Source organism: Scyliorhinus canicula, chromosome 3 (genome assembly GCF_902713615.1).
Source record: "Scyliorhinus canicula chromosome 3, sScyCan1.1, whole genome shotgun sequence".
Classification (NCBI taxonomy): Eukaryota; Metazoa; Chordata; class Chondrichthyes; order Carcharhiniformes; family Scyliorhinidae; genus Scyliorhinus; species Scyliorhinus canicula.
The window spans coordinates 60,853,211-60,997,389 of NC_052148.1; the positions used below are offsets into that span (position 1 = coordinate 60,853,211).

Below are 144,179 nucleotides of genomic sequence, written 5' to 3' on the forward strand. Positions count from 1 at the left end.
AAGGACAGTTCAGTGAGCCAGATAAGAGCAACTAGATGGACACTTCTTTTACAGGGATGGGACATAACAGTTAAATGGACCAGGACACACACATTTTTAGCAGACAACCTCCAATACCCAGGACAACCCCATGATTGCGAGATAGTAGCCCCCCTACACAACACAGGACCCTTCATTGCTAAGACGTCCCCCAGGAAGATAGGGAATTCAAGCCAGAGCCCCCAGCACACAGACACGTGTGCCCCCTTGAAGATTTATGTGGATGGTTTCATCCACTGTTTTAGATGGCGAATGCATCACTGGATGCGGTATTTATGTGGAAGATGCGCAGGGAACGCGCACTAGAGGAGTTAGCATTAAAGTTACCCGGACACTTAGGCGCGCAGGCAGCAGAGCTCGCGGCCATTGCATACATAGTGGACCACCCAGATTCGTTCCCCAGCCCAGCAGACATATATACGGACAGTCTGTATGTCTGTAACAGCCTCACAGATTTTCTACCCCTGTGGAGGACAAGAGGTTTTGTCTCCGCGGACAGGAAGCCCCTTCCATCAGCCCCATTACTCCGCCATATCCTAGAGAAGGCAAAGGATAGGATGTATGGCATTATTAAAGTTAGAAGCCACCATCGATCATCCCCCACTGGAAATGTGAAAGCCGACGCACTGGCTGAAGCAGGTTCCAAGCGAGGTCATTTTTGGACACCCCCAGCTAGCGCACCAGCTAGCGACCCTGTGAGCTCAGTCCAAGTCTCACAACAAACATAAGGATTTAGTACAGGCACAGAGGCAGGACGAAAATCTCCGGGGAGATTTTAAAAGGAAACTTTGTGACCCAGCAGTACGACAAATTCAAACATGCTTTGACCACACATGAGGGTGTGATTATCAAAGACAAGTTGTATGTGGTTCCTGAGAAGGACAGGAATCAAATGATTGCCTTATTCCATGATGGTCATGGACACCAAGGGATCGACCCTACCCACCGCCCCACCTTAGACAGCTCTGTTGGTGGCCCAATTTAAGAGACGATGTAACGCACTACATAGAGAAGTGTTTGATTTGTGCACAGATAACCGGAGAGGTATTCAAAGAAGGCACAACTCAGCCACACTCGCCCCGTTAATGGCCCCTGGACAACCTCCAGACGATTTTATAGGTCCATTGCCCCCTTGCAGGGAATGGCTATCAATATGTTCTGGTGGTCATAGACACGTTTACGAAATGGGTTAGAGGCATTCCCATCTCGTACAAACACAGTCAAGGACAGCCGCAAAGATCCTAACGCACCGCATCTTTACTAGATGGGGTCTCCCCAGAAGTATTGAATCAGACCAGGGATCTCATTTTACAGGACGGGTCATGAAGAACGTCCTGACCATATTCGGCATTAAACAAAATTTCCACATTGCGTATCACCCCCAGTCAAGCGGAATAGTGGAACGCATGAATCGGACTCTAAAATAAAACCTTAGAAAGATGGTCCAGGAAAACAATTCAACTTGGGATTCAGTGCTCCCATTCACACTTCTGTTTATAAGAAATACTGTTTCAGCATCAACAGGTTTCACCCCACACACACTCATGACCGGACGCCCTATGAAAGGATCTGAATTCCTTTTAGGACTCGGCATGACCAATCCAGAAGTGACGGCCCTCACACACGAGACAGCAGTAAAACAATTAGTTGAAACTAAGGTCGGCTCAGTTAGCAGCCGCAGTAAAATTGGATAAGAAAAGAAACAGAGCAAGGCTTGTTTCAACAGGACTGTCCATACACAGAATTTCAGGTTGGCCAACAGGTAATGTTATCTGTTATAAACCCCAGCCCGTTTTTGGCCCAAAGTTTTCCGGCCCGTACTCAATTGCGGACCAAATCAGCCCTTCAGTTTACAAGATAAGTACCCCAACGGGAAGACTGCGTGGTTCCATATTAACCAGTAAAGGCATATGGAACACAGTCCAACCACTCACACCATATCCTGCTAGACGCAGCAGAACACCACGCCCCACCCACAAGAGACACATTTCCACCCTCCCCCTCACAGACCCAGTTCCTCATCGGACTCGACCTCGACTCCGCCCATTGACTTCATACACGCCCTGAAACACCCACAAGTTGCCACAGCAGAGACAGCGGCTGTGACCTTGACAGCCACAGCACGCCTCGCTACTGCCCTGATACTACAGACCCCCACACACATCAACTACGACCCCGAATACTATGATTTAGAGATCACTTATATTAAGACATCAGAACCCACACTCAGCCCCACTGCCCAACTATGACGACCCCCGACGACATTCATACAAATTTAGACCCCACAATTTGGAACAGGGAGAATTCTTGGAGACTTGTCCGAAATTGACGAGAGTGACCCCGGTCACATAACGCTAAAATTGCATTGCCTGATCCATACAAGGGTATGGATCCGGGAGAAGAGGATGACTCTGAGTCTGACTCCTGACATGGCAACCCTTTGCGACCCTGTCGCAGAGAATGAAGAGAATTGAGGTGTCCAGATGATGTAAAAAGAGGAACTGCTTGAGAGATAAACGGTGTCCTTTCTGATGGAACCTGCACAAATGTTGGTGATGTTTGTTTGTTAAATGTTTGTTTTTGGAGATTGGCCACTCGATTTTCAGCTGAAAAGCTTGTGACCACCTCACATGCACGTTAAGTTTGTCCGCAGATATCTCTGAGAACTTGACTCAGCTGCAATGTCTGGAGCCCAACTTAAGGCTTCACCCTTCACCCCACTAGGAGCATCTTGGCTCCCCCCTTTTTAGGTGCCCCTCTATTCTGGGAATAGAGGCTGCAAATCCATGATGACCACATTCATGCCTGTCCGTTCCAGGTCGCTAAAGGCAGTGGAGAAACGGCATTGAGGACCCACCCTGTCTGAGGACTCCCCCTCTGGTCAGCTAATCTCGGGTACAGCACAGCACGCCCTACCCGGCGATTCCATCCAAATCCTACCCGTCGCGGCCCATACGCAACTCATTCAGATATCTCATTTCTAAAGTTTAGTTTCATTTGTTTTGTTTGTGGTAGCACCTCCTTATGCTATTTACATCCAGGAACATTGGGATGGTAAATCGCAAAACCTGCGAGACGGCTCGCAGTGGCACAGTTGTTAAGTGTATGTCTGGTCCTAAATTCGCTTTTGAAAAAAGAGGGGAGTCACAGGGAGTGACTTGGCCATTCATTTAAGGGACAATTGGAATAAGAGGACAGATACACTAACATTAAAGGTATTAAATGGATCATTGACAGATACTATGCTTGATCCCATAGCTTTCGGACGTTCGAAGGAGGGATCAGAGCAAGATCAGCAATACAAAGGACAGAAGAGAAGAAAGAAGACCGCGATGAAGACATATATGTTTTTAGTTATTGTTTTTGTATTTTTGCGCGCGAACGTGAACCCCTTTTCCCTTATGACCCCCGCTGTTAATGTTTCCCAGACACCAACTACTCAAAGCCAAGTAATGAACAGCGATGACCAGACCTGGTGCACAAAATTTATGAATTGGTGCTCCCTATCATATATTATTGAATCACTTTTGGTGATAGCAGCTCTTTGCATCGTAGTACAGACACTTAGGTTAAGGAAATGGAGGAGAGCCTCCCGCTCTCGTGCCTCGACCATATACAGAGTACAATCCCCTATTTTCGGCTTCCACCAGTCCCCCCAACCCCTTGATGTGTAATGAATGATTTAATTTTCAAATTGCTGTTGTAAATAAAGACCTTTTCTGATGTATTGTAATATTCTGAGCTCGACTGCCGAGCCAGAAATGGAATGCAATGATAATGTTTTAAGGATAGGAAGTTAGAGTGTTTAAATGTGTCAGGGAGAGTAGTTTACAAAGGATAGTTAGAGGTTCCCTAGTAATGCATGTCCCCTTTGACATAGCGCCAACCAGAGACTGTTGGATAAGAATTTTGTGCCATAATTGAGGAAAGTGTAGAGGCCATGGGACTCGCTGAGATCAGGGAACACAAAGACACCGAACTTGGGTGATCCTTCATGATTTCTCATGAGGATCACAAGGAGGGAGTGTAGCCACCTGGGGTGGCCACTGCCCAACACAAAATGGAAGATTACAAAGAATGCAGAGAAAATGGACATGTTGCAAAAGCAAGCAGCTTACAAAAGCGCTTGTGTATTCTGACTGCTGCAGAAACCAGTTCTGACTGCTGCAGAAACCAGACAGCACTGTGAAAGAAAACAAGTTAGCATACTAATGAGGCGATACCGGGTGATTCCCAGGTACAATGGAAACAAGTTAACGCAAATCGATACATTGAATAGAAGGCCAGACTTCTCGGCGCCAAGAGAAGTCCAAAACAATAAGTCCCAAGAACCACCCAGTGATCGAGGGACTGTCCCGTTATTGGGGAATTCAAATCAATCGATTGGGAAGAGACCCAATCGATTGCGAGTGTATAGAGGGTCCACCCAGGTGGGCGCGAGATCCTGAGAGAGGTATAAGACAGAGACCCCGACCCCAGCTCTCTCTCTCTGCCAGCCTCTCCTTGACCAGCCAGCCCTCCCAGCAGAACACCGTTGCAGCAGAAGAACATAGAACATAGAACAGTACAGCACAGAACAGGCCCTTCGGCCCTCGATGTTGTGCCGAGCAATGATCACCACACTTAAACCCACCTAACCCGTATACCCGTAACCCAACAATCCCCCCATTAACCTTACACTACGGGCAATTTAGCATGGCCAATCCACCTAACCCGCACATCTTTGGACTGTGGGAGGAAACCGGAGCACCCGGAGGAAACCCATGCACACACGGGGAGGACGTGCAGACTCCACACAGACAGTGACCCAGCCGGGAATCGAACCTGGGACCCTGGAGCTGTGAAGCATTGATGCTAACCACCATGCTACCGTGAGGCCCTTTGAGGAGGAGAGGCCTGGACAGTAGCCGCCATCACGTAAGTGTCATACAACGCACGCTACGAGAGTAGACACTCCTGACCCCCTTTAGTCCATAACTACTGGAAGCCTGCGGACCCAGGACAAAGCTAGAGGCCGTTGTTCCCTGATCCAGCAGTCCCCTTATCCAGATAAGTATTTGGCCTATTAGTGGTAGGATTAGCCTAGTCTTATAGTTTTATATGCATGATTAGTAGATTACTGTATTATAATAAACGTGTCTTGTTTGAACTTACTAACTGGTGTGTGCAGTTATTGATTTGAACTTGAAACTTGTGGCGGTATCTTAACGATACCTGGCGACTCCATAGCTAAGGAACGAAACAGAGCCAAATTGAGTGTAAAGCACACTCACCCAGAACGAGCAACATGACTCAAAATCAAAGTTCACAGATGAACATGACAAGGAACAGTTTATAATGATCATAACGAGCAAGAACAGAGATTTGGAACACTGTGTTCACATACATTTGTTGGATAGCTAAATGCCCTATCAGCCTATTCTCATTCATTGACAGAGTATGGGACACTGAAGATGTTATCAAGTGGTACTCCCCAATAACTTTCTCAGCGATGCTCAGTCTCCAGGCCCACCTGGTTTCACAACTTATTACAGTTCTTGTTCCAAATGTTAAATTCCAGAGATGAAGCTGAGTGACTGCTCTCAATGCCAATGTGGCACCAAGGAGTCAACTGAAGACAATAAGGATTACGGGAGAAGCTCTCCAATGGCAGGAGATATGTCTGTATACAAACCCCCTTGCTACGGAGCTAAACATTCTGGAATTCCCTACTTGATATTGTGGCAGCATCTAAACTAGGCTGCAATGGCTCAAGAAGGCCCATCACCAGCTTATCAGGAAAACTAAGCTTCGGCACCAAGTTCAGGCCTTGTCAGCACCCCATAGCCTCAGAATGAATATTAAAAAGACATCTGAAACATATCTAAAAGTATATATTCCATACATGTATATAATATGTAGAGAGAGAAGATAGGGCATCAAGATGGATTTTGGATTATTCTTACAAGAGGAAGCACATACATAATGACATGTTTGGCATCCTTTGTGCTGCAAGCTTCTGATGAAGTATGAATTTAGTGGTAAGAGTTATCTTAGAAGCCAGTTCAATGTGGTGTGTTTTCATAAATATCTACTAACTGCAAACGCATGCATCTTTATAGGCTAATCCTGTTAGCAGATTTGACAGTTATGTTGAGCAAAATACAATTTTAGAAGCTGGTTATTGCATAATTCTTAGATTGCTTTGAAGTGTTATTTTGCAGCTAAATGTGGGAAATATATTGGAGAATTTGAAGCCTTGCTTGCAGTAGGTTATTGTGGCAAATACTGTATTACCTATTAAAAGTTGAATGACAATACTTGAACTACCCCCAGTATTGGGCCTTGGATCCTATTTCTGTCAGGTTGGGAAGTGGGAATCTGAAATCTAAGAACAAAGAAAAGCACAGCACAGGAACAGGCCCTTTGGCCCTCAAAGCCTGTGCTGACCATGCTGCCCGTCTAAACTAAAATTTTCTGCACTTCCGGGGTCCGTATCCCTCTATTCCCATCCTATTCATGTATTTGTCAAGATGCCCCTTAAACGTCAGTTGGGAAGGAGAGGCAATGATCGTGGAGGCAATTATCGTGGGGTAAGTGAGGTACTACATCTCCTCGCTCTACATTTAGGTTGGTATTTTTTATCACACCATGTTACTTGCAGCTTAATAGGCAGTCTCAGATAGCATGTAAACCTTGTTTTCCTAAATGCAACTGTACTATCAGTGGGGGCTTCAAATTGTTCACAGGTCTCTTACTTGCAATGACAGCAAATGGCACACCACTGCTGGTAATTATCATGCGCTGGCAAAAATGGAGGCTTTAGAGGGTTTAGAAATTATTCTTTTAATTTCATCTTTCCCAATCCAACAATTTAAAAAAAACACATGGATAATCTTAATTTGTTTTGTGTGAACGATTATGTCAGATAACATTTGATTTGATTTTGTTATTTGGTAATGGGAAAAATTAAAATATAATGGCAAATAATTTCATTGAAACTCAGACAAAAATCGTATTGCCATAAAATAATAAAGTAATACATGCACATTTCTGTTACAAGTGAGATTTTGGTCCATTACATTCAATAATCCCAGCAGACTGCAGTTTATTTATCTGCTCTTTAGTGAAACCATATTCAGTCAACACAAGTTGTGTGTGTTCCCCTACTTCTGGATCTCTTTCCAGGCTGCTAATGGCAGGGGTCCGGGACAGAACAGGAGCTGGCCTCGGACTGATTTGTCCTTCCATATCAGTAATAAAAGATCCTCTTTTCTGATTATGCGGGTGATTGAAAGCTTCTTGGAAAGACAAAACAGGAGTGACACAAGCATCAGTTTTATCAAAGATCTTAGTCCACTGTTCTTGGCTCTTGGCAGCAAATGCTTCTGTAAAAATTCTTTTCAACTCTGGCCAGTCAGACTGACTCATCTGAGAGGGGAGTTTGGTGGAATCCAAGCCGAGACCTGCAAAGACACACAGAAAGCAGCAGTTAATCACAGGATCAACTGCACGAGGAGAAAACATCAAATCTAGATCAGAAAATAAAAATAACCCTGACCTTTAATTCTATTTTGAATGTTTTTTTCTTTAAAAGAGATGATTAATACCAGGATAACTCCCTGCTCCAAGTACACATTTAGGCACCTTTCTTTCAACTTTGAAATCCACAACATTCTGACAGATGCGAATAAGCCAAGATGAGAATGGTGATCCTGGCTGGGAACCCAGTGCTTTTTAAGTTTTTGCTAAACCTTGGTTCTTACCCATCTGTAACTAAGATTGGTCATATGGAATCTGAGAAATTATAGAAACATGGATGATCCGGATCTCGAGGATATTTCCAGGATATTCTGTCAAACCAGGGAGAGAATCTCCACCTGCTCTATACAAAGAAAATTACATCAAGGAAGTTACCCGCAGATGCAGAAATCATAGAAAGGCTATGCAAAGAAGGCCATTCAGCTCATTCAGCCCATGCTGGTTCTCTGCAAGAACAATTTAGCTCGTCCCATTCCCTCAAATTACACACCCTTTCACTGGAACTGTGTAATTTATTTTCTCAAGGTGCTTGTTTAATTCGCTTTTGAAGGCCATGATTAAATCTCTCCATCACAGTCTTGGGCAGTGTATTCCAGATCCGAACCATTCACGGTACAAATACATTTTCCTCATGAACCTTTCATTCTTCCAATTTAATCTGGAACCTCTGCTTTTTGATCCTTCAGCCATTGGGGATGGTTTCTCTCTATCTAAACCCCTCATGATTAGAGAACCTCTATGAAATGTGTTTCTTGTATGCTCCAGTCTCTGAACATACACATTTGAATTTCAGGCCTTTTAAAATATATACTGCTTTTCTATTCTCCAACCGAAGTGAATAACTTCACGTTTCCCCACAATCTACTCCATCTGCCATCTTGTTGCCGACTCACTTAACCTGCCTGTAACTCTGTAGCCTCTCTATGTCCTCCTCACAGCTTAACTTTCCACCTGTCCTTGTATCATTGAGAAACTTTAATACATTAGTCCATCTCTTCAAAGTCATTCATATGGATTGTAAAAAGCGGAGGCCTCGCACCAATCCTGACAGCACTCCATTAGCCACAGCATGCCAACTTGAAAATGCCCCAATTTTTCCGACAGTTTGCTTCCTATACATTAGCCAATCTTATATCCTCAGTAAACACTGACATCCTACCTCATTTTGCTCTTTGTCTATAAGCACATATCAGCCTCCAAGACCTCAATATCACCACTCGGGTTCTTGCACATCTCTGTGATTTCCCTGCAGATTTTTCCTCTCTCTCACACTCACACACTAACATGATCATATTATTTTCTCATTTCAACTCTAACCAAATGGATTTGGGTTTTTGCCCCTTCAAAGACATCCTTCTGTCCAAAACTACGATGTCTTGACTAACCAGTACTACTACTCCATTTTCCTTCCCTATCTTTCCTGAACACTTTGTATCCTTGAAGATTAAGCACCCAGTCCTCAGCATTTTCAAGCTATATTTCTGTTATTGTCACGAAACATATTTCCACATGGCTCTTTGTGCTTATAGCTCATCAACATTATTCACCACACAGTGCACCATTCAGTGGCTGGATTCTCCGTGAGATAACGGCGAAATCGTGAAACGCGATCAGCTGCAGAATCGGCGCCGATGCCGAGATCGGGCCCTGACGTCGGTTTCGTGCTGAATTGGCATTCTCCGGCCCCCCGAAATCGACAAAATTGTGTGTGCACGCCGCGGGCCAGGAGAGTACCGACGATTCTCTGGAGCCACAGCGATTCTGCACCTCGGGCTGATTCCCGACGGCGTGTTTCCGATAAAATTCATTAAGCTGGCATGCTGGTTGAGGTGGCTGCAAGAGGAGGTAGGAGGTGGCGTGGGGGACTGCGGGCCCCTGTATCCCGGCCCCGGGTGGACGCAGAGGGAAAACGGCTTTATGGTTGGATGCCCCCTGGCCACCCCACTCAACCGGCGACACTCACTGGGGGACCACCCACGGCCACACCGACGGCAGCCCCCAGTGAGGGCAGTGCGATCAAACGGTGGCCCTGGCATCAGGGCCGGGTGGCAGGACCGGGGGGCACAGACGGGGCCAGGGTGCGGGGGCATGCGTGGCTGGGGCTTGCAGTGACAAACGGGGCCACCGTGCAACCCATGGTACCTGGTTGTGAACGAGTGTATGTGCCATGATGACCTGTTTTCCTCTCACCCACTGCAGATAATTATGGCATTCCGTCATCAACCAGCAATGTTGGCGATGGCAGCTGCCCTGTATGCAGCACTGTGGCAGCGTGAGCGGGGCGGCTCAGAGAGGTGGCAGAGGCTGCAATAGAGGAGCGGGCTGCAGAGGGGCAGGTGGCAGCCGCTCAGGCTGGAGGGGCGGCCGCCCGACAGGATGAGGAGATGGTACCAAGGAGGCGCCGGACGAGGCCGCACATCTACCGCGACTGCATGTCCTTTGAGGAGCTCCCATGCCGTGCATGCAAGAGGAGACCTGCGGAATGAGCAGGGAGATTGTCAGGACATATCAGCCACATGTTGGCACACCTGGCACCGCAAGGGCATGGGGGAGGACGCCCGCTCCCGGTGGCATCAAGGTGATGGTACCGTTGAACCTCTACGCGACAGGGACCTGTCCGGCATCTCCCAGACACCAGCGTGCAGGTGCATCCGTGCCATCACAGACTCGCTGTATGCCCTTGCAGACCGGTATATCCAGTACCCAGTGGACCACGCCTACCACGATGCCTGGACGGTAGGGTTCGCTGCCGTCGCCGGGATGCCCCGGGCCCAGGGGGTAATCGATGGGGTGCATGTCGATCTGCGGCCACCAGTGGATAACAGGCCGCTGTTCACGATCAGTAAGGTGTACCATTCCATAAACGTTCAGGTGGTCTGTGACCATCAGATGCGGATCCTGCACGTCTGCGCCTGGTACCCGGGCAGTGTACAGGACTCATGCACATTGGCACAATCTCTGATCCCCGACATAGAACATAGAACAGTACAGCACAGAACAGGCCCTTCGGCCCTCGATGTTGTGCCGAGCAATGATCACCCTACTCAAGCCTAACGTATCCACCCTATACCAGTAACCATCCCCCCATTAACCTTACTTTGACACTAAGGGCAATTTAGTATGGCCAATCACCCTAACCCGCACATCTTTGGACTGTGGGAGGAAACCGGAGCACCCGGAGGAAACCCACGCACACACGGGGAGGAGTGCAGACTCCGCACAGACAGTGACCCAGCCGGGAATTGAACCTGGGACCCTGGAGCTGTGAAGCATTTATGCTAACCACCATGCTACCGTGCTGCCTGTTCGAGGAACAACTCCTCCGGCTGCGGGACTGGTTACTCGGCGACAGGGGTTACCCGTTGCGGTCCTAGCTGATGACGCCTCCACAGAGGCCACAGGCCGATGCGGAGCATCGCGACTATGATGCTCATTGTGCGACTAGGGGTGTTGTCGAGAGGTGCTTCGGGATCCTGAAAATGCGTTTCAGTGCCTGTACCATTCTGGTTGGCACTCCAGTACGAGGCCAGGAAGGTCATTGTGATTGTCTGCTGCGTCCTCCACAATATAGCCCAACAGAGGGGCGATGTGCTGTAGGAGGATGAGGAGCAAGGCAGGCCTCGTCAGACGAGGAGGAGGGAGACAATGAGCGGACATGGGGCTGCCAGACACGGGAGGCCGCACATAGGTACCACTGGCCAGCGCACATGGGACACATTAATCGAGACACGTTTCACCAACTAGGGTGGTTGCTGGGCAGGGGCACAGACACAAAACCACACACCTTCACCACCAAACACCCTCACCTCACACACTACTGATCACCCTCACCGCCAAACCACCCGCATTCACATACCCCTGCGTTATATATACCTGTGGCACTAAGTGCCGGGGGCACTGGGTTGACTGTGACAATGAGTCTTGTCCATGGAATGGAGGATGATGACAGCCCGCTCCATGATGAGCTCCATGCTCAACATCATTAGACAATGTCTGACTCATGCCCACAGTAACATCTTCCACCTGGGTGATCCTGCATGCGATCTGGCCAGTCCATCACACGGTCCTGTCAAAAAGCTGGGTGCCGGGGACGGTCGTGGTGGGGGTGGGGGAGGCTACACTGTCCACCCACTGGGCCGCACTCGTCCAACACCCCGCACTGATCGGCCCACCCCCACACACAATCAGACCAGAACACCCAAGGTCGGTTTTAATGTGTGAACATGTGTTAATTCTGAACAATTATATACTGTCTGTGCCCTAGCCCCTATATCTAAGCCGTGCCCTGCACCTGTGCCAACTTAACCGGTGTCTAACTTTCTGGCCTTACGGGCCCTACCACTACACCTTTCTGGTTGCCCAGATGGTACAGCAGGAGTGGAGGCAGCCTGCTGTGACTCCTATCCTGCAACGAGGGTCCCTGTTGCCGCACGTCTCCTGGGGCGGCCCAGCATGGTTGGGCCTAGCTGCTCCTCAGATGTCCTGTGTGGCGTGGTGCCGACCTGTTCTGCCCGCTACCCACCAGATGCACCAGGGACAGGAGGGGGAAGGTGGGTGGGAGTCTGATGTGCTCCTACCCGGCAGGAGTCACTGGCATGGTCTCAGCACCTATTCCTCCCTCAGGGGTGCCCAATGGCCCTCGGGCTTCTCCATGGAATGGGGGTGCGAGCGGAGTCATCTCCCGAGGCCCCCCACCACCTGACGCTGCCAGTCCTCGAGGCCCGCTCTGGTATTGACAAGGGTCTGAACATTCACGACCATGGAGCACAGTGAGTGGGCCACCTCCCTCTGGGACTAGATCACTTCCATCTTTGTCTGTGTGATGCCGGCCAGCATCTGGACAATGCTCCCGACGCTCTCAGCAATGGTCTGCTATAACTGGTCCTGCACCTGGGCTATGCCGCCGATGCTCTCAGCAATGGCCTGCTATGACTCGGCCACACTGAGGAGCAATGCTGCAATCTCCAGGTGGCTCTGGAACATGGTTGCCTGTGAGAGGGCAGCCCTGTCCTGGGCCTCGGCCCCTGTCTGCACAGAATTACCCAGGGCTTGCAACCATTGACCAATGGGGCTGGTTTAGCACAGGGCTAAACAGCTGGCTTTTAAAGCAGACCAAGGCAGGCCAGCAGCGCGGGTTCAATTCCCGTACCAACCTCCCCGAACAGGCGCCGGAATGTGGTAACTAGGGGCTTTTAACAGTAACTTAATTTGAAGCCTACTTGTGACAATAAGCGATTTTCTTTCCATGTCCGACACCATAGCCCCATTGCCTCCACTGCGGATGCCACCCGTGCGTTTTCGGCCTGGGTGGCACGCATGACCGGCACCACCCCCTGCTCCTGCACGTGGATGGACTCCTCCACCTGCCCCTGCGGGTGCTGGAAGCCAGCTGTCATCTCCTCCTCTCGTCCCTGGGTCTCTGACTGCACCTGCACTATGGGTGGGACTGACCGGCCCCTCGACAGCTCCTGCTGTACCGGATGCAATGTGTGGTGCGCACCAGTAAGTATCCCAGGAGCCTCTTCACTAATTTGCCCAACCGAGGTGGTAGTCTCTGAGATGATGGACTCTGAGAGGTGGACAGTGTTGGAGACAGCAGTGACAGAAAGTCTGTGTCCTCCTCTGACCCGAACTCTGGGGTTTCCTAGGTCTCGGGCAGAGGGCTGGTGTTCTGGCTGCTCTCCCCGTCGGTGCTCGGCTGTCTGGGGGGCACCGGCTCTAGCACTGGCTGGGAGCGAGCAGGCTGGGATGGGCCGAGCACATTCCCAACTGGTCCTGTAAGATACAAGTCGGTTAGATATAAGGTGGTGAGGGCTGGTGTGAGGGGGGTTGTGGTGTGGGGTGAGGGGGGTTTGGGTGGGCACAGATTTGTCATGGAGACCCGCAACCAGGCAGGGGGTCTCACTTTGTCATGTGCCGCTGACCTCCACGCCGGCGACCTTCCTTTCCACCACACCGCTGACAATGTCTAGTGCCCTCTGCTCGGGCATGGTGAGGGGGACGCTGGTCTGGTGGTTCCCTCCGTTTTTCTCCCACCCCCGGCGGTTGTTGTGCGCGGCCTTGCCCTGGGGAGCGGGGGGGGGGGGGGGGGTGCAAACACAAACAGCGACAGTGTTAGACAGTCCTACACATGCAGCCCAGTGGTTGGGGTAAATGATGGCCAGGGCACACGGCCACTGCGGCTGGCATGGGTGCTGGCATTGATTATTGATTGATATTTATTGTCACATGTACCAAAGTACAGTGAAAAGTATTTTTTTGCAGCCAAGGGATCGTATGTACATAGTAGACAAAAGAATAATCGACAGAGTACATTGACAATGGTACATCAATAAGTAGTGATTGGTTACAGTGCAGAACAAGGCCAAACAAGAGCAGCATAGAGCGTCGTGAATAGTGTTCTTACAGGGAACAGATCAGTCCAATGGAGAGTCGTTGAGGAGTCTATTCCTGTCTGGATGTGCGGGCCTTCAGACTTCTGTATCTTCTGCTGATGGAACGGTCTAGAAGAAGGCAAAGCCTGGGTGTGAGGGGTCTCTGTTTATTCCTGAGGCAGCAGGAGGTGTATACAGAATCAATGTGGGAGTGGCAAGCTTGTGTGATACGTTGGGCTGAGTTCACCACACTCTGCAGTTTCTTGCTAGCTTGGGCCGATCAGTTGCCATACCAAGCTGTGATGCAGCCGGATAGGATGCTCTCTGTGGCACATCTGTAGACGTTTGTGAGAGTTGATGCAGACATGCATCAGACCGAGTCACGTGGGGAGGGTGGTAGGGTGCTTGGTGCCAGGGGCACAGCGCTGGGTACTCACCCTGGCCGCCCTGAGGAGGTTGTTATGTTTCTTCCTACACTAGTCTGCAGTCTGGGCCACCTCGCTGACAGCGCGGACGGCGGCTCCCACCTCCACCCAGGCACGCCGGACGGCGACGCCTGATGACCTCCGTCCTGACCCGGGGTACAGCACCAATCTCCTCTCCTCCACGGAGTCCAAGAGGGTCTTGAGTTCGGCATCCCGGAAGCGCGGCACTGCTCTCCTTGCGGCCATGTTTTAATGCTTGTGTGTGGGAGGGGGAGAATGACTTATGTCCAGCCGCGGCCAAAGTTCCGTTACCAGAGTGTGGCGTTCCACATTACACCTGTGCGAGCCCCTTGGGAGCAGTTGAATCGCTGCAGCTGTGGACCCGATCACTCCGTCGTGAAACTCCACAGTTTTCACGACGACGTCAACACTTAGTCTCCAGGATGGAGAATTCAGCCCAGTTTTGTATTCCTCATAGACCTTCTTAGTCTACTCTTAACTGGTACTAATTCCTCCTCTATTGCTATCCAAAACTTCCACTCCTTTATGGACTTTATTCCTATTTTTAGCTTGCTGAACCCCATGCCAATTTAGTTTATGCATTTCCCAACCACACTAGTAAACCTTGTCATGTGCACATTGGTCCCAGTTTTATGTACGTGCAACTCGTACTTTCTGAATAGGTACCTCCTTCCTACCCCAGAATTTATCCGTATTCCCCAAGAATCTGAAGTCCTCCCGCCTGCACCAAACCTCAAGCCGTGCACTGATCCTACTGTTTTATTTCATGGACAGTGAGCATCTCTGGCAAGGCCAGCAAGGGTGCCATGGTGGCATAGTGGTTAGCATTGTTGCCTCACAGCACCATGGACCTGGGTTCAATTTGACCTTGGCCAACTGTCTGTGTGGAATTTGCACGTTCTCCCTATGTCTGCATGGGTTTCCTCCGGATGCTCTGTTTTCCTCCCACAGTCCAAAGGTGTGCAAGTTAGGTGGATTGGCCATGCTAAATTGCCCCTTAGAGTTCAAAGGTTAGGTAGAATTCCGAGGATAGGGCAGCGGAGTGGGCCTAGGTAGGGTGTTCTTTCGGAGGGTTGGTGCAGACTCGATGAGCCAAATGGCCTCCTTCTGCACTGTAGGGATTATATGACATTCTATTTGTTGCTCATCCTAACTGCCCTTGGGAAGGAGCAGGCAAGTTGCTGCCTTCAACTGCAGTTCATCTGGTTTCAGTTTATACATTTCTTCCATAGCATCTGATCTGATCATAAGACTGCAATACCTGATTTCTCTATGTTGTGGTACTCATGTGTACCATAATTTATTGCTCCCTCCCTTTCCTCTGCAGAGTATTTTGCACTCTCCCTGTAATAGCCTTCACCCAGGCAACAACCAATGCAGGACTCAAAATAACGATTACAGAAAGCCCATCGATCCCCCTAACTATGGAATCATCTATAACACTTCATTTCTACTCTTTGCTGTTCACCACTACCGTCTCAACATAATTACAGAAAGGCAATAAATTCTCAGGAATGCCCACATTCCATGAATGAACCAAAAAAAACCACCTCTTGCATTGCTTTGGCTTCACAATGGCGTTACTTTAATTAATGCCCCAACATAGGTTGTGACAGATTCAAACTCAGAATTATTATTTACCAAGAGATGCCCTAAGTAATAAAAATATAAACTGCTGTAAAAGCTCAGCAGGTCTGTCAGAAAATCTGTGGAGAGAGAAACTGGGGCTAACATTTCAAGTCTGTATGACTTCTCAGAAGATTTTCAACATCGGCAGTATTTTGTTTTTATTTAACACAACTGTGACCTAAAATAAAAAAACAAAATATTTGAAAAGCTTAACAGGTCTGCAGAGAGAGAAAAACACAGTTAACATTTTGAGTCCAACATGACTCTTCTTCAGACCTGAGTATTGTGACTCTTCCTGTTAAAGAACTCAGACACATTCCATTTCTCATAATGAAAAAAATGAAAAGGCAGGACTTTGAGAATAAAGTCAGTTCTCCAAGAACTGGTGTCAGCTGCAAGATCATATGGTTATCTGCTGAGATAGTGTTCAGACAAACATATGTTAACTGCATTGTTAATAACTTTTTCACGCAAAATTCCTGCAAACCACTAGGATCAGCTCCCACAATAAATAACAAATTCTGAAAAGGAAAATAGTTTTATAAAATCCACATCTTTCAATCTTAAAATAAAAGTATGCCAGTAGCATTAACAAATGGTTAAATCAGCTGCCTCATAGAATCTAAGAAACTTTCAGTAGAAGTATATGAACCATTGCGTCTATGCTGGCTATTCAGTATTATCACACTTTTCAACTCTTGGCTTGGGGCTTTTGGATATGCCACGTTGAGTGCATATTGAAGTAGTTTTCAAATGCAGTAAAGGTTTGTTTGTCTCCACCACCCTTTTGAGATCCCTACCACTTTCTGGGTGAAAAAATATTTGCAAATCCTCTTGAATTCTTATAATCTACCTGCTACCAATATGTTACCAAGATATGTTTTTTTAATTCATTCATGGAATGTGGGCATTCCTGAGAAGGCCATCATTTATTGTTTAATCAATGATTACAGGTTATTTGACCTCTCTGCTAAAGAAGTATCCACATGATGTAGGCTCCTCATAATTTTATATGTTTCAATTTAGTCTTCCCTCAGTTTCCGCTATTCCAAAGAAAAAGTTACCCAGTCTACCACAATCCTTTCTCACAGCTAAAATACTCCATTCCTGCAACATCCTAGTGAATCTTTCTGCCCTACTGGGGATGATCACATCCTTCCTCTAATGCTTTGAGGACATGCGTTCAAATCCTACCATAGCAGCTGCGGAATTTAAACTCAATTAATAAATCTGGAATATAAAGCTTGTTTTAGTAGTGATGCTGATGAATCTATCATCGATTGTTTTAAATACCTTTCTGATTCACTAATGTCCTTTAGGGAAGGAAATCTGCTACCCTTACCTGGTCTGATCTACATATAAATCCAGACGCACAGCAATATGGTTGACTCTTACTGCATTCTGAAATGGTCTCACAAGCCACTCAGTTCAAGGGCAATTAAATATGGGCAACAAATGCTGGCCTTGCCAGTGACCTACAGAAAAGCCTCAGTCAGTAAAGGAAAGTATCCCACATGACTTCATGACCATTTTATCTACCTGTCCTGCTACCTTCAGGGATCTGTAGACATCCACTCCAAGATCCCTCTGGTCCTCTACACTTCTTAGAATCTTACCATGTATTGTGTATTTCCATGCCTTCATTGTACTTCCCAAATGCAATAACTCACACTGCTCCGAACTGAATTCCATTCGCCACTTTTCTGCCCACCTAACCAGTCCATTGACATCTTTCTGCTGTCTACAAGCTTTCATTCTTGCTGCCTACCACACTGCCAATTTTTGTATCATCTGAAAGCTTCTTAATAATATCTGCTTATGGAGGTCCAAATCATTATATATACCACAAACAAGATGGGGGCCAGAACTGAGCCCTTCAGGACCTTATTGGAAACAGCCTTCCAGTCTCAAAAACACACCTTCCATTATTTTTCGTTTCCTGCAACAGATCCAATATTAGATCTAACTAGGCAATTTTCCTTGCATCGAATTAGCTTTTAAATTTCTGACTGGGTCTGCAACATGGGTCTTTGGCAAAAGTATTTTGGATTGCCATGTAGCCATGCTGCATGCAGTTTAAAGGGGACCCTGGTGGTAGGTGCTTCATGCAATATTAAAGGATATTTCCATAACTGTACAATTTTCTCAGATGTGGATTTGTTAACCATCTTCTCATTCATATCAGTGATATATTAATAAGCCATGATGTGGAGATGCCGGCGTTGGACTGGGGTGAGCACAGTAAGAAGTCTTACAACACCAGGTTAAAGTCCAACAGGTTTGTTTCAAACACGAGCTTTCGGAGCACGGCTCCTTCACCTGAAGAAGGAGCCGTGCTCCGAAAGCTCGTGTTTGAAACAAACCTGTTGGACTTTAACCTGGTGTTGTAAGACTTCTTACTATATTAATAAGCATATTTTGTTCTCTCCCAAGAATGCCTCAAGTTGGGTTTAAGACTGTCGAAAGAGATGGCGGCGGGCGGAGACCAGGTGGCATGGATGCAGTGGGCGCAGGAGCAGCAGGAGGCTCTTCAGCGCTGCTTCAGGGAGCCTCCTGCTGGAGCCGATGAAGGCTTCAATTGATAAGCTGCTGGAGACCCAGACGGCCCAGGGGGTGGCGATCCGAGAGGTCCGGCAAAAGGTCTAAGAAAACGAGGGCGAGATCTTAGGCCTCGCAGTAAAGGTGGAGGCGCACGAGGCGCTCCATAAAAAATGGCAGGAGAGGTTCGAGGAGATGGAAATTCACTGATGGGAGCTGGGTCCCTTCGGGGCCCCTTTAGCTGGAGGGGGCCCACAGAGTATTGGCGAGGAGGCCCAAGCCTAATGAGCCGCCACGGGCGGTGCTGGTGCGGTTCCACCGGTTTGCTGACCGGGAGTGCGTGCTCAGGTGGGCCAAGAAGGAGCGGAGCAGCAGGTGGGAGAACGCAGAGGTACGGTTCTACCAGGACTGGAGTGCGGAGGTGGCGAAGAAGAGGGCCGGGTACAACCGGACGAAGGCGGTGCTCCACAGGAAGGGAGTGAAGTTCGGCATGCTGCAGCCGGCGCGTCTCTGGGTCACCTACAAGGACTGATACTTTTACTTTGAGTCCCCGGAGGAGGTGTGGACCTTTGTACAGGCCGAAAAATTGGACTCAAACTGAGGGTTGGGTATAGGGGTTTGCATGTAGCTGTGTTACATTTTGAGGGGGGGGGGGTTCTCTGTTTATTGTTGGTTCTTTGTTGCTTTGAGGGTGGGTTGGGCACTGTTTTTACTTGTTTTTGCTTGGGTCTATCGGATGGGCTCGGGGAGGGGGGCAGGCCTGCGGTGTGGGGGGCTGATGGTGGGGAGGGGGGGTTGGGGCCCCGCGAGGGGACCGGGCCAGTAAAGGGAGCTGCTTCAGAAGAGGCGGGGTCGGGCAGGTGAAAAGCGTGGGCTTTTTCCCGCGCTGAGAGCGGTAGGGGGAGGAGGAGAACCTGTTGGTGGGCAATGGCGAGGAGGGGAATCCCGACGCTGGGAGGGGTTGAAGGAGTGGCGGGAGTGGCCAGGGTCAGCAGGAGTCGGCTGTTGAGTGCAATGGGGGAGCAAAGCAGCTGGGGGGGGGGGGTCCTAGCTGGGGGAGGGGAGACGGGGGGGAGGGGGGGGGGGTGTACCGGGTTGCTGCTGTAATGGCCAAGAGGGAGCTGGAGCAGGTAGAGGGGGTCGAGATGGGGATCTGCCGCCGTTGGGAACGGGCCGAGCGGGGGGCGTGGGCACGTGGCGGGCTGAGGAAGGGTTATGGCTAGTCGGCGGGGGTGGGGGCGGGTAGCCCTCTGATCCGGCTGATAACCTGGAATGTAAGGGGACTGAATGGGCCGGTCAAACGGGCCCGCGCGTTTGCGCACCTGAAGGGGCTGAAGGCGGATGTGGTCATGCTTCAGGAGACGCACCTGAAGGTGGCGGATCAGGTAAGATTGAGGAAGGGATGGGTAGGCCAGGTGTTTCACTCAGGGCGGGATGCAAAAAATCGGGGGGGGGGGTGATAATCCTGGTGGGAAAGAGGGTGTCGTTTGAGGCGTTGAATGTGGTGGCGGACAGCGGCGGGAGGTATGTGATGGTGAGCGGCAAGCTGCAGGGGGAGCGGGTGGTGCTGGTCAATGTATACGCCCCGAATTGGGATGATGCGGGTTTCATGCGGCGCATGTTGGGCTGGATTCCAGACTTGGAGACGGGGGGCCTGATAATGGGGGGGGGGGGGGGGGGGGGGGGGGGGATTTCAACACGGTGCTGGATCCGGCACTTGATCGATCCAGATCTAGGACCTCGAGCTGGGGGAAGAGACCAGCGCCTGCTTTGGCGCTTAGAGGTGGAGTTGCTGGCGGACGAGGAGGTGAGCGGGCGGGTCCGAGGATGTATTGAGAGGTACCTAGAGGCCAATGACAATGGGGAGGTCTGAGTGGGAATGGTCTGGGAGGCGCTGAAGGCGGTGGTTAGGGGAGAGTTGATCTCCATTCAGGCCCACAGGGAGAGGAGAGAGCAGAGGTTGGTGGGGGAGGTGGTGAGAGTGGACAGGAGGTACGCGGAGGTTCTGGAGGAGGGATTGCTTAGGGAGCGGTGTAGTCTCCAGGCCAAATTCGACCTGTTGACCACCAGGAAGGCGGAAGTGCAGTGGAGGAAGGCACAGGAGGGGGTGTATGAATATGGGGAAAAGGCGAGCTGGATGCTGGCGCACTAGCTTCGGAAGCGTGATGCGGCTAGGGAGACTGGTGGAGTTAAGGCTAGGGGAGGGAACGTGGTGCGAAGTGGGGTAGGCATCAATGAGGTCTTCAGGGACTTCTACGAGGAACTGTATCGGACCGAACCCCCATCGGAGGAGGGAGGGATGGGGCGTTTTCTGGACCGGCTGAGATTCCCGAGGGTGGAGGAGGGGCAGGTGGAGGGACTGGGGGCGCCGGTTGGGCTGGAGGAGTTGGTCAAAGGGATAGGGAGCATACAGCTGACGAAGGCGCCAGGGCCGGATGGGTTCCCGGTCGAATTCTATAAGGCGTATGCGGACCTGCTGGGCCCTCTGTTGGTTAGGACCTTCAACGAGGCAAGGAAAGGAGGGGCTTTGCCTCCGACGATGTCTCGGGCGCTGATTTCCTTGATCCTTAAGCGGGACAAGGATCCCCTACAGTGTGGGTCATACAGGCCGATCTCACTCTTAAATGTAGACGGCAAGTTGTTGGTGAAGATTTTAGCCATGAGGATAGAGGACTGTGTGCCGCAGGTTATTCACGAGGATCAAACGGGGTTCGTGAAAGGGAGGCAGTTGAATACTAATATACAGAGGCTTTTGAATGTTATAATGATGCCAGCAGTAGAAGGGGAGGCGGAGATTGTGGTGGCGCTGGATGCGGAGAAGGCCTTCGATAGGGTAGAGTGGGGATACTTGTGGGAAGTGTTGAAAAGGTTTGGGTTTGGGTTTGGGATTGTCAGGTGGGTGAGGCTGTTATATGAGGCCCCGGTGGCGAGTGTGGCCACGTGGAGAATTGACGGCGGGTTCCTGAGTTGGTACAGGGCAGGTATTAGGAGGATGGGGGACCTGTTTGTGGATGGGAAGTTCGCGAGCCTGGGTGAGCTGGAGGAGAAGTTTGGGCTCCCCCCGGGGAACACCTTCAGGTATATGCAGGTAAGGGCGTTTGTCAGGCGGCACGTGGCGGAGTTTCCACTATTGCCGCCGTGTGGGGTCCAGGACAGGGTGCTCTTGGGGGTGTGGGTTGGAGAGGGGAGGATCTCGGCAACGTATCAGGTGATGCAGGAGGAGGACGAGGCCTCGGTGGAGGAGCTGAAGGGTAAGTGGGAGGAGGAACTGGGTGAGGAGATCGAGGAGGGGACGTGGGCGGATGCCCTAGGGAGGGTGAACTCCTCCTCTTCTTGCGCGAGGCTCAGCCTCATACAATTTAAGGTGCTGCATAGGGCTCAAATGACCGGGACAAGGATGAGCAGGTTTTTTGAGAGTGAGGACAGGTGTGTTAGACGCTCAGGGAGCCCAGTGAATCACACCCATATGTTTTGGGCATGTCCAGCATTGGAGGACTTTTGGAAGGGCGTAGTGAGGACGATGTCGAGGGCGGTGGGATCCAAGGTCAGGCCGGGCTGGGGGCTCGCAATATTTGGGGTTGCAGAGGAGCCGGGAGTGCAGGAGGCAAAAGAGGCCGGTATACGAACCTTTGCGTCCCTGGTAGCCCGGCGGAGGATTCTTCTTCAGTGGAAGGATGCGAGACCCCCAAGCGTGGAGGCCTGGCTCAATGACATGGCGGGGTTTATTAAATTGGAGTGGGTGAAAATTGCCCGAAGGGAATGGGTGCAGGGGTTCTTCAGGTGGTGGCACCCATTCCTAGATTTCCTGGCAGAACAGTAGAAAAAGGCCAACAGCAGCAGCAACCTGGGGGGGGGGGGGGGGGGGTCGTCTTTTTATTTTGCTTTGAACGGGCGTGTATATTTGCTCAATGTCAGTGGCGGGTGTTAATTTATTTCTCTCTGTACATATGGGAGAAGGGGCTTTGGTTTCTTTCTTCTTTTTGTATTCTGTTATTGATATATTGTGAACATTTGAATTAAAATTATTTAAAAAAAAGATTATTGAAAGAGAAGGCAACACAATTTATTTGTTTTGATTCTTTCACAGGATGTGGCTGGGTCAGCATTTATTGCCCATCCCTAATTGCCCTTGAGGGAGTAATTAACAGTCACAGGTAAGGACAGCAGGTTTCCTTCCCTAAAGGACATTTGTTTTTACAACAATCGACAATTTTTCCATGGTCATCATTAGACTTTTATTTCCAGATTTTTATTGAATTCAAATTTCACCATCTGCTGTGGTGGGATTCGAATCTGGGTCCCCTGGATCTCTGGATTACTGGCACAGTGACAATACCACTACGCCACTATGTTGTAACTTATGTCTGAAAAGTTTAAAATGTAAAATTTGGGGGTTTTAAATACCTTATTTATTCAATGTATTCTGAAGTAATTATTCAGAGGTACCTGAAGCTTGTCTCCATGAAGTTTCATATCCCAAAATAATTTATGCACTCGTGTATCTACAATTCCCTTTCAATCTCATATCTAAATAACATAACTCAAAGACATCTCTGCACCTTCCACTGCCATATCTTAGGAATTAAATAAGCTTTTCTATCCTCCACATGATGCATCGAAATTAATGGGGATAACATTTCTAATATGAATTTTAAGGGCTTTAATTTGTCCAAGAAGAGTAATTTAGGCTTCCGTTGTGGATCGATTGCATCACATGCAGCAAAATGACAAACCTGTCTTTCGGCATTATCCTCATTTTTCAAAATTCTGTTTGTCAAAAGATCTTATCATACACATCTTCATTCAAAAGCCATCATCAATCAGAGGGCAGGTAAACTGCCTGAGCATACTTTTAGCATAATTGGCAAGCAGAACAGTCCTCTGGGCAAACATTAATGCTTATTTCACTGAAATGAAAGCTGCTCCCTTGTACAGCCACATACAGTGCAGCTGACAGGAATAATCCTCATATTAAAATTAAATTTCTTGAACTCTGTCACCTCAAAAGTGACATAACTCCAAAAGCAGTAAAAAATTTGATTGGAAGGAGAGTTTACTTTTTCATGCGTTTCTGCTGTTTGAACCAACACAATTAAAAAGTAAGAGATCACGAATAACAAAGAGGGAACAAGAGACTGAGAACTGATGAGTTGGGAAAAGAAATCGAAAAAGCTGAGCAATGTTTAGAACTTTGTGTGCAATGAAAACTTCTGTAGAATCTGATGCTTTTGACTATGAATCTTGTGCTTTGCTTTTCGTTTATTTAAAAGGGTTTATTGCAAGAAGTTGAGGGAGTGGCGAAGATTAGGGGATTGACTTCTTTATAAGCTTTGTTATTGGTGAGTATATGGAGTACTATTACCCCTTTCGATAAATCAGGCATTACCAAACTTGGATAGGCCCACACTTGTTCTCATCCAAGTAGAAAGTCTTTCACAGTTACTTCAGGTCATCTTCCATTATTGAAATGAAAAAAATAATGGATTAGTGAATTGTATAACATGGTTTTAGTAGGGCACTTTCTGAGGTGCAGAAACATTTCTTAACACTATTATTTTATAGCTGGCACAGATTCAATGTGAACCAAGTTTTGCATAGAGTAAACTCAGTCACATTGGAAGAACATTCCCGATTAGTCATGTCCTTGTAGTTCAGTTTGTTAGTGCAATTGGGGTGTGTTTCAACTAAGTTAGCAGGAGGATGGGAAACAGTAACATAAGAGGAAAAACAAAGTGCACTAAGAATTGGGAGACATAGATAGCATTCTAATAAGAAATATTTAATAGTGGGTAGAATAAGAAGCAATGCAGTAAGATCTAAATTAAACTAGATCTAGATCTAAATTAAGGCTGAATAACTAGAGGAATAGAATACAAAACCAAGAAAGTTACTATGATGAAACTTCATAAAACACTGGTTCAGCCTCAACTGGAATATTATGCCCAATTCTGGGCATCCTAATTTAGAAGAAATGTGAAGGCAGTAGAGAGGATTCAGAAAAGATGCACAAGAATATTCCAGGGATGAGTTCTGAGGATAGCTTGAGGAACCTGGGCCTGCTCTCCCTAACAAAGAGAAGATTAAGAGGAAATTTGGTGATGTTCATAATCATGACAGGTTTGGATGGAGGGATAGGAAAAATTGTTTCCGTTGGCGTAAGGGTGATTAAGAACCAGAGGGCAACAATTTAAGTTGAATGGCATGAGAGTCAAATGCGACGTGAAGAAAAAACGTCTACACAGCATGTGGTTAGGATCTGAAATACACTGCCTGAGAGTGTGGTGGAGGCAGATTCAATCGTGGCTTTCAGAGGGTATTGGATAATTATCTGAAAATTAAACATTTGCAGAGATACAGGGAAAAGGCAGGGAATAGAACTACCTGTTGATTGAGATGGCTGGCCAAATGATCTTCTTGCAAGTTGTTACCATTCTATGACTGTAGGTTCCTCCATAGCTTGTGTTCCTTATCCATGGCCGTAATTTTCATGCATCTCGAATTACCAGACATTCTAGGTTCATAGCTTGAGAAACCTGGTCCTCTTAATACAATTCCAATTTTTAGCCCAAGTAATAACTTGTCACTTGAAGTGTGCAAAAGTCCCACTTACTGTACTGCACAAAACTATGACAATAACGAAGGGCAAAAGGCAGCTTCAGACATGTGGCTAATGCTAAGAACATGATGTGTTCCAACAGACTGCCCAGAAAAGGAATCAAAAAGCTAAGTTGCATTTTCCGAGGAAAGAAGGCAGCTGGCAAAGTGGAGTAATTTAAAGACAGTGTTCAAAAGAACTAAAGTCCACCATTAGCACTTTTTTAATTCACATCTGTATGATTAGAATCATAGAATCCCTACAGGTTTAGATTTATTGTCACATGTACCGAGGAACAGTGAAAAGTATTGTACTGCGTACAGTCCAAGCAGATCGTTCCACAAGGACATACGATAAATACCCAATGAAAGACAGACATCGGGAGAAGTATATGCAGTATAGTGCTACCACAGTAAAGAAGATGTGTGAAGAGATCAATTCAGTCCATAGGAGAGCCATTCAGCTGTTTTTGAAGCTGTTAGCGTGTGTTCTCAGACTTTTGTATCTTATACCACAATGGAAGAGGTTGGAAGAGAGAATAACCTGGGTGGGAGGGGTCTTCGATTATGTTGCCCACATTCCCAAGGCAGCGGGAGGTGTAGACAGAGTCAACAGATGGGAGGTGGGTTCGCGTGATGGGCTGGGCTGCATTCACAACAGTGCAGAAGGAGGCCATTGAGTCCATCGAGTCTGCACCAATCCTCTGAAAGAGCACCCTAACCAGGCCCCCACGCTATCCCCGTAACCCTGTAACTCCATCTAACCATTGGATACTAAGGGGCAATTTAGCATGGTCAATCCACTTAACCTGCACATCTTTGGACTGTGGGAGGAAACCGGAGCACCTGGAGGAAAGCCCGCAGACATGGGGAGAACGTGCAAACTCCACACAGACAATCACACAAGGCTGGAATTGAACCTGGGCCGCTGGTGCTATGAGGCACCGGTGCTCATCACTGTACCATTGTGCTGGCCACAGTGCCACCCACTTCCGACAGTTGTCCTGGATGTGCCTCCTGGAAGCACTCGATAATGAAATCATTGCTATAGTATCAGCTGATCATAGCTACTTTAAGCGATAACCTGTATCAAACACAGATCTGACAGACATCTATTGACTGTAACTGATACTGGAACAGCTATGCTATAAATACAAATTTAACCTTTTGACTATTGTGGTAAGTCCATTAAAAAGACTGGCATACAAGCATCCCAGTGTCCAGCTATCTAAATAGCTACATACATTTCAATAAAACTAACCTTCTTCATCCAGAAATGTCGAATGCATGAAAAATTTCGGTCTCCTCTCAAGTCCCCACTGTCATAGATGCCTGTCTTCAGCCAATTCTATTCACACCACATGATCATCAAGACATGGCTGAGGAACTGGATACAACAAAGTTTATGGGGTACTGACAACATTTCAGTTGCTTTACTAAAGATTTGTGCTCCAGAACTAGCCACGCCCCTAGCCAAGCTGATTCAGTACTACAATCCAACTCAGTAATGTGGAAAATTTCCTAGGTGTGTCCTGGCCATGAAAAACAGGACACATCCAATCTGGCCCATTATTGTTCCATAAATCTACCCTCGATCATTAACAAAGTGGTGGAAAGTGTAGTCAACGGTTGTACCACACAGCACTTCACACTGAAATAACCTGTTCACTGATGCTCAGATTGGGTTCTGCCAGGCTCACTCAGCTCCTGACCACATGACAGCCTTGGTCGGAACATGGGCAAAATAGCAGAATTCCAAAAGTAGTTTCATTTCAAGTAAGGCGAGAGTGACTGCCTTTGCGATCAAGGCAGCATTTGATCCAATGTGGCATCAAGGAGCCCTGAAAAAAATGAAGTAAATGGGAATGAGGAGAAAACTCTCCACTGGAGTCATATCTAGCACAAGTTCAGTTCCATTCATGACTCCTCAAATACTGAATCAGTCTGTGCCCGCAAAAAATAAAACCTGGACTATATTCAGGATTGGGCTCATAAGTGGTAAGGAACAGTCACATTACACAATTGCCAGAGAATGTCCATCTCCGGCAAGAGAATTTAACCTTCTCCCCTTGACATTTAATGAAACCCTCACCATCAACATCGTGGAGGTGGGGATGTTACCATTGACCATGAACTTAGTTGAATCAGGAACATAAATATGGTGGCTACAAGAGCAGGTCACAGACTGGAAAATCTGTGGTGAGTAACTCACCTCCTGACTCTCCAACACCTATCCATAACATACAAACTACAAATCAGCATTGTGATGGAATACTCTTCAAGTGCCTGGACGAGTGCAGCTCCAAAAAGCAAACATGCTCAACACTATTCTGGACAAAGCAGTCTGTTTGGTACCCCCTCCACCAACTGAATCATTCAATCCCTCCAAACACCACAACACAGTGGCAGCTGTGTATCATTACAAGACACAACAACTCACCAAGACTCTTTCAGCAGCATCTTCAAAACTCACAACCATTATCACCGATAAGGTGCATGAGAATATCATCCACCTGCAAGTTCTTCTCCAAGTCACTTGCCATCCTTAATTGGAACTATTTCTTCCATGTTGCTGCGCCACAATCCCGGAACTCGTACCTTAACTCTGGGTGTACCCATACCAAATGTACTTTAGCGGTTTTAAGTAATGATTCACCACCACCTTTTCATGGACAATTAGGCATTGAATTCTGCCTTTTGCCAAAAGTACCTACATCTAGAGAATAAAAACAAAACAGGCACAGCATTCCGCAATGACACAAACATTCAGAACTTCAAAATGGACCCATTCCTGGGTATTGTGCAACGAGAAAGAGCTGGTTGACAATCTAGTTGTGAGAGAACTCTTGGGGATGAATGATTATAATATGATATGATTCTTTTTCAAGGTAGATAGTGAATTTGTTGATTCTGAGGCCAGGGTCCTGAATCTTAATAAAGGTAACTATGATAGCATGACGTGCAGGTTCAGTCAGCAGTTAAGGAGGCAAATGCAATGCAGCTGGCCTTGAAAAGGGCCCAAAGGAGGTTCACAAGGATGATCCCTGGAATGAAGAGCTTGTTGTAGGAGGAATGGTGGAGGACTCTGGGTCGGTACTCGTTGGAATTTAGAAGGATGAAGGGGATCTTATTGAAACTTACCGGATACTGTTGAGGCCTGGATGGCCTGGATAGAGGATATTTCCATTTGTAGGAAAAACTAGAACCAGAGGGCACACTCTCAGACTAAAGGGACGATCCTTTAAAACAGAGATGAGGAGGAATTTCTTCATCCAGAGGGTGGTGAATCTGTGGAACTCTTTGTCGCAGAAGGCTGTGGAGGCCAAATCACTGAGTGTCTTTAAGACAGAGGTCGATAGATTCTTGATTATTAAGGGGATCGGGGTTATGGGGGGCAGGCAGGAGAATGGGAATGAGAAAAATATCAGCCACGATTGAATGGTGGAGCAGACTCAATGGGCCGAGTGGCCTATTTCTGCTCCTATGTCTTATGGTCTTATGAGGAATGAGTTAGCTATGACGGACTGGGAAACATGACTGAAAGGAAGGGCAATAGACAGGCAATGGTAGGCATTCAACGAACTAAATGGTGAACTCCAAAAGTTGTTTGTTCCTATTTGGCACAAGAGTAGAAAGGGAACTATGGCCCAACCATGGCTTACAAGAGAAATTAGAGAGAGTATTAGATACAAATTAGCAAGAAAAAGCAATAGACCCGAGGTCCGTTCAATTTCAGCATAGGTGGACCAAGGGATTGATTAAGATGAGGAAAATACAATATGAAAGTATGCTAGTGGAGAACACAAAAAATGACTGTACAAGTTTTTAAAGTTCTGTAAAGAGAAAAAGATTGACAAAAACGAATGTAGGCAGGCCCCTTTCAGTCAGAAATGGGGGAATTCATAACAGAAAAAAAAGAAATGGCTGAGGAACTAAATTTGTAGTTTGCTTGTGCTTTCACAAAGGAAGACATAAATAATGTACCGCAAGTTCTGAGAAACACAAGTTTTAGTGAGGAGCTGAAGGAAATCAGTATTAGTGGAGAAATGGTTTGGGGGAAATTAATGGGATTGATGGTGGATACATTTCCAGGGCCAGATAATCTTCATCCCAGAATACTGAAGGAAGTGGCCCTAGAAGTAGTAGATCCATTGATGGTCATTTTCCAAAATTCTTTGGACTCTGGAATGGTTCCTACAGAATGGAGGGTAGTGAATGTAAACCCGCTATTCAAAAAGGGAGGTAGAGAGAAAACAGAGAACTATAGAGCAGTGAGCCTGAGTCCGTAGTAGGGAAGTTGCGAAAGTCCATTATCAAGGATTTCATAGCACAGCATTTGGAAAGAAGTGGTGTAAGTGGGATCAGGCAAAGTCAGCATGGATTTACGAAAGGGAAATCATGCTTGACAAATTTACTGGAATTCTTTGAAGATATAACTGGCAGAGTTGATCAGGGGGAACCGGTGGATGTGGTTTACTTAGACTTTCATGCTTTCAACAAGCTCTCACATAGCAGATTGCTATATAAAGTTAAAGTGCATGGGATTGCGGGTAATGTCTTGAGATGGATAGAAAGCTGGTTAGCAGACAGGAAGCAAATTTGGAATAATGAGTCTTTTTCCGATTGGCAGGTAGTTACTAGTGGGGTACTGCAGGGATCTATGCTAGGACCCCAACTGTTCACATTATATTCATAATTTGGACGAGGGAATGAAATGTATTATCTCCAAATTTGCAGATGCAAAGTTGGGTGGGAGGGTGAGCTGTGAGGAGGATGCAGAAATGCTTCAGCGGAAATTGTACAGGTTGAGTGAGTGGGCATATGCATGGCACATGCAGTATAATGTGGAGAAATGTGATGTATCCACTTCGGTAACAAAAATAGGAAGGATTATTATTTGAATGGGTGTAAATTGAGAGAGGTAGACACTCAGCATGACCTTGGTGTCCTCGTGCATCAGTCACTGAAAGTAAGCGCACAGGTATAGCAGACAGTACTTCCGGTGATAGCGAGCGAGTGGCAGCCGTACTTTGGAGGGCTCCCGCTCGGGATTAGAATTTTCGGGATTTTAATGCCCGGTCCCAGGGCCAACGGATGCTGAAAAAGTTGTAGGAAGACACAGTGAGGAGAAGTGTCCAAGTTTTCAAAGAAAACGGCATGAAAAAGGGGGATAATGGAAGTCCGCCGGTGAGTGGAAAAGTCAGCGTGGGAACTGTAAGGAAAACGGAGGCTGGGACGCCGGGGGCGGCTGCATTGCTCACGGCAGAAGGAATGACCAAGGTGATGGCCGTGGAACTTGAAAAACAGTTCACAAAGCACATGGAAGCGATGAAGGAGGAGATGGGGGCGGTATTGAGAGTGCTGGTGGAGGAGGTGATTGCTCCGGTGAAGGCGGCGGTATTGAGCGTAGCGGCAGAGGTGCGGGAGCAAGGTGAGACACTGAAGGAAGTGGAAGAGGCATTATCGCAGCACAGTGATCAACTCACCTCGATGGGGAAGGAGCTGCGGAGGGTGATAGAGACCAACAAGAATCTGCGAGTCAAAATGGAAGACCTGGAAAACAGATCAAGGCGGCAAAATCTGAGGATCGTGGGTCTGCCCAAAGGGGTGGAAGGCCCGAGGCTGACGGAGTATTTTGCCACGATGTTGGCGGAGCTATTGGGGGAGAGGGACGATCCCTCTCGATCTGAACTGGATTGGGCTCATAGGTCGTGGAGGCCTATACCAAAGGCGAGTGAGCCGCCAAGAGTAGTGACTGTTTGTTTCTGTATGTACAGCGTGAAGGAGAAGGTCCTGTGCTGGGCAAAGCAGAAGTTGGAGGTGCAGTGGGCTGGAGCTGGTATACACATATAGCAGGACTTTACGGTGGAGTTGGCGAGGAGACAGGCGGCGTTCGGCCGGGTGAAGAAGGCACTGTACAACAGCAAGGTGCAGTGCGGCATAGAGTATCCAGCTAAGTTGAGGGTGACCTACAAATCCAAGGACTTTTATTTTGGGACGGCGGAAGCAGCGGAGGGGTTTGCGAAGGCAGAAGAACTGGCAGAATTGAGAAATGGGACTGAGAGCTGGTCTGGTACTGATGCAGCCTCATGTAACTGTATTTTTTCACTGCATGTTGGTGTGTGTACTAAATGAGTTGACGCTGTATATTTGGACAAGGGAAGAGTTGGGACTTCCATTTGCAATGATGGTTCTTTGGGGCTTGGGTGTGTATGCTGGGGTTGTGTGTTAAAGGGGATTTCTTTGTATCCCTGGGACCGGGCAGGGGGGAAGGAGACCTGGGAGGGGGCCTCCACACTGGCTGGTTAAAGCCGGCCATTGAATGGGATTGAGGTGGGTGGGGGGGTGGGGGGGGGGGGGGGGGGGGGGGGGGGGGGGGTGGCTGCGGCCATCGGAGCCTGGTAGAACAGGTTTCGATGAGTCTAACCGGGGTGAAAAGTTGGGGGAAGGAACCGATGCTGGGGGGAGGAGTTTGCAAGAGGAAGTGGAGGGGAGGAATCTGTGTGTGTGTGGGGGGGGGGTCTACAATTCATAGGTGTCATTCACAGTACACTTTCGGGGATTGGATTGCTTTGAATATCGGGGGGGGGGGTTGGATTATATATGTTAATGGTGACCATGGGCGATTCCTGATTCCTTTTTTTTTGGGAGGTTTCTTTTTATTTGATGCTTATATTGCCATGCGGGCCGTCTTTTGGGGGTTGGTGGGAGGATGGGATCATTGACATTGTATTCATTACCATTTACTGCTTGTTGGTGTGGTGTAAATGTTTAAGAAAATGTGAAAAAGGAGAATAACATTTTTTTTTTAAAAGGTACAGCAGACAGTAAAGAAGGAAAATGTTGGCCTTCATAGTGAGAGGATTTGAGTATGGGAATAGGGATGCTTTGCTGCAATTGAGGCCACACCTGGACTATTGTGTGCAGTTTTGGTGTCCTTATCTGAGTACGGATGTTCTTGCTATGGTGGGAGTGTCGCAAAGGTTTACCAGGCTGATTCCAGCGATGGCAAAACTGTCATATGAGGAGAGACCAAGTCGGTTAGGATTATATTCATTGGAGTTTGGAAGAGTGAGAGGGGATCTCATAGAAACTTACAAAAATTCTAACAAGATTAGTCAGGGTAGATTCAAAAAGAATCTTCCTAATGGTGGTGGAGTGCAGAACTAGTGGTCATAGTTTGAGGATAAGACATAAACCTTTTAGGATTGAGGTGAGGAGAAATTTATTCACCCAGAGAGTGGCGAATCTGTGGAACTCACTACCACAGAAAGTAGTTGAGGCCAAAATGTTGTGTGATTTCAAGAAGGAATTAGAAGCTCTTGGGGCTAGAGGGAATAAGGGAAATGGGGGAGGGGGGGGGGGGGGGGCGAAGGCAGGATCAGGGTATTGAACTTGATAATCAGCCATGATCATAATGAATGGCAGAGCAGGCTCGAAAGGCTGAAATAGCCTCCTCCTGCTTCTATTTTCTATGTATGTTTCTATGTAATGGCGGAACAGGCTCGAAAGGCCAAATTGTCTACTTCTGCTTCTATTTTCCATGAATGCTTCTATGTATGTTTCATGTCAGCCGACATCCTGGTGATAACTAAAAGCATACCACGTAAATGTTTTACTGAGTGCATTCTATGAAGAACAAGCACAGAAAGTTGATTTATTCACTGCAGATGAAAGTGATATTTTCCATATTAAACATTTAATGTTTAAATCATTATAATTACGCACAGACTGACAATTAGCTCCTATAAACAATCATTAACGATACTTATGAAACTTTTTTTTTTGCTTGTTGCCATCAAATATGTTAAAGTACTCTCAAATTACAAAACTTAATTGCACCTGTGGGATATTCTTGGGAAATCACAAGATCCTAAATTTCATGCATTTTAATAAGTCAATTGAAACAATTCAAACCATTGAAATATGATAATGTAATTCAAATTAAACATTTGAACTACTGAACTCTGACATTTGAAAATTAATATCACAGTTGTTGACAATTCGTTAGAAAAGAACTGATTTGTTGATGAAAAAAGTTCAGAACATTGTCATTCTTGTTAACCGTTTCCTTTCTTTGAGTCACAAATCTTAAAGTGAGCAATTAGGGAGACCTGCAGTTACCATACTTTACCACATAGAGTTTTGAGAAATTTTCCAACCGTACCAGCATGAAGTACTCTGAAGATATGTGCCGGTTTAGCTCAGTTGGCTGGACAGCTGGTTTGTGCTGCAAAGCGAGGCCAACAGTGTGGGTTCAATTCCCGTACTGGCTGAGGTTATTCATGAAGGCCCCGCCTTCTCAACCTTATCCCTCAGCTGAAGTGTAGTTAAATCTCCACCAGTCAGCTCTCCCCCCTCAAAGGGGAAAGCAGACTTTTGGTGCCATGAAATGGCCTATCGAATACATGAGGTGTGCAAGTTTCTTCAATCCAGCTGACAGTTATATCTTCCTGTGCATGCTGAGTGGTTCAAATTCCTGAATGTTGAGAATTAAATAAAAGTGCTTCCGGGTATCATTTAGACAATGATGCAACAATATACTTCAATCGTGGTACAAAGGTGAAGTCACACAGGATCAGAGGTGAGCTGGCAAGATGGATACAGAACTGGCTAGGTCATAGAAGCCAAAGAGTAGCAATGGAAGGGTGCTTTTCTGATTAGAGGGCTGTGACTAGTGGTGTTCCGGAGGGATCAGTGCTGGGACCTTTGCTGTTCGTAGTATATATAAATGATTTGGAGGAAAATGTAACTGGTCTGATCAGTAAGTTTGCGGACGACACAAAAGTTGGTGGAATTGCGGATAGCGATGAGGACTGTCACAGGATACAGCAGGATTTAGATTGTTTGGAGACTTGGGCGGAGAGATGGCAGATGGAGTTTAATCCAGACAAATGTGAGATAATGCATTTTGGAAGGTCTAATACAGGTAGGGAATATACAGTGAATGGTCGAACCCTCAAGAGTATTGACAGTCAAAGAGATCTTTGTGTGCAGGTCCACAGGTCACTGAAAGGGGCAACACATGTGGAGAAGGTAGTCAAGAAGGCATACGGCATGCTTGCCTTCATTGGCCGTGGCATGAGTATAAAAATTGGCAAGTCATGTTGCAGCTGTATAGAACATTAGTTAGGCCACACTTGGAGTATAGTGTTCAATTCTGGTCACCACACAACCAGAAGGATGTGGAGGCTTTAGAGAGGGTGCAGAAGAGATTTACCAGGATGTTGCTTGGTATGGAGGGCTTTAGCTATGAGGAAAGATTTAATAAACTCGGTTTGTTCTCACTGGAAAGACGGAGGTTGAGGGGCGACCTGATAGAGGTCTACAAAATTATGAGGTGCATAGACAGAGTGGGTAGTCAGAGACTTTTTCCCAGGGTAGAGGGGTCAATTACTAGGGGACATAGGTTTAAGGTGCGAGGGGCAAGGTTTAGTGGATATGTACGAGGCAAATTTTTTTACACAGAGGGTAGTGGGTGCCTGAAGCTCGCTGCCGGAGGAGGTGGTGGAAGCAGGGACAATAGTGACATTTAAGGGGCTTCTTGACAAATACATGAATAGGATGTAGAAGATTTTAATTTTGACAGGCAGCATGGTCGGCATAGGCTTGGAGGGCCGAAGGGACTGTTCCTGTGCTGTACTTTTCTTTGTTATTTGCTTTCAAACCTGGGTAGTTGAAAGAAACTGAAATAGTTTCCACTTTGTGAGCTTCGGAATACCTTGGCACACCTGCGAAGACAGCAGGGAGTAGAGGACAATGCTGTCTGAGAGGATGCAAAGAAGCTAATTGAAGATCTGGGTGTTATGGTCCCAATTGATGTTTCAACTGGATGGGACAATCTTGGAATGGAACACTGGGCCAAAAGACTGTAACTTATACTGTCTTTTTGGATAAAATGTGGCGGAACAGAGTCACAGGACCACTGATAAGTTGTAACAAGAATTTTTTTAAATTAAACTTGAAAACAATTGGATTATGATCCAATAATGCTTTACTCCCCGCTTAGTTTAACAATTACACACAGATTTTAAGATTAACATGGATTAGGATGTGTATCTTGAACTACAATGGTCTCATTAACACACAAAGTCCTTTTTAAGCAGACAATATGACTGTGGTAAGACACACTCCATTCTGAACCCAAGTGAATGTTTGTTGATTGCTCCTTAAAATCTCCCCAAATGATTTTTATATGGCGAGCCACCCGCCACACTGAACTCCAGCTTTCACACAAATTATTTCAAATTCCACTTTCAAAAGTCACATTTTCAAGTCTCCTTTTGAATTATCCCTCTGCTGCTTCCATCAAGGTTTCACTTTTAGGTTTTAACCCTCTTCCTTCACATTTCCTTTCTCTTGAAGGCTTTTACACAAACTCCAAGATCCAGCCACTGATTTCCAGAATTATTTCAAATATTGTCTCCCAAATTGTAATTTGACACATTATAGTGCAAATATTTTTCTGGCCTCTCCTTCTCTATGACGTTACTGAACAGTAATTTGTTCTGGTTCCCAGTTTCCTCTGTTCCATCAACTACAGATTTCTTAAATACTTCTGTGAACTTCTCTAGTTTCCTTAACTAGCTGGACCTTAGTTTTCCAGGAACTGTTTTCTCAGCCATTACTCTATTTTACTGTAAATCAAGCTTTTTTTGCCACATGAAAAGTTGGATTTTTAGCGCCAGGGGATGACTGTCTGGTGTGGGTGGATTTTGTACTTGACACTTGAATTTTTACAACAATGACTTGCATTTATAGAGCATCTCAAAGTGTCTCAAGGTGTAGAACAAAAAAGCAGAATCAGACAAAAATTGACAAACAGCCGAATAAGGAATAAAAGGATTGCATAATAGCAGAAATCAGGTAGATGTGTAGCAAAGGCAGAGTAGTTTTAATGGTGGATTTTAACTTACACATGGATTGGGAGAGGCAGACAGACACCTGTCAGAAAGGAAGTGAATTTCTGGAATGTGTCCACGATAGTTTCCTGCGACAATGTGGTCTAGATACAAAAAGGGGACAGGCAATATTAGATTTAGTTATGAGTAATGAGCCAAATTTCATTAGTAGCCTAACTGTGTGGAGATTGCATTTTCTCCCTGTGTCTGAATGACCTAATCCTGTTCCTATGTTCCTGGGAGAGTCTTGGTCAATGAGGTAAATTGCAAGAACAATCTTAAAAGCCGGAAAGAGAGTTGAAATTCTTTATCGAAGGAAATCCAGAGCAGAGAGCCCAGATGGCTGATGGCACAGTTGACAATGATGGGGCAGGGAAGTAGGATATCGGTAGTGAGAGGAATGCAGATTCTTGGAAGGTTGCAGCATTGAGGAGGTTCGGGAAATATGCAGGTGTAGGGCAGCTTCGGCAAGTCCAACACCTCAAATATGGACCCCAGGGTACTGGGCTCCAAATGCAAGTGCAAGATCGCCGACTTGGTGCTGAAAAACAACCCCCAAAATGTTTTCAACTTCGGGCAAGACCAGAACATATGTAAATGATTGGTGGGACCTCTCCCACACTACTCGCAAAGGTCCTCCACCCCTCATAAAATGGGCTCATCCTCGACCTCGCCAGGTGTGCCCTGTGCACCACCTTTAATTGTATTAACCCCAGCCTCGCACAAAAGGTTGAGACATTCACCCTCAACAACACCTCACACCACAACCCCATCTCCAGTGGCACCAATAACTCCTCCTCCCACCCTAATCATAGAATCCTTACAGTGCAGGAGGCTATTCGGTCCATCATGTCTGCACCAACCCTCTGAAAGGTCACCCTACCTAGAACCACGACCCTCCCCATCCTCGTAACCGTATAACTCCACCCAACCTTTGGACACTCAGAGCAATTTAACATGGCCAATCCATCTAACCTGCATATCTTTGGAATGTGGGAGGAAACCTGAGCACCCAGAGGAAACTCACGCAGACACAGGGAGAATGTGCAAACTCCACACAGTTATCCGAGGCCGGAACTGAATCCGGATCACTGGTACTGTGAGGCAGCAGTGCTAACCACTGTGCTACCTTGCAGCCCATTGTCCTTAACCCCCTCCAGTGACGCCATATCCACCTCCAAAATCTCCCTAAAAATCACCGTGATGATCTCCCCTCCAACCCCATCACCGACAACACCCTTTCCAACAACGAGGGAGGTGTCACCGGAAATGTCATCCCCGAAACCTAGCATCCAATCCCGCCGGCTCAACCAATGCTGCCGATATTGCCTCCTTCAGCGTGTCTGCCACCACCGGACTACCCGATTATTTCCCTGGGCCTAACGGGAGAGGTGCCATTGCCAGAGCCCACAATCCCGGTCTCCTACAAGATCCTACATCCATCCTCACCCACATTGCCTCTGGTTCTCTATCCAGCCCCACACCTTCTCGGTGTTTGCCGCCCAATAGTAATACATCACCCCCTCAACTGTCGCCCTCTCCTTCCAAATCCTCACCACATTACCCACCCATAGAAATGACAAAATCAACCGTTTCATCCCCATAAAAACGGTTTTGGCAAAAAGACTGGTAAGCGCTGAAATAAAAATAAAAACGGCAAGATATTCATCTTTATCACTTGTAACCAGCCTGCCAATGATAGGGGAAGCTGGCCCAGCTCAACAAATCTGCCTTGACCCTACCCACCAGGCTCATAAAATTCAAATTACGGAACCCGGCCCAGTCCCTAGCCACCTGCACATCCAGGTACCTGAAGTGAGTAGTGGGCACACAAAATGCAATCCCCCCTAGACAGGCAACCAAAAATCACTCGCTCTTCTCCAAGTTCAATTTGTATCCTGAAAAAGCCCTAAATCGCCTAAGCAGCCCCATTATATCACGCACTATGGGACCAGAGTTAGAAATATTCAACAAAAGATCCACAGCTTCAGGGACACCTTATGCTCCACACGGACACTTTATGCTCCACCTCCCCCCACCCTCACTATCCCCCTTCACTTATCCGAGCACTTCAGCGCAATGGCCAAGCACCCTTATCGCCAGTGCAAACAAAAGGGACACCCCTGTCTCATTCCCCTATGCAGCTGAAAATATCCCAAGTTCACCTCATGTGTACGAACACTTCCAACAGTTCCTTATATAACAATTTGACCCATGCCCCAACCTAGACCCAATACCAATCAGCTCCAACATTGCAAACAAACAACTCCACTTCACTCGATCAATGTCTTTTCTGCATCCAGTGCCAGCACCACTACCCACCCTTCTGAAGAGGACAGCAGTACGTTTAACAAGTGCCGCACATTTGTGGACAACTGCCTACCCTTTACAAACCCCGACTAAACGCCCCCAATCATGTGCGGAAGACACTCCTCCAATCGAAGCACCAACACCTTGGTAAGAATCTTGATATCCATATTTAACAGGGATATTGGCCGACACGACCCAGACTCCACCGGGTCCTTATACTTTTCTAACAGCAGCAAAATAGATGCCTGTCCCATCATCTCCCGGAGCGCCCCCTTAGCCACCGCGCCCTCAAACATCGGCAACAGTGGCACCACCACATCCAAAAATCTCTTATAGAATTCCACCGGGTCCTCCTCCCACCTTTCTCCCGTTCATCAGCCAACTTAATTTGGCTCGAGAGGGGGGCCATGCCAGAACACCCCCCTCCCCCCCACACACACACACACTTCTAAACCAACTAAACATGATAAACCCCAATCAAAGGGGAATGAACCCCAACATATTGAGTCCCCCAAACATCCCCTCACAACCACAACATAATAAAACAAAGTCCAAACTCAGTTCAGTCCCAATCCTTCAGCCCTCCCGAATTCCTTGGATGTCTCAAAGTAACTGTCCTTGGAATTAAGCGTAACTCTCAACTTCGCCGGGTAGACCACCCTGAACCGCACTTATAAAGCGCTGCCTCGCCCTTTTAAAGGCCACCCGCCATCTTGCCAGCTCTACCGTGACGTCTTGGTGTATACTAATGTCACTACTTTCCTACCTCACCTCGTGATTCTTCTTGGTCCGTCTCAGGGCCTGCTCCTTCATCTGATAGCTGAAAGAACAGACTATCACAGCTCTTGGTGGATCATTCACCTTTGGCTTCACCCGGAGCAACAAATGAGCCCGATCCAGCTCAAAGAGGGAGGTATTCACCTCCTCCCCCAACAACTTGGTGAACATCTTTGAAAGTACTCAGTCGACCTCCAGCCCTCCAGGCAGTCCCACAAACCGAAGATTCTGCTGCCGTGACCTGTTCTCCAGGTCCTCCACTTTGGCTCTCAGCCCTTTATCACTTTCCTCCACCTTCTGCAGCTCCTCTCCCATCAAGAGAGCTAGTTGCTGTGGTGTGACTATGCCTCCTCTACCCACTTCAACACATCTTCATGCTTCCACACCACAGTCAATGTTTTTCCAAGAGCCTCCTTTATCGGGACCAATTGATTGTCCACCAACTGTTTGAGAGTTCCCATCATCTCCTTCCCATGTTGCTCAAAATGCTTATCAAACTGCTGCTCAAACTTCACCGCCATCACCTCTGCCAGCGTGTACACCGTCATGGGCGCAGCCCCACCCGGCAAACTTGCCTCCGCCATCTTTCCTCTCAGAGAGCTCTGCAGCAAACTCGAGCTTTCAGGCGAACTAGCGCTCGTTCCTTTCCGTTGGGTTTTCAACATCCTCCAATTACCACGACTTTACTGGAGACTGTTCATAAAAAATTTCCCCCCAAAACTGGGTGAAAAGGGCCAAAAAACCAAAGCTTTAGCGGGAGTCACCCAACGTGCAACCCCCAACCTACATGCCGTCACCAGAATGCCGAGAACAATGTGATTAATGTGTGATTAAAACAAGGCTCGCTCCTCTTACAGCATAGCACTTAAGTACTGCATTGGAGTATCAGGCTAAAATTTTGTACTCTTGTCTCTGAAGTGGGACTTGAACTCACAACATTTTGACTCAAGAGGTGAGAGTCCTAATCAAAGGGAGTCACATTGGATGTGTCCCAAACAGTTGAGCGTACTTAATGTACTCACAGATTAAGCGCCTATGATATAAACTTAACAAGGCAATTTAATTCCACCATCTGATAAGCACACTCCTTCATGAGAATTTCAAGATTTTCATTTCTCACACAAGCCATTCAAGTAGCTTGTAAATGAATTTGTCAATTTGGCGCTGAAAGTTACGCTTTTGTTGTGCACCTAAGCCCACAGGAACTTGCTCCAATCATTTGGACCTTTATAACAAATAGACAAGAGAGACTTTAATTGCATCAGTGTCAGAAGGTCTTGAAGATTGAGCGGTGAAAAAAGATTACAAACCCAGGCCTCTATTTTGATTTTTGCACAGAGATACTGAGAATCACAACGGACAGTTGATAATGAACCGACACACCAAGGGCGGGATTTTCCCGCAACTGACCGGATGGCCCGACCCCGGCGCCAAGAGAGGCACGAACCACTCCGGCGTCGGGCCGACCCAAAGGTACGGAATCCTCCCCACATCCAGGGGCTAGACTGGCGCCGGAGGGGCTGGCGCCGCGCCAACCGGTGCCAAAGAGCCGGCGCAAGTTGGCGCATGCGCAGAACTGCCAGTGTGGTTCCTTCCGCGCATGCGCAGACTGGCCAGCGTGTTCCTGTGCATGCGCAGGGGGGTTTCGCCTCCGCGCCGGCCATGGCGGAGCCCTACAGAGGCTGGCACGGAAGGAAAGAGTACTCCCATGGCACAGGTCCGCCCACAGATCAGTGGGCCCTCATTGCGGGCTAGGCCACCATGGCACCCACCCCCCCAGCCACCCCCCCACCTGCGAGGACTGACCTAGCCGGCCTACAAGCCAGGTCCCGCTGTGATGGACCATGTCCATTTCACACCGGCGGGATTGGCCAAAAAAGGGCGGCCGCTCGGCCCATCGGGGCCCGGAGAATTGCCAGGGAGGTCGCGCTGCCAACAGCCCCCGACCGGCGCAATGTGATCCCCGCCCCCAGCCGAAAACCGGCGCGGAGAATTCGGCAGCTGGCGTCAGGGCGGGATTAACGCCGCCCCTCCGACCCAGCGGGGGATTGGAGAATCCCACCCCAAACCTTTGAAGCAACAGTGTTAAAGTGCAAAAGACAAATTCAACTTGAAAAACAACTCAATTGCTTATGTATATAAATTACAGATCTTGTTAACATTTTGGGAAGTGGTATCTTGCATAAACATTGCAAAACAGGATTTTTGCATTCCGCTAATCAAATTGAAAATTAGGCTTTAAAAGGCAGCACGAAGGAGTACAAATATATTATTTGAACTCCTTCGTGCTTCCTTTTAAATCCTAATTTTGAATTTGATTACTGAAATGCAAAAATCTTGTTTTGCAATGTTTATACTAGGCAAGTGGCATTTACCTGTAGAAAACTAATATTGCCTAATGCTGTAAGAAATGCATAGTTTAATTATGTACTTCTTGGTGTCACAATTCTAAAATCAGACAATGTGATAGGGATAGAAAAAAGTTCAGTGACAACACTGATCTTTCAAAAATGATTAATAGTAATCAGGGCAGAAGCTAAATAGCTTAGCAATAGGATAAATAATCCCAATATTAATTACTGAAGGTATGCAAAGAGAACACTTTGTGGAACCTTTAAAATATTAGATACAAATTAATTAAATTGGTTTCTGAGTTTAAGAGATGAAGGTAGTCCATAGGATTAGCACAGCCATCTCCTCTATGGATAAGATTGTAAAGCATCTGCATCACCGCACAGTCTTGGATTTCCCTTGTCGTGAGAAAGAAAGGACAGCTTCTGTGATAGAAATCAGAAAACTTAACATCAATGGAAACTGCTCAGCTGAACCAAATCTGTCACTTCAATTAAACTGAAAGTGCTTTAAGAAGTTTTAAGTCCAAACATATTGCACCATGATGACTTACAATGAGTCTGTTCATTTCAAATTCAAGTAAAATGCAAGCATTTCTCTGCCTTAATAAAGTTTACTGAGGGCGGGATTCTCCGGCCGTGCCCACTATGTGACCTAAAATTCCCACCTGAGGTCAATGGACCGTTACATGGTCCGCATCCCATCCATGCTGATCTTCTGGCAGACGGGATGGAGGAATCCAGCCCTGAGTGTTTTTTAAGTAATAATGAACTTCCTGAGATGTTGCTCAAGGTAAATCTCTAAACCATGTCTTGGTGCTGTCGCTTTTCTCTGTCTGTCTTCCATATCTATTTTTTTTCTCTGCCATTCCACTCTTCTTTGCCCCTTTCTCTATTTGTCCCCATTGCTAAATTCTTTCCTTCTCGGTGAGAAATCGCTAACAACAACAAATTGTATTTATATGGCATCTTTCCCATAGTAAAACATCCCAAAATGCATCACAGGAGTATTATCAAGCAAAATTTGACACAGAGCTATTTAAGGGGATATTAGGGGAGGTGACCAAAAGCTTGAGCTAAAGGTATTTAAATACAAACCTAAAGGAGAAAATAGATTTAAGGAGGGAATCGCTGACTTTGGGCTTTGGAGGTTGAAGACACAACCGTGAATAGTGGGGCAATTAAACTAGAGGATGTTCAAGAGGCCAGAATTGGAGGAGCATAGATAGCTCAGGTTGTGGGGCTGAAGGAGGTTAGAGATTGGTAGAGGGTGATGTCATGCAGAGATTTGAAAACAAAGAGGAGAATTTTAAATCAAGGCATTGCCAGCTCAGAAGCCAATGCAGGTCAATTCAACAAAAATAGGAGTGATGATGAACAGAACTTAGTGAAAGTTAGGATAAGAGCAGCAAAGGTTTAGATGACCCATAGAGTCGTAGATATTTACAGTAAGGATGTGGGGGGCTGACCAGGAGTGCATTGGAATAGTGATATGGAGGCAGAAATGGGTGGTATTAGTGATGGTGTGGATGTGGTCAGAACCTCTTTTTCTGTTATTATATGCCATAATACTATAAGCACTTAAATAAAAACACAAACTGTTGGTAACGATGGAGGATGACAAGCATAATGGCAAGCATAATGGAAACAGAAACTCGGAGCAGGGGCACAGAGGTGAGCGAGAGCCGAGATCCAAGTAGTGGGAAACAAACCAACTAGCAAGCAGTCAGGAATGGTTGGGGAGGTAAAGGTAGTGGATCACGCAAGAGGGGCAAGAATAGCATGTGGGCTGAAGCAGTATCAGCAAACTGTCTGGAGTCAGAAGTCATCATACATAAATTAAGAGTAAAATAAAGCATTTATATTTTACCCCCCCCCCCCCCCCCCCCCCCAAACACACACACACACACACACACACACACACACACACACACACACACACACACACACACTCCCTTCCTCACACTTCGCACTTACACAGTCTCCAGTCACTCACTCACTCAGGTGCCAGTGGGTCCCACGCCCGTTGCTTCATGCTCTGCTCCGGCCCACCTGGGGTGCTCTGGACGCTTGGGTCACAGGCTTTGGCACTTCTGTTCCCTGGCCCATTTGCCTGGCACCTCTGCTCCCTGGGCCATGCATCCTAGCACCTCTGCTCCCTGGGCCATGTGCCCTGTCACCTTCTTTCCCCGGGTCTTGCTTCCGGGCCCTGGGCTCCCAGTCCCTGGCTCCCCAGACCTTCATTCCTCGGGGTTCTAGTGAGCTTATCAGCAGCAAACATGGGAAAGAAGTGGCCTATGATTAGAGGAGCAGCTTCATGTAGATTCTTCCATTCAAACTTACCTGTTGACTAGCACTCGATGGTCAACTGCCAACAATGATGAGTGACAAGGTCAAAGATGAAGAATCAGAAGATGGTTGAGGTCAGGGCACAACCTGACAAACACATGCAAGCAATGACCTAAGGCCAACTGTCTTACTTTATGCTAGATATAACTCCAATTCGTGAAGAGTTTCCCCCTTGATTCCGATCAACTTAATTTTTGAGGGGCTCTTGCACCACATGAATTAAATTTGTTGAAGACTGAAATCCATGATGCTGGTGACCTCCGCATGAGGTCGAGATGGATTATCCATTCGGCACTTTTGGCTGAAAATGGTTGCAAATGTCTCAGCTTGGTCTTTTGCACTGATGTTCTGGCTTCCCATCACTGAGAGTTGGGATGGGATGTTTGTGCTGTGTCTTCCTCCAATTCGTGTTTAATTATCCCCCAACAATCACGACTGGATGTGGCAGGATTGCAGAGCTTTAATCTGATCAGTCTGTTGTTGGATGGCTTATCCTCGTCAATCACGTGCTGCTTCATCTCTTTAGCATACATATAGTCCTGTGTTACAGCTTCATCAGGTTAATACCTCATTTTTAGGCATTCCTGATGCTGCTCCAGACATTCCCTCCTGCACTCTTCATTGAACCAGGATAGATCCCCTGGCTTGCTGGTAATGGTAGAGTGAGTCATATGCCAGGTCATGAGGATTTGGGTCTTGGTCTAAAACAGTTGAACTGGATGCCAGGCGGTTCAATTCAACCTGGATGGGAGTTAGGTTGAGGCAAAGAAATTGTGGCTCACTCAAGTTGGAGCACAGAGGATAACAAACACTAGAAAATGTGAATAGGGCAGCAGGAATCAGAGAGATCAAAACTTGCATCAAATAAATTTAAAACTTGCAATGAGCAGCCAATATTTTTTTTAAATTGAGAAAATTGTTTCACTTGCATTTCAGATGCAACAGGCAGAAAAAGCAGAATATTTCCAGGGGGAAGCTTAGTAGCTACACAGTGGGATGGGGAAGATCTAGAGTACCACCCAGTGGCAGAAAATGTGTTTCTGTTGAACTACATCAAATTACAACATTGAAACTGGTTATTTGCCATGTAATTCATCTCATCTTATCAACATATTTTTCTAATATTCTTCTCACTCTTTCTCCCTCATTTACTGTTCCGCTTCCCCTTAAATGCGTCTAAGTTCATCATCTCAACTACTCCATGTTGTCGTGATTTTCACATTCTTACTATTCTAGTAAAGTCGTTTCTCCTTATTGGATTAATTAGTGACTATCTTGAATTTCTGGCCCCTAGTTTTGGACTCACCCTCAAGAGGAAAAATTGTTTACAACAGAGGCAGGTTAAGTGTGCAAGTTGCTAATATAGTTCATCTCACTTATAACTGAAGCATTAGCGCCAATATGCCTTATCCACCATATGCAGTGCCTGGAGTAACAAATAAATGCTAGTATGAAGTAGAGGAGGTATAAAGAACTCATAATGATTATATTCAGCATATACCGAGGTGTTTACAAGAGGGGGTGCGTCAAATAGGCTAGGTGTGCAATCTCATCTTAAATGGAGTTGGAACGTGTCAATTCAATGCTTTATTATTTTTAATTTGGATATTATCCAAATGTTCCATAAGTAAATAAAGCGGCCTGTATGATCTCCTTCCAAACAGTTATAGAGAACCACAATGTATCCAGCTCCACAGGCCAGCAAGATATGCTGACAGAAGTAGCAGAGTTTTAGAGGTAACTGTGCGTTTGGAGATTCATGAGGTACAACAAGTTGTTTGAACTGCATAAATTAGCCGTGTCAGTTTAATGAGGTACAAATGGCACTTTTGCAATTGATGCTTTTCATATTAGCAAATGCTTAGAATTGCTGACTAGATATAGGTGGCTATGTGGGATAAATAAGGCAGCGTAAGCAATGGGAATTGTATAGGAGTTCCCAATGGAAATGTTGATATAAATGCAGTAGTGATAAATCAGGATGCATGAACGAAGGAGGGATTTTTACGAGATGCAAAATATTTACTAAGATGTAGTTAAATATAACAAATTGATAACTATGACAATGGGAAAGCTTTTATAAAGTGGAACAACAGAAGGACATGAGAAATAGGAGTAGGCCATTCAGTCCTGAAAGCCCGCTCTGCCATTCACTCAGATCATGGCTGATCTTCTACTTCAACACCATTTTCCCTTCTATCCCCATATCCTTTGATGATTTAAATATTGATCTCAGTCTTGAATTTATTCAACAATTGAGTCACCACAGCCTTCTGGGTTAGAATCCAAAGATTCGCCACCTTATGAGGGAAAAAAAATCCTCGTCGTCAGAGTCCTAAGTGGCCCACAATTATTCTGAGACTCTGTCCCCTGGTTCTAGACCCCCAGCCTGCATCTACCCCTGTTGAACCCTGGACAATTTTGTATGTTTGAACAAGATCACCACTCATTCTTCCAAAGTCCAGGAAATGAAGGCCCAGTCTATTTAATCTCTTCTCAGGAACCAATGTGTCCATTCCAGGAATGAATTTAGTGAGCCTTCAGTGCACGCCCTCTGTGGCAAGTATATCGTTCCTTGGGTAAGGAGACCAAAACTACACATCTAATACTCCAGATGCAGTCTCACCAAGATTCCATACAGTTGCAGTGAAATTTTTATTCTTACAAACTTAATAAAGGCGAACATAAAATTTGCCTTTGTAATTCCTTGTTGAACCTGCATATTAGCTTTCAGTGACTTCTGAACAAAGACATCAAGTCCCTTTGAAGTTCAACAATTCCCAGCCTCGCAACATTTGAATCATATTCTGTATCTCTGTTTCCCCCACCAAATTGGATAACCTCACATTTCTCCACATTGTATTCCATCTGCCAAATTGTTGCCCTGGACTGTGAGGCAGCGATGCTAACCACTGATATGGGGGATGTCAAGTTTTGGTTTATAAAGCCTCATCAGTTATGTACACAGTATCTCAAGGAGGATATAGTGGACTTGGAAAGGATACAGGCAGAGATTAACTAGAATAATACTGGGTCTCAAAGGGATACACTGAGGAAAGGTTCCAAACATCATGCTTGCATTTCCTGATTCATTTAAGATGATTCAAGCACTTGTTAAGGTAGATAAAGAGAGACGAGAGTCACTGGTCAAAATCCTCGAACTCCCACTCCAACAGCACTGTCGATGTACCTAGATGACATGGACTGCAATGGCTCAAGGCTTTTCACCACTACTCAAAGACAATCAGGGATGGCCAATAAAAATGCTGGTCAATCCAGCAATTCCCATAGCCCATGAAAAGAATAGAAAAAGCATGTGGTGCAAAAAGAACAGAAAGACAGACAGAATGATTGATAGAACAAGTTAGAAGAGGCACTGCAGAGAAGCACCACATGGCTGAACCTTAGTGTCAGGGTCTGACCTATGAGGGAAGATGGGCAAGACTTAGGCTTTTGGGGTTGGAAAAGAGGTCTTTGTGCAAAGCACTATAGAAAAGTTAACCCAAAATATTACTTAAACTGTGAGAGTAGAATAAGGGGCAAAGACGTAAATTAATATGTTCGGACTGATAACAGGATTTATATCCTTCATACTCAAGAGTAAAGATTGCTAATCAGATAGAGGAATCATGGCAAACGAAAAGCACACTTGCCTTCTATCAGCTTGTCATAAAATTGAGGCTCCAATGCACCAACGGCCATGTACTTTCCATCAGAAGTCTTGTAGGTTTCATAGAATGGTGCTCCAGTGTCCAGCAGATTTTCACCTCTTTCCCGATTCCAAAGACCTAATTGTTGTGATTTCCAAAGCCAAGAACTACAGTAAGCTGCTCCTTCAACCTAACAAACAGCAGTCAGATTTTAAAAATAGAAGAACAGAAAAATGGCAAGACAGAAAATATAGAGATCATTAAAATTAAATGTACTCACTTTCAGTCATGGAATCAAGAAGTTCCATTGGAAGTTTCTAATTTATATATTTAAAATAATTATACCATAAGATCAGAAGATATAGAAGCAGAATTAGGTAATTTAGCCCATTGAGTCTGCTTCACCATTCAACCATGTTTCTCATCCTTATTCTTCTACCTTCTCCCATCTTCTCCCCTTCATAAACAAGATCCTATCTATCTCTGTCTTAAAGACACGCAGTGACTTGGCCTCCACAGCCTTCTCCAGCAAAGAATTCCACAGATTCCCCACCCTCTGGCTGAAATTTCTCCTCACCTCAGTTTTAAAGGATCGTCCCTTTGGTCTGTGGCTGTGCCCTTGGCTTCTAGTTTCTCCTATTCGTGGAAACATCTTCTCTACATTCACTCTATCTAAGCCTCTCAGTATTCTGTAAGTTTCAATGTGATCCTCCCTTATCCATTTGAACTCCCATCGACTACAGACCCAGAGTCTTCAACTGCTCCTCATATGACAAGCCCTTAATTCCTGGGACCATTCTTGTGAACCTCCTCTGGACCCCTCCAAGGCCAGCACATCCTTCCTTAGATATGTGGCCCAAACTGCTCACAATATTCCAAATGGGCTCTGACCAGAGCCTTATACAGCCTCAGCAGTGCATCCCTGCTCTTGTTATTTTAGCCCTCTCAAAATTAAGGTGAACATTGCATTTGCCTTCCTAACTGCAACTGAACCTGCATGTGTTTTTTAATTAATTCATGGGATAAGGGCATCATGGCTGGGCCAGCATTTATTGCCCATCCCCAAGGGCATTTAAGAGTCAACCACGTTACTGTGGGTCTGGAGTCACATGTAGGCCAGGTCAGGTAAGGACGATAGATTTCCTTCCCTAAAGAACATGTTAACTTTAAGAGAATCCTGAACTAGGACTCCTAAGTATCTTTGTGCTTCAGATTTCCGAAGCCTTACCCTGTTTAGAAAATAGTCTATGCCTTTATTTTTCCTATCAAGTGCATAACCTCACACTTTTCCACATTGTAATCCATCTGCCACTTCTTTTCCCACTCTCAAAGCTGTCCAAGTCCTTCTGCAGCATCTCAGCTTCCTCAGCACTACCTGTCCCTCTACATATCTTTGTATCATCTGCAAGCTTTGCAACAATGCCCTCAGTTCCTTCTTCCAGATTGTTAATGTATATCATGAATAGTTTGGTCCCAACACTCACCCCTGTAAAACACCGGCTACCAGCCAGTCCTCTATCCATGTCAGTACCTTGCCTCTAACACCATGGGCTCTTATCTTATTTAGCAGTCTCCTGTATGGCACCTTGTTAAAGACCTTCTGGAAATCTAAATAGATCACATCCACTGATTCTCCTTTGTCTAACTTCCTTGTTACCTCCTCAAAGATGTTTAACAGATTTGTCAGGCATGACTTCCCCTTGATGAAGTTGCGCTGACTCAGCCTTATTTTACCATGTACTTCCAAGTACTCTCGAGTCTCGTCCGTAATGATGGACTCTAAAATCTAACAACAACTGAAGTCAGGCTATCCAACCTATAATTTCCCGTCTTCTGTCTCCCTCTCTTCTTAAACAGAGCTGTTACATTAGCCACTTTCCAGTCCTCTGGGGCCCTCCCTGACTGAGTGATTCCTGAAAGATCACCATCAATGCCTCCACAATCCCCTCAGCAATCCCTGGGGTGTAGCCCATCTCCAGGTGATTTATTCACCTCCAGAACTTTCAGCTTCTCCAGCACCTTTTCCTCAGTGATGACCACTATACTCACCTCTGCCCCCAACTCTCTTGAAGTTCTGGTATGCCACGAGTGTCTTCCATTGTGAAGACTGATACAAAGTACCTATTGAGTTCCTCCCCCATTTCTTTGCTCTCCATTACTACTTCTCCAGCCTTATTTTCCAATGGTCTAAAGTCCACCCTTGCCACCCATATAGCGACAAATCTCTTGCCATCTCCTTTTATAGTACTAGCCAGCTTGCACTCATATTTCATCTTTTCACCCCCGATTGCCTTTTGTTGTCATCTGCTTGCTTTTAAAGGCTTCCCTATCCTCTGGTTTACCACTAATCCTCACTACATTGTGTGTTTTTTCTTCTGCTTTTATGCTGTTCCTGACTCCCCCAGTCAGCCATGGTCACCTCATCCTCCCTCAGCATGTTCCTCCTCCTCCTTGGAATGAATTTCTGTTGTGCCTCCAGAATAACCCCAAAAAATCTCTGCCACTGCTGTTCCACCGTCTTCCCTGTTAGGCTCCTTTTCCAATCACCTCTGGTAAGCTCCTCCTTCATGTCTTTGTAGTTACCTTTATTCAATTGTAATACCATTACAACTGATTCCAGCTTCTCCCTCTCAAACTGCTGGGTAAATTCTATCATAGTGGTCACTGACCCCGAAAGATTCCTTTATTTTAAGTTCCCTAATCAAATCTGCCTCATTGTACATCACCAAATCCACAATAGCTTGTTCCCTAGTGGGCTGTACCACAAACTGCTCCAAACAACCATCGCATAGACTTTCCGCAAATTCCTTTTTTTGGTATCTGCTACCAACATGATTTTCCGTGTCCACCTACATATTGAAGTCTTCCACGATTATTGTAATATATTGCCTTGCTTACATGCCTTTTCTATCTCCTGATTTATTTTCTGCCCCACATCCTGACGACTTTTCCTTTGCGATTCCTCAACTCTATCCAAACAATTTCTATGCCTACTAATCCTATATGGCCTCTTGCTATCGATTTAAGTTAGTTTCTTACTAACAATGCAATCCTGCCTCTTCTACCCATCTGCCTGTCCTATCGATAGGACACATATCCTTGGATATTTAGATCTCGGCCCTGATCCTCTTTGAGCCACATGTCTGTGATGCCCACAACATTGACTCGCCAACTTCAATGTGCGCTCCAAGTTCATTTACCTGTTTCATATACTGCTTGCATTTGTGCACAAGACCCTCAGTCCTGCATTGAAAGCACCCGTTCTCATAGTTGTCCTCTTATCTGCTGTGCCTGATGTTAGATTCCTGTTGCTTTCTAAACTCTCTGTTCTATTATTTGTTCTGGAAACTCCTGAGCAACACCCCACCCCCCTCCCCCTCACCAAGTACAGGAGCCAATGTCCCAAGAATTCAAACTCATTTCTCCCACACCAACCTCTGGGCCACGCATTTACCTCTTTAATCTTATGACCCTGTGCTAATTAGCTCGTAGCTCAGATAGTAATCTGGAGATTATTACTTTCTTGGTTCTGCTTTTTAATTTAGCCCCCAGTTGCTCATATTCCTTCAGCTGAACCTGTATCCTTGTTCTACCTATGTCTTTGGTAAAGAACTGGATATTTACCCATCCCCCCCTCAAGTGCGTACTCCAGGGTACACGTGCCATGCTTCAGAGGATGATTAGTGCATAGCATTTCAAAGAAACTTTGAAGCCTGAACACTGTGCCTGAACTCTAGGTCAGCGCCTTAGAGGCAGTTGCAAACTAAAGAGCAGGGCTTTAGCACTGGGGTTCCTCTCACGGCCAAAGGGTAAGTGTGTGGATCAGAGGAATGTACCTGAGCATGCTCTCCCTATTATTCCCGGCTGCGGTCCAGGGACTCCTGATGTGGCCAGTGGCGAGTGTGCAGAGCAAGGTTTTCCAGCACAACTGCCTCATTTGATGGCACTCTGAGAGAAGATAGGACAATCATGCTAAGTGTGGGGTGGGGTCTTGTGGGATTAGAGGATCCCAGGATGCAAGCCCTAACCGATTGTCAATCTCTCTCCTTCCCCAATTCCTTACAGATATCAAAATGGATGGCATTGTTGGTCTTGTAGCGGTCGCCCTCGAATTGCCTGGTGGTAGCTGAGGAAGGCAGATGCCGGAGAAGGCGGCAGCAGAGATGACGCAGGCTGAAGGCACCACTCCATGTGCAGGGATCGCCGCACACCCTCAAGACTCACCAGCAATCAGGCCAAGGAGGAACCCAGAGGGTGTGGCCACAAGACTGCCCAAGGTTAGTCGTTCGATGTGATGACGTATAGCATGTATAGAAGGGCGTGGAAGCTTTGGAGAGTGCAAAGAAAGTTCACCAGGATGTTGACTGATCCCGATGGTGTTGGTTATGAGGAGAGGTTGAACAGATTATTTTCACTGGAAAGACGGAGGCTGAGGGGAGACTTGACAGAGGTCTACAAAATTATGAGAGGCATAGACAGGGTGGATGGTCAAATGTTTTTTCCAAGATGGAAGTGTCAATTTACAAGGGGACACAGGTGAAATGAAAATGAAATGAAAAACGAGTAGGCTTCAAATGAAGTTACTGTGAAAAGCCCCTAGTCGCCACATTCCGCCGCCTGTTTGTTACGGGAATTGAACCGTGATGCTGGCCTACTTGGTCTGCTTTCAAAGCCAGCGATTTAGCCCAGTGTGCTAAACAGCCCCGTTCAAGGTGAGAGGAGGATAGTTTAAGGAAGATGTGCAGTGTAAGGTTTTCACACAGAGCGTGGTGGGTGCCTGGAATACGCTGCCAGAGGATGTGTTGGAAGCAGGCACATTAGCAACATTTAAGAGGCATCTGGATGGATACATGAATAGAGAGGAAGTATCGGGATACGGACCGAGTAAGGGCAGCAGCTTTTTTTTTAAAGTTAAGGCATCATGATCAGTACAAGCTTGGAGGGACGAAGGGCATGTTCCTGTGCTGTACTTTTCTTTGTTCTATCAAAGAGACAATGCGGTACATGTGTCACATCCTCGCGGACTTGGCACCCCGTGGAGGAGGACACTCGCTCCCGGTGGCCGTGAAGGTCACCACAGCCCTGAACTTTTATGCAACCAGCTCATTCCAGGGCTCGAGCTGCAACCTGTGAGGCATTTCTCAAACTACAGCCTACAGGTGCAACTGGGAGGTCATGAATGCCCTGTATGCTCAGGCATCCAACTACATCACTGTTGAACTGGACCAGGCCTACCAAGATAAATGTGAAATGATTCATTTTGGAGGGTCGAATTTGAATGCTGAATACAGGGTTAAAAGCAGATTCTTGGAAGTGTGGAGGAACAGAGGGATCTTGGGGTCCATGAACATAGATCCCTCAAACTTCCCACCCAGGTTGATAGGGTTGTTAAGAAGGTGTGTGGTGTGTTGACTTTCATTAACAGGGGGATTGAGTTTAAGAGCCGCAAGGTTTTGCTGCAGCTTTATCAAACCCTGGTTAGACCACACTTGGAATATTGTGTCCAGTTCTGGTCGCCTCATTATAGGAAGGATGGATGCTTTGGAGAGGATGCAGAGGAGATTTACCAGGTTGCTGCCCAGACTGGAGGACATGTCTTATGAAGAAAGGTTGAGGGAGCTAGAGTTTCCTCACTGGAACGAAAAGGGAAGAGAGGTAACTTGATAGAGGTGTACAAGGTGATGAGAGGCATGGATAGAGTGGATAGCCAGAGACTTTTCCCCAGGGCGGATATGGCTATCACGAGGGAGACATAATTTTAAGGTGATTGGAGGAAGATATAGGGACGATGTCAGGGGTAGGTTCATTTCACAGAGAGTGGTAGGTGCGTGAAATGCACTGCCAGCAGAGGTGGTGGAGTCAGAGTCATTAGGGACATTGAAGCGACTCTTGGACAGGCACATGGACAGCAGTAAATTGAAGGGGTGTAGGTTAGGTTGATCTTAGATTAGGATAAATGGTCGGCACAGCATCGTGAGGGAATCAAAGATGAGTCATAGCCACAGAAACCACGGGGAAAGACTGCTGATGGCAGTCCCAGAGAGAATAAAAGGTGTGAAAGGCCAAACAGCAGGGAAACTAAAATCAGAGGGTAAGCTGTGACAGATATAGAGGGGAAGGGGGAAGCAAAGGGGAGAAAAGGCAAGGGGAGAGGGGTTAATATAATATATATATAAAGACAAGAAAGAAATAAAAGCTAAAAAACAGTTAAAATGAAATGGAATGAAAACAAAGGAGTGGAGGTGGAGGAGAGCTAATCATCTGAAGTTGTTGAATTTGATGTTGAGACCGAAAGGCTGTAGCGTGCCTAACCAGACGATAAGATGCTGTTCCTCTAGTTTGCATTGAGCTTCACGGGAACATTGCAGCAGGCCAAGGGCAGACATGTGGGCATGGGAGCAGGGTCTTGTGTTAAAATGGCAATCAATGGGAAGGTCAGGGTCCTGAATGCGCACAGACCGAAGATGCTCAGCAAAGCGATCACCCAGTCTACATTTGGTCTCTCCAATATAGAGACCACATTGGGAGCAGCAAATGCAATAGACCAAATTGACAGAGGTGCAAGTGAAACACTGCTTAACCTGGAATGAATATTTTGGGCCTGGGATGTTAAACATGGAAGAGGTAAAGGGGCAGTTATTACACCTTCTGCGATTGCATCGGAAGGTACCATGGGTGAAGGGAGAGGAGTTGGGTATGGTGGAGGAATGTACTAGATCAGTGTTCTTCAAACTCGGGGACGCGACCAGCGGGTGGGTCGCGGGCGGGTGTCGGGAGGGTCGCGGAGCCATCTTTCGCGGCACTCCCGATTGCGCAAATCCCCGTGCAGAAGCCAGCTTTTAATAACGCCAGCTGCAAGCGGCCTTTAAAATGGCCGGGAACATGTAAAAAAAATTTGGCTGCATTGGGGCCTCACGGTAGCATGGTGGTTAGCATCAATGCTTCACAGCTCCAGGGTCCCAGGTTCGATTCCCGGCTGGGTCACTGTCTGTGTGGAGTCTGCACGTCCTCCCCGTGTGTGCGTGGGTTTCCTCCGGGTGCTCCGGTTTCCTCCCACAGTCCAAAGATGTGCGGGTTAGGTGGATTGGCCATGCTAAATTGCCCGTAGTGTAAGGTTAATGGGGGGATTGTTGGGTTACGGGTATACGGGTTACGTGGGTTTAAGTAGGGTGATCATTGCTCGGCACAACATCGAGGGCCGAAGGGCCTGTTCTGTGCTGTACTGTTCTATGTTCTATTGTGCATGCGCGCTGATGGATTTTAAAAAACGGTCACAGCTTTTTGTTTTACAAGTTCAGGGGGGGTGTTATTCATTTTATTCATTTATTTTATTCATTTAATTTTTATTTTTTTCATTTATTTCATTCATTTTATTTTTTTTTACAAGTTCGGGGGGGGGTTTATTTGATAACATTTTATAGGAAAAAAAATGCAGAACTTTGGACAGATGGAGACTCCATACTTTCCGACACAGGAAGGCTTCATCCCACAGGTTCCATTGGAGGAGCGTGTATGAGAGCCAAAGGGACCCATTTCCGACATTTTTATCAGCAGCAAACAAGGTAAGAGAAAATGGTGGGTCGCTCAGGTTGCCGGCGTGGGTCGCGAAAGCCGGCGGGCATGGGTGGCGAAGGTCAGCCGGGTTGGGTCCCGAAGATTGGCCAGTTGATAAAAATGGGTCCCCGGAAAAAAAGTTTGAAGAACACTGGACTAGATTATCTCGGAGTGAACCGTCTCTGCGGAATGCTGACAGAGGGAGTGAAGGGAAGATGTGCTTAGTGGTGGCATCACGCTGGAGTTGACAAAAATGGCGGAGGATTATTCTTTCCATACGGAGGCTGGTGGGATGAAAAGTGAGAATGAGAAAGATACCTGGGCTGCAGGATTCTCCGTCATCACTGGGATGCTTGAGGTCCGGGGCCAATATCTGGCATGCATGTCGCCTTGCGTGCACTGGGGCATTTTGGAGTGCCCTTTATTAACAGGAAGGGGTTCCACTCCCTGAATGTTCAGGTTGTAAAAAACCATCGCCTCTGTATCATGTGTGTGCCCGCTATCCAGGGAGCGTGCATGACAACTACATCCCCTCCCCCTGCATCCAGTGTCCACTCAGTGCTCCTTAATCTTCTCGATCTTTCATGGTCTACTGCTAGATCTAGATGTGTTTTCAGGATGCACATCAGCGGTGGAGGCAGCCTGATGCTTTCCATGTCCTGTGGCCTTTGATGCCGTTGGCGGACATCCTGGAGCCAGAGAACCCAGGCCGACTGACCAGTTCCACAGGCGTCGCCATGCCACCCCTTGAGATGTGGTGTCAGGGGGCGGGGTGGGGGGGGGTAGAGAGAGATTTGGAAGAACTGGAGACCGCCGTAGTCTTCTTGGTGGTAGGCCCCAGGTTGGCCGCCAGTGCTTCCTCCCCCTGACAGTGCCCATGGGCCCTGGGTGTCTCCATGGGACAGAAGGGCAGCTGGGGTGATCTCCAGAGGACCCGTCATCACCTGATACCGTGGTGTCGACATCCGCAGCAATGCTCCTCAATTTATTTGACCACGCTCTGGAGTGCCTCGGCAAAGTCCATCTGTGCCTGAGACATGTCTTTCAGTGACTGGGACATGATGTTGAGGCCCTCAGTCAAGGTCGTAACAGACTAAGCCATGCCTTGGCATCACTACTTAAGATGTGGACGTTGTACTCCAGGTTTTGCATCGTGGCCTCCCTGCCATGCAACAACACCTGCAACCAAAACCTTTGGGACTCCTCCAATCGGCTACGCAGTCGCTGGAATATGCTTGACACCCCCTCCTGAATATCACGTCGCAGGCCTATTATCTGCATCAGCTCTGGGAGAACCTTGTCCAGAGGCTTGGCATCTGACTAGGACCCAGCTGAGTCCTGAGATCCAGCAGACTTCTGAATGCTGTCTTCCTTGGAGGTTCCTGCGTCCACCTGATGTGCACCAGCAACTGTGTGGTTCTCACCAGATTGTGCCCCAGATGCCTGTCCACTAATGCTGCCCACCGAGGGTCATATCTCTGCGCTGGTGGAAGGTGGAGATGATAGCTGTGATGCTTCGATGGTGATCTCCTCGGAACTCTCCTCTGAGGTGGGTCTCTTGAGTGGCGGGAGGGGAGGAGGAATGACACCAGGCAGTCTGGCCTCATCAAATGGAGATCCTGCGAGACGATGGAAATGTTATCACTGAGAGTGAAGGATCATTTTGTCTGACATGAACCACTCACTTGAGACAGGTCATGTGGGCCAAGGGGCAGTGGCGCACCTCTGTGGCGCTGGTTAAACTCGTTGTCGATGACTGCTCTCTCATCGGTTAACCTCGTGATCTCCAGGGCCCATTCTTCACAGGGCATGGGGACTCGGATTTCTGGGACTCCACTCCACCCCACCCCCGCAGTTTTGGCCCTTTCCTGCTTATATGAGCTATCTTCTCCTGCGGAGACAAAGAAAGGGCATTGTGAGCCACACACTTGATATGTCAGGATGGTCTCTAACAGATGGCATGTGTGGGCATCGCAACTAGACATGAAGGAGTTGTGCTGCCAGTGGGTTCTGAGAAACAAGCATGAAGGTCAGATGTGGGGAGAGTGCGAGGTGTCAGCCAGTGGTCTGTCAGGACAGAGGAGGCGGTTTGGGAATTTGAGGGGTGGCAGGCAGAACTAATGTCAGAGGATAGGAGGTAACTTATCACTGTGGCTTGGTGGAGGTTGCTGGTCTTCTTCAGACATTGGACGGCGTTCCTCTTGGTCACGCTGCCCAAACTGACAGCTGCTGCCACTGCCTCCCAGGCGGCATTGCTGACCCCGCTGCTAGTTCTCCGACCCCCTCGGGGGAACAAGATGTCCCATCTCGCATCCACAATGTCGAGAGGTCTGGCCAGGTTGGCATCCCCAAAGCGAGGAGCAGGTTTGTAAGCTGCCATGCTTGTGTGTTGATTCGGAGTGAGTGGTGAGGGAACATTTAAAAGCAGCTCTCTCTTGTTAGCTCTGAAGCGAGTCAGGCGAATCAGACATCTTGAGAGCTAGTCATGGCAAGAAGCTCGTGGGGGATCATTTTTGGCATTCAGTGTCAATACGGGCCACGATCCCGCTGATGCAGCCGTCAAGAAACACCCCACCAAACGCGCACAGATGACACTTAGAAATGTTCCCGTTGAATCGTGCCGAATGTCTCTGTTAATATCCGATCAAATACTTTCTACATCTTAAACACTTCAAATTATTTTTGCATTACTCCACCAGATTTCAGAGATTTCTGTACTTAGATTAATAAGTCTTTGCTTATCCACAGTTCCTAGTTTTCTACCATTCAGAAAATAATATATACTCTGTCTCCTACATCCTTATTAATTCCCTATCTAACCCAATAGATTTTCGTTAATTCTCTCCATTCCCATTTTTATTAAGTCTCTAATGGAGAACCGTGGCAATATAAATGACATCCATATTAGAGGGGTTGACTCCCAATGGGTCAGAATGGAGGAGAGTTTGTGTAGGGGGTCAGGAATTAAGGCGCTAGCAACAGAGCCGCTCCGATGGCCCCGGGGAAATACTCAGGGAGTCCGGTAGTAATAGCTGTGTTGAGAATTTGGAGGCTGTTTCGACAGCATCGGGTTGGGGCAGGGTCAAGGGAAATGCCGATTCGGGGGAACCATAGATTGGAGCCTGGGAAGTGGGATGAAAATTTTCGGAGATGGGAGGAGAAAGGAATTAGGACACTAAAAGATTTGTTTTTTGGAGGTCGGTTTGCAGGATTGAAGGAGCTGGGAGCGAGGTATGGGCTGGAGCAGGGGGAAATATTTAGACACATTGAGGTTCGAGACTTTGCCAGAAAGGAGATACGGAGCTTCCCAGTAGAGCTGGCTTCCACATTGCTGGAGAAGGTGCTGATGACAGGGGGACTGGAGGAGGGGGTAGTATCGGAGGTCTACGGGGCTATTTTGGAAGAGGAGAAGGTGAGGATGTGAAGCAAAGCTTGAGAGCCAAAATGAATGGGATACATTAGTGGAAAATCACAAGTGGAGGAGCTTGTTATTGAAGCCATTGAAGGAGAATTAACTTGTTGAGATAAGGGACTCATGACTATAAGCAGAATAGCCTTGAGAAACAAGGAGCATGGCCGGATGACAGAATATGAAATGTGGGAGCCGCTTGCAACTATGGCTAACACCTGCTGTTTAAGCTAAGACTGCTACATACTCATGTGCCAATAGATAACCTCAAAGTCTGTAAAATCATGTACTGGAACTATGGCAATAACAAATTTGTGCTTTGTAATGGGGGCAAGCTCAAGTGAATGTAAGGGACAGCCCCCTAATAATACATATGAAAAAAGGATGTTTTGAGCAATACTTTGGCACGCTCCGAGGTGGTTCTCCGGAATACCTAGAGAGCGGCCTCGATCGTAATAAAGAATATTCTGAAGTATGGACGTGTTCGAGATTGTTTCTTCCGGACTGAGAGACAAGTGAATTAGAGACGCATTCACATTTTGGTGGCAGCGGTGGGATTTCAAAGAGTCTCCGCTGAGACTGGCGGCATAAGCGACTGATCAAGTTCGGGAGTGAAGGAGGAATTGGGCCCCCATTGTGAGTAAAAGTTTTGCCACTTTGGTATTCCCCTCCGCTGTACCGTCCCCGATTCGGCCGCGCTGCCAGTGCTCAGGGACGCTCCTATGAAATCCAGGTCAGTCCGGCGAACCCGTTTAAGGGAGGGAGTGTGGCCCCTACAGTTATAGCCACAGGCACAGTCAGGGACTAGTGCTTTAAGGGAGGGTGTGTAGCCCCTACAGTTATAGCTACAGAAGAGGTTTCGGCATCATCATGATCCTTGCCTTTGTCTCAAAGTGCCCCCGCGATAAGAGGCTTTAGAAGGGTGCGCGATCAACCCTAAGGTAACAACATAACATGGACGTCATAACCTTGTAGTTAGATAGGCTTGCAGGCACGGATGAGCCTGCCTGAATTGGCCAACGGAGCAGGATAACTCCGTTTAAATTCATGATTGAATAAAGTGGTCCAGGACCATTTCGCCAAATGAACGATAATCACAAGGATCATTAACTGCCAATAGTGTTAGAGATGGGTAATACGTTAGATACAACCTCTGATAGTGGAAGCGCGCTTCAAACCTTGTGTGAACAATATCCGGAATATTCCAAGCAACTGAGACAATTGTCAGGAGAATTGAATAAAAATTTAGGAGAAGAAAAATGGCCACTGGGGGGGAAAACAAATGCATTAAAATTGGGTATAAAATTGACAGAGAAAGAAATAGTTAAAACAGCCAAGGTCTTAAAAAAAAGGAATGCGCATATGGGAAAAGAACCAAGTCATTAGGCTATCCGAGAAAAAAAAATCAAATTAAGTGAAGTCCAAAAGATCAGAAAGGGGCTAAAACACTCAATTAGTTTTGTTCAGGAATATCTGAGGATGACTAATCCCCCCCTCCCAAAACGAAAAAATGGGGAGGAAAATCAATACAAGATTACGGTTAGAAACTTAACAATGGATACATGTTGAGAATAACTTCAGATCGTTTCAAGCCGTCCAGATAAATTCGGCAGTAATTCAACTCATTTGAAATAAAAGAAAAATAAACATCCAGTAATGTCTCTTTCCAAAAACCGATTAAATAACGAACATTGAAAATTGAAAGAAAGGATGGATAATGTTTGAGGTCACATAGCGGATGGAGATGGCATCATGCCAAGTTCTCCAGCACTTTTGATTCTGTACAAAAATGTAACCATTTCAGCAAGCAGGTCATCTGCACAAAGACATATACGTCTCTAAGAATAGCTAATGCCTCTAAAATTAATCAGTGGAAATTGACTTAAATGGAACGACACAGATAAAGTTTTCGAAGAAGAATGAAAAATTTTGTTCAGTATTTTAATTGAGCTCCATTTTAGCGAAAGAGTGAGAGGGTTAGAGAGAGAGAGAGAGAGCCAGAGGCAGAGAGAGGGACTGATAGAGAGAGCAAAAGTTGAGAGAGCGAAAGAGAGCGAGTCAGGGAGAGACAGAGACGGGGAGAGGTAGTTAGATAAAGAGAAAGAGCGACAAGAGTTCCAGAGACAGACAGAGTTACGTAGAGAGATAGACAGAGAGAGAGAGTTTTAAGCATCTATAGAGAGGGAGTTTTAGGCATCTAAACTTTGTTCTGAACTATTCACTGTCTCTGTATTCATGTTTCATTTTCAGACTTTGACGTCAGACTTTGACTTTTAAAAGTTTTGTTACGAGCTGTGATTATTTGAAAGCTTCAAATTGTCTACGCATTGCCTTTAAAGATTATAGTTGGAGTACAGTTGACAATTTTTTCTTTTCAAAGGCTATCATTGGCATTTCCAGGATAATTTTGATACACAGGGAATTTTAATCAGGGTGCAAAATCACGTATGTAAGAATAAGGGGCTCTAAGGGGCTGGTTTAGCTCACTGAGCTAAATCGCTGGATTTTAAAGCAGACCAAGCAGGCCAGCAGCACGGTTCGATTCCCGTACCAGCCTCCCCGGACAGGCACCGGAATGTGGCGACTAGGGGCTTTTCACAGTAACTTAATTGAAGCCTACTCGTGACAATAAGCGATTTTCATTTCATTTCATTTTTCATTTCATAAGAAAATATTAGTTTTATGGTGTTCAGTGGAGGTTAGGATAGTTGAAATACATATGACAAATATGATCAAGCCGGTGTTTCATTAGTGCAGGTTTAAAACTTCCCTGACACAAATAATCATCAGTAGGGTGAAACTAACCTGTCTCACAACGCAGATGTTTTAATTATGATATTGCAGAATTAAGTATGAAACAACAGATGGGTAAATGAAATATGTCCATGATCATGCTCGTCTGGGAAAGAACCACGATACAGCGCTAAATTAGTTCAGTCAGAGATTCAATAACATATTGTGTTTGCTGAAAGGCTTGATAACGGGAATTTGGCAGCACTCCAACTTTTACCCCCGGTCCATTTGAGTGAAAAATATCAAAAAACGTTTAGAGATGCGAATGGCATCATTCCAATTTATCCACCCACTATACGCCCCTTTTTGTCTCTGCAAGAAAATTAACCCTTTCAACAAGCTTTTGTGTGTAATCCAGAAGATGTCTTGACACTCCCATGCTGGGTTTGCCTGTGAGCTCTGGCCCTTTTAATTCTGATAAAGTAATGAACAGTCCACACAGCTGAAGATGCATTTTAATTGGAACTTACAAATCTTAAATTTTGAATTTTCAGATTTTGTCAGATTAATTAAGCCACTCTGTCCCATGCAGAATGGATCTTTGAGCAAGAACACCCTGGACACGATTGCATGTCACTTATAAAGGACGATTCATCTGTCAGGGAGGACCTATCGGATGCCCCTCTTAACGACCTAGACCTGGCCATGTTCACAGATCGAAGTGCTTCCATCGGTGAAAGGGGGGAGCGGTTATCAGGATATGTTATAATCAACCAGGGTGGGGAGACAGTAGAATCAGCAGCATTTGAAACTCCATTCTCGGCCCAAAAAGCAGAATTGTTCGCACTAATACGCGCATGCGCACTAGGAGCAGGCAAAAAAGTAAATATTTATACAGGCTCCAGATATGCCTTTGGAGTCGTTCATGATGAATCTAAACGGTGAGAAAATTCATAATTCCAAAGTACAAAGGGATCTGGGAGTGCTAGTCGAGGATTCCCTAAAGGTAAACATGCAGGTTGAATCTGTGATTAAGAAAGCGAATGCAATGTTGTCATTTATCTCAAGAGGGTTGGAATATAAAAGCAGCGATGTGCTACTGAGCCTTTATAAGGCTCTGGTTAGGCCCCATTTGGAGTACTGTGTCCAGTTTTGGGCCCCACATCTCAGGAAGGACATACTGGCACTGGAGCGTGTCCAGCGGAGATTCACACGGATGATCCCTGGAATGGCGGGTCTAACATATGATGAACGGCTGAGGATCCTGGGATTGTATTCATTGGAGTTTAGAAGGTTAAGGGGAGATCTAATAGAAACTTACAAGATAATACATGGCTTAGAAAGGGTGGACGCAAAGAAACTGTTTCCGTTAGGCGAGGAGACGAGGACCCGTGGGCACAGCGTTAGAATTAGAGGGGGTAAATTAAGAACAGAAATGCGGAGACATTTCTTCAGCCAGAGAGTGGTGGGCCTGTGGAATTCATTGCCGCGGAGTGCAGTGGAGGCCGGGACGCTAAATGGCTTCAAGGCAGAGATAGATAAATTCTTGATGTCGCGAGGAATTAAGGGCTACGGGGAGAATGCTGGTAGGTGGAGTTGAAATGCCCATCAGCCATGATTGAATGGCGGAGTGGACTCGATGGGCCGAATGGCCTTACTTCCACTCCTATGTCTTATGGTCTTATGATTTTGGACAATTATGGAAGAACAGAGGATTCTTAACATCCGCTGGCACACCAATTTCCCATCAGCAGCAGGAGACCCAGTTACTCCAAGCTCTTATGCTCCCAGAAAAGGTAGCAGTGATAAAGTGTACTGCCCATACGAAAGGAAAAACTCCAGTAGATGAAGGAAATAGGCAGGCAGACCACCAAGCAAAAGAAGCCTCCCATTCAAAGGAAATGGTAGTGCCTAAAATAATGAGCCAGACTAAAATCTCAAAAGACAAGTCTCCCTCTGAAAAACCTATGCCGACCATTACTGACGTAATCCAGCTACAGGAGGACGCTCCTGCTATTGATAAATAGTTATGGGAAGAATTAGGATGTACATATGATGAAGAAAATAAGCTGTGGGTCACCCCAACAGGGCAGACATGTATGCCCGATGCTTTGGCAGCCTGGGTGACCGAACTTGTACACTTTGCAACTCACTGTGGTGCTCGCGCTACAGGTGATATATTGTTAAAAGCCTGGTGCCATCCCAGACTGCAGGAGATAGCCCAACGAATTAGCAGTCGCTGCTTCATATGTCAGCAGTATAACCCTGGAAAGGCTGTCCCCTGCGAGCAGGGGAAAACACCATTGCCCGAGGGTCCCTTTGAGACCCTGCAACTGGACTACATTGAGTTGGAAAGATGCCAGTGTTATAAGCATGTATTAGTGATTGTTGATGTGTTTAGTAAATGGATAGAGGCCTATCCTACTGTAGATAATAAGGCTTCAACTGTAGTAAAAGTTCTTATGCGTGAAATTGTACCAAGATTTGGAATTCCCTATCGTTTAAGCTCTGATAATGGACCTCACTTTGTGGGACAGATCAATAAAGAATTCTGCACTCAACTGGGAATTAAACAGCAGTTACACTGCGCCTACAGACCCCAGGCAGCTGGGATAGTGGAAAGAGCTAACCAGACTCTGAAAACCAAACTTGCTAAGCTACAAGCAGAGACCAGAGCCACCTGGCTCAAACTTTTACCGGTTGCACTTTTCCAGATCAGAACCACCCCGGCGGGAAAGACTCGATTGAGCCCCGCTGAAATCTTGAACGGAAGACCCCTTCGCACCCCCTGGGACTGTCATACATCCCGAGACATTCAGTTCCACCACATGACTACAGAAATGGCTAATTACATAATAGCCTTGACTAAAGTATTAAAGAGTCTCCACTTACGAGTACATGCCAAGCAAGAGGAAGTGCCACCCTTAGCTAGCTCCGATATTGTACAACCGGGAGATCATGTGATGATCCGCAATTGGACACGGAAGGGGTTGGAACCGCGTTGGGAGGGACCGTTTCAAGTTCTCCTAACCACCCCCACAGCAGTCAAAGTTGAAGGACGTAATGCATGGATCCACATGCACCATTGTAAACTAGTAAAGTTTGCATGATCGCTAACTCTCGTTTTAAAGTTCTAGGTACGTGTGGCTGATCGTTCGACTACAGGATGAGGCTGCCTTTTGTCCTCGCGGTCCTCGCTAGCACACTACTGTGTGCGACCGCTCGAGACCGGCGATGTAGACCCAGCGGATGTATTCTGCACCTTTGTCGTGAGGACAACTTTAGCTGTGCCAACAGCACCACAGATGAGACCTTGTGGACGGCAACCCCGGTAGATATCTGCACCACCATCATTCATCAAGACAAGCAGAAACCTCGCTTCCTAACTACCAGTGGATCACTGACCTGCGATCGCTACGCTTGCCGGTGGGACTACCGGTATACGAGGAAAGGCAAGCCACGAGTTCCTGAATGTTAAGACTATTCATACTCACCCGCCTACCAGGAGGAAGCGGGCAATGCACCATGTGACTGCTAACTCATTTTTGTTCATGACCTACGGGGTAAAGAGACTCCGCCAGTCCTCCTCGGACGACTGGTGGGGATGGCTGTGGTCTAGCTCCTGGACCACCTATCTGTTTCATGGATTTATTATCTTTATTGTTGTTTGCATTTTGCTATGTATCATTGCAACCTGCGTGAAATGCTTTTGTAATCGTTTAGGCGCCTCTGTGATGCCACAGATGCTGCAGCGGCTTCCCCAGTTAGACAAGCAGGACCTAGTAGGTATCGAAAATGTGTATGAGGACGTTGGACCAAAGGATGATTTCCCGGAGGAATTCCTCAAACTCTCAAGGATAAGCCCCTGAGGGCTGTGTGATCATGAAATGATCAAAGGGGGGACTGAGGATGTGAAGCGAAGCTTAAGAGCCAGAATGAATAAGATACATTAGTGGAAAATTACAAGTGGAGGAGCTTGTAATTGAAGCCATTGAAGGAGAATTAACTTGTTGAGATAATGGACTCATGACTATAAGCAGAATAGCTTTGGGAAACAAGGAGCATGGCCGGATGACAGAATATGAAATGTGGGAGCCGCTTGTAACTATGGCTAACACCTGCTGTTTAAACTAAGACTGCTACATACTCATGTGCCAATAGATAACCTCAAAGTCTGTAAAATCATGTATTGGAACTATGGCAATAATAAATTTATGCTTTGTAACGGGGGCAAGCTCAAGTGAATGTAAGGGACAGCCCCCTAATAATACATATAAAAAAAGGATGTTTTGAGCAATACTTTGGCACTCTCCGAGGTGGTTCTCCAGAATACCTAGAGAGCGGCCCCAATCGTAATAAAGAATATTCTGAAGTACGGACGTGTTCGAGATTGTTTCTTCCGGACTGAGAGACAAGTGAATTAGAGACGCATTCACAAAGGCGCCGCTGGAAGGGATCAAGGCAAAGTGGGAGGAAGAGTTGGGAGAGGGTATCGAGGAGGAGTTCTGGTGTGAGGTGTTCCGGAGGGTGAACGCCTCCACCTCATGTGCGAGGTTGGGGCTGATACAGCTGAAGGTGGTATATAGAGCACACCTCACAAGGGCGGGGAAGAGCTGACTCTTTGAGGGGGTAGAAGATGTGTGTGAACGTTGTGGGGGGGTTCCGCAAACCACGTTCATATGTTTTAGGCCAGTCCAAAGCTGTAGGATTGCTGGAAGGAGGTTTTTGGGTAATCTCTAAAATGGTGCACGTGAAACTGGATTTGGGCCCTCAGGAAGCCATATTTAGGGTGTCGGACCAGCCGGGGATGGAAACTGGTGCGGAGGCACATGTTGTAGCCTTCGCCTCGTTAATCGCCCGAAGGCGGATGCTGTTAGGGAGGAGATCAACCTCTCCACCCCGTGCCCTGGCGTGGCGGGGAGACCTGCTGGAATTCTTGACTCTTGGGAAGGTCAAATTTGAACTGAGGGGAAGGATGGGGGGGGGTACTACAATTCACTGGCGTTATTCATTATGCACTTTCGAGAATTGGATACATCGAACATTAGGGGGGGTGGGCTGGGAGGAGGGGGACTGTATGTGTTAATGGTGACTATGGGTGATTCCTGATTCCTTTATGTCATTTGTTTATGTTAACACGCGGGCTAATGTTTGGGGGTTTGGCAGGAGGATGGGATTGTTGTTATTGATATGGGAATTGACGTTGCATTTGTTACTGATTATTGTTTCTTGTTGGGTGTAAATTTTGGAGAAAGTGTGAAAAAGGAGAATAAAAATATTTTAAAAAATAAATGACATCCATAAACATTTATTTATCATTAAGTCTCTCAAAGAATTCGACTCAGTTCATTGGACATGACATACCCTTTACAAATCCATACTGGCTGTCCTTCTGATCAACTCGATTTGTCCAAATGCCCCAATCACTTCATCCCCGAGAACCAAATTTCCTCACAAGTAACATGACACTACTAGGCCTATAATTTTGAAGTTTATCTTTCTTAATTGTTGAGAGGTATTAGCAATTTTCCAATCAATGAAACTCTAAATTAAGTGTGCTTTGGAAGATCATCAGCAACACATCAACAATTTCCTCACTTTTTTTTTAAACACCCAGGGTGAGAACCAATCAGGTCCTGGAAATGTGTCTATCCTTTGTTAGGACTGTGCAAGAATCCCAACAATTTGCGATTTGTAAGGCTGTGAGGGAAGATTACTAAACATAGACGATTTGGAGGAAAATGTAGCCAGTCTGATTAGTAACTGATTATATTTCACAGATGAAACCAAGGTTGGTGGAGTGGCAGATAGTGTACAGGATTGTTAGAAGTTTCAGCAGGACACAGATAGGTTGGAGGCTTGGGCAGAGAAATGACAAATGGAGTTTAATCCGGACCAATGCGAGGTAATGCATTTTGGTAGGTCTAACATAGAGGGGTAATATACTGTAAATGACACTTAGGAATATAGAAAGTCAGAGAGATCTGGGCGTGCATGTCCACAGATTTAGATAGTCAGCATCTTTTCCCAAAGGTAGAGGAGTCTAGAACTAGAGGGCACAGGTTTAAAGTGAGAGGGGAGAGATACAAAAGAGACCAGTGGGTAAATGTCTTCACACAGAGGGTGGTGAGCATCTGGAATGAGCTGCCAGAAGCAGTGGTAGAGGCGGGTACAATTTTTTCTTTTAAAAACAGTTACAAGGGCAGTATGGCTATGGAGAAATATGGGCCAAATGCAGGCAAGTGGGACTAGCTTAGTGATAGAAACTGGGCAGCATGATCAACTGGGCCAAAGGGCCTATTTCCATGTTGTAAACATCTATGACTTTATCTTTGAACACAGTAAGAAGTCTTCCATGACATCCATAAACCAGGTTAAGGCCCAACAGGTTTGTTTCAAATCACTAGCTTTTGGAGCACTGCTCCTTCCTCAGGTGAATGAAGAGGTACGTTCCAGAAACATATATATATATATAGACAAAGTCAAAGATGCCAGACAATGCTTTGAATGCGAGCATTTGCAGGTAATTAAGTCTTTACAGATCCAGAGATAGGGGTAACACCAGGTTAAAGAGGTGTGAATTGTCTCAAGCCAGGACAGTTGGTAGGATTTCGCAAGCCCAGGCCAGATGGTGGGGGATGAGTGTAATGCGACATGAATCCAAGGTCCCGGTGAGGCTGTAATGTGTGCGGAACTTGGCTTTAAGTTTCTGCTCAGCGATTTTCCGTTGTTGCGCGTCCTGAAGGCTGCCTTCGAGACCGCTTATCCGGAGATCAGAGGCTGAATGCCCTTGACTGTTGAAGTGTTCCCCGACTGGAAGGGAATATTCCTGCCTGGCGATTGTCACACGATGTCTGTTCATCCGTTGTCGCAGCATCTGCATGGTCTCGCCAATGTACCACGCTTCAGGACATCCTTTCCTGCAGCGTATGAGGTAGATAACGTTGGCCGAGTCGCACGAGTATGCACCGCGTACCTTGTGGGTGGTGTTCTCACGTGTAATGGTGGTACCCATGTCGATGATCTGGCACATCTTGCAGAGATTGCCATGGCAGGGTTATGTGGTGTTGTGGTCACTGTTCTGAAGGCTGGATAATTTGCTGCAAACAATGGTTTGTTTGAGGTACTTGTTTAAAGGCAAGTAGTGGGGGTGTGGGGATGACCTTGGCAAGATGTTCATCTTCATCGATAACGTGTTGAGGCTGCAAAGATGATGTCGTAGTTTCTCCGCTTCGGGGAAGTACTGGACGACGAAGGGTACTCTGTCGGTTGTGTCCCGTGTTTGTCTTCCGAGGAGGTCGGTGCGGTTTTTTGCTGTGGAACTGTCGATCGATGAGTCGAGCGCCATATCTCGTTCGTACGAGGGCATCTTTTAGTGTCTGTAGATGTCTGTTACGCTCCTCTATCTTTGGAGGTGGCAACACAAGTGGACAAGGTAGTCAAGAAATCATACGGAATGGTTGCCTTCATTGGGTGGGGCATCTAGTATAAAAACTGCTAAGTCATGCTACAGTTGTATAGAACCCTGGTAAGGCCGCACTTGAATATTGCACACAATTCTGGTTGTCACACTACCAGAAGGAAGAGGAGGCTTTAGAGAGGGTGCAGAAGAGGTTTACCAGGATGTTGTCTGGTCTGGAGGATGTTAGCTATGTGGAGAAGCTGAATAGACTCAGACTGTTTTCATTAGAAAGACGGAGGTTGAGAGGTGACCTGATAAAGGTCTACAAGATTATAAAGGGCATGGATAGAGTGGATGGGCAGACACTCTTTCCCAGGGTGGAGGGGTCAGTCACCAGGGGGCATAAGTGTAAGATCTATGGGGCAAAGTTTAGAGGAGATGTGTGAGGTTGTTATTTTATGCAGAAAGTGGTGAGTGCCTGGAACACATTGCCGGGGTGGTTGTGGAAGCAAATACATTAATGGCATTCAAAAGGCATCTTGACAAACACATGGATAGGACGGGTGTAGAGGGATATGGCGCAATGAAGTGCTGAGGGTTTTGTCAAAGGGTGGTATCGTGGCCAGTGCAAGCTTGGAGGGCTGAAGGGCCTGTTCCTGTGCTGTACTATTCTTTGTTCTTTGTTCACAGGAGTGATACCACTGATCAATAGGTATCTTTTATGTTAAAATAAAATTTAATTTAAACACAGAATCAATCACAGTAGCAACACAGTAGTAACTATCCAATTAACAGATACATCAGTTCTTAAATAAAAGGAAAAAAAACTTAACTCGCTATGTACACCTGCCACTATATATTCCAATAGAGTAACCCAAGACAGTTCAAATGCTAGTTATAAATAAAGTTAACAATCAGGGTAACTTGCTAATCTGTGCAGACCTTTGGAGAGAGAGAGACCATTTCAGGAGCAATCTGAAAATCGTCCGTCTTATTAAACTCTAATCCTATGGCAAACTACTGTTAGAACATAGAACATACAGTGCAAAAGGAGGCCATTCGGCCCATCGAGTCTGCACCGACCCACTTAACCCCTCACTTCCACCCTAACCCCTTAACCAATAACCCCTCCTGACCTTTTTGGACACTAAGGGAAATTTAGCATGGCCAATCCACCTGACTTGCACGTCTTTGGACTATGGGAGGAAACCAGACCACCCGGAGAAAACCATGCAAACACGGGGAGAACGACTCCGCACAGACAGTGACCCAGCGGGGAATCAAACCTGGGACCCAGGCGCTGTGAAGCCATAGTGCTAGCCACTTGTGCTACTAGTGCCCTGTTCAACTTAAAATCTTATAGCAGACTACAAAACTACAGACCTGGCTCCTCCCATTACTTATATTATCTGTATCCGAAGTATAAAGCATTCTCCAGTCTCCTTCCATTAAGATGTTCCATGACCTGTTCATCTGGGACAAAACATAATCCCTCAAATTATCTACAGCCCAGGGAACCTCCTAAACATAAACAATATTCCATTAGCCATCTACATGTAAAAAAGTAAATGGTTAAAACCAATTTTTACCTCACCTTTACAACCCCTTATTCACGGCTTTAGCAGACATACTGCCTATATGTATTTGAACCCAGGGTTTTTAACAACATTACTACAACAAAATATAAAATACAAGATAACCATATCCAACATTCATCATGCTTTAATAACATTTGTTTTTCTGGACCACTTTTTTTTGGTTTATTTATATTGAATCCAGTTCATTCCACCTCTTGATTTATTTTTAGATTGGTACCTCTAATTCCATGCCAAATGCATTTCATATAGCCCATCCTGGTTATCCCTAAACCATATTAATATCTGCTGCATGATAGTCACTGAGAATGTAGCTTCAAATAAATGATGGCCAATGAAATCAGCCCAGGGTTTGCAGTTGCCAGAGAAATCCCAAAAATTACAGGGCTCATCGTCTCCTGTCAGGTTTTCCTATACTCGTCTCACCTTCCCATTGGTATCAGGAAGACGTTTTAAGGTTATTTTAATTAAAGGCTCAGCTCACCATGTTTGCATCAATGACTTGTCCTTTTCCAGATTTTATTCTCTCATACAGAGCTATGATTATACCCATTGCACACATAAGTCCACCTCCAGCAAAGTCAGCCACAACGTTTAGTGGTGCATAGGGATTCTCGCCTTTCCTGCCAAATTTTGACAGTAGACCTAAATTCCAAATAAACACTATTAGTGAATTGCAAAACAATAACACTGCTGCATACATTTTCTAAGAGAAAGAGATCTTAAAATTCTTATGGACATCTCTTTCCAAAGGTGGGTCCAACTGGTAGGGCAAGGAGACAAGTTCCAAATCCACCCAGTCAGAATGGGGATCAAACCCATGATGTTGGTACCAATCTGATCGACACCAACTGCCCAGCCAATCAGCCCTACATAGAGTCAGAGTTGCTGTGATAACATACACTTTTCACATGCATATTGTAGTTTGGAGCTGTAGAGAGTGATGGTAGAGACTCCAATTTCTCTCCATCACATGGCTGACCATAAGCAGTCTCACTGCTTATCTTTGGAGTGTGTTGGGAGTATTTACAAATTGATAGATACTCTTACCTATTTTGTTGTGTTATAAATGCACCTTTCGACTTCCGGTGGCAGCCATGGAAGACTAGGTCGCACATTTGATAGCTCCTCCCTATGATGGACTTTTGGACCTTTATCCCCCGTTTTTCCCCGAATTTTATTGGATAAATCAGTGAAGAGTGAGACAGTGAGGAGAAATCCCACTCCAGTGTATGGAGAATTGGACCAGAAGTGGCCGTGTGAGAAGACAAAGCCCTACAAGGAAGATGCGAGCAGAGCTGGCATCGCGGGAGCAGCTGGTGAAGGTTTTTGAAGATTGCTTCAGATGAGGTGCGGAGGATTCCGCACCTTTGGGGCGGCTCGACGCCGGAGTGGTTCCTGCCAGAGTTTGTGCCGTTTTTTTCCCACCCCGACGATTTGCGCAGAATCCCGCCCCACGAGCTGGGATTGTGCACACTACAGTGTTGCTCGTTCTGGGTGAGTGCGCTTAACACTCAATTTGGCTCTGTTTCGTTACTTAGCTCCGGAGTCGCCAGGTATCGTCAAGATACCGCCACAAGTTTCAAGGTTAAGTTCAAAGCAATAAAACCATACACCAATTAGTAAGTTCAAACAACTGTGTTTATTATAATACAATTATAAAACTACCCATGCACACGCTAAGAGGATTAAACTATTCCTACCGCTAAATAAACAAATACTTATCTCGAAGGAACTGCCGGATCAGGGGACAAGGCCTCTTGCTCTGCTCTGGTCTGCAGACTTCAGGTTGGTACAAGTTAAAAAGGGGTCAGGAATGTCTATCTCTGGTAGCGATCGTTGTGAGACTTACTTACTGGCGGCTGCTGTCCCCAAACCTCTCCTCTCTCTCGTTCAAGGTCTTCTTGGCAAAGCTGGTCGAAATCCTGGTCCAGAGAGGAGGGCTGGTTCAGAAGAGCGAACTAAGTGCGGGACCTGTCTTTTATAGGTCCCAGGGATCCGCGCCCCTATGGGTGGATCCCTTTACCTGCTCGGAATCGATTGGGTCTCTTCCCAATCGATATGTTTGAATCCCCCCAATACTGAGGCTGTTCCTTGGCTACTGGGCGGGCTTTCAGGTGCTTTGTTTTTGGACCCCGCTGGTGCCGGGGTGTCTGGTATCCTATACAATGTTGCAGTTACTTCCCCATTTGTGTCCATTGTCTCTGGGATCGTTCCATTACTATGTTAACTATCCCGTAGACTGCCTCATTAGTATGCAAAATGTTCGTTTCGGTGCTGTCTGCTCTCTTAGCGGACAGAATCCACATGTGCTTGGTGCAGCCTGCTGGTGCTGCAAACATTGTCCATTTTAACCTGTATGCTTTGCGTTCCTCCATTTTGTATTTAGGGAATGGCCAACTTCGGTGGCTACAACAGCCACGCCATGTCAGTGGTGGAGGGACTGGACCATTAAGCTGCTAGAGGGGGTGACGGTCAAGTGAACTGGTTTGCCTTTGATTGTAAGAACACAACATGAGAACATAAGAAATGGAGCAGGAGTCGGCTAAATAGCCCCTTGAGCTCAAATGAATTAATGTTAAGGGAAAGTGATCTTGTGACGCAGTGGGTAACATCCTGCCTGAGCCAGAATCTCAGGGTTCATGGCTTTCATTTCATAATGCGATTGTCGCCTTAACTCAGCTTTCCTGTCTACCCTCCAGAACCCTGCGTCCTTTGTCAATCAAACATCTGTCCAACTCAGCCTTGAATATACAATCCAGCCTCAGCTGCTTGCTGGGCAAGAGAACTCCAAATACTAATGATCCTCAGAGAATAAATTCCTCCTCATTTCAGTTCCAAACGGGAGACTCTCTATTTTTAAACTGTTCCTCATTTTTCTGGATTCTCCCACAAAAGGAAACATCCTCTCAGCTCCCCGTCGAACCCCCTTAGGATATTGTACGTTTCAATAAGATCACCCATTTTCTTCCAGACTCCAATGAGTATAAGCTCAACCTTTCCCCATAAGACTAACCTCTCTTCTCAGTAGTCAGCCTGGTGAACCTCATCTGAACTGCCTCTCATACAAGCATGTCCATCCTTGTTTTATATGTGTGACTAACCAGGTACATTGAGAGCATTCCATTGCACTCCTGACCTTCAGGGGTACAAAGTGATACTTCATGCAGAGAGGAATGAGAATAACTGATGGTGTCACTTTTATTAACTGTTAAGTACAGAAGTAATAAACTATATGTTACTGCCTGTTTCCTCTGTAGTAATTTGCATTATCGCTCCTTCAGACTTGGAACTCTGACTGTGCAGAAGGCCATTCGGCCCATTGAGTTTGCACTGACCCTCTGAAAGAGCCGCTCCCCGGTCCTAACCCCACAACCCCCATATTCCCACCTAACCTGCGCATCATTGAACACTAAGGGGCAATTCAGCGTGGCCGATCCACCTAACCTGCACGTCTTTGGACTGTGGGAGTAAACTGGAGCACCCGGAGGAAACCCACACAGACATGGGGAGAAAGTGCAAACTCCGCACAGACAGTGACCCAAGGCCGGAATTGAGCCAGAATTGAACCTGGATCCCTGGAGCTGTGAGGGAGCGGTATTGTGCCCCGTGCTGCCCTTTTCTTCCCTGTTTATTAAATGAATTAGGGGTAAATAGAGGTAATCTTGGGTCACAAAGGATCACATATCATGGGGAGTTGTGCTACTCTGAACCCCACAAATAACTGATAAAGCTGCACTGATCTTTTTTCAAACATTTTTGAGTGACCTGAAGCAATCCTTTCTTTTCAGGACTGCTGGGTAGGCCACTCAACACCGTGTACCAATCAGGAGAACGTGCACTTTGCACATTCCGCCCATTGGTACCTCAAAATTGCACTGGGTCCTATTAACATTATATGACTCCCAATGTTTAGATTGATGAGCCCCTCACTTATTTCCAGCAGATATGGAAACCACCAGTTAAAATTTCAGTGAAAATGGGATAGTAACTATTGTGGTACTATGTCAATCATGCTACCTCTCTGCTTGTGCTTGACGGGGGTGTGTGAATTGGTCCCAATATTCATGAACTGTATTATCTGGATAAGCAGGGTTGCATTTTATAGTTCTAGCAATGATATAATGGAAATAACTTCAGAAAAAAAGTATCTCTGCATGAAAGTGCCATAGCGCTGCTTAAAATGTTATCTAGCTAGTAGTATGACAGCAGCACAGCCAGTTTAAGGGAAAAACACATCAACAACATTTCGACATAGTGCTCCACTTCACAAGCAAATAAGAAATCGCTTCAGAATGATCTGCTGATTGGTTCTTGGACGGCAGTAATTTATACCGGGGTTACACTATTCAATGCACAAGCTAACATTCAAGAAACAATTTACAAATTACATTGTATGATAGATAGCGCTAACTATGCTTCAAGTAATTCTCAGAACTTGCACAATATTCATTAGATTGATTAGTCATATAAGTACTGTACCCATGAATATAATTTCATGTTATGAGGAAAATAATTGTACAAAATTTTAAAATGGAAAGGATTCAGGAAAATGCAAATTTATACTAATCTATTGGAATAATATTTTAATTGAAACTCCCCCTTTCAGTTCAAAATTTGCTCAACCTGTGAAAATAGTTCACTTAAACTACTCAATGGATACAGAAACATTGCTTTTTTTTCTACTGAATATAATCACAATAAATCCATTCCAATTACCTGACACAGCGATGTAGTTAATATCATGTCCAGCATTTTTGGAATATAGCCCACTCTGTCCAAACCCAGACAACCTGGCATAGATAAGTTTTGGACTCTGTTCAAGCATATCTTCAGGGCCAAGACCCAGGTTCTCCATGACACCTATAGAGGGACATAGGTTTCATTCACTTGGAACAACTAGCACAAAAAAACAACTCTTTGATGAAAATAATTACAACATTATATAAGAGTAGGCCAACAAAGTCAGGAATGTGATGGTCTACTCTCCCATTTGCCTAGATGAGTGTAGCTCCAAAAACACTCAAGAAATATGACACCATTCAGGACAAAACAGTCCGCAAGATTCACACCCCCCCACCATCAACAAACACTGCCAGCTGTGTGTATCATCTCCAAGATGTACTGCAGGAACTCACCAAGGGCTGGTTTAGCTCAGTGGGCTAGAGAGCTGGTTTGTGATGCAGAACAAGGCCAGCAGCGTGGGTTCAATTCCCCTCCCAGTTTACCTCAACAGGTGCCGGAATGTCGCGCCTAGGGGCTTTCCACAGTAACTTCATATTTGTGACAATAAAAAAGGTTGTGCTCCATAGGCAGCACCTTCCAACTCATGACTACTACCGTCTGGAAGGACAAGAGTAGCAGACACAAGGAAACACCATCACTTGACCTGAAAGTTCCCCTCCAAGTCGACCACCATCCTGACTTAGAAATATATAGCCATTCCTTCATTGTTGCAGCATCAAAATTCTGGAACTCCTTCCTTAACAGCACTGTGGGTGTACCTAAGCCACAGGGACTGCGGCAGCTCACCACCACCTTCCCAAGGGCCATTCGGAATTGGCCCAGTACTCTTTAATAAAAAACATTCAAGTGATATGGTTTCACTGCCAAGATTTGCACTTACAATCAATCCTAATCACTTGTGAAGATGCCGGTGAGCCCCTTATTTGAACTGCTGCAGTCTGTACGGTGAAAGTACTGCCACATTGCTGTTAGGTAGGGAGTCCCAAGATTTTGGTCAAGCCACTATTAAGGAATTGATATATTTCCGTGTCAGGATGGCTTGTGACAAATTGGAAACCCTGTCAAACCCTTTAATCATTTAAAAATATTTATCTCACTTTTGATGGTGTAATCATCATAGAATTTACAGTGCAGAAGGAGGCCATTCAGCCCATCGAGTCTGCACCGGCTCTTGGAAAGAGCACCCTACCCAAGTTCAACACCTCCACCCTATCCCAATAACCCAGTAACCCCACCCAACACTAAGGGCAATTTTGGACACTAAGGGCAATTTAGCATGGCCAATCTACCTAACCTGCACATCCTTAGACTGTGGGAGGAAACCGGAGCACCCGGAGGAAACCCACGCACACACGGGGAGGATGTGCAGACTCCGCACAGACAGTGACCTAAGCCGGAATCGAACCTGGGACCCTGGAGCTGTGAAGCCATTGTGCTATCCACAATGCTACCGTGCTGCCCTATGTATGGGGAAGATGTAGGAGGAAGATGCACACGAGGTGGTTCCTGCTAGAGTACTGTACTTCTTGCCCCTTTTCTTCGTTGCATGGATCGTTATTTCTTCGGAAACCCATATGGCTATTGGAATAGATCTTTTATGACTGAAATGCTCATAAAAATCAAGGAAAAGAAAGCTGGGAGCAGAAGCTCATCGATGGAGTCAGAGGCCTCTCGGAACTTACAGTAAGTAAAATGGTGGAGTCAGTTTCTGGTTCTCCGTCCACTCCACTAATGGCTGAGGGTCTTTCTAATACCTTGGCAAAAGAATTTGAAAAGCACCGATGTGTTGTGTCAGAGGACCTAAAAAAACAGTCGAGGAGACTTTGGCCCCCATTAGAGTGGCTCTGGGGAAAACTAGTCAGACCTTTGAAGTCCAGGGAGTCACAATCAAGAATATGGAGGTGGCCTTATTGGACCACAGTGATCGGATTGCTGCGCATGGAATCTGAACATGACCGAAACAAGTAGATTGTTGAGAGCCAAGATGAACAACCAAGAAGACAGGTCCAGGAAGCGTGGTGTTGTCGGAGGAGATGGAGGGCCCTATGGTAGGTGTGGGTGGATTCACGTCTCGTCTGGAGTTGGACCAAGCCCATGGCACACTTCGGCGAAGGCCTCGACCTGAAGATCCACCTTGTGCGGTGATGGTGAAATTCTATAGCTTTAAAGAAAAGGAGGGTTTTGCGAAAGGCAAAGGAACACCACGGCTTTAAGTGGGAAGACCAGTCCATCAGGATCTATCAGGACATGGGTGCGGAGTTAGCAAAGGAAAGGGCCGCATTCAATGGAGTCAAGGCCACTCTGTATAAAAGTGGAGTCCATTTCCGTTTGGTCAACCCAGCTTGTCTCAGAGTAACTTTTGAGGGAAAAGACTATTTCTTGGACATGCCAGGAGAGGCAGACTCTTTCTTTAAAAGACACAAGTTGGCACGCTGTAATTAGATTTTTGGCTCTGTCGATTCAGCATGTTGTACTGTTATATTGTTGGGGTTTCATGTTTGTTCCCATTTTTTTCTTGTTCTTGGTGAGGTTGATTAGAATTTGGATTTTACACTATGTGAGGTGAGGTTCGTTGTGTTAATATATAGCTTCCTTTCAATGCACAATAGAGTTTTGGTCATTTGTTTTTCATATCTATTTTTCTCTTTCTCCAGCCAGGAGCCCCCTTCTAACAAAGGAGTTAGAGGATTAAGAGGGTTTGCTGCAGCTCATTATAGTAGTTTGTTTTTAGATAATGAGCTTAGACTTCTTGTTTTGTTTGTTAGATGTAGGCTTAGTATGTGGGTAACGTTTTGTTTTCTTCACTTCTATTTGTATTTTTACTTGGTCGAGTTCAATGGCAAAGGCGATGGGGGTGGGAGGGGTGGGGAGAAGAGAGTGGAGCTAGTTTGCTGACAGTGCCTGTTGATTTTTCGTTGTCCAGTCTTTTGACTTGGTTTGGTGTCCACCTAGGCTGAATTTGCTTGCTGTACGTTTTAAGGTCTCCTTTGGTTAACCTCTCTTGGTGGAAATGGCGGACTCCGGATTGGGGGGATGGAGCGGGGGGGGAAGGGGGTGACCTCCTATTCTTTTGGCACCTGGAACGTTAGGGGTTTAAATGGCTCAGTGAAAAGATCAAGGGCATTTGCTCATCTCAACTCCCATGTGGTGTTTTTCCAAGAGACCCATTTGCGGGTCAGAGATCAAATTAGGCTGCAAAGGGATGGAGAGGGCAAGTTTTCCATTTGTTTTTCAAAGGCAGGGCCAAGGATGCAACAATTTTAATAAAAGGTTCAATTTTCTGCCTCTAAGACTATGGCTGACCCCAACTGTCGATAGGTTATTGTCTGTGCCTCCCTAGTGAGCACCCCGGTTGTCACGGTTAACATTTATGCCCCCAACTGGGATGATTTGAATTTTATTAATTCCCTGCTGGCTTCCCTCCGTAATTTAGACTCGCATCAGGTAATTTAATGTGGGGACGTGAATTGTGTCTTGGACCCTAGATTGGATCGCTCCAAGCCTAAATCTCTTGTTCCATCGGGAATAGCCAAGGCTTTGACTTCTTTCATGATACAGATGGGGGGGGTTGGCTCCTTGCTGCTTCTTGCACCAAAGCGATAAAAGACTTTTCATTTTTTCACATGTCCACCAAATATATTCACGTATTGATTTTTTTGTTTTAGATAGGTCTCTCCTCCCTTCAGTGGTGCCGGCTCAGAACTCAGCAATTGTTATTTCGGATCATGCCCCGCACTTCATTGATTTGTCACGAAGGTCTGGCCCCACCCAACGTCCACCATAGAGATTAGACACAACATTGTTAGCCGATGAAACATTTTGTGAGCGTATGTCTCCTGCCATAGAGGGCTATATAAATGTTAACAAAACCAAGTCAATCTCACCTTCCACATTATGGGAGACTCTTAAGGTGGTCCTTGGAGGGCAATGATCTCCTCTTTGGCGCATTTGTTGAAGACAAAGAGGGTGAAGCAGCAGAGGCTGGTGAACTCCACTCCGGTTGTGGATCACCAGTACTCGTTTGATCTACCCCGGAGTTACTGGCAAGTAGGAAACAACAGCACACACCATTCAAGCTATTGTCGACTAGCAGGACGGTAAGTTAGTTTAAATGCTCATGGGGCGTATTTTATGTATACAGCGAGAAGGCCAGTCGTCTTTTGGCTCACCATCTTAAATGGCAGGCAGCCTCCTGGGAGATCACAGATTCGCAATTCGAGTGGCAACCTCGTTTTCACCCTCCTCAGGTAAATGTGGCTTTTAAATCTTTTTTACTGCGATCTTTATAAATCACAGCCTCCTGCGGATGGGTTGGTCCTGTTTGACTTTCGAGACAGCCTATCCATTCCAATGGTTGAGGTGAATAGGAGTGGTGAGTTGGAATCCTGATAACATTTTAAAATGTATTGGATGGATGCAATCTGACAAACCCCCTAGTCCGGATGGCTTTCCAAACTGAATTCTTTAAGAGGTTCTCGTAGCAGCTTGCGCCTTTAATTCTGGACATGTTCAATAATTCCCTATCCCAGGGGCTGTTGCCCTCGACCCTCACTCAAGCCTCTATCTCTCTGCTTCTTAAGAGAGACAAAGTGGTTCATACCATCCTATTTCGCTTCTGAACGCAGACGTCAAGCTACTCGCCAAGGTACTGGCGTTTTGGCTAGGGCCTGGCCTCCCAAACAAATCTTGGAGGATTAGACGGGCTTCGTGAAGGGCCGACTATTGGCGGCTAATTTACGTTGCTTGTTAAATGTTGTCCTTTTCCCCTCCTCAGTGCCCGAACCTGAGGTGATAGGATCACTTCATGCTGAAAAGGCATATGATAGAGTGGAGTGGGAGTATTTATTTGGGAGGTTTGGTTTTGGCAACAAATTTATTTCTTGGATTCGTCTGTTGTATAAGGCCCCCACTGCCAGTGTTTGTACGAACGGCTTGAACTCAGATTTGATTTGATTTATTTATTGTCACATGTACCGAAGTACAGTGAAAAGTATTTTTATGTGGCCAAGGAAACATACACAGTATGTACAGAGATTGTTTTCCTTTGAGTAGGGGCACAAGGCAAGGCTGTACACTGTCCCCACTCCGGTTTGCTCTGGCAATAGAGCCACTTGCTATTGGGGTGAAACCCACGCAGACATGGGGAGAATGTGAAAACTCCACCCAGGGCCGGGATCCGAACCCGGGTCCTCAGCGCCACAGTCACAGTGCTAACCACTGCGCCACATGCCGCCCTTACATCCCATTCTTAATGGTGAAGTGTGGAGTGCAGCTCATTATAGAGTCAACTCTACATCTTTATGTGCTCAATTTAAAGTTTTGCATAGGACGCATTTGACCAGGGCAAGAATGAGTGGATTCTTCCCTGAAGTTGAGGATAGGTGTGAGCGCTGTTCTCTTGGGCCAGCTAACCATATGCATATGTTCTGTTCCTGTCCCAAAACTAAAGGCTCCTGGATTCGTTCTTTAACATCCATGTCGAAGATACTCCATGTAGATTTGGATCCGTATCTGCTGGTGGCCATACTTGGGATGTCAAATGCACTGGTGATACAGTCTGGAGTGAAGGTGGATGTCCTTGCCTTTGCACATTGATAGCCTGGAGGCGAATATTGCTTGGTTGGAGGTCTCCCACTCCACTTAGTGCCTTGGCTTGGCTGGGTGACTTAATGTTATTTCTGCATTTGGAGAAGGTGAGGTTCACCATCAGAGAGTCGGTGGAGAGGTTTTAAGGTGGCAACCATTTATTTCTCTTGTTAAGGAGTTAGTCACCGTCAGTTGTTGGGGGTTTAGGTTAAGTTAATTAGCTGTTTTCCCTTTTTTCAGTGCAGAAGGAGGCCATTCGGCCCATTGGGTCTGCAAATGCCCTTGTAAAGAGCACCCTACTTAAGACCACACCTTCCACTTATTCCATAACCCAGTAACCCCACCTAACCTATTTTGGACACTAAGGGCAACTTAGCATGGCCAATCTACCGAACCTGCACATCTTTGGACTGTGGGAGGAAACCGGAGCATCCGGAGGAAACCCACGCAGACGAGGGGAGAATGTGGAGACTCCTCACAGACAGTAACCCAAGCCGGGAATCGAACCTGGGCCCTGGAGCTGTGAAGCAACAGTGCCAGTCACTGTGCTACTGTGCCACCGTGCCGCCCATCGTGATCTTGATGTTTTGCCTTTTTTGGTTGCTATGGATTGTATTGATTATTGGGAAAAAATTCTTCATAAAGATATTTTTTACAAAATGTTTCCATTAGATTAGATCACCTTATTCTTTTAAACGCCGGGGAATTACATTAACAGCATTCAAAAGACATCTCAACAAATACATGGATAGGATGGGTTTAGAGGGATACGGCACAAAGAAGTGCCGAGGGTTTTGGGCAAGGCTAAGTATCATGACCAGTACAGGCTTAGATGGCCGAAGGGCCTGTTCCTGTGCTGTATTGTTCTTTGAACTGGCCCAATCCACTCAATCTTTTCCTCAAAGGAGAAAATTTGCAAACTAGGGTACAAACTAGTGAACCTTCGTTGCCCTCTCTCCAAAGCACATACATTCTTCCTTCGGTAAGGAATGCACTATGCACAGTACTTCAGAATTGGTCTCACTAAGGCCAATATTCCTTTACTTTTATACTCCAATCGCTTTATAATAAATAAAAGCAAAATACTGCTGATGCTGAAGGTCTGAAATAAAAACAGAAAGTGCTGTGAAAAAAAACTGGACAGGTCTGACAGCGGAGAATTAATATTGAATTCAATATGACTCTTCTTCAGAATGTTAACTCTGTTTCTCTCTCCAGGTAGCATCTGCTGTGGCATACAGGCTCACACTCCCACTGAGCTGAAAGATGCAGTAAATGACAATATTGCAAAGCACATTCCACTATTCCAAGAGAGCTAAGAGGGAGCAGAACATCACACTGAAGCATGGTACCCACCTCACATACAGACAGCACCTCATCAAGATTGCAGAAAAAATTCAACAAATTCAACCTGCAACAAACTCCTCAGTAACCAGTCGCTATTTCATTGGGAGTCACAGGCCAAGACCCTAAACCTCTAATCTTGCCATCATACTCAACTGCAGAATACTGCACCCCCTGTATGGTAGCAATGTGCCCATATCAAATCTATTGATGTTCAATTCAACTATGCGCATCATCACAAATACTCTTCAACCAACTCACATCCCCTGCCTCCCAGCCCTGAGCAACATTGTCACCAAACTGCAGCCTCTCACACTACCACCCGTCACCCCCTCTCTCCCCTACCCCCACATCAGGAGCCTAATTGCAACAGGCACGGTATTGGAAAAAATCTACTCCAATTACTCCTGCCCTTATTCAATTATCTCCTCCATGCACCAGAGGTATGCCTTCTCTCACACCACCCTACATGCTTAACCCCACCACAATGTGGGGCGATGCAAGTGGATTGGCAGGAGAAAATATCCACCATAAACCATCATAGATACCACTGCTCACCCACCCAGCTTTGATGTCCTACAGTGACACTGGGTCTTTTTGAACCACTTGCAAACTAGCCAAGGTTTGTGTGCAGCCACCCAACACTAGAGGAGTCACCAAGAATATTCTGGCTGCAGCTGTGATGAAGTCCAAACAATCAGTCACATTGTCAATGTGGGCGCGATTCTCTTCCCGCGTTGCACTCAAGCGAGAGCACAACACGGCCGGAAAATCCCAGGAGAGGCATCCAATGGGCCACCCAGCAGACTCGCGTCTCGCGGAATTCACCCAAATCCCGCAAGACTTGGAGTCAAAACTCTGCCCAAAACAGGCAGGTCCAAACGGCGCTCCCGGAAGTAGGTCTTAAACCTACTTAAGACCTACCTGCTCGATATCCATTGGCCTCCCTTGATTCTCCGGCCTCCCCAGGGAGGCTGCAGCTGGACGCCATTCAGCACTGGCTCACACAAATGCGGGCCAGGCGGAACAGCACCCTTGGGGATCTCCCGTGCCACCGTTGGTCCCCTGGCTCTTCCGCTGGATAGTGGGCACCTTGGCACTCCCCAGTTGGCACCAAGGTGTCCAGGTGGCACTGCTAGGTTGGATGGCGCACTGGTGGGTGCCAGAGCAAAGATACCTTGGTGGCACTGCCAAGGGTCAGGACCCGAGGGGGGGAGGGGGAGGTTCATGCTATGAAAGGAGAGTGGAGGGCGGGCTTGATGGGTGGGGGTGTACAGGGCAGTTAAGTAGGGGCCTCAGGGAGGTTGGTGGGTGAAGGGTGGGGGTGCTGTCAGGGGGCTTCAGGAGGCCTGAAGAGGGAGGCCCTTTAGGGACCACATAGCAGGGTGTCCTCACTTGGGGGAATGGGGTAGTGTCCATGTGTTTGGGGGGTGACATTGCCCATCTGTGGGTGATGTGGGAGACCCACAAGTTCACATAGAGATCGGGGTACTCTTTCAAACTGACGGCCCGATCTCTGGGTTCAGCTCCCCACTGCTAAAAAATATTCTAAGGGAGCGACTCTCCGGAAAGATTTTGAAGTGTTGTAGCGAGCGGGAATTGCCTCAAACTTCCCAGCGCTCGGTCCAGCGAGGTTGGCAACGCTATTCAACGTTAATTGGCCCACTTAATGAGGTCCCACGGGTTTCTCGCTGCAAATGAAGGGTCACCAACCAATTCGCCAGCACAACGCTCGCCAGCCCTCCTCTAACAATGTCGAGCAGCCCTTCAACTTCACTTGCTCAGACAACCCCAGTCAGTTCGCAACAATGGCGCCGAGGAGACCAGCCACAAGATTCGTGAACGCAGACCTAGGGAGTCTCCTAGATGCTGTGGAGGCCAGGAGGGATGTCCTGTTCCTCCGAGGGCCCAGGAGGGTTTGCCATAGGGCAGCCAGTGCTGCCTGGGGCAAGGTGGAGGCAGCTGTGAGCGTCAGGAGTGTGACCAGGAGGACTGGCCTGCAGTGCCGAAAAAGGTTCAATGACCTACACTGGGCAGCACGATTGAGTGGACACCAACCCCCTCCCCCGCCCACCCAGCCCGGTTGACCCTCACGCGAGCATCTACCCCACAACTCTCCATGCGATCCCCACCCTTTCAACACCCCACAACCCCCAACCCTCCCTTCACACTCTGCCTGCCACCACTGTGAACCATGCATATGGCTAACAATGCCCTCTCTGTGTCTCCTCAGGAAAAGCTCTTCATAATCGCCGGGAGAGGGCCCAGACTGGTGGTGGTGTGCCCGACATCAGAATCCTCACCACCTTCGAGGAGCGTACCCTGAGGTGACCGAGTACAGAGCGGTTACCCACACAGAGGCTGGCAGACACCGCAAAGGTCAGGAACCTCTGGGCTCCACCCTGGGGGCCTGTCAAACATGAGCTGTTATTGCCTTACTGGCTGACTGACCCATCCCTCCCACTGACCACAAGTCCATTCTCCCACAGGTCCTCCAGCTGACAGCGCCGGCCCATCCTTGGCTGCACCCTCTCCAGCCTCCCACGAGACCACCTCGGAGGAGAGCTCCGAGGATGCCACTGTAATAGTCCCGGCACAGCCTCCAGCAGCGCCAATGTACATACCTCGGTTGGAAATGTTCGTGGTCAGACATCGGGGCCACAATCTTATAAGCACCACACTGCTGCTGATGTGCATCAGGTGGAGGCAGGAACCCCCAGGCGATACAGCAGTCAGAGGGCTGCTGGATCTCAGTACCCAGCTGGGTCCCAGCCTGATGCTGAGTCTGTGGCGTTACCTGGAGCTGATGGGGACAAAGGGAAGCAGCCAGGACACTCAGAGCAAGATGGGGGGTGGGAGGGTGGGTGTGGCACCATCGGGAGAGTGGGGAATTATATTACACATTAAACAGCCTTGTGCACAACCATTATGACGCCTCTATCACTTTCTTCTGCAATGCAGGCTGATCGAACCCTTGCGCTATCTCTCCAGGCATCTCCCCCTCCGGCCGTGGACATGGCCCCGGAGCAGCGTCCCATCCCCTGGGTGTTTGGATGTTGGCTGCTGCGTGCGTGGTGTTGCTTCCCTCAGTGTTCAGGCACAGTGTCCCGGCATCGCGATCTGATTAGGATGCTAGGCAATTACTCCCAAATGCTACATGGCCCACCCACCTATGGGAATCCACTTGGGTTGTGTGAAGTGCTCACTTAACCACAATTACCAGTTCCCTATTAGTAATAGCCTTCAGCCGCACGGCCAGAGGCCTTGGCAGTCGGTGGGGGTTATGAATGGTCATTGGGGCAGACAGGTAGGGACAAGGGTTGCCCCCGGAATGGGTACACATGATCCAGGATTGGTATGGAGGTGCCGTGAGCGGTGGTTCTCCCCCCCCCCCCCCCCCCCACCCCAGCATCTCCTGCCACCCCCCCACTCCGCCCTCCCATGGCGGCCCACCCCTGAGCTGAAATCCTCATTCCCAGATGTGAGCCCCCCCCCCAAACGCGCATAGGGGCTGTTTGCCGGCGAGCAAAGATGGCATCTCATCCTCTCGGCTCCCCACAGATGCCCTTCTGCCAGGTTCACGTTTTTCAAAAGGAATACGAATCAGCGCCAGCGTGACCACTTGCTGGGAGGTGGCTGAATGACAGGAGGCCATTAGATATGGGGAGGCTCCCATTAATTGTATGGAAATAGGGCTTAAGTAGAGATAATTGGTTTCTGGCCACGCTACGGCGGGATCCTGATTTTGCCTATGGGAGCGGGCCGGTTGCATCGCCAACTGTTTGGCGCCTGGCGCAGTTCTCATTTTTGGTCTCTCCCACGATTCACCGGCCTCATTTCGCTTCAGTGAGATCGTAACGAGGCTGGAGAATCGCACCCTATTGTTGGCTAAACCCGTGAGAAACTCCCCAGGGCCCAAAATAGTGATTAAGAGCGGGACTCTGGCCATTTTGTGCTCAAGCGAGAGCACAACATGGCCAGAGAATACCGGGAGAAGCCTGCAGCGAGCCCCCAGACAGGCTTCGCACATCGAAAGATTCACTGGAGTCCTGCGAGATGTCGGAGTCGGAACTACACCCTTTATGGCACTGCCAAGCCGGCAGGAGCTTAGAAATTTTGAGGAGAATCGCACCCTGTATGTCTGCTAACTAAACTTGAAGGCAAAATTAAAGAACCACATCTGGACATTGACAAGGCTATTTCTTGGCTATTTCTATGCACATGCAAAATAAATAAAATAAACCAATTATCAAATAGAAGGATAAAGTAATGGTTCCAGAATGAAATGGATGTCTGCATCAGATTTACAATTCTGAAGATAGCACAATAGTCTTATTTCAAGACAAACATGCAACTACAAATGTTTAAGAAACAAACTATGGTATGACTGTTGCTCAAGGCTGAGTGGTTTATGACCTGATGTTATTTACCGCAGAATGCTCAGTGAAATGGGGGAGGTGATAGGTGAACCTCTGGCATATATATTTAATAGATCATTCAAGAAATAAAATTTGAAAATGCTGTGAAGAGAAAAGGCATATTATGACCTTTGTAAGTGTGTGGACCCTGCATCAGAGTTGGAGGCTAAGCGATGAATAGTAATTCAGGATAAAAAAGAAACACAAGAGAGATAAAAAGACAGAGGCCGGGATTCTTCCCTACCCGGCGGGACGGGGGGGTCCCGGCGTGATGGAGTGGCGTGAACCACTCCGGCGTCGGGCCAACCCAAAGGTGCGGAAGTCTCCGCACCTTTAGGGGCCAGGTCCTCACCTTGAGGGGCTAGGCCCGTGCCGGAGTGGTTGGCGCTCCGACGGCTGGCGTGGACGGCCTTTGGCGCCACGCCAGTCGGGGCCGAAGGGACTTCTCCGGCCGGCGTAAGTCCGCACATGCGCCGGAGGGTCAGCGGCTGCTGATGTCATCCCCGCGCATGCGCTGGGGAGGAGGTCACTTCTGCTTTTGGTGAAGACCATGGCGAAGGCGGAAGTAAAAGAGTGCCTCCACGGCACAGGCCCGCCCGCTGACCGACACGGCGCGATTTCCGCCCGTGCCGAATCTCTGGTGGCGGAGAATTCGGGACACAGCGGGGGCGGGATTGACGCCGGCCCCCGGCGATTCTCCGACCCGGCGGGTCAGACTGAAAGCAGTATTAACTGAACCCTATTTAGTAGGAAACTTATACAGAACTGAACTTCCCCATTACTTTCAACACAACTAAAAACCTCACTTCACAGATATACTTTACATTGCACCTTAAGTAATTTTTGTATTTTTCTGGAACCAGTCCCAAGTAACTTCTAGATCACGAGGGCTTACGTTCCAGCCTGGTCGCTTTAAACCCCAAAACTATCTTTCACATTGAGAGTTTGTTCCTGGAGATTCTTCCTCAAGCATAAGTTATTCCAGTCTTCCAGCCTGTTTCAAACACTCAATTTGTTTTTTCAATGCAAACACAAACTCCCACCCACATTCCTGTGCAGTGAACCATAGAAGCTTTTGACGTCTAGTTGTTCTCTCTCTCTCCCGAATCTCAGCAGGCTAACTTGCCTGGGATATTCAGGGATATCTTTTGGAAAGCACGTACCCCAATCTCACAATGGTTTCCTAATGACTGTATCCCTCTCAAAGCATATCTGAATGGTAGATTCACAACAGCGCTATGGAAATCCAATATATCAATGACATACCTGCATCTTCTCAATATCTGCCATGGCAAAATTGGCAATGGATACCGTGCACCATTGAGGCCATATGTAGCTATGCCCCCACTTACCCTCTCCTGCTTGTTGTTGGGCAAGGGGGGAATTAATATTGAGGTGCCAGCATTTTCTTCATTGAATTGGGATGTTGAATTTTAATTGTTTTTCTTTGTTTCCTGAATTGGGCACAGTATTTATTTGGCCAAACTGCAGGGGTGGTTGGATTTCAATTTGATGGGGGTGGACTTGCGTCTTTTGTCGTCTGTCTTTTCATGTGTTCATCTGGGTCTGTCTGTGTGTGAAGTTCTCTGAAACTGATATTTTTCACTATGCTCAAAACCTGAGGAAATGACATTTCAATTTCCTGACTTTTTCAGAAAGCTGTCAACCATAAAATTACATGAAATGGACTACTGCACCAGTCAGCAATCGCCGTTACTTTCAAATGAGTTTTGATGGATTTTTCTTCACATTAAATAATACCTGCAATATATCAACAGTGCAGAATTATTTTGGAATATTTGTGCAGATGAAAGATAAGTACATGAAATATTCTAATACCAAGTATTTAGGTATAAAACACAAGCTGTCTGTGGAAAATTATGAGACAGACAACCTGCAGCAGCTAATTAGCAAGTCCAGACTAGAGGAGCTATTATGTCCCATTATGGCTCATGATCATTCACAGGCGGACCAAGAATTACCAATAGCAGGAAACCTCTGCGAGAGGCAACATGCAGAAGAAATCAGAGAACTGGAGGGGTTTGGGGGGTTGAAAATGTGAATGCAAATACAAACTCTTACCTAATTGATGTGTCCCAGATAAATATTGTAGTATTGCTTTGACCCAGAATCTTCAAACAAAATCAAATATATGATATAATTCAAGACAATGACAGAACTTTTAGTTGATTTGCATCGATGTCGGTCATAAGACTGAGTCTGCTCTGCTGTGTTGTACATATACCAAAATCTGTTGCGTTGTAAATTAATTTGTGAACAAATGAAGTTAAAATTGTCATAAAAAATGAATTGGAATCCTTCACATCCTCCCTGAACAACCATTTTATAGTGAATATATAGACTTGTCAAAAATGGCAAATGCTAGAAACACTGTTGAGGATAGACACATTGCAGTATTTTACTTTGCACCTGGCTCCTGTGCTGGGTTATAATCACCTTTTTATGTCATTTATGGAGATGTACTTTCGACTGTATTTAATATTGAAAATTTTTTAGCTGACGTATACATTTTTAAATCCACATACATCGGGATAAAGAATGATTCAGTATGATTTGTTCGCATCTTACCTCTACGAAAAGGTTCAATGAGAACATCAGATTGATTACAAAGCTGCTTCAGCACCTCTGCTCCCCCAGGTTTCTTGAGATTCAAGGCCACTGAGCGTTTGCCTCGACCCAACACATCAGCGGTAACTGTCCTTGTTCTATCAATGCGCACAACCTTGGCACCAAAATCGGCCAGAATCATTCCACACAAGGGAGATGGTGCCAGACCAGCGAGCTCAATTACACGGATTCCTGCTAAAGCCATTCTGTTTCATCTGTGAAAGGAAAACAGTTCTATAACAATACTTAATTAAATTAAATATAGCTCTCGGGTATATAAACAACAACCTGTTCATAATAGTAATGAAAGGCAGTGCCACATTACTCTGTTGAATCTTTAATGCAGACCCTTAAAGCTCGATATTTACAAGGTATCTGTAAAGGGATGGTGCAGAGGTGCATGCTAACCTAGTGCTGGAATGTTGATGGTGGTGGGGCTGCTGGTGGTGGTGGTGCGGGGGGGGGATTGGCAAGGTCAGAAAGGCAGAAGTTCTCCTTATTGAAGTGGTGCGTCATAATAAATGTTCTTCTTCCATTTGCCAGCTGGAAACAGAGAAATTGGAGGCTTCCTTGAGGGGACTGGGGTGTAAGGCAAGGTGTGCTCGAAAGGAGGAAGTGTCATAGTGGGTTGTCACTTATCCCAGGATAATGGGTAATGCTTTGATGATCTGGGTTCAAATCCCACACAGATGGCAAAATTTGACTTCAATAAACTCTGGTATTAAAAGTCTAATGATGACCATGAAATGATTATCATAAACACACAGCTAGTTCACTAATGCCCTTCATGGAAGGAATTCTGCCATCCTTACCTGTTCTGACCTACATATGACCCTAGATCCACAGCAATGTGGTTGACTCTTAAATGCCCTCTGAAATGACCTGGCATGTATAAGGGCAGTTAGGATAAACAATAAATGCTGGTCCAGCCAGCAACACCTATATCCCATGTATCAAATTCCCAATTTTTCATTCAATCTACATCTTACTCAGCATAGTCTCTTTCCCATGCGCCCCTTTATATGTGCAGGTTTTAAACTGCTCTGTTTACATGTAGAGCTCCTGATAACTCACAAGCTAGCTCAACTACTGGATTATCACCCATTGGTGGCAACTACTGGATTATCACCCATTGGTGGCAACTACTCTCAGCTGATTGACAAAAAACTGCCGCTTTAAGCAGTTCCTTGTTTAACTAGGCTATTAAACTAACATTTTTTAAAGTAAGAATCACGCTCTTAATCTAAATTGGATGTTAAGAAAAGCTCCAGCATAATTTACCACCTCTGCCAGATCCCTAAATCTTCACTCAATCTACGTCTCACTCAGCGTAATCTCGGGTCCGTGCACAACTTGTGCAAGCCGGTTGAAAACATCTTTTCTTATATACAGAGCCACTGATGACTTATTAGGTAGTTTAGCTTTCTGCTACAATGATTATGGGCAAATATTTTCAAAAAAGACTGAAGCTCAACCTACGGAAAGATTAAGGTTCAACTTTAGTCGAATATGACACCCGAAATGTTAAATCATCTGTTTCTGACAGATTTCCCTACATTTTTCCATCATTTTGTGTTTTTTGTCTCAGATATTGGAGATTGAATTTTGCTGCATCCATATCTGCAATAATTTTGAGTGCCCATAACAAAGATTTGTTCCCTAAATCAGAAGCTGAGTGCAAAATTCAGCCCCTTGTTAATGATTGCCCACTATAGGTAGCAGCTTGTACTGGAATTAAAGTCCACTGCCCTTCTGGTAATTTATTTAAAGTTAACGAGCAAGGGAATCCAAGTATCCTGGAACCCATTCATAAGTGGTATTCGGCAATGTTTTGGGGTAATGTGCACTTCTCTGTATTTGGTTCTGGCCCTCATTGCTGTGCCTGTCTCCCACCTGGTTCTACTGCTATTCTCAGGACTTAAATTCTGCAGTGGAGAGGAATTTGCACAATAATTCTGCTGGATGAGAAATTCCAATTTACGTTTCATCCTGAAGCAGCATCATGGTATTGGAACTCAGATCGGTAACAGGAACTCTGGGGTGGTGTGTGGAGGGAAAAGTATGAAACCGATACCGGTATAAAAAGTGTGCACCAATGCGTAGAAAACAGCTTGCAATTGATTTCTCCACATAAAATCAAGCAAAATCACCTCAAATTTTGCTGCAGTCATTCATTATCCCTTAAGATGCCACTCGACCATGATTTCACTGCATTTTCATAAGAAATGGGAGCAGGAGTAGGCCATTGAGTCCTCGGTCCACTGTTGAATGAGATCATGGCTGGTTCTCCACTTCATTATCATTTCCCTGCCCTACTCCCGTCAGAATGTAGAGTTCTATCATTTGCATCTTGAACATACTCAACAACTGAGCCTCCGTAGCCCTCTGGGGCAGATCATTTCAACACTCTAAGATGTGGCTCGTCAGATCCTGGGGAATTATCTACTTGGAAGTTCCATTAACTTCTCTAGTACTTTTTTAAAAAATTAATATTTTTATTCAGAAAATTTTCAACAATTTTACAATACAAAACAACCCCAAACAACCCCCCCCCCCCCCCAGCACCCCACCCCCCTCAACAGTAACCAACACCCGAATATGGAAGATGAACAAAGCCCAACAATTGTAGAACCTCTCACTCGCTACCCGGCACCCTCTTCACAAACCCCGCATCGTCTCAGTTGGGGCCATATACATTCACCAGCACCAACCTCCCCTCTAATGTCCCCGTCACTACCACATACCTTCCCCCCGATCCGCCACCACCTGCTCCATCTGAAACCTCACCCTCTTGCCCAACAATATCGCTACTCCACCCCCCCCCCCCCCGAGCCCTACTATCAAACTCCGTATGAAACACCTGACTCACCGAACCTTTCCTAAGCCTTACCCGATCCTTCACCCTCAAATGGGTCTCCTGCAGCATCACCACATCAGTCTTTAAACTCTTCAAGTGTGCGAAAACTCTTGATCTCTTCACCGGTTCCCCTAACCCCCTCACGTCACTATTCTGACCTGGGGGGTTCTCACCACCTCCCCCCGAGCCCCACCGCCCCTTCTATCTGCCATCATCATAACCTCAGGCCCTGTCCCTCTGGCCTGGCACATCCCATTTTTAAACTAATATTAATATTCCTCAGGTATACTAGTCCCTTGGTTCTCCACTATTTCTGGGAGGATTTTAGTATTTTCCTCTGTGAAGACACAAAGTAATTATTTGGTTTCTCTGTCATTTCCTTATTTCCCATTATAAATTCTCCTGACTTCGCTCCTAATGAACCCACATTTGTTTTTGCTCACTGTTTCCTTTTTGAAACCTGCAGCTGTTTTTACAGTCCGTTTTTACGTTTCTCATTTGAAACGTTCTGTTAAGTTCTCATAAAGTCAGCTTTGTAAGCTGAGATCTCAGAGTGGAGGGCAAACACACTTTTTTTATTTTTGAAGCAATAGCATGTCCACATCTTGGAAGCAAATAACCAAGGGTGTACTGAATATATAAAATTTTCATTATAAAGTTAAGAGTTTTAGGTTCAAAAGCACAAGATAGCACCACAAATCAAAGTAACATTCGTAACAAAGTACTAATTTCTATAATGCTTTTCATAATCTCTCGGTGTTTCAAAGTGTTCTACAATCTACATACAATTTTTTTTTAATGTATTTTATTCCAAACTTATATAAAATGTTACAAAACAGCCAATATAGGGAGCAAGCTCCCAAACACACAACGATACAGTTTGTACAAACTTTTTCCTTTTTCACCCAGCTCCTTCCTCACACCTCTCCCCACCCCCCGCGATGAACAACTCCTCAAACACGGCTACAAACATCCCCAACCTTGCCTCGAAGCCCTCAGCTGAACCCCTTAATTCGTACTTGATCTTTTTCAGCCGATGAAAGTAATTTAAGTTCCCCAGCCAGGCCGCTACCCCCGGTGGCGTTACTGACTGCCACCCAACAGAATATTATGCTGGGCAATCAGAGAGGTGAAGGCCACAACGTCAGCTCCGGCCTCTCCGATATCCCAAATATCGTCATCAAAGGGTCCGGCTCAACCTCCTTCCCCCACTATCCTTGTTAGTGTCGCGAACACTTCCACCCAGAATCTCTCCAACGTTTTGCAGCCCCAGAATATATGTGCGTGATTCGCTGGTCCCCACCCACACTTCTCACACTCGTCTTCCACTCTCTGGAAGAACCCACTCATTCATGCCCGAGTCATATGTACCCTGGGTACTTCCTTGAGCTGCATCAGGCTCATCCTTGCGCATGAGGAGGTTGCATTTACCCTTCGTAGTGCTTCACTCCATACACCCCAATTTATCTCCCCTCCCAGCTCCCCCTCCCAATTCTCCTTAATCTTCACCACCTGCTCACCTCCCTGCTCTCCCAGCCAACCGGATATGTCTCCAATCCTGCCCTCCCTTCCACATCCGTAAGAGCAGTCGCTCCAATAGGGTGTTCCTCGGCAATCTGGGGAACACTATCCAAACCTTTCACGCAAAGTCTCTCACCTGCAGGTACCTAAACTCACTTCCTCTCAGGAACTCTACCCTCTCCTTCAGTTCCTCTATACTGGCAAACCCCTGTTCCAGGTACAGATCGCTCACCTTAACCAGTCCCACTTCTGTCCACTTTCTATACATACCGTCTATCCCCCCCCCCTCACTGGTTTGAAACCACAGTGGCGGCAGCATCAACATCCCTTCTATTCTGAACTCAGCTGGTTCCAGACCATCGTGTTCTCCGCATATTTCTTTGGCGCCATTGGCGATTCCGCCGTCACCATAGCCCTCAAGCTGGATCCCCTGCAGGATTCTTCCTCCATCCTAACCCATCCTAACCCAGGGCAGCAGGGTAGCATGGTGGTTAGCATAAATGCTTCACAGCTCCAGGGTCCCAGGTTCGATTCCCGGCTGGGTCACTGTCTGTGTGGAGTCTGCACGTCCTCCCCCTGTGTGCGTGGGTTTCCTCCGGGTGCTCCGGTTTCCTCCCACAGTCCAAAGATGTGCGGGTTAGGTGGATTGGCCATGCTAAATTGCCCGTAGTGTCCTAATAAATGTAAGGTTAAGGGGGGGGGGGTTGTTGGGTTACGGGTATAGGGTGGATATGTGGGTTTGAGTAGGGTGATCATGGCTCGGCACAACATTGAGGGCCGAAGGGCCTGTTCTGTGCTGTACTGTTCTATGTTCTATTCTGTCCCCTCTCCTTCCCACCATCACCTTACCTTCTCCATGTTCCCCGGCCAGTAATAATGCCGCAGGTTCGGCAACACCAACCCTCCCTTCTGTCTCTATATTAGGGTCCTCTTATCCCTTGGCACCTTCCCTGCCCATACAAAGTCTCAAATAATCATGTCCAGTTTTTGAAAGAAGGCCTTGGGTACAAAGATCGGAAGTGTCTGGAATATGAACAGGAACCTCAGCAGAATGTTCATCTTCACCACTTTGAACCTCCCCCGCCAAAATCAAGTGCTGCGTGTCCCACCTCTTCAGATCCTCCCTAACCTTCTCCACCAGATTTGTTAGATTCCATTTATGTAGCATCGCCCATTCCCTCGCCTAGATCCCCCCTAGATTGGCTCACCGACGCAACTTGTTCACCGGGATCACTTCACTTTTCCCCACATTTAACTGTATCCCGAGAACGCCCCAGATGTCTCCAATAGGCCCATGATCCTCTCTATGCTCTCCAGCAGGTGAAATTCATACAACATTAGGTTGTCAGTGTATGTGCTCCCTTTGTCCTCTTGTAATCCCTCGCCACCCTTTTCACCCCTTTGCCAAAGGGTCTATTGCTAGCACAAACAACAGCAGCGACAGCGGGCAGCACACTCGCCATCGGTGCCACATATAACAGGTGCACCCACGTCACAAACGTCTACCCAAACCCGAACCTGCCCAGAACCGCCACTCCACCCGGTCAAATGCCTTTTCCACCCGATCAAATGTCTTCTCCGTGTCCAAGGCCACCACTACCTCTGCTACCTGGGCTCTCAACGGGGTCAAGATCACATTTAACAGCCTCCTTAAAGCAGCCTGCCCTTTACGAAGCCTGTTTGGTCCTCCGCAACCACCCCCGGGACACAACCTTCCATCCTTCCCGCTACCAACTTAGCCAGCACTTTCACCTCGTATTTAACAGCAATGTGAGCCTATACGACCTACATTCCAAAGGGTCTTTCCCCTTCTTTGGTATCAATGTGATCATTGCCTACGTCATCGGCTCCAGCAGCTCCCCCTTCTTCAACGTCTCATTAAATGCCCTCAAGGGATGTGGTGCCAGGTCCATCGCAAACTCCTTATAGAATTCCGCCGGGTAACCATCAGGCCCTGGGGCCTTCCCCAACTTCATACCCCTTATATTGTCCAATACCTCCCTCAGCCCCAAGGGCTCCTCTAACGCCTGCCTCTTCTCTCCCTTCAACTGTGAAAACTCCAGTTCATCTAAAAACCATCCCATGTCCTCCTCTTCACCCCCCAAATCCGCCCTGTATAGCTACTTATAATAATCCCTGAATGCCTCATTTATCTTCTCTGGCTCTTGACACCACATCCCCTGCTCCAGTCAGTATCTTCAATATTTCCCTGGACGCAGCCTGCCTTAGTAGCTAATGTGATAACTGTGGAGAATGTATTTCTGCTACCATTCACCATTGTATTACATTACATTGTATTATGTTGGTGCCCTTGTGGGCTCCGCCTATGGCCCACCATTGTATTACATTGCATTACATTGTATTATGTTGGTGCCCTTGTGGGCTCCGCCCCCTCGGGGGAGGTATATAGATCTGCAGCCTATAGGCGGCACTCAGTACAGGGCAGTTGCAGGCAGGCACAGTTCTAGCTGATTAAAACCACTGTTCACTTCAACTCTCTGTCTCGTGTGAATTGATGGTCGCATCAATACCATTCGACTCGCCTCCTCCCACTATTCGTACTGCACCCCCGTTGCCCAACGCAGCTGTCCTACCGCCCTCCCCGTCGTCAACCTGTCGAATTGCACATGCAATGTTTACCTCTTTGCCAATCCCTCTGTGGTGGGCACCCTCAAGGTACTCCCTATCTACCTCAACTATCTCGTTCATTGGCCATTCATATTCCTCCCTCCTTTCCCTATCCGCATGTGCCTTGAACGAGATAATCTCCCCACTGGACCACCGCTTTTAGTGCTTCCCAAAATGTGACCCGCCGACACCTCCTCATTTTGGTTCATTTCTATATAATCTTTAATTACAGCCCGCACTTTATCGCAAAACCTCTAACTACCAACAACCCCGAATCGAGCCTCCACCCTGGCCTCTGCTCCTGTCCCGATCTAAGCCGAATCTCCAGCCAATGGGGTGCATGGTCCGAGATTTCTATTCCGCGTACTCTTCCCCGTTCACCCCAACCGAAACCTCCCGGCTCACCACAAAAATGTCGATTTTTGAATGCACCCTGTAAACATGTGAGAAAAAGGAGTATTCCTTCCCCTGGGTTCTTGAAAGTACCACGGGTCCACCATACCCAGCTTTTTCATAAATCAGCCAGCTCCTTTGCCATTCATATCCTACCCATTGACATGAGGCTCGATCTATCTACCCTCTAGGACACAATTAAAATCTCCCATAATCAACTGGTGCGTGGCTAAGTTTGGGATCGCTGCCAGTAACCTCCTCATAAAAACTACCTCATCCCAATTCGGTGCATATACATTCACCAGCACCACCAGCGACCCCTCTAATAATCCACTCATCATCAAATATCTACCACCCAGGTCCCTCACTTCCTTCGCGCTCACAAACCCCGTTTTCTTGGTCATCCAAATTGCCACCCCCACGACTTTGAATCAAACCCTGAGTGGAAAACCTGATCCACCTATCCCTTTCTTAGCCGAACCTGGTCCTTCACATGGAGGCGTATCTCTTGCAGAAGGACCACCTCCGCTTTTAATGTCCTTCGGTACCCAAAGACCCGAGATCTTTTCACCGGTCCATTGAGCCCTCGCACGATCCAAGTTACCAGCCTTACTGGGGGCAACTCGTGCCCAAAGATTCCTTCTACTGAACCCCCACCCCTAACCTCCATGTTATGTGAAGAGGGCTCTCCACAGACCTCCCCCTTCCCCACCCAAACAAAGACTCATCCTGTACCACAGGTCACTTCCCCCAAAGACAAACAAAAAGAAAAAACACAGCCACAGGCAGCAGGAGGGGGAGGGGGGGGGGAACAGCCGTCCCCTTACAAACTCTTCACCCCATCACACGAACCTGCCTCCCATCCATGGACTCCATCTACACCTCCCGCTGCCGGGGGAAAGCGGGCAGCATAATCAAGGATCCCTCCCACCCGGCTTACTCACTTTTCCAACTTCTTCCATCGGGCAGGAGATACAGAAGTCTGAGAACACGCACGAACAGACTCAAAAACAGCTTCTTCCCCACTGTCACCAGACTCCTAAATGACCCTCTTATTGACTGACCTCATTAACACTACACCTTGTATGCTTCAACCGATGCCAATGCTTATGTAGTTACATTGTATATATTGTGTAGCCCTATTATGTATTCTCATGTACTTTCTTGAATTCTGTTCAATTCCCTTTCTTCCAATGTACTGAATGATCTGTTGAGCTGCTTGCAGAAAAATACTTTTCACTGTACCTCGGTACACGTGACAATAAACAAATCCAATCCAATCCAATCCTGTGGGAATTGCCCAGGAAGTTTGAGTTTCCAATCGGCAATTTCCCTCCTCCCTGGGAACCTCCACAAAAGTCTCCAACTCTGAGTTAGAATCAGAGGCTTCAGACAGTTCTGACTTACTTATCTGGGTAATTACCCAGGGAATGGTGGACAGATTAAAACCTAGTCTTACACCTGGGTAACGACCGAACTGCCCCCCCCCCCCATCTCCCACATTTGCTCTCAAGAGTGCCCCTGACTCTCTCCTCAACCCAACTCTCCCCCTGATTCCCCGACCCTCCAACCTCTGACTACCACCCCCAGATCCCTAAACCCTCCACTCTTAATCTTAAAGGCCTTAATTAAGTTCCCCAATCATCCCCTTTCTGGAGAAGAGAACCACATCCTTTTCAATCTTTCTGTTTTTAGGCTATAATAGAAATAGACTCAAATCCACTTCTATGCACGTCCAGTGCAATCAGATGACAGCTATTATAGAATCTTTGTTCAGCGAGAATTTGTGGCTTGATCAGGCTTAGTGTAGTCACTCTTATTACAGTAATCTGTGATCTTTCAAATATAAATAATAATCATCACCTTGAAATGACCAAGGTATCAGGTGCTGGACTGTCATTAATAAATAAATGAATAGGGGCAGCATGGTGGCACAGTGGATAGCACTGCTGCCTCACGGCGCCGAGGTCCCAGGTTCAATCCCGGCTCTGGGTCACTGTCGTGTGGTTTGCACATTCTCCTCGTGTTGTGTGGGTTTCACCCCCACAACCCAAAGATGTGCAGGCTAGGTGAATTGGCCACGCAAAATTGCCCCTTAATTGGAAAAATGAATTGGGTACTCTAAATTTATTTTAAAATGTGTAAAAATGTGATGGCAAATTTGTTCTGTGCATGCAGAACATGACAAAACATGATACTGGCTTTGACTCGCTGTTCCTTCATGCCTGCAGGATTCTCCGGTCCCTCAGCAGTGAATGGAGATTTGGCTGAGCGCCAAATTCTCCATCCTCACTGGCAGCAGTAGCGAGACGGGCTAGCAATGGAGGTTCCCACCCATTATCTAAATTGTTGAGAGGCCAAATTGCCTACTCCTGCTCCTAAATCCTTTGTTTCTCTTTCTAATGAATGATGAAGAATTTACATTGCATTATAGACTTCCCAGTACTCTGATTGCACAGATAGACATCAATTAAAATGCTGGGAAAAGTACCAAAGTGTCATCAATCTAAATTTTTATGCGGATGCACGCCTTTAATTCAGCTTTGAAATATAAACCCATGGATAAATATAAAGTATGATATACCCACTTCTAAAACCAGCACCTCACTACTCTCTATAGGTTAGAGGCCAATAGAGATCAAACTGCAAACAAGAGAGCACATGCAGTTTGCTTTTCCATGCATCTCCATCAATCGATTGCACGGTCCCCAGGAGGCCCACAGACATGGATGCAATCTCTTATGTGACAATGTATAGTATAAGTACTGTGACAGCAGAAATAATATTTGGAAGCTGTATCAGTAAGAGTATATCTCAACAGTATATTACTAAATAAAGTCTATGAATTCTATATAATTAGCCAATTACTGATTGGTTAGTTATATAACACATATTCATCCAGTGTCCATATATCCCGACGGTCCTACTGTACATTGAGTAAGTCAAAAAGGAAAGATCGTACAGCTGCAAGGAACAAAGATGAATTATTTTTTCACCCAACTGCTGCAGATTGGTCACAGCTCTTCATTTTCAATACTCTCTCCTCCAAGAAGGAGTTGAATCAAGCCTTAGTCAGGGTGATTCTCCTTCAAGTTTAACATTTTTAAAGTTGCAAATATTTTTTCAGCAAGATATCTTTTCTTATAAATGGTTATTTCTCATACTTTCTTTCTTTATTAAGATTCCAATACCTAAACACTGCTCCTTTTAAAATGTCTGGGGAAATTTTAAATGGTATAGGGCAGGATTCTCCAAAAGGCTGCCCCAATACGACATCCCTGGTCGCTGCCGACGGGAACGCTGGGGGACGGCCTGTGGGGGGAGGAGGGGGGGCTCCTTCACCGGGGGAGGAGCTCCAATGGGGTCTGGCCCGCGATGGGGGCCCACCAATTGGTGGGCCGGCCTCTCCCACCCCCCCCCCCACACCCACCCCCGGCCTACTTTCCGGCACGGCCGGCCCCTGAACACCGACCCCATGTTGGGTCGGGGCCAGCGCGCGTAAGAAGTTCCCCTGCGCATGCGCAGGATGGTGCAGACCAACTGCGCATGCGCAGGATTGAGCTGGCCTAACTGCGCATGCGCGGGTTGGCGCGGCACGCTCCAGCGCCATGGGCCAGAATAGGTCGTGCCCAGGCCCTGTTCGCACCGTCGTGAAACGTGACGGTGTTCATGACGGCCCGAACCCTTGGCCTCCATATCGGAGAATCGCACCCTAAGTGCTGTCAATTCTCGCTGACCACCTCAAAGTCACTCAACCATGAAGGGAGGTGATTGGAAAGAAAGCACTTCATTCTGTTGGAAGTGGTCAAGGAGCTGTCAATCAAAGGCTGATGTTTATAAATATTGCTGTTGGAGCACTTCAAAGTTACTCAACAATGGAGAGAGATGAATGGAACTATGCAAGAGTGTGTGGAAGCTGTCAATCACAGCCTTAGTAAAATCAATATCAAGAAAAATGAATGAATGAATCCAGCTGACTGGATTTCTCGTTCCATGAATTGGCAGATGCTGCTTCTTGTGTCTGAATCAGCGGGTGTATTTTCCAGGTGAGCGTTAAGCAGTGATTTTTTTCACTGCCCTCGTGACTACTCTCCAGCTTTCAGTCTCTTATTTAGGAGTCTCTGGGGGCAGTTCTTTATTTACGGGGTCTCTCTGGGGAGGGGTGTCTTTTTACTCAGAGGATCTCTAGGGGGGTCTCTGGTGGGGGGACAGTGGGGTGGGCAGGTGTTGTATTATCATAGAATTTACAGTGCAGAAGGAGGCCATTCGGCCCATCGAGTCTGCACCGGCTCCTGGAAAGAGCACCCTACCCAAGGTTAACACCTCCACCCTATCCCCATCCCCATAACCCAGTAACCCCACCCAACACTAAGGGCAACTTTGGACACTAAGGGCAATTTATCATGGCCAATCCACCTAACCTGCACATCTTTGGACTGTGGGAGGAAACCGGAGCACCCGGAGGAAACCACGCACACACGGGGAGGATGTGCAGATCTGCACAGACATGACCCAAGCCGGAATCGAACCTGGACCCTGGAGCTGTGAAGCGATTGTGCTATCCCCAATGCTACCGTGCTGGGTGAGGGCAAGGGTTTAGCCCCTCCGGTGAACTTTGGATGTCACTCCGTTTAACGAGTTATCCCCTTGGCTAACGCGAGGTTCGCCACACCTGGGTCACGTAATCAGGACCAATTGTAATTCTTGCCCACAGATTCCTGGTCTCAGAGGATCGGAGAGAATCACGTTGTGCTTGGGAATACAGTGACTGGCCCGTTAAGTGGGGTGGGCGCAAACCTCGATCCTGCTGCCAGCTTTGGGGAGGGGGGTGCGAAACCACGGAAATGGATCAGCGCCCCAACCCAATCCCGTTTTCTCCCCAAGCTGGATTCTCTGCCTCATCGGTAACTCCTTTTACAGGTGGCTCCTGGCGGAGATTTTAGTCCGATTATCAATTACTTTTTCCCAAAGCACTTCTCTTATCAATTCAAAACTTTACTGTATTCAATTTCAATGATTTATCATCTAATTACAGTACTTTTACAATTTCAATTATTTATTGTACAACCCTGTTACTATCTTCAACTCGAACAGCCTGATCAATTTTTGTGGTTCCTCACTGCTCATACCGTTACTTTTCACCTTCCAGCTATACGTATTTTACAACTTCTCGAAATCCATTTATAATAATCTGACCACTAATGTAATATCATCAATACTTATCAACTGCCGTCTGCTATTTTAACTGATCCTATGACTGAGAGGACTGAAGAGAAAGAAACTGTACACAAAACTGATTTGAGACAACCACCAGATCTAAAGCTAGGAAGCTGAAATATGAACGATATAAGAGCAGAATTAGGCCATTTGGCCCATCGAGTCTACTCCGCCATTTCGATCATGGCTGCTCTTATTCAACTCTACCGTCCCTGCCCATTCTTCAGGAATCCTTCAACCCATCACTAATTAAAAATCTGTCCAACTCCTCCTTAGATTTACTCACTGTCCAGCATCCATCAAGATTCACAACCCTTTGGGAGAAGTAGTTTATCTCAACTCGGTTATAAATTGCTACCTCTATCCTAAGTCTATGGACTCTTGTTCTAGAATGCTCCACAAGAGGAAGCATCCGTCCATGTCTACTTATCCATACCTTTATCATCTTGTATACCTCAATTTGATCTCCCTCATTCTTCTAAACTCTAAATCAGGACTGCAAAGTTCCCTCGGCACAATGTAAACAAAATTATTAGTAAATCCTGTCACGTTAAACAATATGAAGTCTTGGGGCCCATGTAATGCAGGTGTGGGAATCGAGAGGCGAAGGACCTGTTCTGTGCTGTACTGTTCTATGAATAAGTATTGGAGAGGAAATGCCGAAAAACATGAGAAATCTGGCGCTAAAAGGGCAGAGTCAGCTTTGGCTGGGGTGGAGCCGCCTTTACAATATGGCTACTTGATCCTCAAACGGTCTCTTGATCCGGCACTCATTGAGGCGCTGAAAATGATGACTGCAAATATTATCCGAGTAATAGATTGGAGACTCGGCTTGCTGATGAGTAATTTGAGTGCTCATGCGGCTGAGCTGCAGAATACTAATAAGAGGTTTCAAGAAGTGAAGAAAGAATCCTGAACGTCGAAAATTTTACTTCTTCAGCTGAAGCTCCTATTTTATCCTTGGAAAACCAGCTATCAGACCGGAAGACACAGGAACAGAATTAGGCCACTCAGCCCATCGGGTCTGCTCCGCCATTCAATCATGGCTGATATTTTCTCATCCCCATTTTACTGCCTTCTCCCCATAACCCCTGATCCACTTATTAATCAAGAACCTATCTATCTCTGCCTTAAAGACACTCAGTGATTTGGCCTCCACAGCCTTCTGCGGCAAAGGTTTCCACAGATTCACCGCCCTCTGGCTGAAGGAACTTCTCCTCATCTCTGTTTTAAAGGATCATCCCTTTAGTCTGAGATGGTGTCCTTTGGTTCTAGTTTTTCCTTCAAGTGGAAACATCCTCTCCATGTCCTCTCTATCCAGGCCTCGCAGTATCCTGTAAGTTTCAATAAGATCCCCCCATATCCTTCTAAACTCCGACGAGTACAGATCCAAAGTCCTCAACCGTTCCTCATACGACGTTCTTCATTCCAGGGATCATTCTTGTGAACCTCCTCTGGACCTTTTCCAAGGCCAGCACATCCTTCCTTAGATACGGGGCCCAAAACAGCTAACAACAGTCCAAACGGGGTCTGACCAGAGCCTTATACAGCTTCAGAAGTACATTTCTGGTCGTGTATTCTAGCCCTCTTGACATGAATGCTAACATTGCATTTGCCTTCTTAACTGCCAACTGAACCTGCACATTAACCCTCAGAGAATCGTGAACAAGGACTCCCAAGTCCCTTTGTGCTTCTGATTTCCTAAGCATTTTCCCATTTAGAAAATAGTCTATGCCTAAATTCTTCCTACCAAAGTTCATAACCTCACACTTTTCTACATTGTATTTCATTTGCCACTTCCATTGCCCACTCTCCTAGCTTGTCCAAATCCTTCTGCAGCCCCCTTGCTTCCTTAACACTATCTGTCCCTCTACTGATCTTTGCATCATCTGCAAACTTAGCAATAGTGCCTTCAGTTCCTTCTTCCAGATCATTAATGTGTATTGTGAAAAGTTGTGGTCCCAGCACAGACCCCTGAGGCACACCACTACTCACTGGCTGCCATCCTAAAAAGACCTCTTTATCCCCACTCTCAGCCTTCTGCCAGTCAGCCAATCCTCTAGCCATGCCAGGATCTTACCGTTAACACCATGAGCTCTTAAACTATTTAACAGTCTCCTATGCTGCACCTTGTCAAAGGCCTTCTGGAAATCTAAATAAATCACACCCACCAGTTCTCCTTTGTCTAACTTCCTTGTTACCTCCTCAAAGAACTCTAACAGATTTGTTAGACACGACCTCCCTTTGACAAAGCCGTGCTGACTCAGTCCTATTTTACCATTCACATTAAGTTCCCTAATCAAGTCTGCCTCATTACACATCACCAAATCCAGAATTGCTTGTTCCCTAGTGGGCTCTGTCACAAGCTGCTCCAAAAAAACATCTCTTCGACATTCCACAAATTCCTTTTCTTGGGATCCACTACCAACCTGATTTTTCCAGTCCACCTGCATATTGAAGTCCCCCATGATGATTGTAATGTTGCCTTTTTTACATGCCCTTTCTATCTCCTGATTTATTTTCTGCCCCACATCCTGACTACTGCTAGAGGGCCTCCTGTACAGAACTCCCATCAGGTTCTTTTTACCTTTGCGATTCCTCGACTCTAGCCATGGAGATTCTATGCCTTCTGATCCTATATCACTCCTTGCTATCGGTTTAACTTCATACGTTACTAACAATGCAACCCCGCCCCTTTGCCCATCTGCCTGTCCTTTCGATAGGACACATATCCTTGCATATTTAGATCCCAGCCCTGATACCCTTGCAACCACGTCTCTGTGATTCCCACAACATCGTACCGCCCAATTTCAATATGCGCAACAAGCTCATTTACCTTGTTCCGTATACTGCGCGCATTTAGGTACAGCACCCTCAATCCTGCATTGACCACCTCCCTTTTCACGCTCTCCTCAGTCATTCCTAATTGGGCCCTTTTTGATTTTTGACTATGGCTTCTCTGCCTTACACTTTCTCCCTTACTGCTTTTTGTTTCTGATCCCGTTTTACTTCACTCCGACTTCCTGCATCGGTTCCCATCCCCCTGTCACATTAGTTTAAACCCTCCCCAACAGCACTAGCAAACACTCCCCCTAGGACATCGGTTCCAGTCCTGTCCAGGTGCAGACCGTCCTGAATGTAGCGTGACAGAAATCCTGCAAGATTTGGAGAACCGAGGCTGGAGAAAGAATATCCAGGTCGTCGGTATGCCAGGAATGGAGGGTAAGGCTCGTGTTAAGTTCTTTGAAAACTAGCTGCCACGTTTTTGCAAGCTGGATATGATGGCTGGGCATTTCAAATTAGAAAGAGCGCACTGTATCCGGTCTTTGGGGCCGAAGGCCATCAACGTCCCAGACCGAGAATCATTTGATCCCATCATTTTAAAGATTGCCAGAGAATCCTGGAGATGGCGAGGCATAGTGGGACCTGGGTCAGAGGGAGCAAGGATTTCCTTTTCCAGGATATTTCGGCAGCAATGCAACTGAAGCATCGAGTCAACTCAAGGCAGCTGGAATTAATTATGCCATGCATTACCCTGTGACCCTGAAAGTGATATCCAACAACTCCGTGAAATCATTTGATGACTTGGGTTTTGTGAAGTCCATGAAGGGCAGGGAGCTGGACTGATATTCTGCAGTGCAGATAAATTGAAATCTGGACTTGCTCTGCAGCATGTTGTTATTTGTCGGATTTCATTGTCATATATCCTGTTTTATGTGAGGTGTTAACATTTGAGCACTGTAATGAATGTCTTTTTCTTGTCCTAGAGTGTTCCAAGGACTTACATTATTAGTGGTAGCTGTGCCATGTGCTAATTATCCATTGTCTTTTCCTATTATATCCTGTCTTTAATCATGTCAGAAGCAAGTGCCGCCATTACTGGGAGATTGTTGCAGGGTGCAGATCATCATGGCCGTGTTCGAAATGCAGGGGGGGCATTAGGCTCCCATTCTCTTGTTGGCTCTTTTAATCTCCTCCTTGTTGTGGAGGTTGTCTCCTGATGGTAATGACAGTAAGAATGAAGGATTATCCCTGTGTGTCATCAATGTCGACTTAGAAGTAACCTTGTTGGAATTCTTTTGCTTTGTTTTCGGGTTTCAATATTGTTGATTTTCTCCTGCATAAGTACAAAAGTGTCTTTTATCTGAGCGAAGCACATGCTGGGCATATTCTGGTGCCTCGTGTTGCTTTAGATGGGGATATGTCGCACGCCTGAATGTGACGTGAAAATCCTATTCTACTTTTTTTCTGATGGTCTATGCAATGGAGTGAACTAATATTTTTTACTATACACTTGGAATGTATGGAAAATTCATCATCCTATCAGAAGGAAAAAGATTCTTTATTTTCTAAGGGAGAAAGTGGATACAGTCTTGTTAGAGCCGACTCTGGCCTCCTTTTGCACTGTAGGGATTCTATGATTCTATGTTGACTGAATCCTGCAATGGTACAGACATCCGAGAAAAGAACATTATAAGGATGTTATGATGCCTCTGGTGTGGCTTGAGATGGGGGGGGGGGGGGGGGGGGGGGGGGGGGGGGTGTTTTGGGGCACGCCCGAATGTGATGCAAAAATCTTATCCTATTTTCCTTCTAGTGTTCTGTGCAATGGTGGTAGCTAATTTTAAAATATGTTCCTGAAATGTGCAGGGAAATCATCATCCTATTCATCATCTGATGTGGCACGCCCCCGGAATTCTCCATCTCGCTAGCCGGCCAATGGGGTTTCCCATCGTGGGCAGCTCCACACGGTCGGGAAATCTCCGGACTGTCGGCGCAACGGAGAATCCCAACGAGAGAGAATCCAGCCCCTTGTCTTTTCTGAAGAAGGAGAAAGTAGACATAGCCCTGTTACAGGAGACTCATTTGAACGATAAGGAACACTTAAAGTTAAAGCAGGAATGGGTGGGGAAGGTCTTTTTTGCCTCGTTTTCGACCAGCAGCAGAAGGGTAGCAATTGTGGTCAACAAAAATGTTCCCTTCAAGTGGGGAATTGTGTGAAGTTAAGGGAGGTAGATATGTTATTATTAAGGGGCTTGTCTAAGGACAATCCGGCTCAATAATGAATGTGGATGGCCCGCCAAATCACTCCCCGAAGTTTGTTATAAAATTTCAACGCATTTCAAGAGCTGGCTTCAACCAATACTTTTGTGGGCAGGGGTTTTAATTTGTCAGTTGATCACACGTTGGTTAAACTCCCAGGAAACAAAGATGGCCACCCCCCCCCCCGAACCCTACATGCAAAGGCGTTGGCATCAGTATGTGAGAAGGTGGGATACCTAGACGTGTGGAGGACTTTACATCCTAAAGATAAAGAACTTCGATTTTTCTCAGCTCCTCATCAATATCATGCCAGAATTGATTATTTCTTTACGCCTAGAACAATCCAACATCTGGCATCCTCCTGTTCTAAAGGTAGCATCGTGATCTCCGACCATGTTCCTATCTTCCTTCAGTTTGTATTCAAGGGCTTGTCTCCCCCAAACTGGTTTCAACGCATTCCTACTTTGGACTAAACCATTTACTCAGTTTTTTAAGACAAAATTCAAGCTTTATTACTCAAGTCAATTTCCTTTCTGATGTGACCCTCTATTTTGTGGGAGACCTGCACTGCGTATGCTAGGGGGCTGGTTATTTTTTGTACAGTCACCAAAGGACACAGAATGCTGGAAAGGCAGTGCCAGTCAGAGGCTAGATTAGCTAAGGTGGAGGAAGAATATAGAAGGAATTCTAACTGACAATTGTTGCTCGTGCAGCTCTTAATTCTTTACTGACTCAGCAGGTCGAGGAGTCGAAAGTTTGCAAAGCAAAAATTGTATGAGTTTGGGAATAAGCCAAGTAAATATTTGGCTTTTTTGACTCTAGAGCTATCCCCTCTGTGCGGGATGCCAGGGGTAATACACTAATTAAACCCAAGGATATTAATAGGGCATTTTGGGATTTTTCAGTCAGGCCAGTTATATATCTTGTGTTCTAGATCCTCTGCTAGTACATTGGGAACCTTACAATTGGGAAAGAGACTTGGCAACTAATAGTGATGAGGAGACATGGGGCAATATATGGGATTATGCCAATAAGATTTTGGTATGCAACAGAATGAAGGAGACTCAGTTCAAGATACTGCACCGCTTGCATATTACACTGGGTTTGAGGCAAAGGTTTCATCCTGCTTTATTCTCGATGTGTCTAAATTCGTGGTAGTCGAGGTTGATCATATACACTGCGCATGGACCTGTGTCTAGATTCAATTCTATTGGGCTAGTATAGTTAAAGAGCTTGAAAGGATATTTGGCAAGGCCTTAGAATTTGATCCGCTGTTCCTAATTCTGGTTCTCCCAGACAGGAGAATTACTGACGTTAATGATAAAAGGGTATACAACATCCTTACTTTTGCAGCTCTGAAAAATATCCTCAGCTCCCAGATCAGTGACAAGTATCCTTCGACTCAAAACTAGCATAAAATTATCATGGAATGTACTCCTATGGGATTCCTGACTTCTGTGCTCCATTCTGTAAAGTGTAGGACCCTATCTCAGCTTTTAAGGCTCTGCTTTGTCTGACCTGCCCCTGCAAGGTTACCCATGAGCTGTGTTCTCTCTATACATAAGAGTGTGCATCTTGATATCATGATATCCTATCATGTCTATATGGCATTATCCTCTTCCTCCCACACCCCAGCCCCAATTTTCTGATTGATCCAGTGTACAGGTGGAAGCACTAGAGCACGAGTTTTGAAGGACCATTGCTCTGAACTTATCCTGTCTTTCTCTGTTTGTTCTGTATCAGTTGATTTTGAAACTTTGTTGGGTATTCTGTTAAAAAAGCCTCCAAAATTCCAATAAAAATAATATATAATTTTTAAATTCATCTGCCACCTTCCAACAGCCTGTCTACATCCTCTTGAAGTCTATCACTAATGCCTTCACAGGTCAGGGTACTCCCTGATGGGCCCGGACGGGATCCCTGGTCGTGCACTCAGAGCCTGCGCATACCAGCTGGCAGAGGTATTCACAGACATCTTAACCTATCCCTACTCCACTCCGAGGTCCCCACCTGCTTCAAGAAGACCACCATCATACCAGTACCAAAGAAGAACCAGGCAACATGCCTTAATGACTACCGCCCGGTGGCCCTGACGTCAGTTGTAATGAAGTGCTTCGAGAGGCTGATCATGAAGCGCATCACCTCCATACTCCCGGAACGCCTTGACCCACTTCAATTCGCATACCGTCGCAACCGGTCCACATCAGACGCTATTTCCCTGGCCCTACACTCATCCCTAGAGCATCTCGAAAACAAGGACTCCTATATCAGACTCCTATTTATTGACTACAGCTCCGCCTTCAACACCATAATCCCAGCCAAGCTCGTATCAAAGCTCCAAAACCTAGGACTTGGCTCTCCACTCTGCAACTGGATCCTTGACTTTCTGACCAACAGACCACAGTCAGTAAGAATGAACACCAACACCTCCTCCACAATAGTCCTCAATACCGGTGCCCCGCAAGGCTGCGTACTTAGCCCCCTACTCTACTCCCTGTACACACACGACTGCATGGCAAAACTTGGTTCCAACTCCATCTACACGTTTGCTGATGATACGACGATAGTGGGCCGGATCTCGAATAACGACGAGTCCGAATACAGGAGGGAGATAGAGAACCTAGTGGAGTGGTGTAATGACAACAATCTCTCCCTCAATGCCAGCAAAACTAAAGAGCTGGTCATCGACTTCAGGAAGCAAAGTACTGTACACACCCCTGTCAGCATCAACGGAGCTGAGGTGGAGATGGTGAGCAGTTTCAAATTCCTAGGGGTGCACATCACCAAAAATCTATCCTGGTCCACTCACGTCGACGCTATCACCAAGAAAGCACAACAGCACCTATACTTCCTCAGGAAACTAAGGAAATTCGGCATGTCCACATTAACCCTTACCAACTTTTACAGATGCACTATAGAAAGCATCCTATCCGGCTGCATCACAGCCTGGTATGGCAACTGCTCGGCCCAGGACCGCAAGGAACTTCAGAGAGTTGTGAATACCGCCCAGTCCATCACACGAACCTGCCTCCCATCCATTGATTCCATCTACACCTCCCGCTGCCGGGGGAAGCGGGTAGCATAATCAAGGATCCCTCCCACCCGGCTTACTCACTTTTCCAACTTCTTCCATTGGGCAGGAGATTCAGAAGTCTGAGAACACGCACAAACAGACTCAAAAACAGCTTCTTCCCCACTGTCACCAGACTCGTAAATGACCCTCTTATTGACTGACCTCATTAACACTACATCCTGTATGCTTCAACCGATGCCAATGCTTATGTAGTTACATTGCATATCTTGTGTTGCCCTATTATGTATTCTCATGTATTTTCTTGAATTGTTTAATTCCCTTTCTTCCATGTACTGAATGATCTGTTGAGCTGCTTGCAGAAAAATACTTTTCACTGTACCTTGGTACACGTGACAATAAACAAATCCAATCCAATCCAATCCCAAGTCTTGCATCATCTTCAAACTTTGAAATTGTGCCCTGTACACCCAGGTCCAGGTTATTAATATAAATCAAGAAAAGCATTGACCCTTCCCTTACGTAAATGTAGCTACAGTCCCAGAGAACCATAGGCTGCTCTTGAGGATTGACTGGTGGTGATTTAACCTGAGGGTCACACACATTCAGGCAAGGGACAGGTTTGAGAGGGCAATAACCTCAGCTGATACGAGAATCTTTTTGTCCCAATTAAGGGGCAATTTAGCGTGGCCAATCCACCTACCTGCGCATTTTTTGGGTTGTCAGGGCGAGATCCACGCAGACACGGGGAGAATGTGCAAACTCCACATGGACAGTCATGATGTGGAGATGCCGGCGTTGGACTGGGGTGAGCACAGTAAGAAGTCTTACAACACCAGGTTAAAGTCCAACAGGTTTGTTTCAAACACGAGCTTTCGGAGCACGGCTCCTTCTTCAGGTGAATGGAAAGGCTTGTTCCAGAAATGTTTATATAGACACAGTCAGAGATGCCCCGGAATGCGAGCACCTGCAGGCAATCAAATCATCAAAGATGCAGAGAGAGAGAGGTAACTCCAGGTTAAAGAGGTGTGAATTGTCCCAAGCCAGTTCAGTCGGTAGGCCTCTGCAAGTCCAGGCTTGCAGAAGCCCCGGAGGGTCAGCTCCTCCACAGATTGACAGCTTCAAGAACGAAATTCATGTCGCATTACATTCGGCCCCCACCAACAAGCCTGGACTTGCAGAGGCCTACCGACTGAACTGGCTTGGGACAATTCACACCTCTTTAACCTGGAGTTACCTCTCTCTCTCTGCATCTTTGATGATTTGATTGCCTGCAGGTGCTCGCATTCCGGGGCATCTCTGACTGTGTCTATATAAACATTTCTGGAACAAGCCTTTCCATTCACCTGAAGAAGGAGCCGTGCTCCGAAAGCTCGTGTTTGAAACAAACCTGTTGGACTTTAACCTGGTGTTGTAAGACTTCTTACACATGGACAGTGACTCGGGACCGGGATCGAACCAGGATCGTCGGCACCGTGAGGCAGCAGTGCTAACCACTGTGCCACCGTGCCACCCTAACCGGTACGGGAATTAAGCACACGTTGTTGGCACAACTCCGCAGGGGCTGGTTTAGCACACTAGGCTAAATCGCTGGCTTTTAAAGCAGACCAAGGCAGGCCAGCAGCACGGTTCAATTCCTGTACCAGCCTCCCCGAACAGGCACCGGAATGTGGCGACTAGGGGCTTTTCACAGTAACTTCATTGAAGCCTACTCGTGACAGTAAGCGATTTTCATTTCATTTCACATCATGAACCAGCCGTCCACCAAATGAGTTAACTGACACCTAACCCCTCTGTATATCATCCTCCAGTCAGCAGAAAGTAAAGTCTTGTGTAATTCATGTTTTTAATCGTCTTGAATTAAATAATTAAACTGGTGCGTATTAAAATTATAGTTATGCTAAAGACTTAATGATTCAAAATGCCACATGGTTCGAAATAAAATACCTACTGGCACTAATATTTTGCCTTTAAAAAGCATAGTTTTACTGAGTTTGGGAACTCAAATGACTAATACATAGCAAAACGATGTAATAGTAGATTTAGAAATTATATGGCCATTTGCTTAGAACCCTTGCATCTCAAAATGTGACACCACACCCCGGATTAACATGGAGATCTTAAGTTAACTAACTCACTCAATTGTTTTTTTAAAAAAATTAAAATTATACTTTAGTTTGTGTGTAGAGTTTGGTTTGTCAATGTACTACGACTGGTTAATGTCCAATCAGCCTTCTACGTGAATGATAAACTCCCAGACAATTTTCTTCCAGAGTTGCAGTTAAAAGAGGTAAATATTTGTCTGATACCCTTCCTAAATTACTTCTAAATTACGGAGATGCAGCTTTAATATAGAGTTCCCTTTATCGAGACACCTCTGGATGAAGGGTCAGTCTTACAACTTATAAGTGATGTCATAACATGTGATTACAGAACTAAGAACAGTTCCCTTTCGAATCTGGACACATCAGTCACATCTGGAGGAGAGGGGACGGAGAGAATGTCGAGAATGTCAGATCTGGGGGGGGTGATAAACACAGACTGTCAGATCTGGGGGAAGAGGACACACAGAATGTCAGATCTGAGAGGACACAAAATGTCAGATCTAGGGGATACAAAGAATATCAGATCTGGGGGAGGAAACACATACTGTCAGATCTGGAGGGCACAGAATGTTAGATTTGGGGACACACGCTGTCTGTCAGATCTGGACACACACACACACAGATGTCAGATATGGGGGGAGGGGAACACACAGAATGTCAGATCTGGGGGGAGAGGGGACACACAGATGTCAGATATGGGGGGTAGGGGAACATACAGAATGTCAGATCTGGGGGAAAGGGGATACAGAGTGTCAGACCTTGGGGGAGGGGGGTCACAAACTGTCAGATCTGGGGAGGGGGCACACACAGAATGCCAGATCTGGGGGGAGGGGGGATACAGAATGTCAGATCTGGGGGAAAGGGGATACAAAATGTCAGATCTTGGGGGAGGGGGGTCACAGACTGTCAGATCTGGGGAGGGGGCACACACAGAATGCCAGATCTAGGGGGAGGGGGGTACACAGAATGTCAGATCCTGGGGAGGACACAGAATGTCAGATCTGGGGGTGGGGGAACACAAAATGTCCGATCTGGGGAGGGGGCACACAGAATGTCAGAGCTGAGGAGGGGGCACACAGAATGTCAGAGCTGAGGAGGGGCCACAGAATGTCAAAGCTGGGAAGGGGGCACAAGCAATGTCAGATCTGGGGGAGGGGGACACACAGAATGTCAGGTCTGGGGGGGGGGACACATACACAAACTGTCAGATCTGGGGGAGGGGAAACACACAGAATGTCAGATGTCATTTCATTTTTTCATTTCATTTCAGATGGGGGGAGGGGGATACAGAATGTTAGATCTGGGGGGAAGACAGGCTGTCAGATCTTGGGGGGGGGGGGGTGGGAGACACACAGAATGTCAGATCTAGGGGGTGGGGGAAGACAGAATGTCAGATGGGGGTGGGACACAGAAGAATGTAAATATTTCGTCGTCTGTGGGAAAACCTCCGTTTTTGTGGACCTAAACCGCTGGATTAATGGCGGCAATGTTGTGCAATCTGTATTCAGATTAACTCGGTTGGATTGCTGAGCAGGGCGGCCCACCGCACATTTCCGGCATTCAGGAGTCGCCATGTCAACATCAGCCGGCCGAGGACATGAATTCACTCACCCTCCATTTACAGTGGCCCGAGTCCGCAGCACAGGCTCCCGGTCGGGAGAAGCTTCCGGAACCGGGACAGGCGCCAGGGACAGGCCCCGCCCTCACATCAATCACCAGCGCCCAGGGGCAATGCCCCGCCCCCTGCATTGCCCCGCCCCCTGCATTGCCCTCTCACGCGCGAGCGCAGTCACGCCCTGCAAGGCAGGGGAAGAGGACTTGGTGAGTTACTGGAGTGCACCTTGTGCCTGGTGCATACTGTTGCCACTGTGTGCCAGCGGTGGAGTTAGTCAAAGGTTATTGTGTGGATGGGCTGCTCTGTCCTGAATGGTATTCATGTTCTTAAGTGTGGTGGGAGCTGCACTCATCCAGGCAAGTGGAGAATATTCCATCACTCTCCTGACTGGTGCCTTGTAGATGGCGGACAGGGGACGGGATTCTCCCTTTTGGGGACTAAGTCCCCATGCCCGCTGGAAAATGGGTAAGAATCACTCCGGACTTATTCCATAAAGGTCTGGGGTGATTCTCTGTTTTCCAGGGGGCTAGTAGAGCCCCGGCGTGTGTCCCGTGTCTCTGGCTGCCGGTGGGGCACTGATCGCCAGACTGCGTGGCCACGCATGTGCACGGTGGCCGCAAGCGGGTCCGGGCATGTGCACGGTGCCCACCTCGGCGGAGGCACCACTGACTTGGCCACACAGCAGGCCCATGCGGAGCAAGGTAGGTGCCGCCCAGATCACGATGGCCCGCGGATCGGTGGCTCCCAATCGCGGGCTTGGCCACTGCTGAGGCTCCCCCCCAGAGTCAGATACCCCCCCTACCTGGATCGCCACCGCCCCGCGGGTCCCAGCTCGCTCTGGGTGGTACCACGTGTAAACCACGCCAGTGGAAGTTTGGCCGGTCGACCGTGGAGAATTGCCGTGGGGGCCACGGCCCCTGACCGGCGCCATGTCGACCGCACGCGGGACTGGCAGGTCTACGAAGAATTGAGGAAGCACCATCGCGCCGGATTTCCGGTGTGAATGGCTATTCTCCGCCCCCGCGTCCTGCGTGATTCCGGCACGGAGGGTTGGAGAATCCCGCCCAGGCTATGGGGAATTGGAAGTGAGTTACTCTGCAGAATTCCCAGCCTGCTCGTGCAGCCAATGTACTTCTGTGAACAGAAACTACTGGACAATCTCAGTAGGTCTGTCCGCATCTGTGGAGAGAGAAGGGAGCTAATGTTTGGAGTCTGGATAACTCTCCTCTCAAAAAAGTCACTCTCAAAGAATCATCCACACTCAAAATGTTAATAATAATAATCTTTATTAGTGTCACAAATAGGCTTGCATTAACACTGCAATTAAGATACTGTGAAAATCCCCAAGTCGCCACACTCCGGTGCCTATTCAGGAACACTCGTAGAGGGTGTGGCAGGATAGACACTGGGCGCGATTCTCCGTAAATACGGCGAGTCGTAAAGGCTGCCGTGAAACTGGCCGTGTTTTACGGCAGCCTCCGCGCCCCCTCCCAGGACCCGATTATCACCACCGGGCGGGGCTAGCAGCGGAGCCCCGTGAAGCACGGCATCGCGGCCTGAGCAACCGTCGCTAAGTCCGTGCGCCAAGCGTCATGCTGGCTGACGCAGACAATGACGTCAGCCGCGCATGCGCGGATTGGACGGCTCCAACCTGCGCATGCGCGGGCCGTCATCTCCCTCGGCCGCCCGGTGGCTGATCCTGCGGGGCGGCAGAGGGAGAAAGAGTGCGTCCGTTATAGATGCACTGCCCGCGATCGGTGGCCGTGGTACTGCCGTGCCAATCGGGGCCCTGGATGCCCAGAACGGGCATGTTGCGGCCGTTTTTACGACGGCAGCAAGCAGGTGTGTTTGCTGCCGTAAAAACGGTCGTAAAGGCCTGGGAACTCGGCCCATCGGCCTGGGGAGAATCGCTGTTCGCCGTAAAAAACGGCGAGCAGCGATTCGTGTCGTGGGGCGGCCGTGGGGGGAGGAGGGGGGAGAATAGCGGGAGGGCGTGAAAAATGTCGGGGACGCCCTTCTGCTATTCTCCGACCCGTCGTGGGCAGCGGAGAATCGCGCCTGCTGAGAGGATGAATGGCAGAGTCTAGGACCAGAGTAAGGGGTCTCCCATTTAAGACAGAGTTGAAGAGGAATTTCTTCTCCGAGGGTAGTGAATTTGTCAGATTCTTTACTGCAGTGAGCTGTAGGGGCTGGGTTATTAAGTATGTTCAAGGCTGAGATGGACATATTTTTAATCAATCAGGGAATCAAGGGTTATAGAGATAAGTGGATTTGAGGATTATATCAGATCAGCCATGAACTCATTCAATGGTAGAGCAGACTCGATGGGCCGATTGACCTTCTTCTGCTCCTTCGTTTTATGGTCTTATGGGTTCCCCAGCATTGAGGATGGTCATATTTGTGAAGCCCCTCCTCTAGTTAGTTGTTTAATTATTCACCACGATTTATAATTGGTTGTGCCAAGACTGCAGAGCTGAGATATGATCTGTTGGTCGTGGGATTGCTTAACTCTGACTATCAGACAGAGGTTAGCACTGTTGCTTCACAGCGCCAGGGTCCCAGGATCGATTCCCGGCTTTGGTCATTGTCTGTGCGGAGTCTGCACGTTCTCCCCGTGTCTGCGTGCGTTTCCTCCCGGTGCTCCAGTTTCCTCCCACAAGTCCCGAAAGACGTGCTGTTAGGTGAATTGGACATTCTGGATTCTCCCTCCATGTACCTGAACATGCACCAGAATGTGGTGACTAGGGGTTTTTCACAGTAACTCTATTGCAGTGTTAATGTAAGCCTACTTGTTATAATAAAGATTATTATTATTATTTTCATTTTCAGCACGTACATCGTCCTGCGCTGTAGCTTCACTCCATTTTTCGGTATGCCTAGTGCTGTTTGTGGCATGCCCTCCTGCATTCTGCATTAAGCCAGGGTTGATCCCCCAGCTTGATGATAATGGTAGAGTTGGGGACATGTTGGGCCATGAGGTGACTGTTTATACTTGTATACAATTCAGTTTCTGCTGATGGCCCACAGCTTCATGGATGCAGGTTTTGAGTTGCTGGATCTGTTTGAACTGTATCCATTTAACACTGTGATAGTGCCACCCAACAGTGTAAGGTATTCCCAATGTGAAGATGGGATTTGACCTCTACAAAGAATGCGTGGTGACTACTGCTACTAATACAGTTATGGACAGATGCATCTATGACGGGTAGATTGATGAGGATGAGATGAAGTAATTTTGTCCCTCTTGCTCACCACCTGCTCAAGACTCAGTCTAGCAACACGGTCAGTAGTGGTGCTACTGACGCACTCTTGGTGATGAACATTGAAGTTCCCCCCCCCTGCAGTATTCACACCAAGAAAATAAGCATGAACGTCAAGTAGGATGCAAAACCATACTCTTTTATTACAATACGCAAATTTCTTCCCGAAGGGTCTGCCTCCCCGACCTGCACCCATGTCGGGGTTTTTATTCTTTTGAGGGTTCCCCTCGTTAAAGGGAAGACCCCGCCTTGTTACCGGGAACGTTCATTGGAGGTCATGGGTAAAGGGATTGTACACACGCCGTGGCCTCCATGTGGTTATAACACCCCTTACCCCGAAGTGGCGTCCGCGTTGGATCGGCGCGAGGGACACCTTGTCCGTATTGCCCGGGGAATGTGCTTGGGCATCGTCTGCTTGGGGCCTGGTGGTATATACAGGTCTGGAGAATGACGCTTCTATGTGGAACAATGAGGTGGGGTTGATGTGGCCAGTGCTGCAACTGGCATCTGCGCGGCGGCCCATTCTAGCGACTGAACCTCCATCTCAGAGTCAGATTTGAACATTTTCGCGTCCAGCACCTTGGCATCCTGGACCTCGCGCTTTCTGGGATGGTTCATGTGTCAATTGGATTCCCGGCCCAGTGCAGGAACCATGCCCGGACTGGATTAACACGACGCTTGGGATCCATGTGGTACCTTCGCCAAAATTTGGGATGTACACCGAATTGCCTGGACCGAAACAAGGTCATGGCTTGTGGCTGCGTGTGTCAGCCTCGGACCGATGCTTTTTTCAAAAATTTTAGAGTATCCAATTTATTTTTTCGAATTAAGGGGCAATTAAGCGTGGCCAATTCACCTAACTTGCACATCTTTGGGTTGTGGGGCGAACACAAACACAGGGAGAATGAACAAAGTCCACACGGACAGCTGGCCAACCGCTGGCGCCGGCATTGGTCTGGTTGGCGGGGGAGGCGGCTCAACACGTCCACGTGGTCAATTTTTGACCCTGCCCGATGTTCCAATCTATACGTGGCCAGCAACAGAGCCCAACTGGATGTGGCAGACTCAATTGGGGTAATCACTTAATCCTCTGCCCTACTGGTGCTGCGGGACAACGGTAATGATTTTTATAGTGGCGGCATTGCAAGATATCATTCCATGAGTATAACTATGTCTGGCTGTTGCTTGACTGGTCTGTGTGACAGCTCCCCTATATGGTGTAAGCCCCAGGTGTTGGCAAGGAGGACTTTGCAGGGTCAAACAAACTGGATGTGCCATTGTCATTTGCTGGGCATGGGTTTATGCCCCACGGTCCCATCAGATTTCATTCCTTTCATACTTTGTAGTGTTTGATACAACAGAGTAACTTATGATTCCACACAGAGAACATTTAAGAGTTAAACACATTGCTGTAGATCTAGAGTCACATGTAGGCCAGACCAGGTAGGAATGGCAGATTTTCTTCCCTGAGGACATGAGTGAACTAGATGGGTTTTTACAACAATCAACAACGGTTTTGTAATCAGTTTTAGACTAGCTTTTATTTCCAAATTTACTTGTTTAATTTAAAGTTCCACCATCTGCCATGGTGGGTTTGAACCCATGACCCGAGAACATTAGCCTGGGTCTCTGGATTACTGATCTAGTAATATTACCACTATATAGCTCTGTAAAATATGCTTTTTGAAGCTGAAAAAGTGAAGCCTTTCTCGTCATTGCACATCTTTAACGAACATCCTCTTATCTGTACCATGTGTATTTTACACACATCTGAATTCATCCCGCATTGTTGATGAAGGCGGTAGGCACATGAATATTGACCAATTACATCCCATAGGAATGATAAAGTATCCTAACTCCTAATGAGATACTGAGGAATTCTACTCATTTATAGACAATTAGAAAAAAACACTAACATGTTCCAAACTAAGCATCGTTTATACACAGCAACTGAGTGGAATAATTCTTTCTTGTAAAATGTAATGGTAATTTATGTAAATACTTTCGAATTCCAAATTTTCCGCTGAACTAATGTTCAATTTATTCTCCAGTCTAAGAATCCATTGGCTCTATCTGATGACTCAGAAGATATTGTTCACTGCTAAAACTACCACTTGGAAATTAATTCTCTTTGGCCAGAACTTTCCAGCCTCATCCATGGTGGGTTTTCCCATGGTGGAGGCTGATCACTATTGGCCACTGGTGGGATCGTCCAGTCCTACCAAAGTCTCTGGTGTTTCGCTTAGCTCGTCCATCCCACCACTGCAGAACCCGGGGTGGAGGGTCGGCTCCACGGGAATGGGTGGAAAATCGCACCATTTGTATCTAGAATGTCTCTTGGTATCGCTGAAGGCAGCAAAACTATAAAATGTTTCATGAAACACAATGGGCAGCAAGAGGTAAAATTAAGGACAACGTTTTCAGGAACAGTAACTGGGTGAAAAGGAAGATAAAGGAACATTAGGCAGTTTAGTGTGTGGGAATGATGATTCTGACTTGCTGCTTCCCTCAAATGTCTTGGACTGTATGTCATGTTTAAACCCCAATAAAAAGATTTTTTTTAAAACACTGCTGCCTCACAGTCCCAGGCACCCGGTTTCTAACAGTCTTGGATGACTGTGTGTGGAGTTTGCATCTTCTGCAGTGTGTGTGGGTTTTCCTCCGAGTGCTCCAATTTCCTCCCACAGTCCAAAGATGTGCAGGTTAGATGGAGTAATGAGGATAAGGCTGGGGAGTGGGCCTGGGTAGACTGTTCCCTTGGAGAGTCAGTGCAGACTCGATGGGCCGAATGACCTCCTGCACTGTCGGATTCTATGGAAATGATCCCCTTGGAGACTGACAAACCAAAAGAACAGCCCAGCTAAATTTAACTTTGCACAACATGTACTTTAGTAATGAAACCAAAATAAACAAATTAAACCTGAAGTATGAGACGAATTGCAGATGGTATAAATTACATACGAAGTAGTAGGTAAAGAAAGATCTGTCAGATTTATGAGCAGTCCACTTAGTATATATAATGAACTCCAATTGGCTTTATTGGTTGGCCAATTGGAGTATGAGCTCCCTCAATGATAGCTCATTGAGGGGGCCCATATAATCACCTGTGTAGGCTTTGTGAGGCAGTCTTAAGTTGCCTGGACTGCTAGCAGCACTGTTTGCAGCTGCTCCTGTAATATCGTTATTGTAAATAAATATTGGTGTGGTGACGGAACTCCTGCCTCCCGTGGATTACTACAGTGGCGACGAGGTAAACTACAAATTTTGCGGAGACCAGCTGCTGCACTCGGAGGGTAAGCCTTGCCATTTTTAAAATGCCGTTTTTTGGGAGGTTAGAGGCATTCGACCCGGCTATTGAGGACTGGTCCCAGTATGTGGAGAGAATGTGTTACTTCTTCCGGGCAAATGATATACTGACGGACGAAAGGAGACGGCTTATCCTTCTGTCGGCGTGCGGACCCTCCGCTTTCGCCATTAAACGTAGTCTGACTTATCCCGATGCGCCGGACACGAAAACTTTCCAAGAAGTAACGGAATTGGTGAAAGAGCACTACGATCCAAAACCACCCTTCATTTTGCGTAGGTACAGATTCTACACAGCGAAGCGGGAAGACAGGGAGTCAGTCACGAATTTCTTGACCCGCCTGAGAAGGCTGGCGGAAAAATGTGAGTTCGGCCCGACACTAAATGAAATGCTTCGGGACCGGTTAGTGTGTGGTATAAACGACCTCACAATACAGAAACGCCTGTTGGCGGAAACGGAGCTAGACTGCAGGCAGGCGTTACAGCTCGCACTGTCCCTAGAAAAGGCAGCAAGTGGGGCGCAGGAACTACAGGGCACGCCAATGGAGGTAGCTACCTGTGAGAGGGACTACCACAACGGGTCCTGCTACCAGATAGCCGCTCTCAGGAAAACCTGAGGAATAGAGGGAAAAAGGAAAACCCCAGAACTGCCCCCAAGTCTGCCAGGACTAACTGGAGACAGAGGGAAGTACCGGCTGAGGCTCCCCCAACAGAGAAGGACCGTTTCTGGCACCAGACAGAGTGGGGTAACAACAACAGAAACCCTAGAAGGAGGTGGCAAAGGAGGAATAGCAGGTGGGGATGCAGGGAAGTACATAACCTAGACGCCCCATCCTCCTCCGAAGGGGAACAATTATATAATATTGCAACGAAGAAAGCAGAACCCATTAGGATTACCCCACGGGTGAACGGGCGGCCGACAATAATTGAAATAGACACCGTTGCGGCCGTATGAGTAATGGGAGTGGCAGCATTTAGAAAAATCAAAGATGGACTCCAGCCACTAACTCTAACAAAAACATCGACGAAACTTGAAACCTACACGGGGAAACCCTGGAAGTTCTAGGCACGACTCATGTACCTGTGGAATATGAGAAACAATTGCTCAGATTACCGTTGATGATAGTAAAGGGCTCCGGACCGAGCTTAATTGGACGGAACTGGCTGAAAGACCTAAAATGAGATTGGATGAAAATTTTCCAGAGTGGAAGCGGGCAGTTGAGTGGAGTACTCCAAAAATACCCTGAGGTCTTTCAGGAAGGTTTGGGGGAATTCATAGGCGCCAAAGCAACTTTGTCGTGGACCCAGAAGCCCTTCCGAAATTTTGTAAGGCCAGGCCGGTACCTTTTGCATTAAGGAAGAAAGTAGATGATGAAATAGAAAGGTTACGGCGCGACGGCATTATCAGACCAGTATAATTCTCGGAATGGGCAGCGCCGGTGGTACCAATTTTGAAGCCAGATGGCTCGATACATCTCTGTGGAGATTTCAAACAGACAGTAAACAAATACGCACTGCTGGACAAATACCCAATCCCGAAAATAGACGACCTATATGCCAAATTGGCAGGTGGGCTTTTGTTCACGAAACTAGACATGAGCCACGCCTACCTGCAGTTAAAACTGGACAAGGGCTCCCAGAAGTTCGCTACGATCAGGGCCTTTTTCGTTATACTAGGCTACCTTTTGGAGTGTCATCAGCCTGCGCTATATTCCAGCGTACGATGGAAAATATTCTGCAGGGACTACCGCAGGTGGCGATTTATTTGGACGATGTCTTAATCACAGGTAGGACAAACAGGGAACACTTAAGGAACCTGGAGGAAGTGCTCAGGCGTTTCGCAAACGCAGGCGTACGGCTAAAAAGGGAAAAATGTGTTTTTCTGGCCCCACAAGTGACGTACCTGGGGTATAAAGTAGACGAGTCAGGCTTGCATCCATTAGAAGACAGAGTAAGGGCAATAAAAGAAGCCCCAACTCCCACCACGGTTCAGGAGTTACGATCATTTCTAGGGTTGGTAACCTATTATGGAAAATTTATTGAAAATAGGGCGTCCATTCTAGAACCCCTCCACCAGCTACTAAAAAAGGGGCAAGAATGGAAATGGTCCACCCGCCAAAACCAAGCATTTAGGGACATTAAGGAACAGCTGTCATCCGAAAATGTCCTAGAGCATTATGACCCAAGGAAGGAGTTGGTGGTCACTTGTGATGCATCCCCCTATGGGGTAGGAGCCATCTTAGCCCATAGATGAAGGAATGGGGAAGAACGGCCAATAGCCTATGCTTCGAGGACCTTGGGGATGGCTGAGAGGAAGTACGCCCAAATCGAGAAGGAAGGACTGGCGGTGATATTCGCAGTAAAAAAATTTCACCAGTATCTGTATGGGCGGAAATTCACCATAGTGACGGACCATAAGCCGTCATTAGGGTTATTAAGGGTTATAAGACAAGTCAATACCCCCGATTGCATCAGCTAGAATCCAACGCTGGCCGTTGCTACTGGCGGCATATAGATACGTTCTGGAGCACAGACCAGGAACGCGAGTAGCACATGCAGATGCTTTGAGCAGACTTCCCCTCCCGGACACTCCGCCGCAAATACCAAAAGTAGAGGAGACAGTAATGACTCTAAATTTTTTGGACACCCTACCAGTAGATGCACAACATATTCAGTTGTGGACGCAAAAAGACCCAGTTTTAGCCAAGGTGAAGCATTTACTGCTAACAGGGGAACTGGAAAGACCAGTGGAGCCCCAGATGCACCCATACTGGAGCAGAAGGGACCAAATAACCGTTGAAGACGGTATCCTATTATGGGGAGCCCGGGTAATCGTCCCAGCTCAGGGCCGTCAGGCAATCTTAACTGAGTTACATCACGAACACCCAGGGGTATCTAAAATGAAGATGCTAGCTCGAAGCTACGTTTGGTGGCCAGGTTTGGACACAGACATAGCAGCCTTGGTACATCGGTGCCAGGAGTGCCAACAGGGGCAAAGAGTGCCACCAGCGGCGCCATTGCACCCGTGGGAATGGCCAGGCAGACCGTGGACCCGCCTGCATATTGACCACGCCGGCCCTTTCATGGGCTCAATTTTTTTGGTGATAGTGGACGCCCACTCCAAATGGTTGGACGTCCACCGGGTAAACACGGCAAGCACAGCATCGACAATTGAAAAGCTCAGGGCCTCGTTTGCAAGACATGGACTGCCGGAGGTATTGGTGTCGGACAACGGAACGGCATTCACAAGTGTGGAATTTGGAAAATTCCTGAAGGAAAACGGAGTCCGTCACATCAAAACGGCCCCTTACCATCCAGCGACCAATGGCCTGGCAGAGAGAGTGGTCCAGACACTTAAAGCGGGACTTGAGAAGCAGCCGGCAGAGTCAATTGACACAAAGCTCTCCGGCTGGCTGTTTAATTACAGGACCACACCGCATTCCACAACGGGCATGCCGCCAGCTGAACTCTTAATGGGAAGGCGGCTGCGAACGATGCTGAGTCTCCTTTTCCCAAATTTAACAGGGAAAGTGGAGAAACAACAGGAGGCCCAACGCAGGGGGCATGATAATAGTCGGCAGCAGAGACATTTCCAGGTGGGGGCACCGGTTTGGGTCAAGAATTATGGGAATGGACCAATGTGGGTCAAAGGCACGGTAGAGTCCCAAACAGGGCCCATATCCTATGAGGTTTCAATAGGAGGTAAGGTGCTGAAGAAACACCTAGACCAAATAAGGGCAGCGGAAGCACACCTGGAGGCAGGCAAAGCAGGACTGCCTCAAGCTGGGATAGCCCAGACGGAAAGGATACCCACACCCCAGCCCCGAGCAATTTCTCCAGACCCCGTCATCCAGTCATCAGAGTCGGAGATGGACACACTCGACGAGACCGATGCGACACCTCTCCCCGGGGAGGAGGACGAACAACTTCCAAGGAGGTCGTCAAGGAAAAGACGGGCACCTATAAGGTACACCCCGCCCACTTCGGAGAATGACCCGGCGGACGACACAGAGGTGACAGACCCAGACATGAGGAGCAGGAAGAAGCTCAGAGGAATGCCAGCTGGCAGGAATTCCTCAGCCCTTAGGGGGGGGAGGAGGGGTGTAATGAACTCCAATTGGCTTTATTGGTTGGCCAATTGGAGTATGAGCTCCCTCAATGATAGCTCATTGAGGGGGCCCATATAATCACCTGTGTAGGCTTTGTGAGCCAGTCTTAAGTTGACTGGACTGCTAGAAGCACTGTTTGTAGCTGCTCCTGTAATGTCGTTATTGTAAATAAATATTGGTGTAGTGACGGAACTCCTGCCTCCCGTGGATTACTACAGTATATATGGCACTACTTTCAGCCACAAAGTTCTTCAAAGTTCGAAACTGTTAGCTAGCATTCCAGCTTGTTTCCTTTCAGGAAATCCTCAGCTGACAGCAACATCCAGCTAAGTTCCACAGGCATGGTCTTCACCAAATAGCACATGTCAGCTGCTTCTCCTCAGCTCTACTCAGGAAATAACCATATTATTACCACTCTGATTCAGCCTTCTACTGTGCCGCAACTTCTTTTCCGACCCAGAGCAGAGTTCCATTTTCACACCTCATGTGCACCTGTTTTGCATGAATTTTAACAGCATCCGAGGTTATCATGCTTGACACCCAACCGTGTATTCAGCTCATTCCTAAATGTGCGAACTACAACTCCCAGATTGCATCATGCAAAGCGCAGCTGCACAGCACTGACTTTAGGTAGGTAGGTCCTCACGTGTGCTGTTGCGGGCTGGGGCCACATAAATAGAAGGCGGACGACCATCTGCCAACCAGCAGCTGCATCTGTGAAAGGCGGTGCCCACATGACAATACAGAATGCAAGCTCCACATACTGCGGAATTTATCACAAATGAGTTAAACAGTTTTTTTTGCTGAACATTTGATGTACTGAGCGTGGACCAAAAGCAACAGTCTTTTAAGATTAAGATTAAAGAACTGGGGCAGCACAGTGGCACAGTAGCTATCATTGTTGCCTCATGGCGTCGACGTCCCAGGTTCGATCCTGGCTCTGGGTTACTGACTGTGTGGAGTTTTCACATTCTCCCCGTGTTTGCGTGGGTTTCGCCCCCACGACCCAAAAATGTGAAGGTTAGGTGGATTGGCCATGCTAAATTGCCCTTAATTGGAAAAAATTAATTGGGTACTCTAAATTTAAAAAAAGATTAAAGAACTGCGAGAATATTTTCAAGTTACTGATCCATGACTTTGAACTGGAAGATGTTGATCTGGTCACTGTTTTAATTGTGATAAAGTGAAGTATACCTTATAACAATGGTAACAGGATGGAAGGGATTGGGAGAACCCAATTGTATCTTATTGTTTCCATGTTCTTCTGATGTCAATGTGATGTATGGTGCTTTGGGGTCCTGTACACGGAATGTAGACATCAGAGATAGAATTAATGTATGAATTATGAATAAGCCACAATATGTTGTACTAACGCAGGATTGTGGCACGTGGTGTATTTGAATCCCTGGAGTTGAATGGTTGTAGGTTCAAGATCAAATCCAGGACTTCAGCACAAAAATCCAGGTTGACACTCCAGCATAGTACTAAAAGAATGCTGACTGTTGGAGGTGGTGCTTCCAGGTGGGATGCTAAACTGAGGCCTTGTCTGACCTCTCAGGTGATTGTAAAAGATCCCGTGGCACAATTTTGAAGAACAGGGGAGTTATTCCACAGTGTCCTCGCCAATATTTATGCCTCAATCACAAAAACAGATTATCTGGCCATTATATTGCAGTTTCTGGACACTTGCTAAGTGAAAATTGGTTGTCACATTTCTTACATTACAAAAAGGTGACAATACTTCAAAAGTCATTGGCTGTCAAGCACTTTGGGGCATCCAGTGCTTTGTATCTGTGCAGTTCCTTCAAAGAGCTACCCAATTTAATCTCATAACCCCACCTTTTCCCCATTACCCTGAATATTCAAATACTTGTCCAAATATCTTTTGGAAGTTCCTCTGGAATCAGATTTAACCACACTGTTCAGGTGGCACATTCCAGATCTCGGGATGGGATTTTCCAGTTCAGTCCATGAGCAGGATTTATCAGGATTGTGGCACATGATGTACTTGAATCCCTGGAATTGAAAGTCAATGGGCTTTTGGCTGGCTGGCTCGCTGCTGCAGTGACACTGGAAAGCCTTGCCCTTAATAACCCTCTGTCCCTACAATTCTTTGGACAATTATTTACCAACTGACTTTCCAGAAGAAAAAAAATTAATAGAATCATAGAATTTACAGTGCATAAGGAGGCCATTTGGCCCATCGAGTCTGCGCCGGCCCTTGGAAAGAGCACCCTGCACAAGCCCACACCTCCACCCAATCCCTGTAACCCAGTAACCCCACTTAACCTTTTTGGACACGCAGGGCAATTTATCATGGCTAATCCACCTAACCTGCTCATCGTTGGATTGTGGGAGGAAACCGGAGCACCCGGAGGAAACCCACGCACACACGGGGAGAACGTGCAGATTCCGCACAGACAGTGACCCAAGCCAGGAATCGAACCTGGGACCCTGGAGCTGTGAAGCAACTGAGCTACCCACTGTGCTACTGTGCTGCCCTGCCTTTCTTCTTCCTGCATCAAAACCCCATATGCTTTTGAATAACTCTACTATGTCTCCCCCGCGCTTTCTCTGCTCCATGGTCAACAACCTCAGATTTTTCAAGCTCCACATAATTGAAGTCATTCATCCCTGGATCATCCAAGGAACTCTACCCTCTGTAGCGGTTGTGCCTTGATTCTACATAGTATTCCAGCCATCTACTGAAGTCTAGCCAATATATTTGTTTTTAGAGGTTTAGACTTTCATGCTTTTGTATTAAGTGTCCTTTTACCCACCTCATCAACTTGCCCTGCCGCCTTCATGAGTTGTGTATATGCACTCCCAATCACTCTAACCTTGCACATCCCTCCAAAAGTACTGCTTAAGTTCCATCATCACTTCATGTTGTTTTTCCCAAAAGTGCAGCTGTTCACACTTAGCCATATTAATTGCATCTGCTAATGTCTGCTCACGTTGCTAGTCTATTTCATATCCCCTTGGAGTCTGCTACAATTTTGTTGATTATTTATTTTGCTGCCAATTTTTGTATTATTCGCAAAAAATGTACTCCCAATACTCAAGTCCAGGTCATCTATATGTAACAAGAAAAACTTTGGTCCCAATATTGACTCTTGGGGCTTCCCTTCTGCACATCTTTCTTCTTTCAGAAAAACATCCATTAAACTACTATTAATTGCTTCCTATCCCTTAGCGAATTGCATACTCAAGTTACCACTGTCCCTTTGACGTCATGTGCATCACTTTTTGAGCATGTGTGTTATATGGGACTTTATCAAGTATCTTTTGAAAGTCCGTATATACAGGCCCAAATTGTCATAAACTTGGAGAGTCTGGCTGCGAAGGCCCTGATCTGGACGTCCTGCCCCTGAACGCAGAACCTTATAACGGTTGCAGGGATGAGGAGGAGAGAATTGGGGGCAGCTTGGAAATTGCACATCTGTGATTCACGGAGGAAATTGTCGATGGGTGGCACGGTAGTTCAGTGGGTAGCACTGTCGTTTCACAGCGCCAGGGTTCCAGGTTCGATTCTCGGCTTTGGTCACTGTCAGCGCAGAGTCTGCACGTTCTCCCAGTGTCTCTGTGGATTTCCTCCGGGTGCTCTGGTTTCCTCCCACAAGTTGAGAAAGACGTCCTGCTAGGTAATTTGGGCATTCTGAATTCTCCCTTCGTGTACCCGAACAGGCGCCGGAGTGTCCAGGGGCTTTTCATAGTAACTTCATTGTAGAGTTAATGTAAACCTATTTGTGACAATAAAAGATTATTTAAGTTGCCTCCAGTCATGTCAGGTTTTCATCAACTAGGAATGGGAAGCATGACGTGTAGAGTAGACCTGGTAGGAATAGGTCCAAAGTTTGTACCGTTGCTTGGATAGATGGCATACAGCTTTTAAGAGGAAACTTATTTTCCTCTTTGGATTTAGTCCCAGGAGGTCGGCTGCCCTTTCTGAGAGGTTTGGCACCCTTTGGGATTGTTAAGAGTAGACATGAATGTGCATAAACTCATTGGAACTGTCAAGCTTGATGAAACTGTGAAAGCAACAGTCACATGAATTAGGAGCAGGAGTAGGCCATTTGGCCCCTTGAACTTGCTCTGTCATTAAATAAGAGCATGGCTGATCTGATTGCGTCCTCAGCTCCACATTCTTCCTACCCCCAATAACCTTTGTCAAGAATCCATCTACCTCTGCCTTAAAACAAATGTGTTCATTGACCCTGCCTCCACCTCCCTGGGGAAGAGAATTCCAAAGGTTCACAACACTTAAGAGAAAAAAATCTTCTGATCTCATTCTTAAGTGGGAGACCCCCTATTTTAAAATTGCGTCTCCTAGTTCTCGTCTCTCACAAGGGGAATCATCCTTGCAGCATCCATCCTGTCACTTCCCCACAGTGTCTTATGTGTGGTTTAGCTCAGTTGGCTGGACAGCTGGTTTGTGATGCAGAGTGAGGCCAACAGCATAGGTTCCCTTCCCATATCAGCTGAGACTATTCACGAAAGCCCACCTTCTCAACCTTGTCCCTTGCCTCAGGTCAAATCATGCCAAGTAAGCTCCCCACTCAAAAGGGGAAAGCAGCTGATGGTCATCTGGTACTGTGGCGACATTACTTTTATATGTTATTCACTAATCTTCGCTTACTCGTTTTTAACCCTTTTAATTTACTTCTAAAAATATTTCCCCAGCCCTCTGCAGGCTAGTTCTTGACTGTACTGAAATTTATCATCAACTTATTTTTTCCGTTTTATTTTAATCTCTATTTTCTTTGTCATATTTGAACCCCCAACCTTTGACTCAGAGATGAAGATGTTACCACTGACCCAATGCTGACACTTATAAGCATATCAGCCAGAAGTGTTATGTTAAATGTATTGTGTGTGTTATGGACAATATCTTGTCATATCACATACCAGGATTCAAATCCAGACAGTATCGATAAATGTTATCTAGATGTTCCCAAAGAATATTGTGACAATATACAATGACACCGTGTTATTTTCACAGCTGGAAAACCAAAACAGCATAAACCACAAATCATTGAAAACAAAAGGAAAAAAACGGTGAACCTTCCTGACAACCTTTAGTCTTTATTGCTGAAGCTCTTTGCTCTAGAATTGTCTGCATCTCTAGCCAAGGTGATCCAGTACAGTTACAACACAGAGCGACCTGGCAATGCAAATAACTGCCCAATTATGTTCTGTCCATAAAAAGCAGGTCAAATCCACGTTGGCACTAACTCACCAATAACCTGCTCAATAATTCCCAGTATGGGTGCATCCTGGCTCAAGACTTCTTTACAGCTTTGGTCCAAGTACTGAATTACAAAGATAAGATGACATGACTTCCCTAAATATCAATGTAGGATTCAACTGAGTGTAGAACCAAGGAGCCCTAGTAAGGCTGACATCAATAAGGATCAGGAAGAAAACTTTCTAGTAGCTATAGTCATCCTCCATGCAAAGGGAAAATGTAACGGTTGTGCCATTCAGCTCAGCGCCAGGACATTTCTGCAGGAGTTGCTCAGGACAATGTCCTCGGCCGAAACATCTTCAGCTCCTTCCCTCCATTTCAAGGTTAGAAGTTGGAAAGTTTTGTGATGAATGTTCAATGCCATTCACAATTTCTCAGATTAAAAAGATGTCCATGCCCATAAATGGCAAAATTTGGACAACATTCGGGCCTAGTTGATAAGTCATCACATTTCACAAATTCCAGGCAATGATCATCTCCAGCAAGAGGAAGCCTAACCATATTCTGACATTCAATTGCACTCATGTTGCTGAATTCCTCACCATCAACATCCAGGGTGTCATCATTGATCAGAAATACAACTGAACCAGCCACAAATTCTGTGGCTACAAGTACAGGTCAGAGGCTGGAAAATCTGGGGTGAGTAAATCACCACCTGACTCCCTAAATCTACAGGCTCAAGCCAGGTATGATGGAATACCCTCCAACTGCCTGGATGAATGCAGATTGACACCATGTAGGATACAACAATCGACTTGATAGGCACCACGTCTATCATTTAAGCATGAACTTAACCACTACCTCACAGTATCTGCAGTGCATACAATCTAGAAATCATCTCAGCAATCCACCAAGACTTCTTTAGCAGCACCTCCCAAACCCGCAGGGCCTGAACCATCATGAAAGATAAGGGCAACAGGCACATGGGAACAGAGTTACCTCTAAGTATTCCTTTCGAGTCATGCATGATTTTGATTTGGACATATATTTGTTGGAAAGACTAGTCCTCCCAAAATTAACTGTATTGTTCGAACACCTTCACCACACAGGCTGCAGTGGTTCACTACCTCCTTGTCAAGGACAACGAGGATAGGCTATAAATGCTGACTCAACCAGACATGCCGCTAGCGTGAGAATGTATTTATGTACATGAGAATGTTTTTTTAAAGAAAATGTGGGCATGCACCAGTGATCAATGAATGAATGAAGCAAATGGAAATTAACCCTGAAAAGTGTGAGATGATGCATTTTTGGGAGGACTAACAAGGCAAGGGAATACACAATGAATGAAAGGATGCTAGGAAGTACAGAGAACCAGGGATCTTAGGGAGCATATCCTTAGGTCCCAGAAGGCAGCAGGACAGGCAGATGAGGTGGTTAAGAAGGCATGGGATACTTGTCTTTACTAGCTGAGGCTTAGAATATAAGAGCAGGGAGATTATGATGGCGTTGTATATAACATTTGTTAGGCCACAGCTGGAGTTCTGGTCACCACACTGCAAGAAGTATGTGATTGCACTAGAGAAGCGCAGAGCAGGATGTTGCCTGGCCTGGAGTGTTTCAGCTATGAAGAGAGGCTGGTCAGGCTGAGGTTCTCCTTGGAGCAGAACAAGCTGAGGGGGACCTGACAAGAAGGCAAATGGAATTTTGTCCTTCATTGCTAGAGGGATGGAGTTTAAGACTAGGGAGGTTATGTTGCAATTGTATAAGGTGTTAGTGAGGCCATACCTGGAGTATTGTGCTCAGTTTTGGTCTCCTTACTTGAGAAAGGACGTACTGGCACTGGAGGGTGTGCAGAGGAGATTCATTAGGTTGATCCCAGAGCTGAAGGGGTTGGATTATGAGGAGAGGTTGAGTAGACTGGCACTGTACTCGTTGGAATTTAGAAGGATGAGGGGGGATCTTATAGAAACATATAAAATTATGAAGGGAATAGATAGGTTAGATGCGGGCAGTTTGTTTCCACTGGTGGGTGAACGCAGAACTAGGGGACATAGCCTCAAAATAAGGGGAAGTAGATTTAGGACTGAGTTTAGGAGGAACTTCTTCACCCAAAGGGTTGTGAATCTATGGAATTCCTTGCCCAGTGAAGCAGTTGAGGCTCCTTCATTAAATATTTTTAAGGTAAAGTTAGATAGTTTTTTGAAGAATAAAGGGATTAAGGGTTATGGTGTTCGGGCCGGAAAGTGGAGCTGAGTCCACAAAAGATCAGCCATGATCTCATTGAATGGCAGAGCAGGCTCGAGGGGCCAGATGGCCTACTCCTGCTCCTTATCTTCTTATGTTCTGACTGAGGTGTATAAAATTATGCAGGACATATATAGGAAGAAGCAAGTAGAGGGGTCAAAAACCTGGGTGCACAGATAAGAGATTTAGAGAGGATATCAGCCTGAGGGTGGTGGAAATCTGGAACTCACTGCCTGAAAGGACGATAGAGGCGGGAATGCGCACAACATTTAAGAAGCATTTAAATGAGCACTTGGAAATGGCATAGCATACAAGGCTATGGATCAAGGGTTAGAAAATGGGATTAGAATAGATAAGCGTTTGATGGCTGGCACAGACACTCTACTGTGCACCAATGAATTAATAAATTCATAGAACAGTGGACACCAACAAATAGAATGGAGAATTGGTTGGCATTGAATTAATAAATTCACAGTTAATGAACACAAACAAATCAATGAATCAACAAATCAGTAAATTGTACGCGACATTGTCATTCAGATGAAAGGCTAAACCTGCTTATTCAGATAGAAGTCAAAGTAATCACAGCACGATTTGATGAAAAGCAGGGGAGATATGCCAGTGTTCTGCCAATATTTACTACTTCAATCAATGCCACAAAATCAGATCATGCCATCATCTGTATTGCTGGGATTTTGCTGTGTACAAATTTGTCTGTTTCATTTGCCGACCTTACAACACTGTCTACGGCTTCAAGGTCTAATTCAAGGTGAGATAGGTTTGAGAGGCTAAATAGCCTATTGCTGTACCCATGTTCCTTGAAACTTATTTTCACAACATGCCTTGACGAAGCAAGCTGTCTGAATTCTAGTTAGACTTTGAAGCTTTGGTGCTCAGTTCAATAATCTTCTTTGCAAATTCTGCCTCCAAGTCTTTCCAAAATCTGTCAGACGTGCTATTACCTGGATGTATTATTCCAGGAGCATCCCAAGTTGCTTAACTTATAAGGTAATAGTGACAACACGACAACAAGCATAAGGCAAGCTGGTCTTTGGAGCTAAGCCTATTAGTGGTTATTGTATACTAGCTTAAAAAGGATTTGATGCTTTAATTGTTCCAATTTGGACCTGCTGCATCCTATTTCTACACAAACAGGAAAGCAGTGATAGCCATTCCCGAAGGAATAACATGAGCTCAATTGAATATCAATGTGATATTCAGTTCTTTCAGTGAACATTTAAAAAAAAAATGTCAGGAAATGAATCACCAAACCTAGCAGTGATCAACACAAAACAATGACACTTGTATTATGGCACTGTAGGTTACAGTAATTTCCTTCCTAACAAGATTCATTATTACTTGCAGTGGAGGATGCTAAGGTGCTACTGACTTGCCAAGTCTGAAACTGACTACAAATTCCCATCTTTATATCTCCCTGTTTTACTCATCGTGGCTTTCAACAAATACTGTAAAGCAAATTTTAAGAACATGAAATTTTTTTCTGTTTGTTGAGACATTGCGTGCAAGAATATTTTTGTTGTTGCTGGAAACTGTAGCTACTTAAGAGAAAAACATCTGCATCATATTGTCATCCTGGCTTACACCACTATTTTCTGATCCAGCTCACTAGATATTTTTCTATATTCTGTAGTCAGCTTGGAGATTTATTCCACATCCTTGCTACTTTGCTGTATTGTGGTTGCTCTTTGATATTGAAACCTGTTTTAGACATTTTTTTCTTCTATTGCCAACTTTAAGGGCTGAAGTTTCCCAGCTTAAAGTAGATGGGGTTGAGAGGTGGGGAGTGCGGGGCTGGGACAATGCGGGGGGGGGGGGGGGGGGGGGGGGGGGTGCGGGAGGCTTCATTCCCACCTTCGGGGGAATTGTTCAGGAATGAACTGGAAACCAGGTTGGTTGCCTGCTCAGAGGAGGTGGCCTTCCACTTGGGCCCAATGTTAAAGCCATTTTGCAAAGCTGCCTGTATTTTCCCATCCTCAAAACAGTCCTTTCCCAATTGCAGAGGCCTCCAGTTTATTGGAGGCAGCTTCCCAGCAGCAGGCAGGGTGACCATCTGAGGCAGAGGCTCCATGCCCCAAAAAAGGATCACAGGGATGAAATGCTGCCACTGTGTCTCTCACTACTCATGTGGAATGGGTTTCCCTCCACTTTGACGGTGTCATGAACCTGCCTGGAGATAGCAGTGGACAGTATTCATTGGTATGTGATTCCCGGTAACCAGTTTAGAACGACAGTTTAGATATTTTTCAGGTATGAATAACGCATGGAGGAGAAACAGATGACAGATAATTGGGAAGGTCCCCAAGATATACATATGTCAATGTAAAGTGAAGGAAGTTACTTTTTAAAAATATTTTTATTGAAGCTTTTGCAAATTTTTATAACAATAACAAGCAAAACAATAATAACATAACCATCAACATGGTAAACTAGACATTTCCCACCCAACCCCTTCTGTACATCAATTAACCATATTGCACCTACCCCCCCCCCCCCCTTCAGAATGCTGCTTCTGCTGGCATTTTAATTTTCCCCGAGAAAGTCGACGAATGGCTGCCATCTCCGGGAGAACCCCAACATTGATCCCCTCAAGTCAAACTTTATTTTCTCCAACTTGAGAAACCCAGCCATGTCACTGACCCAAGTCTCCACACTCGGGGGCTTCGAGTCCCTCCACATTAACAGGATCCATCTCCGGGCTATCAGAAAGTCAAGGAAGTTAATCGGCCTTTTCGCTAAGATCAAGTGTAGTATCTGCTCTGCCTTTTGCTCAGATCTGGGGTGAAATTCTCCGACCCCATGCAGGGTCGGAGAATCACCCGGGGCCGCCGAAAATCCCGCCCCCGCCATGGCAGAAATTCTCAGCCACCCGGGAATTGGCGGGGGCGGGAATCACCCCCCGCCGATCGGCAAGCCCCCTGCGGCGATTCTCCGGCCCGTGATGGGCCGAAGACCCGCCGCTGGGAGGCCTCTCCCGCCGCCGAGGTTTGAACCACCTCTGGTGGCGGCGGGATCGGCGGCGCGAGCGGGCCCCCGGGGTCCTGGGGGGGGGCGCGGGGCGATCGGACCCCGGGGGGCGCCCCCACGGTGGCCAGGCCCGCGATCGGGGCCCACCGATCGGCAGGCAGGCCAGTGACATGGGGGCTCTCTTCCGCCGCCGCCACTGCCTCCACCATGGCGGAGGCGGAAGAGAATCCCCCAGCGCGCATGCGCCAATGGTGACTCAGCGGCAGGGCAGCTGCCGCCTGACGTCCACCACCGGCGCATGCGCAAACCAGCGAAGGCCTTTTCGGCCAGCCTGGGCGTCAAAGGCCACTGGTGCCGGTTTTGGCGCCAGCCGGCGTGGTGCCAACCGCTCCGGCGTGGGCCTAGGCTCCAAGGGTGCGGATAATTCTGCACCTTTGGGGAGGCCCGACGCCGGAGTGGTTGGCGCTATGCCGGGACCCCCCGCCCCGCTGGGTAGGGGAGAATCCCGCCCCTGATATGTCTCTCTCGTGGGGACCATGAATCGGATTCAATTTGAATTTGGGTTGGTATTTGGAGTGGGCTGGGAGCTGGATTGGGCGTTCACCCCTGTCCACATTCTGAGCCCTGGCTTTGTAACTCAGAAAAAGTAATAGGGCAGACAGCTGAATGCACAGAACGTATAATTGCCAAGACTCTGAAAAGCCAGGAGAGGCAGTCACCATCTTGCCGTCTCAGAAAATGGACAGGCCAGTCTCCAGCCACCAAGCTTGTAGGCCAGGTTTACAGCAAACAAGCATCTAAGTCTTAAAGCCAAGGCCATGCAGAAAACCTTTGTAAAATATCTTCGCTGGGCCAAGGAAAAGACAGTTCCCAATCCAGTATCATCTCTGTATTGTGTGGTAACCATAACTGGTTATTCAATTTGAATGTTGTGTTTTTGCAAATTCACCACTCTTCTTAGAATTCCCCCTATACCAAAAAGGGCCAATATTCTAAATGGTGAACAGGGATTCTCACTCCCTGACTCTGATGCAGGCTTCAGTGGGTGCTATTCAGGTCAAACTATCTTTTCAAGTTATCCCCCGGTATAACCCATACCTTCACCGAAGAATTTTACCTACTTACCCTTAATAGCATCGATGTCCTGGGTCCTGCGTTATTAAGGAAGTGAAGTAAGCTAATAACCACTTTTTCAGGTTAAGTTATTTTATTATTATACTTTTTTTTAAAGTTGCAAACACTTTCTTTACAGAAAGGTAAACAGATTTGTGATTTTGGATGCTGTCTGGTTGGTTGTGGGGACCTTCAGACCCACCGTAACATTTTAACTTTAAATCCAAGCCTTCTTTAGATCTATTACAGTTTACACTCGGCTGCTTGCCTTGCCTTTCCCATGACCGAGTTCTCTCTCTGTCTCTCTCTCCTCCTCTTCTCTCCTGATGCTGGTTCTTTGTTTTCTGTGCTCCGTTCTGACCTCTCCAGCTGCTGCTTCCTCGTGTTCTGCTCTCCTGATGCTGCTGCCTCGTGGGTGGGGGGAAGGAGGAGCCCGCACTTGATACTTTTTTGGCGGGAAAAATCGGGACCTCCGATAGCGGATGGGCTACGGGGCTCTTAAAGGGGCATGGTGGGCTACGGGGCTTAAAGGGGCATGGTGGGGGGAGGGCCTGAGCGCTGGGGCGGGAGACAGACTGGCGCCAAGGGCAGGGAAAGTGTCTTATTTAAAATGTTTATTCTTTCCCTGTACCCTCTCAGACCAGATATTGCCAAACTTCAATGTTTCAAATGACACCTTTTCTGTATTTTCCAGAACAGTTGTTCGTGGAACAGAGGAAGTCTTACAGAGTATTGGTATCATAGATATATTTTGTAATCATAGAATTTAGAGTGCAGAAGGTGGTTATTTGGCCCATCAAGTCTGCAGCAGCCTTTGGAATGAGCACCCTACACTACCCAAGCCTATGCCTCCACCAATAACCCAGTAAACTGACCTAACCTTTTGGACAGTAAGGGCAATTTAGCTTGGCCAATCCACCTGACCTGCTGTGGACTGTGGGAGGAAACCGTGGCACCTCGATTTTCTGACAAACAGACCACAATCAGTAAGAATGAACACCAAACACCCCCTCCACAATAGTCCTCAATACCGGTGCCCCACAAGGCTACGTGCTTAGCCCCCTACTCTACTCCCTGTACGCACACGACTGCGTGGCAAAACTTGGTTCCAACTCCATCCACAAGTTTGCTGACGATACGCCATAGTGGGAAGGATTTCAAATAACGACGAGTTAGAATACAGGAGGGAGGTAGAGAACCTAGTGGAGTGGGGTAACGACAACAATCTCTTCTTCAATGCCAGCAAAACTAAAGAGCTGTTCATTGACTTCAGGAAGCAAAGTACTGTACACACCCCTGTCAGTATCAACGGGGCCGAGGTGGAGATGGTTAGCAGTTTCAAATTCCTAGGGGTGCACATCACCAAACATCTGTCCTGGTCCACTCACGTCGACGCTATCCCCAAGAAAGCACAACAGCTCTATACTTCCTCAGGAAACTAAGGAAATTCGGCATGTCCACATTAACCCTTACCAACTTTTACAGATGCACCATAGAAAGCATCCTATCGGGCTGCATCACAGCAAGGTGTGGCAACTGCTCGGCCCAGGACCGCAAGGAATTTCAGAGCGTCGTGAATACCGCCCAGTCCATCACACAAACCTGCCTCCCATCCATGGACTCCACCTACACCTCCCGCTGCCTGCGGAAAGCGGGTAGCATAATCAAGGATCCCTCCCACCCGACTTACTCACTTTTCCAACTTCTTCCATCGGGCAGGAGATACAGAAGTCTGAGAACACGCATGAACAGACTCAAAAACAGCTTCTTCCCCACTGTCACCAGACTCCTAAATGATCCTCTTATTGACTGACCTCATTAACACTGCACCCTGTATGCTTCATCCGATGCCAATGCTTATGTAGTTACATTGTATATCTTGCGTTGCCCTCTTATGTATTTTCTTGAATTTTGTTTAATTCCCTCTTCCCATGTACTGAATGATCTGCTGAGCTGCTTGCAGAAAAATAATTTTCACTGTACTTCGGTACACGTGACAATAAACAAATCCAATCCAAACCTGGAGGAAGCCCACACAGACACAGGGAGAAAATGCAAACTCCACACAGTCATCCGAGGCAGGAATTAAACCCGGGACCCTGGAGCTGTGAGGCAGCAGTGCTGACCACTGTGCCACCGTGTCATCTAGGGTACTTTCCATAGAAATTGTGTGTTTAATAATTAATACGTCTTAAATTACATGAGAGTTACGTATTCCGGTTTGTGTGTATTTGTCTTAATCAATAATCTTTACTAATTGTTACACAATGACTGGGCTTTCACTTGTCTCCTCACACCCTTTCACAAGGCTGGAAATTTCTGAAATAGTATTATAAATAAACATTATTATACTGTTTTTACAGTTGTAACCTTTATTTTTGCCCACATTTGCTGATATAGATGTCATTCATAAAATAGATTGGTTTGGTTTATTTTGTGCTTATATTGTTGGAGACTGGAATGTATACTTCGGAAGTATAAACTAACCGAATAACTTAAGCACGGTTTGACTATTAATTTTCGAGGCATTACAGCAAAAATTACAAAGATTTCAGTGTCACATCTCGCTTGGGAATGGATTTGGCGGTGTTAGGAGTGGAGTGTAAAATTGGAATAGAATGTCATTTCCAAATTTCACTGACAGACTTTGATGCAATTGCAAGGTAATTAATTGCCCAATTGACACAGTGCTTTTCAGTTTTACTCATGGTAAACAGGAACTGGGAGCCTCCAGAGCCTTGCCTGGTTAAAGAAAGAAGGATACAAAACAAGAGCTCACTGTCAGTGGGGTTCCAAGTGTAGATGAGCACTGGCGAACAAAGGCAGGAAGGAGATTAAAGTTGCCAACATTGAAGGGGTGTGTTACGAGGACACCATTGGGGCAGTGGCGTTTGGGCAAAACAAAACTGGAAGGAGTAAAAGGGTGGACTGTTTGCATAGCGGTGTACATGGATGGAGCGACCACCTATCATGGGCCTCATTCATCCAAGCTTTTCAGACCTTCTGTGAGGAAGAGGAGTACAGTGGGAGGGGGATCCAGGCAGTGGGATATCAGCAACCTCAGGGAGGGGATACCAGCGAAGGGAGGAGTGGAGCCACAGAAGAGGATGTCCTCAAGAGTGGGTCTATCTTCAGAAGCTGAACAAACGGCAAGTGTCTGAGCAGTGATGCGTCTGAAGACTGTGCCTCTACAGAAAGGCACGATTGGGGCAGTGGCGCTTGGGCAAAACAAAACTGGATGGAGTAAAAGAGTGGACTGTTCGCATAGCGGATTACACAGATGGAGCGACCACCAGGTCAATCCATAAGAGGGTTGTTTAGGAATCTGTTAACAGCGGGGAAGAAGCTGTTTTTGAATCTGTTCATTCATGTTCTCAGACTTTTGTATCTCCTGCCCGAAGTTGGAATAGTGAGTAAGCCGGTTGGGAGGGATCTTTGATTATGCTGCCCACATTCCCCAAGCAGCGGGAGGTGTAGATGGAGTCAATGGATGGGAGGCGGGTTCATGTGATGAACTGGGCAATGTTCACGACTCTGAAGTTTCTTGCGGTCTTGGGCCGAGCAGTTGCCATACCAGGCTGTAAAGCAGCCAGATAGGGTGCTTTCTACGGTGCATCTGTACAAATTGGTCAAAGTGTGGACATGCCGAATTCCCTTAGTTTCCCGAGAAAGTAAAGGCGCTGTTGTGCTTCTTAGTGGCAGCGTTGACGGGGGTGGACCAGGACAGATATTTGGTGATATGCACACCGAAGAATTTGAAGCTGTCAACCATCTCCACCTCGACCCCGTTGATGCAGACAGGGGTTTGTACAGTACTTTGCTTCCTGAAGTCAATGACCAGCTCTTTAGTTTTGCTGAAATTGAGGGATAGATTGTTGGCACTGCACCACTCCACTAGATTCTCTATCTCCCTCCTGTATTCTGAGTTCCGCATAAGAGTTTAGTGTGTAAAATTAAAGTGCGTGGGATTAGGAGGAGTGTGTTAAGATGGATGAAAACTGGTTGGCAGAAAGAGTAGGAATTAATGGGTCTTTCCAAATTGGTAGTGACTCGTGGGATACAGCAGGGATCAATGCTAGGACCCCAGCTATTCACAATATATATTAATGATTTTCATGAGAGACCAAACTGTCATATCTCCAAATTTGAAGATGACACCAGGTTGTGTGGGATGATGAGCTGTTCAGGAGGATGCAGAGAACATTCCGTGTGATTTAGACAAGTTGAGTGAGCAGGCAAATGAATAGCAGATGCAGTATAATTTTGATAAATGCAAGACTAATTATCTAATAAGAATCTTTATTATTGGCACAAGTAGGCTTACGTGAACACTGCAATGAGGTGACTATGAAAATCCCCCAGTCGCCACACTTCGGCGCCTGTTTGGGAACGTAGAGGGAGAATTCAGAATGTCCAATTCACCTCTCAAGCACATCTTTCTGGATTTTTGGGAGGAAACCGGAGCACCCAAAGGAAGCCCAAGCAGACACGGGGAGAACATGCACACTCCGCACAGACAGTCATACAAGCGGGAATAGATCCTGGGACCCTGGTGCTTTGAAGCAACAGCTAACTACTGTGCTGTCCTGTTATCCACTTGGTAGCAGAAAAGAGAAGGCAGACTATTATCTGCATGGCCATAAACTAGGAGGGGGAAATTTGCAACGAAATCTGGGTGTCCTCATACACCAGTCACTGACGGTAATCATGCAGGTGCAGCAGGCGGTAAAGAAGACAAATGGTATGCTGGCCATCATGATGGGAGGGATATCTTGCAATTATACAAGGACTTGGTGAGGCCACACTGTAATATTATGGGCAGTTTTGGTCTCCTTGGGCGGGATTCTCCCCTACCCGGCGGGACGGGGGGGGTCCCGGCATAGGGGAGTGGCGCCAACCACTCCGGGGGTCGGGCCTCCCCAAAGGTGCGGTATTCTCCGCACCTTTGGGGGCTAGCCCCGCGCTGGAGCGGTTGGCACTACGCCGACTGGCGCAAAAACCGGCGCCAGCGGCCTTTCAGGCCCGGCAGCGGGGCTGGCCGAAAGGTTTTCGCCAGTTCGCGCATGCGCCGGCGGTGACGTCAGCGGCCAGCTGCCGCTGACGTCACCACCGGCACATGCGCTGTGGGTTTCTCTTCCGCTTCCACCATGGCGGAGGCCGTGGCGGCGGCGGAGGAGAAAGCGTGCCCCCAGGGCACTGGCTCGTTCCCTGATCGGGGGGCCCCGATCGCGGGCCTGGCCACCGTGGGGGAGCCCCCCGGGGTCCGATCGCCCCGTGCCCCCCCCCCCCCCCCCCCCGGGGGCCCGGTCCCGCCGCCGATCCCGCCACCACCTGAGGTGGTTCAAACCTCGGCGGCGGGAGAGTCCTCCCAGCGGCGGGACTTCGGCCCATCGCGGGCCGGAGAATCGCCGCAGGGGCCTCGCCGATCGGAGTGGCGTGAGTCCTGCCCCCGCCACTTCCCGGGTGGCGGAGAATCTCTGCCACGGCGGGGGCGAGATTTTCGGCGGCCCCAGGTGATTCTCCGACCCTGCGTGGGGTTGGAGAATTTTGCCCCTTATCTGAGGAAGATAGGATGTTGCTCTGGAGGGAGTGCACCAAAGGTTTACCAGGCTGGTTATGGAATTGCGGGACTAACATATAAGGAGAGAGTGAGTCTCTGGGATGGCAGGACTAACATATATTTAAGGCCGAGATAGAGATTATTTTCTTTCTAATATTTTTATTAAGGCACACGTGTATATATATTAAACACAAATCAACACAAGAGTAAGAACAAACAGAAACCTTGGGCGGAATTCTCCGACCCCCGGGGGTCAGGGAATCGCCCGGGGCCGGCGTAAATCCCGCCCCTGCTGTGGCCAGAATTCCCCGGTGACTCCGCCACCGGGGAATTGCCGTGGGCTGGAATCGTGCTGCACCGGTTGGCGGACCCCCCGCGGCGATTCTCCGGCCCGCGATGGGCCGAAGTACCGCCGCTGTCAGGCCTCCCCCGCCGGCGTGAATCAGAGCATCTCTGGTGCTGGCAGGAGCAGGTGGCTCGAGCTGGCCCCAGGGTCCGGGGGGGGGGGGGGCATGGGCCGATCTGACCCCGGGGGTTGCCCCCACGGTGGCCTGGCCCGCGATCGGGGCCCACCGATCAGCCGGCGAGCCTGTGCCATGGGGGCACATTTTTTCTTCTGCCGCCACCACGGCCTCCACCATGGCGGAGGCGGAAGAGACCCCTTCCACCGCGCATGCGCCGGCGTGACATCAGCAGCCGTTGACGCTCTGGCGCATGCGCGGAGTCACGCCGGCCGGCGAAGGCCTTTCGGCCAGCCGTCCGCGCCGGCAGGCGGGGTGCCAAAAGCCGTTCGTGCCAGTCGGCGGGGCGCCAACCACTCCGGCACGGGCCTAGCCCCGAAAGGTGCGGAGAATTCCGCACCTTTGGGGAGGCCCGACGCCGGAGTGGTTCTCGCCACTCCACTATGCCGGGACCCCCCCGCCCCACCGGGTAGGGGAGAACCCCGACCCTCATAACAAATAAATAACTACCCAAATGCCCCAACTTCCCTGCTGTTCCCCTCCACTCAACCTGCCCTCCCCATTTTAACCCCTTTATCCCCCCGCCCCTCTGCTGATACCTCAATTTTCCTTGAAGAAGTCGATGAACGGTTTCCATCTCCAGGCAAACCCATCAACAACCCTCTTTAGGCAAACTTGATTTTCTCCAGTCTCAGGAACTCCGCCAGGTCACTCACCCACAACCCCTGCTTCAACGGCATTGAGTCTTTCCACTCTAGCAAAATCCATCTCCGGGCTACCAGCAAGGCAAGGGCCAAAATGTCGGCTCTCTCACTGTCTACCCCCACCATGCTAGTGATAGCGGGAGCACATCCCACCTCTTTAAATCCCCCCTCATCTGTTCCACCAACTGCACCAGATTCAATTCATGCAGTTTCCATCCTCGCGACGACTGGATGGCCAAATATCTAAAGCGCACTCCCAACACCCTGAACGACAGCTCGCCAACCTCCTCTTCTGCCCCCTGGCCTTGATTGGGTAGACCTCACTCTTCCCCATGTTTAATTTATATCCAAAAAATTTGCCAAATTCCTCTAAAATAATCATAATATCCCTGATATACCATCAATTCACTGCGAGACTGTGAGAACGAGTGAGCATATCAGGCTTTATTATCCAGGAACGTGCCTGCCAGTGTCTGCTGTACAAATGAGTGCCGCCCACAGTTGCCCAGTCTATATATCGCCCCGGGGAGGGCGGAGCCCACCGGGGTTCCAGTACAGTACCTGGAAGTCGATCGTATTATCATTTCCTGATCATAGGTCACAGTACTATACAGACAGTTCATGTTCAGGTGAATACAATCGCCACATCCCCAATGCCTCCCAGTGGGTCTGAATTTTAAAACAACAGGTTGTCCTCATTGCGAGACTGTGCTCCACATGCCCCCCCCCCCACCCCCCACAGCACTAGCCCTCTCCAACCCCATGATGCTCTAAGCGCCATTGCCAGTGGCTCTATTGCCAAGGCACAGAGCAATGGGGAGAGTAGCCATCCCTGCCTTGTCCCACAGTGAAGCCCAAAGTACCCCAAGCTCACCTATTTGGCGTACAGTTGATACCGGCGTCCTATACAACAGACGGACCCAGTCCACAAACCACTGCCCGAACCCGAACCGTCCTAGCACCTCCCACTAATGCTCCCACTCCACCCGATCGAACGCCTTGATAGCTAGATTCTTGATCAGTAAGGGAATCAAAGATTACGGGGAAAGAACAGAAAAGTGGATGTGAGGAATGTCGGATCAGCCATGGTTCTTTTGAATGGCGGAGCAGGCTCGAGAGGCCAAATGGCCTATGCCTGTTCCTATTTATTATTGTCTTATAGAAACATCAGAAATGCATTGGTCGGAATTCTCCGATCCCGCGCCGGGTCGGAGAATCGCCGGTGACTAGGGAAATTCCCGCCACGCTGCTCCGACGCTGGGATGGGATTCTCCGGCGACCGGAGAATCAGTGCCAATTGTGCCCGCGCGGTCGACGCGGCACCGGTCGGGGGCCATTGAAAATGGCCCCCATGGCGATTCTCCATGGTCGACTGGTGGAATCCCGCTGAGTTCCACCAGTGTGGTTCCAACCTGGTACCTCTCGGCGGGAGCTTGGTCCCGCAGCCGCGGTGGCCGTCCTTGTGCGGGGGGGGGGGGGGGGGGGGGGGGGTGACCAGGGAATCAGACTCCGGGGGTGGCCTCCAAACCACTGCACGAGCCCAAATGTAGCGCCCAGGCCCACGTTCGGGGGCGACCGATTGGCGAGCGCCCGCAATCTGGAGAGGGCCTACCTCTGCCGCGCAGGCCCGTTGTAGGGCCCGCCATGTTGCTCGGCGCTGGTGCGGAAACGGCCACCACGTGCATGCGACGGCGCTGGGCCAGGGGGGCAGTTGATGCCGACGTACACCACTCCGGTGTTTACACCGGCGTCAATACTTGACCAGAATTTGGGAGAATCCCGACCATTATCTCTTATTGAGCCACATAAGAGGATTATGGATCAGATTGCTGAAAGCTTGCTCAGCGAGGTAGGGTAGGTTGTAAGGTGTCACTGAGGAAAGTGAGGTAGAGAGGGTGAGGCAAAGGAGATCTCACACAGAGATACAAGGGAGCTGTACACAGCA

At 47.0% G+C, this 144,179-nt stretch overlaps 1 protein-coding gene across 1 annotated transcript; it reads right to left on the minus strand.

Annotated features, from left to right (window-relative positions):
* Positions 1-6,845: 6,845 nt before the first annotated feature.
* On the minus strand, positions 6,846-113,430 carry amacr (alpha-methylacyl-CoA racemase). The gene is made up of 6 exons (XM_038790614.1): positions 113,301-113,430; positions 88,856-89,109; positions 74,892-75,035; positions 70,657-70,817; positions 47,483-47,669; positions 6,846-7,484 (listed from the first exon to the last, which is right to left on the minus strand). The coding sequence occupies exons 2-6, from the start codon at positions 89,097-89,099 to the stop codon at positions 7,075-7,077; spliced, it is 1,146 nt and encodes a 381-aa protein (XP_038646542.1). The 5' UTR covers positions 89,100-89,109; positions 113,301-113,430; the 3' UTR covers positions 6,846-7,074.
* Between the last annotated feature and the right edge of the window lie 30,749 nt (positions 113,431-144,179).

Excerpts from the sequence above, each read along its gene's own strand:
- amacr (XM_038790614.1), bottom strand. The coding sequence starts at position 89,099 with ATGGCTTTAGCAGGAATCCGTGTAATTGAGCTCGCTGGTCTGGCACCA. Across the intron at positions 75,036-88,855 it reads CATTGAACCTTTTCGTAGAG|GTGTCATGGAGAACCTGGGT; the intron begins GTAAGATGCGAA and ends GTCCCTCTATAG. Across the intron at positions 47,670-70,656 it reads AAGTCATTGATGCAAACATG|GTTGAAGGAGCAGCTTACTG; the intron begins GTGAGCTGAGCC and ends GCTGTTTGTTAG.